Source organism: Coptis chinensis, chromosome 5 (genome assembly GCF_015680905.1).
Source record: "Coptis chinensis isolate HL-2020 chromosome 5, ASM1568090v1, whole genome shotgun sequence".
Taxonomy (NCBI): Eukaryota; Viridiplantae; Streptophyta; class Magnoliopsida; order Ranunculales; family Ranunculaceae; genus Coptis; species Coptis chinensis.
Genome location: NC_141460.1, coordinates 92,742,760 through 92,872,324, shown reverse-complemented (window position 1 = coordinate 92,872,324; position 129,565 = coordinate 92,742,760). Strand labels below are relative to the sequence as shown.

The 129,565-nt window shown below is 36.7% G+C and overlaps 7 protein-coding genes, 1 long non-coding RNA gene, 1 other non-coding gene and 3 pseudogenes across 26 annotated transcripts; 3 read left to right on the top strand and 9 right to left on the bottom strand.

The window, feature by feature from the left end:
* Nucleotides 1–18,548: 18,548 nt before the first annotated feature.
* LOC147500159 (PR5-like receptor kinase) lies at nt 18,549–20,614 on the bottom strand. The gene is made up of 4 exons (XM_086561860.1): nt 20,217–20,614; nt 20,030–20,117; nt 19,877–19,956; nt 18,549–19,738 (listed from the first exon to the last, which is right to left on the bottom strand). Exons 1-4 carry the CDS (start codon nt 20,391–20,393, stop codon nt 18,689–18,691), a joined length of 1,395 nt encoding a protein of 464 aa, XP_086417986.1. The 5' UTR covers nt 20,394–20,614; the 3' UTR covers nt 18,549–18,688.
* A 12,497-nt stretch (nt 20,615–33,111) lies between these two features.
* Nucleotides 33,112–50,423, bottom strand: LOC147500158 (protein MITOFERRINLIKE 1, chloroplastic-like; annotated as a pseudogene).
* Nucleotides 50,424–66,574: 16,151 nt separating this feature from the next.
* Nucleotides 66,575–68,551, bottom strand: LOC147500157 (uncharacterized). Its single transcript, XR_015196230.1, has 2 exons — nt 67,466–68,551; nt 66,575–67,359 (listed from the first exon to the last, which is right to left on the bottom strand). It is a non-coding gene; the product is annotated as an uncharacterized LOC147500157 (long non-coding RNA).
* Nucleotides 68,552–69,377: 826 nt separating this feature from the next.
* Nucleotides 69,378–78,836, bottom strand: LOC147500156 (putative 12-oxophytodienoate reductase 11). Of its 17 annotated transcripts, none has more exons than XR_015196219.1 (5): nt 78,622–78,836; nt 78,376–78,531; nt 75,897–77,142; nt 75,645–75,748; nt 69,384–69,506 (listed from the first exon to the last, which is right to left on the bottom strand). XR_015196219.1 is itself a non-coding variant. In XM_086561859.1 (4 exons), exons 1-4 carry the CDS (start codon nt 78,645–78,647, stop codon nt 76,150–76,152), a joined length of 294 nt encoding a protein of 97 aa, XP_086417985.1. In that variant the 5' UTR covers nt 78,648–78,836; the 3' UTR covers nt 75,547–76,149. The 17 variants fall into 17 exon arrangements, 2 of the variants coding, with proteins under 2 accessions (XP_086417985.1, XP_086417984.1); XR_015196224.1 differs by lacking the exon at nt 69,384–69,506 and adding an exon at nt 77,257–77,620 and having other exon boundaries at nt 75,547–76,161; nt 77,043–77,142; XR_015196226.1 differs by lacking the exon at nt 69,384–69,506 and adding exons at nt 77,257–77,433; nt 77,516–77,620 and having other exon boundaries at nt 75,547–77,142.
* A 4,516-nt stretch (nt 78,837–83,352) lies between these two features.
* Nucleotides 83,353–85,549, bottom strand: LOC147500155 (uncharacterized). The gene is made up of 5 exons (XM_086561857.1): nt 85,338–85,549; nt 84,301–84,415; nt 84,098–84,187; nt 83,873–83,971; nt 83,353–83,742 (listed from the first exon to the last, which is right to left on the bottom strand). Exons 1-5 carry the CDS (start codon nt 85,403–85,405, stop codon nt 83,641–83,643), a joined length of 474 nt encoding a protein of 157 aa, XP_086417983.1. The 5' UTR covers nt 85,406–85,549; the 3' UTR covers nt 83,353–83,640.
* A 923-nt stretch (nt 85,550–86,472) lies between these two features.
* Nucleotides 86,473–89,641, top strand: LOC147500154 (uncharacterized). The gene is made up of 5 exons (XM_086561855.1): nt 86,473–86,697; nt 88,703–88,820; nt 88,918–89,007; nt 89,107–89,205; nt 89,304–89,641. The coding sequence occupies exons 1-5, from the start codon at nt 86,630–86,632 to the stop codon at nt 89,403–89,405; spliced, it is 477 nt and encodes a 158-aa protein (XP_086417981.1). The 5' UTR covers nt 86,473–86,629; the 3' UTR covers nt 89,406–89,641.
* Nucleotides 89,642–91,194: 1,553 nt separating this feature from the next.
* LOC147500153 (actin-related protein 9-like) lies at nt 91,195–100,856 on the top strand. Its single transcript, XM_086561856.1, is given in 21 exon segments — nt 91,195–91,378; nt 91,463–91,535; nt 91,610–91,722; nt 91,827–91,886; nt 91,963–92,028; nt 92,417–92,519; nt 93,005–93,210; nt 94,396–94,516; nt 94,642–94,706; nt 95,089–95,178; nt 95,360–95,410; nt 96,201–96,371; nt 96,604–96,693; nt 97,523–97,593; nt 97,699–97,844; nt 97,847–97,897; nt 97,978–98,021; nt 98,107–98,156; nt 98,992–99,037; nt 99,653–99,703; nt 100,383–100,856. Coding segments are annotated over 21 exon segments (1,815 nt in total). The 5' UTR covers nt 91,195–91,375; the 3' UTR covers nt 100,527–100,856.
* A 2,374-nt stretch (nt 100,857–103,230) lies between these two features.
* Nucleotides 103,231–109,718, bottom strand: LOC147500152 (DNA repair protein RAD5B-like; annotated as a pseudogene). Its single transcript, XR_015197058.1, has 18 exons — nt 108,170–109,718; nt 107,977–108,139; nt 107,715–107,848; nt 107,471–107,606; nt 107,311–107,363; nt 106,722–107,146; nt 106,519–106,602; nt 106,170–106,395; nt 105,879–106,023; nt 105,602–105,755; nt 105,396–105,463; nt 105,159–105,281; nt 104,958–105,057; nt 104,729–104,841; nt 104,065–104,633; nt 103,906–103,977; nt 103,665–103,776; nt 103,231–103,468 (listed from the first exon to the last, which is right to left on the bottom strand). The product of XR_015197058.1 is annotated as a DNA repair protein RAD5B-like (transcript).
* On the bottom strand, nt 109,705–111,662 carry LOC147500151 (pentatricopeptide repeat-containing protein At1g06143-like). Its single transcript, XM_086561854.1, is given in 2 exon segments — nt 109,705–109,891; nt 109,894–111,662. Coding segments are annotated over 2 exon segments (1,659 nt in total). The 5' UTR covers nt 111,518–111,662; the 3' UTR covers nt 109,705–109,856.
* LOC147500150 (U11 spliceosomal RNA) lies at nt 111,565–111,691 on the bottom strand. Its single transcript, XR_015197267.1, has one exon. It is a non-coding gene; the product is annotated as a U11 spliceosomal RNA (small nuclear RNA).
* A 506-nt stretch (nt 111,692–112,197) lies between these two features.
* On the top strand, nt 112,198–114,165 carry LOC147500149 (cytochrome P450 86B1 pseudogene; annotated as a pseudogene).
* A 571-nt stretch (nt 114,166–114,736) lies between these two features.
* LOC147500148 (alpha/beta-Hydrolases superfamily protein) lies at nt 114,737–117,706 on the bottom strand. Its single transcript, XM_086561853.1, is given in 10 exon segments — nt 114,737–115,244; nt 115,393–115,456; nt 115,458–115,533; nt 115,997–116,067; nt 116,186–116,386; nt 116,470–116,789; nt 116,792–116,819; nt 116,909–117,108; nt 117,196–117,432; nt 117,516–117,706. Coding segments are annotated over 10 exon segments (1,584 nt in total). The 5' UTR covers nt 117,556–117,706; the 3' UTR covers nt 114,737–114,897.
* Nucleotides 117,707–129,565: the final 11,859 nt, after the last annotated feature.

Sequence of the window (129,565 nt, the reverse complement as noted above, 5' to 3'; positions counted from 1 at the left end):
TTGTGCTACGTTTTATGTGTATATTATATGGACACATATAGTAATAAAATGCTGTGGAAGCTTGTATAATTTGGTGGTCATTATCTAAGAAAGATTTGACCTTGATGTTGTGTATTTTTGACACGTGACGATATTGAGATATTTCTATATATTGTGGCTTAGTGCAATAAGGCAATTGACCTGCACGTGATATAGTGGATTTATTATGAGTCATTAATGTATGACACCTGAATAAATTACGTAACGAAAATCCTAGAACCTGACTACCACAACTCATGTGATCTGCCCTGTGTGGGCGTATTTGATATATAAGATGTTGTTTTATTTTTACATATATAAGATGTTGATATATATGAGATGTTGATTGACCCATGTGTTGGGCAATCGTAGCCGAATAGTGGCTTGAGATATAAGATGTTGATATATAAGATGTTGATATATTCCGCAAGAAAAAATAAGCGAGATCTTGCGATATTTTATGCCGAATAGTGACATTACTTACATAATTGCTTCCGTGTGAGGATTTACGGTGTCGGCATCCATTTCGGGGTGGTTACGCACCTGAGGTAATACGCTATATAAGGGGAGGCATGTGGATGTACATGTTCGGTTGGGTTTGCGATTGTGGTAGCCGGGGAAACTAGGTAAGACATAGACACGACGCGTGAATGAATTTTTAAAGAAAGCCCGAAATAATCTAATTATGGTAATATGTTTGGTTGGTTATGTGTTTAGTTAGAACCTAAAAAGCCTCGATGGAGGAACTACATGCCTTATTTATGATGCGATAGTTTGTTGTGTGGTTAGTGGGAAGGAAGTTAGCGCTCGCTGGAGAGGAACTACGCCTTAATTATTGTACATAAGGATGTTATATTAGTCGTTGAAAGTTAAAGGCGCCTCGGTGGAGGAACTAGCTGCATTATGGGTTGTGTATATATATGTATAATTATATGTTGTATTTTAGGGCTACTCACACCAAAGATTTTATAATGCTGACCCGATTTGCATGTTTGCTTATCGGGGGTGTCCATCCAATGAACATAGTTGATAAGTTTTAACAGTTTTAGTGTTAAAGAAGAGTGGCTGCTGCTTGTGGTTTGCATTAGCGTTACATCTCCGGATCGTTTTGTTTTCCTCGAGGTGATATAGCTTTTCGATCCTAGACAATGTTTTTGTATTCTCATTTGTATATTTTAATTAAAGAGTTATTGAAAAGAGATTTGTAACCTAATCTTAATTGGGAATTTTTGTAATGAAGAAGACTTTTGTATAATTGAAATTTTTATTGGTTTTTAATTATCCGCATATTTTAAACTGTTTATGGGTTTTTGGAAGTGGAGAGTGCGTCACACCTCGGAGATCGAAAAGTCGGGGACAAATAATGTTTTTCCGAATTCTGTCGAAATTCGGGGTGTGACAGGTTGGTTGCTAAGAAGTTATATGTTTAAAGGCTAAGATTCAAGGAGAAAAAGCCTTTTTAAAGCTCGGTCAAAGCTGAAAAGTCAAAGTCAACACGGGCAGAAATAGAGTAGAAAAGTCAATTGAACTTCCGCAGGCCATATCGTTGGACTCACACCTTGAAATTGAGCCTATTATATGTCAAAACAACCGACTCGGAAAGTGCTTTCTAATAGTCTAGGCCTTGACCTAATAAGTGGAGCAAAAGTGGACAAAAAGGTTGTTGCAGTAATTTCCAACAGAGAAACCCATTTTTGACATATATAATTAGGTTTTGGGCTTGATTTAAGGGCCCAAAACATGGCTCCAAAGCCCATGCACGAAATTGTAAACCTAGCCCTCTCTTATATAAAGAGGACTAAGGCATAACTCTCCATATACTTAGAGTTAAATCAATATACCTAGATAGCTAGATAGTTAGACATAGACTTAGTTATTAATTAGTTTAGACCTAAGTTTTAATTCATTAGCTCTTTCATTAGTGTTAAGTTAATTATTTGTTCTTCATTATTCAATAAGATCAATAAAATCCAAGTTTGTTCTTCATTATGTCTTCTTCTTATCTCTTTATTAATGATAGTCTAATGACTTCTAGCTAAACCTCTATTAATTAGAGGGGTTGGATGAAGCTTGATGAAGACTTGATATGTTAGTTAGGATTATTGCCTCTTAAGAATTTCACTCTAGTAGGTTAGTTGATTCGCCATGAGAATGGGTTGAACTTCCTTACATGCTAATTATTAGTTGGCAGAGATTGCCATGAATAATTAGGGATCAAACACTAAATCTTATTTGATTAGGATTGCAATAATCTATACTAACATATTAGGAATACATCAAGTGGAATCAAATTCCCCTAATCCCTTATCCATATTCACATTTTAGTATTCAATCACCATATTAGTATAAGTACACTTCATTACTCTCATTAGTTTTGTTAGTATCGATTAAACTAGCAGAAACTTACATTTAAACAACTAGGAGTGGAATGAATTCTCTACTCCACATATTCCCCGATAACCGAGAGTAGATAACTTTGATAATATAGCAGTAAATTAGCTTTAGTTTTACTTATTCGTAGCATAAATAGTTAAGTCTAGGTAAAACTATTGTTTTACGTTTATCAGCAACCCTGTTTTAAATGAGATCAATAACTCTTTGATGCTGGCGAGGTTCGATCCCCAAACCTCTAGTATCATCACCCAAAGGTTTTACCAACTTTGCTAGTTGGCACCTGCTTTAAAAATGTGTGGGCAAGCCTGTTTTTAAAGAGATCAGTAACTCAATTGTGTGTAGCGGGGTTAATTCGAATCCCAAACCTCTGGTATCATCACCCAAAGGTTTTACCAACTAAGTTGCCAGTTACTCCATTGTGAGGTTTAAACACCATTGCTCAGAGCTTCAGACAATCTCAAATAACTCTGAAATAATGTAACTCATTTGGATAAAACTATTTACTTCTTTTATTAACTCTTGAACTGGCCAACCGGACATCAAAAAATAACACTCTCTGAAATAACTTTTTTCAACTCATACAAGACAGCTGTTAGAATTTGGGGAAGAAAACCTGCGCTGATGCCTAAGAAATTTAAATCACCGTGGAAGAGCACTCCACTTGATCCAAAAAGAAAATGGGAAATTAACAGGTAAAGCTATTTTTTTTTATCTACAATGAAGTGCTTGTTGGATGCTCGAGTTGGTTAATGTTGTAATTCTATTAGTAATATATTACTTGTGTATTTCAAAATACATGACAGTTTAGTCCCATACTCCCATACTGGAAAGTGAAACCTTCGAAATCGTGTTAGTCCTCGGCTAAGTAAAGCTGATAGGGAATAAAGGCGCACGCACTTGGTTTGGCCTATCAGAGGGGGCACACGCCTTTGGACTATTTTTAGTCAGGTATTTTATTTTCGAAGGGTTTTAATCGGTGGATTTTAAGGGTCTTTCAGTCATTGTTTGTTTAAGTGTTTCGACTCCTATTTAAGGCTATGTTAGGGTTTGTAAAAGACACTTCTTGTTTATATTCAATTTATTTGATCGACTCTTGGTTAAAGATCGACTTTTATCGATTCTCGATTAGAAATCGATTATTTTAGATTGCTTCATAGCTAACGCTACTTTACTCCTACATCAGTTGGTATCAGATTCAGCTACGAATTGGATATGTATGATCGTGTGCAAATGACCAAACTTTCTAGGCAGGTAGCATCGCTAACCCGCCTGGTCGCCGCCTTTACTCGGCAGTTTAACCAATTTTATGAGCGTCAAACACCAGTAGTGGAAGATGCATTGAAGGTAAAAAGTTCTAAAACTTCGAACTTTGTTGATGTGGTTGAAAAAAATTCAATTTTTATTTTTGAAGTTGAGAAAAAATTAATTAAGTTTTGTTGATTTGGATTTAATCCCTGTGTTTGATGAGGAGTTTGTTGACGAGGGGATGTATTATCCAGTTGGTGATCAAAAGGAGTTTATCGATTGGGATTTACCACCATGTTTTGTGGATCCGAGTTTGTCTAACTTGGAGGAAAGATCTGGTTGTGTTGGTTTGGTGTGTTTGTTTGAAAGTTTTGTAGATCCGTTCCTTAACGTCTTTGCAGATTTATTAATGGCGAAGAATATATGCTTTCTTTTTAGAAGATATTTGTCTGTGCACGTTATGACAATGAGTTCTTTTCATAAAGCTATGCAAGTTAGTCAATATCGTGGCAAAGTTCAAGGATGACTTCAGTCTGTTTTGTTGTTCATATTTTGTCTTTGCGCCTGTAACATTCGAGGACGAATTGAAAGTCTTCCAAGACGGGGAGAATGATAGGGAATAAAGGGGTGCACTCCCTTGGTTTGGCCTATCGAAAAGGGCACACGCCTTTGGACTATTTTTAGTCAGGACTTTTATTTTCGAAGGGTTTTAATTGGTGGACTTTAAGGGTCTTTCAGTCATTGTTTATTTGTTTAAGTGTTTGGACGCCTATTTAAGGCTATGTTAGGGTTTGTAAAAGACATTTCTTGTTTATATTCAATTTATTTGATCGACTCTTAGTGAAAGATCGACTTTTATCGATTCTCGGTTAGAGATCGATTATTTTAGATTGTTTGAGAGCTAGCGCTGCATTACTCCTACATTAAAAGCCTTTTTAGATTGTTTGAGAGCTAACACAGCCATTAATCCTACATCAAAAACCTTGGTGACTGGTTACGAGTCTATATAAAGGGATCGGATAGTAAGCCAATATTTCGTGTTCTTCTGCCAGAGAGTCATTATTAAGTTGATCCAGTGAATCAAGCATCCACGTCAGCTCAACGGACTCAACAAAATCAGTTGTCAGCTCAACAGAAGGCATCCACGTCAGCTCAACAGACTTAATAGAATCAGTTGTCATAACAGAATTAGGGTGTGTTTGTTATGATGGAAACACTATGGAAAAGAAAGGAAAATAAGAGTGGTCCACCTTTTCCATAGTTTTTAAGGCGTTTGTTTACCTATGGAAAGGAAATGGGCTTTTCCATATGGAAACAAAATCATGGAAATGGAAAAGGTTTTGTGTCCTTAGCTAACCCCTGAAATTTTTGTGGAAAGGAAAGGAAAGGAAATAGATAGCTAGGGACTTAGTACTAATATACCAATGACCCAACAATACAATTATTCCTTTCCATAGCTTTTGCAAACAAACATGATTATTCATTTCCCCAGTTTTTACTTTCCTTTCCCCAGTTTACCAAACACATACCATTTAAAATTATTTCCTTTCCATTCCATTCCATAGTGGACCACCCATTTTATTTCCTTTCCTTTCCACGAGTTAAAATTTAACAAACACACCCTTAGTTATGCAATTGTAGTAGAGTAGGAATTGTAAGAATACTATAAATACATGTAATGAGTAGAGAATCATAAGAAAATAAATCATTTTCATTTTAAAGTTTATCATGGTATCAGAGCCATCAGCTAAAAAGCTAAAAAGGCGATTCTGAGACTCCATTAAAATGTTACTAAAGCTTCAACAAGCTAAGTTTTCCTTCTTCATCACTCTCATTATTCAAGTTGTTCACTCTATTCTCTATTCTCTATTCGTTTATCTCATTTCTCTTTTCAATTCTAATCTGAATTGATCAAATTAATCATTATTCATCTTTCAATCTTCAACCAAAATAATGAATTCAACAACACCTTCAATGACTTCTATTAACATAAATCATTTCATTTCAATTAAACTTACAGAAGACAATTTTCTACTTTGGAAATCTCTCTTCATGCCAGTGTTGAAAAGCAATAATCTTCTTCATTTTGTTGATGGATCAAGATCAATTCCAAATCAATTTCTTACTGACACAACTACTATCAATCCTGAGTATCTTCAATGGCAAAAATTGGATCAAACCTTATTAATCTGGTTAAACGCAACTACTTCTGAAGGAATCTTGCAGTATGTCATTGGTTGTTCAACTGCAAGAAAACTGTGGATTCTGTTAGAGAAAAGATTTACTGTGACAACGCGTTCTCATATTCATCAGCTCAAAAGTCAACTTCAAGTGACCAAAAAGGGTAATTCAACCATGTCTGAGTTTCTACAAAGAATTAAGCAACTCTCCGATGCTTTAATGGCTGCTGGAAATTCACAAACTGATGGTGATCTGGTTACGCATGTTCTAAATGGTCTTACACCTGAATATGATGCATTTGGTACTTCAATACGGTTGAGAACTAAAGAAGTGACTTTTGATGAGTTATATGGTTTACTTATCAGTGAAGAAATCACTATTCTATCACGACATCAAGCTTTGGTTGATTCTGCTCCTCAAGCATTCTACTCCAATTACAATCAAATGAATCGAGGAAGAGGTTATCATAGAAGCAGAGGTCGTGGAAATAACCATTCTTATGGTGGAAGGAATAACAATTTTGGATGAGGTTCTAATGGTTTCAATCCAATGAGAGGTTCAAGCTTGAATTCTGGTTCTAGTGAGCAAGTTAAAGAAAGCAGCTCTCTTGGTTCTACCTTAAAGCAAAGTTGTCAGAGTTGTGGAAAAACTAATCACACTGTTGTAGATTGTTACAACCTCATGAATTATGCCTATCAAGGTCGAATTCTACCAGTGAAACTTCAAGCAATGGTTGCTAGGAGAATGGCATACAACAACTATTCAGATGTTGATTTCTCTTCTCAGAATGCTCAGAGTAACTACTATGACCAGGGTAACGTCTCTACTCCTAATGCTTCTAGTTACTCAAACTTGTATGGGCATGACTCTAGCTGGCTTGCTGATACTGGTGCCAACAATCATCTTACTCCTGATTTGCAAAATCTGATGATCTCACATGATTATGATGGCCATGACAAAGTGATTGTTGGTGATGGACAAGGTCTGTCTATATCTCATGTACGAAACTCTTTATTGCACACACCACATTCCACTGTTTCTTTTAAAAATATACTTCATGTGTTGTCCATTTCACAAAATTTACTCTCTATTTATAACTTCGCCAATGACAATGACTATTCAATCACATTTACTCCTTTTGCTTTTTATGTAAAGGCCAACAAAACAGGAAAGATTCTTTTCCAAGGGAGACATAGGAATGGTCTCTATCCTATGCAGTTCAAGCATACTTCACAAGCATCTCTTCCTTTAGCTTTTTTAGTCATCATCTACTGCTTTTCATACTACCTTCTCTGGTGAAAAGGCATCTTCAACTTTATGACATCATAGAACTGGACATCCATCCTTGTTCATTTTAAAGAAAATCGTCACTGACTATCATCTTTTACCATCATGTACTAGTGTTGATTTTTGTAATTCTTGTAAAGTTGGAAAGAGTGCAAGACTTCCCTTTTAAATGTCTTTGAATAAAGTTACTAACCCTTTAGAGTTGGTACATACTAATCTATGGGTCCTTCTTCCATACCATCTACTTTTGGGCATGTGTATTATGTTTCTTTTATAGATGATTTCTCTAAATTCACTTGGATCTTTCCTTTGTTTAAAAAGTTTGATCTTCTTACTGTGTTTCAATTATTTAAAACCAATGTTGAGAATCTAACTGATTATAATATCAAAACTCTTCGATCTGATGGAGGGGGTGGGTACATTAGTAAAGTATTCAAGACTTTTCTTCAACATCATGGTATCTCCACTCAATATTCATGCCCTCATACACCACAACAAAATGGCTTAGCAGAGAGAAAACATCGTCATATCACTGAAATGGCAAGAACTCTCATTGCTTAAAGCAACATTCCACCAAAATTTTGGGTTCATGTCTTTCAAACTTGTGTTTACCTTATTAACAGGACTCTTACACCTTCCTTATCATATCTCTCTCCACTTTAAAAACTTTCCAAAAAGACTCCTAATTACTCTTTCTTCAAAGTTTATGGGTGCTCATGCTTTCCATGGCTAAGGCCTTATACAACAAACAAGCTTCAAGCTAGAAGCAAAGAGCGTGTTTTTATTGGTTATAGCCCTCATCATAAAGGCTACCAATGTCTTGATCCCCCTACTGGAAGAATATATATTAGTAGACATGTCATTTTTAATGAAAATTCATTTCCTTTTCGAAATTGAGTTAATGACTATTTAGTACCACGAACTTTCAATTTTTTTTCTAAATGGTACCCGAACTTTGTTTCTCGCCTATTCGTACCACGAAGTTTCAATTTGTTTCAATTTAGTACCTCGGTTAATAGTGAAAACATTGTTCATGTGAATAGTGCTAACGCCGTTAGTGAAATTAGAGGGAATTGGATGGAAAATTAACTGATATACTAAATTGAAACAAATTGAAACTTCGTGGTACGAATAGGCGAGAAACAAAGTTCGGGTACCATTTAGGAAAAAAAACGAAAGTTCGGGATACTAAATAGTCATAAACTCTTTCGAAATTCAATGCCAACATCAATTCCTTCTATTCCATCTGCTACTAAAATTCTTGTTCCTTCTTTCATACACTCTGACATGTCTTCATCATATCCTTTGCTGATGTCACCACTGCACATGTAACACCTTCTGACACATCACTTTCTCAACCACCAATTCTGCCAACTCCTCTCATTTCAACAGATCATACACTTTCACATACATCTCACCAAGTTCAAACTAAACCAACTCGGTCCAAACAAGCTCACCTTCCTCAGTTGCATTCTATGAATACAAGATAAAAAATGGGCATTTCCAAAAAGAAAGTTTTCACTACATCTAAACATCCTATTGGAGCTTACATATCACAGTCTAATCCTCAAGTTATAGTTCCTACATGCTATACTCAAGATGTAAAGGATATCAATTGGAGGCAAGCAATGGCAACAGAATATAATGCTTTACTCCACAACAATACATGGACACTAGTACCATTTCATTCATCTCAACATTTAGTGGATAATAAGTGGGTGTTCAGGCTGAAAGAGAAATCTGATGGTACTATAGACAAGTTTAAGGCTCGACTGGTTGCCAAGGGGTTTCATCAAATAGCAGGAGTTAATTTTTCAGAAACTTTCAATCCTGTTGCAAAGTCAACCACCATCAGATTGATTCTTACTATTGCAGTCTAGAATAATTGGGGAGTTAGGCAATTGGATGTATCCAATGCTTTTCTTCATGGTGATCTCAAAGAAACTGTGTACATGAAGCAACCACCTGGCTTTGTTAATCCAAGTAAACCTGACTATGTGTGTAAACTTCATAAGTCCCTATATGGTCTTAAACAAGCACCAAGGTCCTGGTTTGAAAATTTGATGGGTGCCTTAGTTAAGTATGGTTTTATTTCAGCCAAGGCAAATCCTTCCCTGTTTATAAGAGCGGCAACAGACTCAATCACCTATATTCTTGTCTATGTTGACAACATTCTAATTACAGGAAGCTCACCTTCATATTGCCAAGATTTCATTCTTCAGTTAAATCAACACTTTGCTATGAAAGATCTTGGTGATATTCATTTTTTCTTGGGTATTGAAGTACTTAGATCAGCTCAAAGCATGTTTCTGTCACAAAGCAAATATGCTTTAGATGTTTTGAAAAAAGCAAATATGTTGGATGCAAATCCTGTATCTACACCTTGCTCTAGTACAGTGAAATTGGATACACATTCTGGTGACATTATTTCTGATCCTACATACATTATACATGTCTCTTGTTGGTTCTTTGCAATATTTAACATGGACAAGGCCAGACTTATCTTATGCAGTGAATCAAGTGTGTCAACATATGTAAACACCAAGAACTACTCATATGGAAGCTGTTAAAAAAAAATTACGATTCTTAAAAGGATCAATCACACATGGCATCTGGTTAACAAAAGATTATAGCATTCTCAGACTCAGACTGGGCTGGCTGTCCTGATACTAGAAGATCAACAAGTGGATTTTCTATCTTTTATGGCTCTAGTCCTATTAGTTGGTGTTCTAAAAAGCAACCAACCATTTCCAAGTCATCTACAGAATCAGAATGTCGTTCATTAGCCTACACAACAGCTGAGTTATACTGGCTTTGCATCCTTCTGAAAGATTTTCACTTATTCTTGTCAAAACCACCTCTCTTACTCTGTGATAATGTCAGTGCTATTTCATTATCTTTTAATCCTATTTTTCACAGTAGAACGAAGCATATTGAGGTCGATTTTCATTATATCAGAGAGCTCGTAACAGCAAATTGCATCAAGCTTCAATATATATGCACACAAGACCAAACATCTAACATTTTTACAAATGGTCTCTCCTTTGCCAGATTTTCTATTCTTCAACGCAAGTTGTGTGTTTTACCAAACACAAACTTGAGGGGGTGTAATCCAGTGAATCAAGCATCCACGTCATCTCAACAGAATCAGTTGTCAGCTCAACAGACTCAACAGAATCAGCTGTCATAACAGAATTAGTTATACAGTTGTAATAGAGTAGGACACTTGTCATTATCTTAGCAATTGTAAGAATACTAGAAATACATGTAATGAGTAGAGAATCATAAGAAAATAAATAATTTTCATTCTAAAGTTTATCAGTTCCAGAGGGTAGAAATACCTTGAGTGCCCTTTTGCACCGTGGCCTGGACTTAATCTTTCAACAAGTTTTCGACCATGTTGTTTTTATTTATTCTTTGTTCATACTTCGTACCAATGTCTATGGTGTATTCTAACTCCAATTAAACACACAACACAGGCCGATAGGCACAACATATTTTTCTAAAATTTGAGATCTTTTTAGAATTATTTGAATAAAACACATAACTGAAGATTGCAATTGTGAATTTATCTATGTTTTCAGCTATCCTTTAGGACCACCTCTTTTGCCCACTCGAGTTGATATAAAAGGAAGTGGCAACAGTAGTGATTCATGTATGAACACTGAAGAGCTGAAAGAACATTTTATGAAGGTTTCCGTTTCTAAAAACAACTCTCCAGTTGATATGAAAGGAAGTAGCAACAATAATGTTTCGTGTATGAGCACTGAAGCGTTGAAAGAACAGATAATGAAGGTTCCCGATTCTACAAACTCTCCAGTTGATATGAAAGGAGGTAACAACAATAGTAATTCGGGTATGAGCACTGAAGAGCTTTGTTGAATTCTGTGTTAGTGGTGATGCTAGAAGAGTTGTGACATTGATATATTAGAGACACCAAGAAGAAGACTAAAGATTGATTAGGGTTTAAAGAGTTCTTAGGTTGAGAGAGTGAGCTCTACCCAGAGTTACATACTTATATTAAAACTAAAACATGATAATAGAAACTACTAGATATGGATGTTCACACTTATAAAAATATGGGACTATCCATATTGGACATATTCTAATACTGACTTATTCTAATATTGATATATTCTAACACTCCTCCTCAAGCTGTAATTATGCAAACTATGCAAATTACAGATTGAATTACAAAAAAACAAATGATAAGAATACTGCTCCCCCTTTCGCATAGAACTATCTTTAGTTGAAGAACTCGAACAGCTGTTGAGACATTCTGGAGGTGAAACTGTTGGTGTAGGCAATGGCCTAACCTGGATATTGAAGGTGTACCACAGTCACAAACTGAAACCATAACACTGGTTTGATGGCGCGCTACTTGGCTGCTACTCACTTCATTCGTTGTTATGGCTTTCATAATCTAAATTGCAAACAATAACACTGATTTGATGTGCGCTTCTTGGCTGCTACTATCAATATCACTAAATATTGAAGACTGCAGTTTAGGCTTGACTGCTATCTGAAACATACGTTCAGTTGAGGCTTGACTGCTACCTGAAACATACGTGCAGTTTTGGCGTGACTGCAACATAAAACATACGTGCAGTTTTGGCGTGACTGCTACCTGAAACATACTTGCAGTTTAGGCTTGATCGCTAACACGAATATTGAAGATCGCAGTGGGGATGTCATACTGAAGACTGAATAGTGGATTGCCTTGTCATGAAGAGTTCGTCAAGGCATTCTGGAATATGGAGACATGAGTACTCTTTCTCATACATCTCTATATTCTCCTTCCCTCATATACTACTAAATGTCTTCATATCTCCTTATTCCCCCTCTCAAGGTGGAATATACAAGACTTGTCTATTCCAACTTGAATTTGAAACAGAGAAAACCAAATACCAACTTATACAACCAACTAATGCCCACTTCAAAAAACAATACTTCATACTCCAATACAAAAAAATTCTAATAGAACATGCATCAAATAATACTCATGATAGAGGGTAGAGGGTGGGTCCCGCGCCTTTTTATGACGGCGAACTTCTGGAACAGTGGAAAATGGAAAGAATAATTCTTCGTGAGATAGAGGTCATGTGCCCCTATAATACTTCAAACAAACAACTTGATCATGTTCTAGAAACTGAGACAGGAGACGACATCAATACCAACTGCACGGAAGCTAGAAACCCAAACATCCATAATGGAATACAAACAATACTACCCCTCCAATCCTGGATGAGAGTGCAAACTACCTTCCAAAGGCTTGATATTACAAAAATCTCGAAAACTGATGAGTGGAAGCTAGAGCGCGGGCGCACCTTCATCAAGGCATATTGGAGCGCGCCCCGCACCCAACTGCCTAGAAGTCGAGTCAAGCAAGAGCGCACCCCGTGCCCATCTCAGGCAATTCTAGAGCCTTCTCTGAATACAAAATGAACAATACTGAAAACAACTTTTGGCGTGCGGACTGAACGCGTGCGCACCTCGTCCAATACTCACTTCAAAGACTCCGGGATACAGAGAGGTTGTGCCCCTCTTATCAATACTAAGACAGAGAGATTGCAGAAGACGTAGATTGCGGAAGCGCAACAATACTAAGAAACCAATACTGGGAAACTTCAGATCTCTCTCCTAGCATTCTTCAAACAAACTTTAAACACTAGCGGAATCTTGAAAACTTACTTCAACATGACGATGAACAGTACCCGTGAACAATGCCGGTGAAGAGTACCCATGAATAGTACCGGTGAACAGTACTCGTGAACAGTGTCGATGAACAGTAAACCCGTCAAAGAAATAAATTGAAACTCGAATTGAGATATAAGAACTTCTTCTTGTGAGAAATCCTTCTTCTTCTTGAGGCTTGACTTGAATACTATACTAAAAAATTTAAATAAACTTGATTTTGTTTCTTGGTGAGGGATTTCTCTCCTGGCATACCACTGAACCTCGCTCTGATACCATGTTGAATTCTGTATTAATGGTGATGCTAGGAGAGTTGTGACATTGATTTATTAGAGACACCAAGAAGAAGACCAAAGAAGACTAGAGATTGATTAGGGTTTAAAGAGTTATTAGGTTGAGAGACTGAGCTCTACCCAAAGTTACATACTTATACTAAAACTAAAACATGATAATAAAACTACTAGATATAGATGTTCACACTTATAGAAACATGGGACTATCCATATTGGACATATTCTAATACTGACTTATTCTAATATTGATATATTCTAACAAGCTTAAAGAACATTTAATGAAGGTTTCCGTTTCTACAAACTCTCTAGTTGATTAGAGAGGAAGTAGCAACCACAGTGATTTGCTTATAAATACAAACAATGATGAATTCAGGTGTGAGCAAAGGAAGAGAGCTGAAAAGAACATCTTAGGAAGGTTTCTTTTTCTACAAACGCCAGCCGTAGTCAAGAAATTCCATCACTTGAAAAAGAGTTGAAAGAGAAGTCCAAGACAGATACCTATCTGAGCAGAAGGAGAGAAACCGAATCTTTGCTAACATTTCAAAAGTTGTGTCCTCCTGGAGGTGAAAATTTGTTATTATTTACACAACTTCACTAGGGGGGTATAAGGAAAACCATTGAAGCATGGAAGGAAGTCCGTTTAATATTACAATTTTATCAAATTGAGATGTATGAGAGACACCTTTGGATGTACCCAGGATATAAAGAGGAATTGAGAGAGGTGTTAGGGAGAATAGAGGTACCTGTGGTGTTTGTAAAAGGAAGATTCATAGGTGGAGTTAATAAGGTCAAGGAGATGAATGAAGAAGTCGAACTAAGTATTTTACTTGATGGGATTCCTAACGCAACTACTCAAGTATGAACAAGAAAACCTGTAATGAGAATGGATTAATCAAGTAGCCTTTTCTCGGGATCAAGAGTTGCAAGTCGTAAGCTTGAAGACTCGAGTGTCTTCATACTTTCCCTCCTTTTGTAATTAACAAGTGTACAAATTGTGTTATGCATCGGTTTGTTTAAGTATTGAAACCCATCCCTCGAGATCGATAGTTAGCATAGTTTCTTTGGATTCTAATTGTAAATGGTAATTGTTGCAATTATATAGGAGAGACTCATCTATTTATTTTTTAAAAATAAAATGGGAGATAATTATGTTATTTAAGTGATATTAGGGAGGTTCTTTTAAATTATCAATAATAAAATAGGGTTTGTTTTAATTTCAATGTGGGAAATGGGGGTAATTATTTAATTTAAGTGACATTAGAGGGGTGTTTCTAAATTATTAATAAAAAAAGGACCTTGTTAATAAAAATGGGGCTTATTCTAAATTTAGTGAGGGAGGTGTTTATAAATTAAATAAATAAGGAGATCTTAAATTGTTATAGCTTTACCAATCAATTACTTGATTGATATGGTTGCTATTTGTAAATCGTGTGGTTGTAATTATATGTCTTATGTGTTAGTCTGTTACCTTTTTTTTTAATCACTTAACAAACTTTTCATTTTGAATTGTAGCATATATAAACTAATGTCAAGCAAGAGCAAGTTTGAGTTTATGCAATGAGGGTTCAAGTGCAAACTTTTTTGTACTAAAATAAGTACCCTTCTCTTTCGAACAATTACTTTGATTTTGTATTTCCATTTCTCATTTTTTGTTGGACTCACTTTTACTGTTTTATATTCAATGTATGTTTCCTTCATATAATTCCACAAATTCCATAAGTATATGTCTATGATGTACGACTCATCCTTAGTTTTTGCAAGAGAAAGAAGTTGCGGCACAGTTTATTGCATACTTGTCCTAATTATTTGTAGAACTCGTAATCAATAAAATTTCCACTTGATATATATACTGGATGCTTTACATATATATATATATATATGATGGCTACATCGACATACAAAAATGACATACGCAATACTACCTACCTACATAATGAACTAAAAGCTGATTTTATGGAGATGTGATCTCCACAACATGGAGATCATCTCTACAAAAAATCAGCTCCTTTGAACATGTCTAACCCTACCAAAAGTTGAGTTCAAATTAGAAATTTATCTTACTGTCCAGAATTTTAACACTCTTTTGACAAGACTAGACATATCCGATTGAGCTGATTTTTTGTGAAGATACTATCCATGATATGGAGATCATATCTACCAAAAATCAGCCTTTAGAGCAATATATATATCGGGCTGGCATCGTCGACATACAGAAATGACATACACAATCCAAAAGCAGACTTACACATTGCTCTAAGGGACCATGCAGCACATTGCAGACATTTTTCATGTTTCAAATACCTACATGATCATGTCCCAGACATTTTATGTTATGAATTTTGGAGGGTTGGGGTACAAGTGAAGAAGGAGGCTCCCATCAATTTTCTCATTGATCCAAATAGGGGTAGATTGACATTTTGGCCTACGGATGTCTTTAACTACAGTTGGTCTGAGGAGAAACATGCATGTGTTGATGTAACTGAAGTCCCTTTGTTTTTTTTTTTTTTTGCTAAAAGGTAATTGATTAACTTGAAAGAATAAAGGTTACAAGAAGAAAAAAATAAAAGCATTATGAAATGACTAGACTAAGAAGGGTAAATCATTTGTGTACCCTTCTCAATACAATAGTTCTTAATGAGTAAATCTAAAGTACGTAGTGTTGTGGTTCTCAAGATGTCTCATGAATGGAGGTCGAGTCTGCCACCATACACTTTGTCATTTAGTTAATCTTGCTCCATGTCTGGCACAACTATCTGCTCTCGAATTAGTTTCCCTCCAGATTGAGGTGATATTAATCCATGTTGCTTGCAATTTTAGTATCTTCCATTGTGCCCTTACTGTCCAGTGCATGTTACCTTTTTGAAAAGTTTGGACTACTGTAGAAGAGTCAAATTCCACCCATATATGTCTCCATCCCATTTCCAAAACTTTTGTGACTCCTTCCACAATCGCATAGGTTTCAGCCATGTAGTTGGTTGTGGTTCCCAAACCACTAGCTGCTGCCCCAAGGAAAGCCCCATTATGATCTCTATAAACAACACCCCACCCTAAGTTACCTGGGTTACCCCTGGAGCTTCCATCAGCATTCATCTTTAGAATTCCAGGCGGGAGAAGATTCCAATAACATTCGAAGATTTTTGGAGATTTTCAAAGTTTGTTATGAAGTTGGAAGGCTTGGAGTATCTTCAGATCTCTCATTGAATTTTCCATGTGTCCCGAGGACTTGTGATAAACCCTTATTGTTGCCCTTCGAATCAAGAAACAAATTTCTTTGAAGTTGGAAACCTTGTTGTCATACAGTACCTTGTTCCGATTCTTCCATAGACTCACTAGACTTGTTAGGGAACATGCCTTTCACATATCTAGAATTAGCGAGCTATAGTGCTTACCCTGTTGTTGGATGTCGTTTAGTGATTTTATGCTCTGATTGAGATCAAAGCAATGAGCTGCATACTGCCAAACCCTCCTTGTCAGCTCGCATTGGAATAGAAGATGATCCAATGTTTCTTCCTGTTTCCTACAGATGCAACATCTCGAGGCCAGCTGGATTTTTTTTTTTTTTTTTTTTTTCAGTTGCTCATCTATTCTAGTGGCACCATGGGCCAGCTTCCAAGCTATTCCTTTCGTTCTTGGTAGGACATGTGCACCCCATATGAATTTGCACCATACGGGCTTGTGGGCCTTGGTTCTTATATCTTCATGTGCTGCTGAGACAGTGAATTGTCCATTTTTCGTTGATAGCCATATTCTTTCATCCTCTCTGGAGCTGTGTAGTTGCTGAATTTCTGCAGTTTCTGCGGTTTCATCCTCTGTTGATAGGGCTTGAGAATGAGGACTTTGAGATAGGAGAAACAGCTAATAGAGCAGCGGTAGGAAGATTGAGAAACATGAGGAAGTTTGTAGGGCAAATCATTATTGTTTTATTCCGTTCAGTTTCATAGCACAGTCGGTTGAGCTCTTTAAGAGATTGCAGAAAGTTATGAACAGTAATGTAATGATAACTAGTTACGAGTTTGTATTTAGGATGATATGATTTGTCATTCAGAAAAGACTTGCGACGGCAACTTGTTACACGTTTGTCTTAATTATTTATAAAACTAGTTATCGTTATCAATAAAATTTCCACTTATTTTTTTTTTTTTTTAAATGAACTATAAAATTTATCAAAATTTGGAAGAACCCCAACACAAAAACAAATAAGTCTCATAATAATTTACCAATCAAAGTAATAATATTTTCTCTTGAAATTAAAGTAAAACTTTTAATAAAATTATCCAAGCGTGCATTTAAGATTCCCATTCGTTTAATTTTATAAATGATAATTAAAATCACAATTATGAATATTGTCAACATTTGAAAAGGCACACTAATTCAAGTGAACATAAGATAAAATCAATCTAATCAAACCTAAACAATTAAAAAAAAAATCGTAAGTGTGCTTATTCACTTTTCAAGTGGTGCCCATTTGGTTTTGTTTTGGGTGTGGGTAGGTATTTGTAAAATAAGTGGTGTCTTTATGACAATCCAAAAAGAGAAATGAGAGTGTTTGCTTTGCACATAAGAGAGATGGAAGGACTCTTTTCGTTTAACACATGTTAGAGCATTTTTAGGTGAGACACTATCCTAGCATCAAATACCAAATTTTCAATAATTTAGTGTTTTTTCATCTTCAGGAGAGACACATATTGATGAAAACACCAAAAAAAATCAAAGCAAACACCAAATAGGCCAAATTTTGGTGTTTGTTTTGGTGCTGTATCAAATCTCTCTCGCGGTTTTGGAAAAACCGCGCAGTTTTTTGAACACCGCATGGACTTGGGCTAGAGTGTGGGCTTCAATCACGCGGTTTTGTGAAAACCGCGCGAGAGATTTGAAAAGAGAAGAAAGAAGAAAGTTGATGTGCGACACATTCGCGGTTTCTGGAAAACTGTGTGGGATTGGGCTTCTGTGGTGCGGTTTTGCAAAAGCTACGTGGGCTATGCGGCGCGGTTTATCCAAAATTGGTTAGTGTTTTTTAGGTTTGGTATTTTGTTTGGTTCAAATATTTTGTGTTTTCTTGGTTTCTCTCCTAAAGATACTCTTGGGTATTAAGGTTTTCCCCTTTGCCGTGTCCCGGAGACCGGACCCTTTACACGTTAGACAATTTACACAATTTTAGTACTTTACCAAAGAAGCTTTTCGTTGGGTAATCAGAATTTCCACATAAAATATAAAAAAACAAAGGGACTTCGGGCTTCGGTTCTTGCTTGACCACTTCCTTGTTTTGTGGAATTCAATACCCGTTTTGTTCTACTGGTTTTCCCCTCAAGAACTCGTCAAAAACAGGCCGATAACAGAAGAGCTCCTGCACAGATAAAATATGCAGATAGTTTTACTGAGATGTACGGATTCTTGCAAATATTTTACTTCAACACTAATTTCTGAAAGCCTGAGAGCAATAGGAATAAAGTTTTATTGTCTGTGATGTGCTCAACGCAAACTAAAATACAGTACAGAGTCCATAGACAAACAGCCTACTTGAGGATCCAACACTACTCTTCACTATAAAAAATGTCATATAGCTAGGGCTTGTATATTTAAATCGACCTAATTTCTGTGGAACCACCTCCCAAGCTCCTTGTGCCTGAAGATACAGTATATGGATACAACGGATCAGGAGGTGACTTAAGTTGTATGTTCCCCTTTAGTACTTGCACCACAACGCCCATCGTCGGCCTCTCATAGGGCCTGTACTGAGTACACCACAAAGCAGTCGTAGATAATATTTTTGCTTTTACTTTATTTTTCTCCTCGATGCCACAATACTCTATAATATCATCAAGTTGTCCATTCTTGAACTTTTCCCAAACATGTCCAGGAAACCATTCTTGGCCATCAAGGTTACTCCCTCTCCGCAGAATTTCAAACAACATCATTCCAAAACTGTATACATCACTTTTAGGAGTTACTGGCATTTGCATCCACATTTCTGGGGCAGCAAATCTACGGGTCCCCCTAAACTCGATCATGGATATATGACTCGAATCCATTTGAGAAATCTTAGACAATCCAAAATCTGCAACCTTAGGAGAAAGTTTTGAGTCAAGGAGCACATTTCCAGGCTTTACGTCATAGTGAACTATTTCATCATCGCAACTCTCATGCAAATAAGAAAGGCCCTTTGCTGTCCCTATGGCAATTTCATACAAATTCTCCCACTGTAAATTAAGGTGATTATCATATAAAACCTTATCCAAAGATCCATTCTCCAAGTACTCGTAGACAAGTGCTTTCATATTGTCCTCAAAGCAGTACCCATAGAGCCTAACTAAGTTGCGATGCAAAGTACTACTCATTGTTCTCATTTCAGCCATGAATGTGGATTCCATGACATTCACCGCAGTGTTTTTTAGTTTCTTCACGGCTACTTGCAGACCATTCGGCAATGTACCTTTAAAAACATCACCATATGCACCAGAACCTATTTCATTAGTGAAATTTTCTGTAATGCTTGTAAGCTCCCCAGATGAATATCGCTTCATTTTCTTTCTTTCCAGTTCACCCAAGGACATTTCAACTGAACTTGAGCTGCCATTGGTTTTTTTCTCTGAAGATTTCTCCTTGGCCTCATCAGAACCTCTTGAAGCCTGCAAGAAATACGCAACATTGTATAAGTAGAACATTTCATTGCTATCTTTAAATGACATCACCAAACACTGGAATGAAAAAATAAAAGAAAATGAAGGAAAAAAATATCAAACAGTCCATAGGTGCTAAGCACTTACTGCAGTATCATCAGAACTATTCACATTTACCCAAGCATCCCAGCGTAGAGAAGTAGGTGCTGTTGTTATAGCACTTGACCCTACACGAGGACAAGTTAGTAAATTCATCTCATTATTGACTTGAGAGTAAAAAAATAGTAAACATAATCCTACCTGAGCTGCGTGTTCGTGTTGGTCCAGTTGCAGATGAAGACGATTGAGAACCAGTTGAAGACATTGGGTCAACCACAAGACCAGGATCCTGCTCAGAAAGACTACATAAAATGACAAGAGAAAACTATCTACCCAATAACACATGGCAAGACGGAAAATTAAAGAAAACAGAGAATTTTGGACTCACGATGTAACGATGGTAGAATTTGTGTTTGAAGTGATGAATCACATCTGAACGAGAAGAAAGATGAGGTGGAATGAGAATATTGGACCAGTAAACTGCCCATCTTGGATCGTTGTCGTAATCGTAAGATGTTGCTGCTATTTTTTTCAATCTCTGTTCTTCTTGATTATCTTCACCCATTTTTGCTAATTAATGAACCAAATTTTAGTTTCTTCTTGTGGTCTTTTACTCCTTTTGCAAGTCCTCTTTTGATTTTGGGGACGACTATCACACATGGAACTGGACGGCCAAAAACAACGAAGTCAGTTTTCATTGGTTGATTGGCCAAAAACAATACTTCTCTGTGTTCTCTCTCCAATTCTCTCTCCTCTTTCAATTGTATTTACTCCTGTTTTTAACCGGCTACATGTGTTTTTCATGAGTCCTGTTACTGCCAGACCCCATATTGTGTTGGGCCGGGATCTGCCCACCAAAATATCCATAAATCATGTAACCGGCAAATACCGTTCCATAAAAAACCAGCTTCGTCTCCATAAAAAACAGCCCATCGTGTCCATCAATATCGCTCGATCGATTTGTGCTCTAGATCAAATTTGTAAGTTTTCATTCTATTGTTCTTGATCTTTAATGTTGTTTACATTTGTTAAAGGTTTGTTTTTCTTTAGTTTACGTCGACTGTGTTTTAATATTTACATTGCCCCTGTTTTTATTAAAAGGTATATTAGATCATGGGGCACCATTGTACTCGCTCCCACTAACCTCTGTATAGCTCTTTGTTTAGTAGTAATATGAAGTTAGGTTGGGATTGTATTTAATAATGTGATGTGTTCATCTTGCAGTTAAACTGCAAAGTGTCACTAATTCGCAAATGATACTTGATTAAAATTCAATTTTTATTCAAAGTTTGTGTTATTAATTATGTTTGGTGTAGGGATTTTTTTCCTCGTACTAACATTCTGATTGAACTTCATGTTATATTAAGGAGAATTACATTTAGATTTTGCCCAAATGAAAGTTTTGGAACTACCCATTTTCAATTTGTATTTTTGTTTCACCAAAAAGCATCTCCGCAAAGACATTCTTTTTTTTTATGGATAAGGACATTCAGTTTTCATGATATGCTTACATATATCAATGGAATTTCTTCTTGATGGTGACAAACGTCTGCATGCACTAGGCAAGATGACCACCACTGTCCACTGAAGAGGTTGTTGTTCCTAGAAGCATTACAGAATTTTATAGATGTAAATTGATCAGCAGAATATATTATAGATGCAAATTGAACAACATAACTTTTAGATTTTTGCTTTAGGGATCGAATTCCCTGAGTTTTAGGGAAATCAAGAAAGTTTACATTTGAATTTTTAGTCTATCAATTGGATTGTTCCGAGTGTTAATATGTTTATACCTAGTTAACATTTTTGCTGGTGAAGTGCTAATAAAATTGGATCTGACCTTCTGTTAAATTCTCCAGTCTTTGATATCTATTCATTTGTGTACGGAAAAGAATCACCCTCTTTTGAGACAATATGCACCAAAAACTGATGATCCACATCAAGCAAAACCAAGGCTCTACTTGTTTTACCCGAGATAAAATAAAATTTTGCAGTTTTACATACAATTGATACATTATTCTAGAGCTCTAGGCATTTTGGTGGATTCAATATGTTTGTGATGATAAACAATAGCGTTTGGTTTGTTTATTGTGGCATAAATACTCCTAGTTACTTTTATAAGGAGACATAACTGTGTTGTCATTAAAATTTTCTTAATTGTGGTTTCAGTTCTCTATGTTTTTAGCATCTAGATATTGAACTGTATAATTAAAAGTTTAACATGACCTTTGATATTGATTTCTAATAATAACTTGTCCAAGACGTATTTTACTTGCTTCTTTGGATCAGTTTTGGTAGAGTAGAGCAATATTAGGATTAAGTTTAGAAATTTGATTTGTTCCACTGACTTAGGGATACCCATTTTATTGAATTTTTATTTATACTCATAATCATTAGCTGAATTTGGTTACTTAGTTACTTGGTTGATACCCAGAGTCTGTTTCTTTTTGAGTTTGTTTACATTTAGTTTCGTCCATATTGTTCATTTCTATGCTTGTACTTATGCATTAGTTGTGGATTCACCCCTTTGTGTTTCTCGGCAAACTTATTCTTCTGTGTTTGTGCTAGTTATATTTTGTAGCAATGCCTCGAACAAAAAATGTGAAGAATGTAGCAAAAAATGTTTTCACAGGTGCTAAGAAGTTGTTAGGTGGGGGGAGTAGTAGTTCAGGTCGCGGTGACCCGCCTAAGAAAAAGAGAGGAAAGGGAACAACCACCTCGGCATCAGTTCTTAGAGGGGATCGGAAAGCGGATGATCCCAGTAATGTAGTTGTAAGTGGTGTAGAGTTAGAAAATCAAAAGAGAAGAAAGGAGACAGTTCCGAGTGATGTAGATGTAGATGTAGATAAATGTAGATATAGATTTAGATTTAGATGTAGATGTAGATGACAATGACGTAAATATGGATCGTGGGAAGAGTGTAGTTGTAAGTCATGCTGATAGTGAAAAAGATGACGAAGAGGGTGTTGATGATGCAGAAGAGGAGAATGACGAGGAGGAGGACGCGGAGGATGAGGAGGAGGAGGAGGATGACGAGGAAGTCCCTGAAGTCCCTGTACCTGTACCTCCAGTGAATATTGTGAGAAAGTCTAACAATGACTTGGAGTTCCAGAAAGGTGTTTATGGAGGTGGCCCTCGTGTGCCACATCTGTTATATGACTATGCGGTGCACGTGGCTTGCGATGTTTGGGAGAAGCAAGTAATATTATCATATAGTGTCTATTAGTATTTAAATTTTGTATTACGAAATCTTGTGCATACATTAATACTGAGTTTTTGTTGTTTTAGGCAGAGCGAGGGGTGTTGAAGTGCCATGGGCACCTAAACAAGTTAGTATAATGGGATATCGTCGGAGAGTGTTCAGACTGTTCTAATTTTCACGTGGAGCTTCAAAGGACCGACTTATGTGCTCTAGTCTTAGGTGTATACAGGCATCAGGATCCTGTGTTGGTCTCTGCGTTTGTGGAGAGGTGGCATCCATAGACCAACACGTTTCATATGTCGTGGGGCGAGATGACAATCACGTTAGACGATGTTTCCTAACTCTTAGGAGTTCCGATCAGAGGCAAACCAATGACTGGGGACACTGATTTGACCCTGGAACAGACAAAAAGACTCCTCCACAAAGGTCTTGGCATACCCATGGACAAGATAGATGCGGAGATGAAATCCAATAAGTTCACTTCCAAAGTTATGATGGATTTCTTGATGAAGCAGTTTGCTAGGAAGGTAACGGATGAAGATTTACGTGATAAAAATGGGGTTGTTGTGAAGAAGGCGTCAACCCAAAAAGAGTTGCAGTTTGTTGTGAGAGCTTATCTATTTTTTTTTTTGGATGTACCGCCTTCACCGACACGTCTGGAACTGCAGTTCTCGTTTGTTATCTGAGACTGCTTTTGAAATTTACCGAGATCGGAGATCTGGCGTGGGGTGGGGTGCCTTTACCGGCTTACTTGTATAGGGGTCTTGGGACTGCCACAAGTGCCAAGGTGAAGGGTGTTTCAGGCTATTTCACTCTCCTACATGTATTAGTTTTTTTGTTTTTCTTTTCAATGTCAATTTTATCTATTTATTACAATGTTAACTGAGTGTCTATATTAATCTAGGCATGGATTTATGAGTACTTCTCGGTGTTCAGGCCATTCCCAAACTTGGACTATCAGTTGAGCATATCGCGTGCTCATAGGTACTCAATTACTCATTCTTTTTATGCTAGCACAACAGTTGCATTGAAGCATACCTGAGCGCTGATTGATAATATGACTTGTACCGATGTAAGCATTTTTGTTTGTAAATAGTTTTATTTATTAATTGATATTATTAGTATGTGGTTAATGATTAATTTCCTCGATCATATGCTATTTGACAGGTTGAATGGTATCCCTATGCTGAAGTCCGAGCTACAATCCCGATGGATGAAATAGCATTTTTCGAGGGATTTATATGCTTTCTTGATGATGTCGAGCAATACAATGTTTCGAGGGTTGTGCGTCAGTTGGGTCATATGCAGTTTGTACCCTCAGATCCCCCAAGACCAAAAACCTCGACGCAAACTACTTCCGGACGCGGGTACGATGTGAAATTTAATATTGCGTCTTCCTACTGGAGTCAATGGCAGAATCACTTGATACAACTTGAACATCGAGGACCCATTCCATCTTATCCATTGGAGTGTGTTAGTATATACATGAGTTGGTACGAAAACAATAGTCATATTCGAATGATAAACCGTGATCATCCTAATCACTACTCCCTACAGAGTCTTCCATATCATAATCTGGTGAGTTAATACCTTACAACGTTAGTTTTTTTTTTTTTTGGTATTTTATAAATGTATATACTAATGTAGTTTTTCGTTTTAATTTTGACAGCACCCCATCGTCGATGAAATTTCTCGCTTGCTCGATCAAGGCCTGCAATTGGGTGGGACTGCGATTCCAGATGATGCACGGAACGAGTTCATAGAGGCATACAATTTGACCTGGTGCAAGTTCATTAGTGGACGATATCGTGAAGGAGCATAGGTGAAGAAGCAGCCTATTCTTGAGCATTGATCCCAACTCTTGGAGTTTTAGTAGTATAGGGCTGTTGTAACGCCCGTATTTAAAATACGTATTTATTTATTAATTTATTTATTTATTTAAAATTGGTTGGATTGAATTTGGAATAGGTGGGCCTGGTTTCTGGGCCCGAGTCTATGTTGGGCTTGGGTTTCAAACCCGAGTATATATACGTATTGTTCTAGAGAATAGGGTTCTTAGATAATAAAAAAAATAATAATAAAAATGGAGGCAGAGATAGAAGCTGGATTGTTAGAGCGTGGGAGCGCGACGGTTCGGACGATGAAGGATTCGTCGGGTTATAATACAGGTGAGTAGAGCTTATCTCTCACCACTACTAAAAATATAATTTTTGTCTGTTTAGCATTTACGAATTTACTGTCCAAACTATATAAGTTTGCTCGTTCTTCCAGTTCGTTCTATTCGATGTCGATATATTCTGTCGGTTGTCCATATATATAAACTGTTATTGTGAGTAGTTAGTTTGCATTTTTTTTCTCATATATACACAAAGGTGGTTTTACTGTAGAAACAGGTTTCATTCATTTTCCATGCCAGCTCATTTCTGTTTAACAATGGTTTTCTCTGTATGCGTTACTGTGATACTGTGGGGGCGTTATGATTTTATTTTGAACTGTTAGTTGGTGTTGTATTTGTTGATTGATGTCGGGGGTGTAGTATTTGAAGTTGGTTGTTGAAATTGGATGGGGCTGTCGAAGCTTTGTATCCGGCAGTAATGGCGTCGCCTGTCCTGATGCAGTTTGAAATTATGTTGTTTTGATTCTAAATTCGTCGGCTTGGAAGGGATTCTTGGTGATGGGGTAATGTAGTGGGTTAGTTGGGGATTGAATGCCGAATTTGGGTACTGTTGGAAGCTTGAAGCTTCGACAGGCGTTAATGGCGTCACCCATCCTCCGGTTCGTTGGTTTGAACTTTTTGTGGTGAGGTTAGATTTGTTTGGTTATTGTTGATTAAATGGGTGCTGGAAAGGGGCGGATTGAAGCTTGAAGAAGCTGTTAATGGCGTTGGAAAATTTTAGATCTAGTTTGAAGAAAAATATAGATTGAATGATTTGAGGATTTTGTGTTTATGAAAGTTGGTTGGTTTTTTATTTTGGTCAAAACCGATATGATGAAGAGGAGAGATGGTGGAGATTGTGGTGGCCAAAATTTGGGCTAGTGGTGGAGGCTGCTGGAGGAAGGAGATGACCGGTTTGGGCATGGGGTTTGGGCTTGGGCCAAAGCCAATGGGTTTCGGTTTTTGGGCCTTAGCTTATTAGTTGTTGGGCCCGGTTTTGTTTTAAGTTGTTGGGCCCGGTTTTGTTTTAATTTGTGGACCAGTTCAGTTTAAAGTTTTTTTGCCAGTTTCTAATATTGTTTGGGGTCAGTCCATAGGACTTTATAGAGATCCAAATGGGTCTTTCAACATTTAGACTTTTTGGGTTCTAAGATTTGGGCTTGGCCAGTTGGGTCCGAACCATTACCTTGGTCATGAGCCCATGAGCCATGCACCTTGACCTTAGCCATGAACCATGGCTATTACCATGAACCTGTTGGACATGGAAATGATAGTTTGACTTTGGCCATGACGTGTTGACTTTGACCTTGACCGTTGATCGTTGACTTTGACCATGACGTGTTGACTTTGACTTTGACCGTTGACTGTGGAATGTTGACTTTTTCTAGTTTTTCACATATTTGATTTCATGGACTTTGATTGTGGACTGTTGACTGTTTAATTGTGTTACGTTTTTATATATTAAATTGTATGGACAAATCAAATGCTAAAATGCTGTGGAAGCTTGTATAAATTTGGTTGTTAGTATCTAGGAAAGATTTGATGTGGATATTGTGTATATTTTGACACGTGACGAGATAGAAACTTTATGAGATATAATATTCCTAAAACGCTATAAAAATGTATGCGTTACGTTTGAAGCAATTGTGAGATTATATAATATGTTGGGATATATATATTAAATGCAATAGTTTTGGAGACATAAATGTATAAACGCTCCATTATTTTATATGTGAGATGCTACTATGAGGTAATATAGTATGTGTGGATATTTTCCACGGGATTATGGCTTAGTGCAATAAGGTATTTGACCTGCACGTGATATAGTGGAATCATTTCTGAGATATTAATGTATGACACTTGAATAAATTACGTAACGAAAATCCTAAAACCTAGCTACCACAACTCATGTGATTTGCCCTGTGTGGGCGTGTGCAATTTGATTGGCCCTTCTGGCGTTTCAATGAATCTGAATGGCCTTCGGGCGTAAGTAATGTGATTGGCCCTTCTGGCGTTTCAGTAAAGCTGAATGGCCCTTATGGCGTAGCCGAATAGTGGCTTGATTATTCTGTTCGCAAAATTAGAACGAGATGCACGATATTTTATGCCGAATAGTAGCAGTACTTACATAATGGCTTTTGTGTGAGGGTTACCTGGTGTGCGGCATCCCGCTCAGGGTAGTTACGCACAGAGTGGTTCATTATGTAAGGGGAGGCATGTTGATGTACATGTTTGGCGTTGGGAAGCGATTGTGGTAACCAGGGAAACTAGGTAAGACATAGATACGACGTGATTTTAGGGACACGCAAAGAAGGCCTTAAATAATATAATTATGGTAATATGTGGGTTATTGATGTATCTTTAGATAGAAGATGGTATATGGTTTTGCAGAAGTGTGGGTCAAACTAATTACTTGTGCAGAGACGACTCACTCTGTAATTGAGCATGAAATGCGGTAAGTATAGAATATGCTTGGCTGGTTGTTAGTTTAGTTAGAACTTAAAGCGCCTTGTGGAGGAACTAAATACCTTTATATTATTGTCGGAAAGTTAAGGCGCCTCAGTGGAGGAACTACCTGCCTTGATTATTGTACTTAAGGATGTTGTATTAGTCGTTGAAAGTTAAGGCGCCTTGGGGAAGGAACTAACTGCCTTATGGATTGTGTATGTATATATATAAGTATATGTTTTATTTTAGAGCTACTCACACCAGCATTTTTATAATGCTGACCCGATTTGCATGCTTGCTTATCGGGTGTGTTCATGAAATTAACATAGTTGATAAGTCTTGACAGGTTTCATGTTGAAGAATGTTGGTTGCTGCTTGTGGTTTGCGTTAGCGTCGCATTTCAAGATAGGCTTTGTTTTCCTTTGAGGTGATATAGATTTTTAGTTGAGATAAGGTTATTTGCATTTTCATTTGTAAATTTTTGTAATGAAGAGGACTTTTGTTTAAGTTAAAATTTTTATTGGTTTTTAATTATCCGCACATTTAAACTGTTTATGGGTTTTTGGAAGTGGAGAGTGCGTCACACCTCGGAGATCGAAGAGTCGGGAACAAATAATGTTTTTCCGAATTCTATCGAAATTCGGGGTGTGACAGCTGTTTAGTTTGCTTTTGTTGTAAAGAGTGACGTTGTGATATCTGTACCCAACTTTATGAATACTTGATTTTGTCGTATGTTATTTCAAAATATTATTTGATGTTATGTGATTCTCCATTTTATGTGTTTGGTTTTGAATTTGGAAGTGTTAGAATTGTTGGAATATGGAAGTGTTAGAATTGTTGGAAGAGTCCTTGTTGGAATATGGAAGTTAAGAAAAAAAGAAATCGAGGTTCGCCAAATTTCAGTCCCAAATGACTTGGCATGGCCACACCGTTGGGACTTAGTCCAAACGGTGTGGCCACACTGGTCAAGAGGCCAAAAAACAGAACTTCCTATTTTTCAAAGTTCAAATCCCAAACGACATAGCCACACCGTTTGGGACTTAGTCTTATTCCTAGTCAACATCTATTATTGGTATTTCGGACCCATCATTAGTGTGCTCGTCTTCCAATACTAAATTGGGAATGTTCAATGTCGTAAATTGCACTTGTCTTGCTTGTAATGCAGTATCCCAACTATCTGCAATTAAGTGTCGAGCTCTACGCCATCTTCGCATCAGTTTTAGAACCGGACAATCATCAACAAGTTTAACATGGACAAAATGACATCCATGTACATAAGCGGTACCCAACACTTTCTTTACTCTCTCAGGATTTGCTTGGGTTCTCAGTGGCAAGATAAAATGGCAGTATGTACTTCCTAAATGTACGAGGACGACATTAAATCTCGAAGCAAATAGATATCCAACAAAGGGCATGGTCATCCACTTATTATAGGGTGCCCAACCACATGCATGAGAAATTGTATGTTTCACAAAACTAACCTCAATGTGAGTGTACAATGTACAGTATAGGGGGAGGTTGTCATTAAGTTCTTGTAACAACTCATTTCTCATCCACGACCACTCTTCCTGACTTCTTCCCAGTGCAATGCACATTGCTCTATACCCGCAATTGCCATCACCCATAGGGTCATCCACTTTAACAATATATTTGTGCAGTTCTTCTGAAATATCCAAACCGTAATGTTTCGGCCCCCTTAGGATGCCAATGTCTAACTTTTGAGGTGATTTTTTAGAAGAGTTATTCCGTAGTGTGGTTGTTTTAGGTGGTAAAGGTGATTTTTTAGAAGAGTTATTTTGTGGTGTGGTTGTTTTAGGTGGTAAAGGTGATTTTTTAGAAGAGTTCTTCCGTGGTGTGGTTTTTTATTGTGGCAAAGGTGGTTTCGAAGAAAACTTCTCTGCAGGTGGGTTTGGAGTAGCGTATTTCGATGGTGTGGGTGTTTTATGAGAAGGCTTAGAATTTGGTGTACATTCCGATTGTTGCGACGAGACCCACTCTTCATGCTCACGTTGGGAATGTTCAAAACTAGATGAATCTCGCTTTGAAGAGTTCTCATCCTCAGTTGGAATCTTGCAGCTACCCTTAGGTCGACCTTTGGTTTTCACCTCCTCATGAGGTGGTTCTAGCCATGTACTTTCTGGCACAACAATCTCCATAAGTTTCCTAACCATAACCCTAAACTCTTCTTCAGAAGCCATTTCATACCTTTTTCATAAACATATCCATCGAAGGTCTACAATCGGGACCAACACCCACCGACATACTTGGAAAAGCAGACAGAGTTTTCCAAAAGGGATCGATAGCACTCAAAGATATGGAATGTTCTTGCTTTTGAAGTTCAATGATTTTGTGAGCACATGGCAATCCATGACTGGTGCGCAAATAACACCCACAAATGAACTCAGAGTCCTTAGCAGCACGGCTTACACGGGTATCTAGTTCTTCATAAAGCAAGTCCAAACATTTTCTTGAGACCAGGTTTCTGAGTTCACGAAATAAAGGAATCCGATGGTGGTGCTGGGTTACAATCAGACTCTTCTCAAACGTACCTCTAATCTCAGACATCTGGATCTCTAAAATCGGGTGGATCAAGTAAAACATACTTAGAAAATCATGTCTGTTTGTGTTTCCTAGAACACGTTTCACCTGAGCATGAGACCCTTCGACTCTATTGGTCGTTGTACTCCCAAAGTGAATGTGTTGATTTGTCCAACAACATACGAATCGATCCTTGTAAGGCAACCAAGTCTCTCGCAGATAACTAACAAAATTGGAGTACTCAACCTTATAGTGTTTTTCCAAAGCAGCAATTCTATGGTTGAAGATATCCTCAGTCCTCAATTTCACTACAGTGTTCCACGAGAACTGGCCTTTATCTACAAGTACTGTGGTGGGAAAAAAATCATTGCATTTTTGAAGGACGCACATAGAGATATGCCATCTACAGAGATGCTTGTGCGCGTCAGAAAACACAATATCAGCGGCACTCATAAAGGCCAAGTCCCTGTCAGACACGATCACAGATGGCCTTTCTTCACCCAGCAAGTCGTTAAACTGACGCAAAGCCCACTCATAGTCTATATTTGTTTTGGTTGAAGCAACACTTGACAGACCGTGAAAGACTTCCAGGTTGAAGTCACCCCCACAAACTATACAAAAGGCCACCGATACTTATTGGTTTTGTAGGTGGCGTTTATGATGAAAACTTTTGGAAAAGTCCGAACCATTTTAACACCGTTTGGATGGGCCCATAACAATCCCGTTATCTCATCCGTATTCGTATCCTCTCTCACCTCCTCGAAATAATGGTTTTCTGCTAACAACTCACACAATCTCTGCATTTGCGAGCGATTGTTCATATCCAATGTCCTCACCTTGTGCCTGGCATTGTAGACTTGACATATGCTAGATAGGTTATCAGGAAACCTATGTCTGATGGACTTCAAAACTTCTTTATGCTTAACTCCATTTTGAGTCATCTCTGACAAGAACTCAAATTGTGGAACGGTCAGTCGAGTAGCAAATGCATGTCCTTCAAGGGTCTTCGCCAATGGATGGTTGTGAAGACCATTAAGAACGACAATTTTCCAACTATTGACAATGTCGCGTTGGAAAATACATCTTAACTTAAATGGACATCCACGTTTCTTGGTTCCCGTATTTCTCTTATTAGCCTTCTCTACCTTTTTGTGTGAACAATACACGCCCGAACTCTCGCAAGCTAAATTCAGCCTTAAGCGTAATAATAACTGGGGGGGTAATGACATCCCCTGCTCCACTAATTCTTCTTCCACAGTTAAGCCTGCCAGTATGTTTGAGGTTAAATCTGATCCTGAGCTTAAAACTTTGATCAAATCTCTCACTAAAAAAGTAGAAGCTATTTATGTCCAACAAAAGCCTACTCCTGTCATGAATGTCAACTTTGTTCCTTGTAATTTCTATTTGAGTTCTAAGCATCCCGACTCCTATTGTCCTCTAGTCTATGAACAATCATCCGCTCAATCAGACAATGTTTGTTCCATTAATAGCGAACCTATCGCACCTTGGAGACAACATCCCAACTTCATCAGTTAGCAAAATAATCACTAAGTTACACCTCCAGGGTTTACTAATCAACCCGTTAGGCCAGCAAACACTTACAACCAAGCTCCACCGAGATAAGGACAAGGTAATTATAATAATTATAATAATAATAATAATAATAATAATAATAATGCTAATAGAGGCATCATTCCGGTTACTAATAACTAACGCAACCCACCCGTTAATAATCAACATGAGATAGTTTCAGTCACACCACCTATGACCACTACACCTTCACAACCGGATCGTTTCGAAGCCTACATGCATGCTAACCAATAGATTTTACAATCCATAAATCATTCTAACCAACAGTTTTTACAATCAATTAATCATTCCATCCAGCAGTTAGCACTACTACAGAAAAGCTCATATACCATTGTTATTTACAGTGGTAAAAAGCCTTTAGCCACTGTTTTCATACCGTGGTAACAACCTCCGTGACAAATACTTCTAGCAAAACCGTGGGAAATAGTACCTCTTATATACCACGGTTTTGACTAAACCCGTGGTATTAGTATTTCCAAACCGTGGTTAATAGTCTAAACAATATGCTCTATTTGATTTGAACCGTGGGGAATAGTGATGCTAAATACAACGGTTGGATAAACACCGTGGGGTATATAAACTACTTATACCTCGGTTCTTACCAAACCGTGGTTTATAGTCATTTAAAAAAAATTAAAATCCCCTAATTATTTAATTCTAATCATATTCATTCAACCTGTAACCTGCCCTTCTCACCATATATATCCACACTAGATTTAAAAACACATTGCTCAAATAAACAATTCATAGTGCAACACGAACAAAAGAAATAAATTTAAACATCCAACACGAAGACATTGAATTGCTGAAAGAGTTTTGAACTTTTTCGAGTCATAAATAATGAAATAAACATCCAAATTTAGTTGTTCTATCAAAATAATAATGACCTAACTTGTTCCATCAATCAAAAGAGCAATCTATTTGTTCCATCTAAAATATCAAAAAAATGGTGAGACCAAACACCAAACCTTAACTGGAATGGGTCAAAACCTAGCAAAGACACAACGCTTGGCTCGAGCGGCTCCATTATCTTTGGATGAATCTAAGAATTTCAAGTCAAATAACATCAAGTTCCTCTTGTGTGTATGTATCTTTGAGGGATAGATTTGTTATCAGCACGATCAAAGATCATAGAGTAATATAATAACTAAATAATGAAGATTACCACAAAATAGAGAATGCTAGTGTATGACGACTTATACCTTATTTTCAAAAGAATTATCTGAACAAGCTTCCATTATTTCTCTCATAAACTTCATTACGTATTTCTTTACTATTGGCATGTGATTGCTTGGGGGTTTGGTGCCTGATAGTGTATCTTTAGGAACCTACCATACCATTTTCGGTTTACTATAAACAGAAGTTTAACTTATCATGAAAAAGGTACCTCAGAAGTAAATCTGTAAGCACCATGCCTGGAGATGTTGTATGTACTCCTACCTTCGACCACTTGCAGTCTGTCAAAAGTGATGCCTGAAGTTGCCTTATACCGCACTTGGTCGAACCATATCTACAAGTCAAAGTAGTCACAACTGAGTGAAAAGCATTAACAAATAATAAACAATCTTAGATCTATGTTGTCAAGCACGAGGCAAGGCGCTAGGTTCCCAAGTAGCGTCTGGGATCTGAGCCGCCTCGGCTACGCCTTCAACTACAACTTGAAACTTGCCGCCATACTCTTAGATGCTAAGCACAAACACTGCTGTTTACTTTAAAATGAATAAAATTAGATTAAGAATGAACAAGAATAGAGCTTACACAGCTATCAAAGGGGTACTAGAACCTCCAGATCCTGCACCATCCATGTTAAATATGTGACCTCCTTTTTCATGGGATCTCATCACCCGCATGGCTTCTCGTGTGCAAAGCAAAGACCCAACCAAATTTGTTGAGACAATCTATTCATACAATCATGATGTATAAAACTATGTCAGTTAAGCACCACCGGCCCCTTTGGGAAGAATAAGTACACTTAGTAACTAAAGTAGACCATCCGTCTCAGTTGAGAAAAAAGCCAAAATCCTTCATATCATGGAAAGCAATGGTTACTGTTTAGATTTATGTCACCAATTTTCTTAGCTCATTAAACATATGGTCACTAATTGATTAATGGCATTGGACCTTTACTATTACCACCCCATTTGCGGAAGGTGATAGAAAACAACATTTCGGAACAAAAGCGATTACTTTCGGATGAATGAATTAAGAGAAAAAGAAACACCTGCTCAATATCTTCATCTACGAACTGCAGTAAGGGTCTAAAACCTTTATTGGTGCCAGCATTATTTAGCTGTTGAAAATTAGCAAAACTGATTAATTAGAAGAAATATAGGAAGAGATGATAAATACATTGCAATAGATAGACAGATTGAAACTACCATAGATAGACAGATAGACAAAAAGAAAAAGATGGATAAGCGAAAACAAAAGTTTTCAAAACAATCTTTGAGCTATAATATTCGAATGTAATTGCATAACCAAAGGAATCATTCACAAGGATATAATTATAAAAACGCAGTTTGAAATCGGGTATAGCATCAAATCAAACATAATTAGTATTCAAGTCACAAAACAATGAAAAACAGTTGCATAACCAAAGGAATCATTCACAAGGATATAATTATCAAGAACTTGGCACCGATCTCCAATAAGCAAGTACTTTTATGTTTTAAATTGAATATGGTTGACAAACTGAAAAAGACCATGACAATTATCTTCAAGCATAATACTAGACAATCACGACTTCATTTGTTTAACAAATTACCAAGAACATACTCCTTATTTCCTTCTTTTGGTTTATATTAAACATAAAAACAGATTGAGAAAGGGAACAACAAAAACAAGAAGAAGAAGAATAATCGCGATAAAATGAACATATCGTTAAATTGAAAGTAATTAAAATTTCAAACTAATCTAAGAAATCTTACCTTCCAAGAATGACAATATTTCTTGGACCCGGCCTTTATAATGTTCTTCCAAAACCATATTGGAACCAATCATCGTCCGATTATAATTCCCCCCAAGCCAACTATACCATATCAAAGTATCCAATTGATTGTTCCCACCTTCAAACAAAATTCACACAAAACTTTCTCAATCCAAAAATTCCAAATTATTGTAAAATGTCCCACCAAATTATGAAAAATTCAAACCCGACAATTGAAATCCGGTTGCAAGTATGACTCCAAAGATTCATCATAGTCACAAGATATCTTCCAACTTGAGTAGCACACTACAATTCAAACTTAACCAACAACAAGTTTATAAGCAAAATAACATAACAAGCATATTATCCACAAATCTTACCGAGAAGAAAAGCCATTGCTATAAGCCCTGCTAGCGCCCCAACACACACTCTCTCAAATGGTTCCAAATGACCTTTCTTAGTTTTAGCCAACACTGCGGCTTTCAAATACTCAAACGATTTAATAACTCAACACCCCAAAGCAGGTAAATTCCTAAGCAAAGTCGCGATTATAACCAAAGATATAAACCCAATATCCCGTCTTTTCGTAATATACTCAACAAAACTTGCCAAGACCTACCCACCACACCGGCTTGCATCCTTTGAGTAATAAGCTCTTTCGGCACCATTACAATTTGAAGACACAATATTCCCCATTGCACCGGCAGGTTGGTAGAATTAAAACAGATGGGTATTTACTAAATTTCGATAAAAACAACTTTCCAAACTCACAAGTACCAAAATAAATTGCAGAAGAAACAGTTGAACCAACAATTACAGCAGGAATGCCGCTATAGAAACCCAATATCCCCTTTGCTTGGAAAGTTTTCACAATGACATCTACACTTCCTTTGTAAATTTGAGTTGCCCCTTTGGTTTGTAACTTGGTTTTAATAGTGTCTAAAGGTAAAAGACAGACATAAGTAAAAGCACCAGCCATACCTCCAGTTGATGAACCAATGAGTGCTTTCTCAAAAGTTGTCAAGTTTTTCATCAAAGTTTGAATCTTTAACTGCTACCTTCTCTTACGTCGAAGGTATTGGCGTTCATTCCCTACCTCTCGAGATATAAGGTTCATGTAAAAGGTATGAGGACTAATTAAGAAATAACGTCGATCATGACGAAGAAGGGGTAAGTGGGACCGAGATTGAGCTCTTCCTCTACGTTTGACTACATCCACAGGAGGAATCAAACTGTAGTTGAAAAGCTGGGAGAACAGAACCACAGGAAGGGAGAGGTCGGTAATCAATCTATGTCTTGGACTCCCTTTAGCAGTGGGGTTAATTCAATTTTTTTATTTGGGGGTAGAAATTTTTTGTTCCATTGAAATGGAAATTGAAGAGAATGTGATATTGTTGTTTGGAGGAGATAAGAGAGTGTCGTTGAAATGAGTGAAAAGGTTGTCAAAATTAGTGAAACTTTAAAGGTAGGCGCGCAGTCGAGTTTGGAGGTGGAAGACCAAGTGATGCAGAGTGCTTGTTCTTCATTTTTGAAGGTAGGGTGCGGGGTTTTGGTAGGCTGCCTTTGTCCACGGTATCCAGGCTATTTTGCAAAACATTAGCCACCTTTTTTCGTTGAAACTGTGGGATATATGAATACCAAAGCACAAATTAGCTGATTTTGAGTCGTTCCGTGGTATATGGCACTTTATATGCCACTGCTTTATGAGACTAGTGGTATTTGCTTGTGCCGAAATTAGAAAAGTTGTTCTTACCGTGACAAATGCCTATTAGCCACTGTTATTAGTGAAACCGTGGGATATACTCTTTAACCTACCGTGGGGAATGAGCCTTTATATAGTAGTGTAGCCCAAGAGAAAGCCCAACCAAAAGGTGTGTTTCCAGGTCAAGCCGTACCTAATCCTAAAATGCCAAACATAGCTTTTGAAGTAACCGGTACTACTAGTAATGAACATATAAACGTAGGTGAGTTAAATGCCATCACCACTCTCCATTCTGGCAAGGTGGTGGATAACACCATAACTATGCCTATTGTTACCCCACCTATGGTTATTGCACCTGATAATTTACTAGATACCAATGTAGTAACTGACGATCCTACTCCTGTAGAGGTACCAGTTAAACCTCAACCCAAGGTTAAAACTCCTATTGATCCATATGCTAAATATAGAGAGAACCCACCGTTTCCCCAAAGACTAGCCATGTTACACAATGATACTAACTTTGATGAGATTAGGGAAGTTTTTAAAAATCTAATGATAAACCTACCTTTTCTTGACGCTATTAAAAAGTTACCACAACATGCTAAGTTTCTAAAAAAGTTATTCACTACTAGATGGAAGACCAATATACCAAAAGACACATTTTTAACTGAACAGTTCCCAACTATATCTGAACATAATGGAATCGTTAAGTACAAGGACCCTGGTCGTCCTACTATACAATGCACCTTAGGGGATACCCACATGACAACTGCGTTATTAGACCTGGGGGCGAGTGTTAACTTACTCCCTTATTATTTATATAAATAAATAGGTTTAAACGAGATGCAACCAACTAAAATGACATTGCAATTAGTTGATCATTCTATTAAGTATATATCCTAAGGGTGTGGTTAAAAACGTACTGGTTAAAGTTCAAAATTTTTACTACCCAGCCGACTTCGTTATCCTCGACACAGAAGTCACTAACGACTATGTTCCTATTATTTTAGGGCGTCCCTTCTTGGCAACTATCAACGCGCTCATAAACTACCGTGATGGTTCGATGTCCATGTCTTTTGGCCATCTTTCTGTTGAGGTGAATGTTTTCAAAATGATGAAACAGTTACCGAATACGACTATCGATGGTGAGGTTAGCATGATCGAGGGCTTAGCTCAAGTTTATTTCAACAAAACGTTTCCAGAGACTCAGATGCATCAATTCCTTTCTTTCGAAAGTTCCGACTCCGACGCTTTCATCCCCACACTAGTTGATACCCCTCTTATGGACGTAGACAAAGATCACAATTTCGACTCCTTGGACGAGATTTATGACTTTCTCAAAGATGCTGAGGAATACCATAATCATGTGGATGCGACCAAGCTAGATGAGGAATTCGATGAGTTTCTTAGAGCCTATGATGATCCACCCTATCAAGAACTACCTTGCGCACCACCCACCTCGATTCCCCGCCCTCCACCTTTTCAAAGGAACCTTGAGTTTGTACTTGACCATCTTGTTTCTCCTGTGCTTCATGAGTTTCTAAACTCTCCTAGTAAGAAATTACTACCTAAAGAGCCACCTTATACTTTCATTTTCAGTTGTGTGATTATACCTACCCACTCCACCAATGAATTTTGTGATAAACCCACACTCTTATTTCTTCCATTCTGTACTTCTAAAATTCTTCCATATCTACCATATCTTCCATACTCATCCATTTTTTCACGATCATTCACTTGTCTACCCTTTCGTTGGAGAAAAAAAAAAGAAATTGCCTGCTAGGTTAGGTTCTAGATCTATCTGTATTCATTCTCATTCTGCTACACCACATCATGGGAAATCATGGTGCTTGATTTTGTTTGGGTGTGTTTTTTGTGCTCAATTTTTATGGACAGATCCCCAATTTTTTCGATTGTTGATATATGGTAAACTGCAGATTAATATCATGTTTTAAATACAGTCTCGAGTATCTTACTATAAATGACACCTTTTATTCTTTGGTGTACTACATTCAAATCTTATATTTTGGTAGTGCACCATTAAGGTAACCGAGCCCTCCCTTTGGAGTGTGTGGTTGTAAGTACCGAATCCTAAGTCCACAGTTAACGTAATTTGCGCTTTCCACTCTTGCATGTTTTCTCGGTTTTTGAGTCATGTTTTTCTATGGAGTGATTTACGTCTTTATTGCTTTATTATTTCTTTTATATAAAACTTTATTCATAAAAAATAAATAAATATTAAAACCCTATAAAATAGTAATCTAGCAAGTCTTAGAAATCTGACTTTAAAAGACCCACGTTTTTAAACAAATTTTCTAAACTATGTTTGCAAAAATTTGTTTTGGGGTGGGGTGTTGGTCTTTCCATTCTTGATCGCTCAACTTTCTATTCTTGTTGTTATGTCGTTTAGTCGTATTTTGATTCCGACTTGTTAAGTTAAGTAGTTAAATTTGAATTATGTATTTGTTTTTTTTTTAATTTAAAGTTGTTTTAATTTCTGGCATATGCTATGTTATGTATCGTGAATCCCACCCTTCCAACTTGTTTGGGGGTGGATTTATTTATTTAGCAATGCCTCTAATCATATCCACGTATTTTTGTCGAAATTTATTGCCTGTGTGATAATGATGTGTTTATGTGAGTATGCTGCTAAATTGGTGTCACTAGAATTAGCTAGTGTTGTTTGGTGCAACCTCAAGGAGTCATAATTAGATGATTACTATTTTAATTCCAGCCAAAAAAACTATTGGTTTGGTTTTGGAGTATGCCTCTTGTCTGTTTCTATTTTGGATTTAGAAATTGTCTTCTTCCATCATGTTACTTTAACTAGTTGGGCAACTTGTGGAGCTTAAAAACTAGTCCTCTGTAAATACAGGGTTCACTCTCAATTTCACATCACACCTCTCACTTTGCATCTCTCACTTTACGTTTGATTTTCACTTCATAGCACTTCACATACATTGAGCGCGCACGCCCTCTACTTTGCCTAAAGTCAGAGCGCGCCTGCCCTCAAAACACTGGACATCTCGTAAGGCAAGAGCTCGCCCGTGCCCTTCACCTCCGCAGCCATTTCCAAATCTGATTTTTTGTAGGTTCTTCCGAGGTTGTTTCCAGCAGTTCTAGAGTGTGTTTGTGTGATATGAAGTCTCCTCAGATCATACCGGAGATGTCTTTTGAAAATTTGTTCGCGAGCAACACGTATGGATCTTAGTTCCGCGACGTGATTATACAGGCAGTTTGGCAGCCTCTAATGGTAAGCTCGGATGAACTATTTTCTCCTACACTTACAACTTATTTTTATGAGCATTGTAAGTTCTTTGAAAGACCGGATGGAGAACAAGTGTTCTCTGTCACCATTGGCGATGAAACAATGGACTTCACCAAGTTCTTGTTGGCTTTTGCTCTTAGACTGTCTATGCCTGCTGAAATCCAAAACCCATGGGGCTATTTGGTTGATAATTTCTATGCCTACAACTATGATTTTTATATTTTACATAAAACCTATGGGGCCGGAATTTTCCATGTATAGGACCAAGGGCAATATAACGTAGCCCTTAGTAGATTGTCCCTTAACGTGGGCACGGTGATGTTTTTTTACCATGCTAAATATATTAGGGGAATGACGTTTTTCTTCTACGAATGATGCCACTTGTGGCATTTTCCTTACTCTAGCTGAGGGACGTATGCTCTATGACCTTCCCCAAACTTTAGTGTCTAGTTTAGCCCGAGCCCATAGTATGTGGCATAAGTATCTTCTTATGCCTGTCTTAGTTTGTCGAATCATGCTATGTTTCTTTTCGGCATTTTGTGCCCGTTTCACGGATTAGGTTGGGGTTGACATTGTGCGACCTACTAACTGCATTATACATTATTTCCGTGCAATGACTTGGTCGGGGTGGAGGCTACAACCTAATTGGGTTGCCCCTTACACCCCATCCGACCAAGTGGCGCTTAACAGGTTAGCGATAGTAGATGATACATGGCGTGAGGCCTAGCAAATAATCATGGCGTAGTAGGATTCCAAGGAACCTCAATTCTTTATTGAGGAGGAGGACAACGTTTAAATACGGGGTATGAGGTAAGTTTTAATTTTTGTTCGTGTCTGCTTATGTCCCAAGCAATTTAATTTCTATTATCCCCATAACGGGTGGAACTCCTATAGAGTTGCGTCTGTTTTATTTATCTATATTAGTATGTTCTAAATTTGTTTTGCAGGTGTTCTTCAATTTTCACACGTTTCCATGGTATTTTCTACTCTTCTTATTTTAATACTTTGATGACAAAACATGTTCTTGTTTGGGGGTGGCATAGAAACACGCATAATTTAAGGCACCTATTAGGATAATATATATATATATATAATATGCACTTGTTTTCTAGTAAAAAAAATTAAAATATATATAAATAAACAGTTTATGCTATACACTTAGGAAATAATGGTATTGTTTCTTTTTCTATGATGATAATAGTCTAGATATTTCATGTTAGCTCTTAAATTAGAATAGTTTTTAGAAATTTAGGTTAATATGTATGTAATAATCATTGCATATTTTCATAAATATATTGCATGAGCATCTATGTTTGTATTGGCAGTAAATTTCTGAAATCTAGGCTATAGTACTTATTCTACAAATTCTATGAGAATATAGCCTAAAGCCTTATATGAGTGAAATATTTGAGAAATGACACAAAGGAGAAGTAAATTCCGAATAGAGAAATCACACTTCCACTTGCTTGGTCACTATTCTGTATCCTAAACGAGAATTTAGGCCCTCTTTGGATCGATATAGCCAGAAATTCAAACCTATATGAAATTATTTTCCGCTAGTCGCTCCTCTGAGCCTTTCTTTAGCCTTTTCATAAACCGCAAATCCTTTACCCTTTTACAAAAACAAAACAAAATAAAAATCAGCCTACCCATTTTTTAATGAGTCTGAGAATAGAGATGAAATGAATAATAGAAAAGAGAAAGACCTATGAAACCAAGAATTTGTTAGTTGCTTCAAATAAGAAAAGAACAGAAAGTTTCCATCCAAAGAAAAGAAAAAATAAATAAATAAATAAAATAAAAAGTTAGAACTCAAAAAACATAATCAAAAGAGTCAAAAGCCAAAAAAAAAAGAAAAAAAATGGCTAAGGATGGAAACAAAGTGTAGAAGCAAAGTAAGAACAAGGTTTTCTCTAGTTATATAATATGAAGACTCTATTATCTCAAATTTGTCCTTTTTGAATATCCATTTCCTTCATTCTTAAACCATCACCTAATCCCCGCAACACCTAATAAAAACCTCTAGCTCAATTAGGAATAGGTTAGTGTGATAGTTAGTATAGATGTGTTTGATCGACTTGGCTTCCCTTGTGTGTCATTGAGATTGTAAGGTAAAGTGTGCTCCACCGCACACTAAAGTGAGCAAAATTTGAGTGGAAAAATCGAGTGTTTTTGTCTTGACATATATGTGAGGACCCTTCTAAGGATTATTCTAAAAGTTTAGAAACGGACTGTTATTGCATTTCATAGCATAGTTCATTTATATATATATGTTTATCCGTAGATGATTGATTATTATGCACGTATTAGCTTAGATTTCGAATTGAATATTCTGTATTCATTGCTAGTGAGATGTATAGACCTGAGAATAAAGTAGGAAACAATAATTTTATTTCGTAGTCATTGTAGTATAGATGAAGTTTATGAGTACTTTCGTTGGAAAACTCTCACGAGGCTATAACTCGTCCACTAGGGAATTCCTAGTGGTTTAAGACCTTATTACATATGGTAAATGCAATCGTCCTTCGCGGAAACGAGATTAGTTATAACTCCATTTTTTGTCACTTAGTTTAATTTCTCATATTTGCTTGAGGACAAGCAAAATGATGTTCGGAGGTGGTTTGATAAGAGCCCAAAACTATAGTTTTAACCCCTTAATAATACTACATTTAGACCAATTATGTGTATAATAAATCAGAGTTAGTACTGTTTACGTGTTTTTGTGTATTTCAGGTATTAGAGACCAATATGTGAAGAAATATGTCACTTTTGTGAGATAAAGGAGCAAAGGTTGGTTGCTAAGAAGTTCTATTATTAAAGGTCAAGATTCAAGGAGAAAAAGCCTTTTTAAAGCCCAGTCAAAGCTGAAAAGTCAAAGTCAACGTGGGCAGAAATAGAGCAGAAAAGTCAACAGAACTTTCGCAGGCTGTATCTTTGGATTCAAACCTTGGAATTGAGCCTATTATATGTCAAAACGACCGGCTCGGAAATAGCTTTCTAATAGTCGAGGCTTTGACCCAATCAGAGGAAAAGAAGTGGACGAAAAGGATGTTGCAATAATTTCCAACAGAGAAACCCTTTTTGGACTTAAATAATTAGGTTTTGGGCTTGATTTCATGACTCAAAATATGGCTCTAAATCCCATGCATGAAATTGTAAACCTAGACCTCTCTTATATAAAGAGGACTAAGGCATAACTCTCTACTCACTTAGTCATAACTTAGGGATAATTAATTAGTTACTTAGAAACTTAGACATAGACTTAGAATATACTTAATTAGATATCTAGGTTTTAATTCATATAGCTTTTCATTAGTTTTAAGTTAGCTGTTTTTTTCTTCATTATTCCATTAGATTAATAAATTCCAAGTTATTGTTCTTAATTTTGTCTTCTTCTTATTTTATATATCAATGATAGTCTAATGACTTCTAGCTAAACCTCCATTTAGAGGGGTTTGATGAAGCTTTATGAAGACTTGATGTGTTAGTTAGGATTATTGTTCTTCATAAGAGTTTCACTCTAATAGGTTAGTTGATTCCCATGAGAATGGGTTGAACTTCCTCACATGCTAATTATTAGTTGGCAGAGATTGCCATAAATAATTAGGGATCAAACACTTAATCTTAATTGGTTAGGATTGCAATAATCTACACTAGCATATTAGGAATACATCAAGTGGAATCAAATTCCCCTAATCCTTCTCCATATTCATAACTTAGTATTAAATTGTCGTTAGTATAATCTAGTTATCATAATTACAATCAACCGTATTAGTATAATTAAATCTATTACTCTCATTAGTTTTGTTAGTATCGATTGAACTAGGAAGCTTACGTTTAAACAACTAGAAGTTGAGGCAATTCTTTACTCCACATATTTTACGATAACCGAGAGTAGATAACTTTGATAATCTAGCATTATAAAAGCTTTAGTTTTATTTATTCATAGCATAAATAGTTACGAGTAGGTAAAACTATTGTTTTACAAATATCAAAGTTATTGTAATCAATAAGGCTTTTAATTGCTTAAGGCCGGTATGTATTTCTCTCTAATTTCTCTAACCTTATTGCACTTGCATTTAAAATTAATCCGTTCATTATAATAGTTTATACTTTATACTTTATATAATGTGGACTGTAAACTGGTTTCTTTTTTCCTAGTTTTGTAAATCAAATGAAATCCGGGGGTGATAATGGTAGTAGGCAGGATCGGATTGGATCTAAAAAGCAAGCAAAAGAAGCTATAAAACAGGTGCAATACTCTACTCATGTCTTGGTATAAAAGAGTGCATGTGTGTGTATGTTTAAATAAAATTTTCTAACGCATGTCATAGCTTGTACTTATGTTTTTCACCTGATAAGCATTTTATGCTCCCAACTTCTTATTGTGTGCATGTAGTGTGCACTTAACCAACGGATAAATTATTAGAAGTTGGATAGTGTACAAGGAAATATGTACTCTGATATGGTTAAAACTTCAAATTATCCGTGCTCACCTTTGCTACTCTTTTTGACGTAGTATGGTGATTATTATATCTAACCATGAATGCTTCCTCTATGGGTTTCTGTTCAAGCATCATTTTGTTAGTATTTTTTAAGTTCACTTATCAAACAAACTAAAATATTCTTCTTCACAATGTTTCTCAGGTTATAATTCAAAACATTCGATGGACATGGAAACAATTGGTATACACCAAACACTAGCTTGGTAGCTCGCTTAAGTTGATTGTTTGAGATGGATCGGTTCATCGGTTGACTAGATTTTTCTATTAAAGATAGGTTATGTAAATTAGATTATGAGATTGACTTGATTTTGTTGAATCAAGTGTTATTTGTTAATTAATTAATGTGTATTAGATCATTGAAAATCATGTAATTAAAAATATTTATGGAAAAGAGTTTCTTCTTAAGATGTTGTGGTGTGGTTTGAGTTTTAGGTAATGAGCATAAAGGTGGAATATTGTCGAGTAGTATGGGAATTGCAATTTTTTATCATTATTATTATTACTATTTTTTTGAAAAATCAAAAACATGTTATGACATTTGTAGTATAAATATCACGAAGTGTTATGATGTTTGTCATAGAAATGTCATTAGGGGAACTATACATTGACACTTTTTGTCATTAAATCGCGGATAGCTTTATTTGTGAAGTTCCGGCCATAAACATAAGATGTCCCTTTATGATATTTTTGAACTAAATTTAGACATCAAAAAGGGATTTTTCTTGACACTTCTACTGAAACCTTTATGGACTTTATGACGGTTTTGGTAGACTGTTTATGACACCCCCAGTAATGACGGCTAACTTTTTAACCAGAAAGTGTCATTATATGTATTTCTTGACAGCTTTTAGCTGTCATCAAATGTCCTTTTTTTAGTAGTGTCTCTAGGACAACATACTCTTCAATGGCTCCTGGTCTTCCTTCCCCTGTTTTGTATAGTCTTCTTGCATCACACTTTGCAATGTGTCGGCTGATGTCCACATGGTGTGACTTGTGTGATCTTTGCCATTGCAATAAGCATCTACAATACCAATTAATCCATATCTATCATATCAGTTGTAACTGCGAATCCACATCGTTTATAACAATTAATCATACTACGGACTACATGTGCTTTGTCTGGTAATAACTAATAGCACATTTTTTTGTTCAAATGGGTTGGAACTTAAAAGTGTCAAGTGATAACACCATTGTCCATACAATTATGCCTAATTGCCAACATTGAGATTTTGCAAAGTTATCATACAGGGGCTGTGAGCGTGCAAGTGCAACATAAACTCTGATCTCAATGTAGAACACATGATAAAGATGATGCTAAAAGTGCTCATAAGTCATAATGAACATCAATACTTTGATATAATTGTAATTAAAGGCTTTAAATGCACTTACCCTTTGATAGGGACTTGGAGGCTTAGCATTGATAATGTCTTAATCCAATTGCCTTGAACCTGAGACGATACCTTTGTTTGATGAAGAGAATATGGCTTGATTTTCTACCACAAGACATTGACTCTATTGGACTTCTTCAAAGTCACAATCGATTGTTAATGTAACAAAAGTCGAGGCGTGATGACTTGTATATCTTGAACAAACTGCGTGAAGTTAAAAAGAAGGCTAAATCTATGGTGCGCAGTCGTATGGTATGCTATCAAATCTGGGCCACTCATACCAAGGGGTGCGTGTGTATTGCATGGCAAAAGTACTGATCCAAAGGCCCACATTACCTGCGCACCATACATCTCGCGCACTGAATATTAGGAAAACTGGTCCAATGATGGGCCAATAGAACTATACTCACTTGAATTCCAAAAGAGGTCAGTCCACAGATCGTAGGGAAAATCAAAAGGGGATAGAAGAGCGTACCTTTGAATTTTAAACAAAAAGAACCAAAACAATTGTTCCAACCATATCAAAGGCAAGAAGACATAACTGTTGGAAAATTACAGACTTATATTACAGGATTAAAGAATATTATAAAATGAAAATGAAAGAAAGTATTACCTTTGATTCTGAAAATGAAAACAAGGTTTAAATTTATGTTTCATTGGTTGCAAAGTATTTAATTTGAACTTTCAATTTGAACTTAACGGGTTTTAATTGGGAATATCAAGAATGGAGAAGACGAACGAACGGTTTACTTTTTTTTTTAATTGGGAAACTGGGAAACGATGTCTTGTTTTCAGGAACGAAGAAGACGAATGAACGGTTACTTTTTTTTAATTGGGAAACCGCGAAACGGTGTCTTGTTTTCTGAAGACGTTAAGTTTTATAGTCCTAGGAATGTTTTAAATTACCGATTTACTCTTTCCACGAAGAACAAAAAGAAAGTGGTTGTCCAACTTTCTGGTACCCTTTGGATTTAAAACTTTGGTCTAAAACCGGGAATACGGAAACTAATTGGAAAATCCAGTATCCGCTTTATATATAAGATAATTGTGTATTTGTGTCCAATATTACATTTCATACCAAATTTCTGCAAACCCAAAATTTTCATTAAAAACACCTCATTTCAAACCAAATGGATGTCTACAGGTCACGTTTTAGTCACTCCCATAAGTAGGGATGTCAAAATGGGTACCTGACCAGGCCTGAACCCAACTTTTCAGGTTTTGAACGGGTATCGGGTTATTCGAACCCAGACCGGTTTTCAACGAGTCGGGTTTGGAGTCAGGTATTTTGTTGAGAAGTGTAACCAAACCTTACCCTAACCCTATATTTCGGGTACCCATCGGGCCCGGTTGGATTCGGGTAGGATAAAGCCCAGTATAAGCAAGAAAGAAGACAATAAGAAACTTTATTTGAAATATATATCTATATTTTATTTCTTTTTCGGCTATCCAACAATCATTCAAACAAAATAAAATTTCTAATGAACTTGGAAGTAATTATCACATATACTCGGAAATAATTATTTGATATGAATTAAAAATAAATGGACTCGGAATGAACTATAGACACATGATCACGTGCAATTACTGAAAAAATTGGAAATCCCGACATAAATTTTTTCATAATCCAATATATTAAATAACTCATCATTGTAAACATGAATGAGATTATAATCCAAATATTTATCTAACTCATTCTTTTATATGAGATTAGTAGTATGCAATTGAAACCGGATTTGGGGTTCGATTTCGGGTTTTTTAGCCCTTTTAACGGGTTTAGGGCTAAATTATCGGGTCAGGCTCAGGTCGGTCTGGGTTTAGAGAGTGTGACCAAACCCTACCCTATGTATTTCAATTTGGGTTTGGGTTTGGGTTTTGTCAGGTTCGGGCAGGGTTCGGTGTGGGTATTTTGTTCGGGTTTTGGGCGGATTTCGGGCAAGATGGACATCCCTACCCATAAGGAGCTTGGCGTTTGATTTGAAGCCTAGTACGTGGGGCCTAGTTTTAGCATGATGATAATCCAAGTGGAGGGGGGGCTACTAACATTAATTCTCACTACTATTTCTTTTTTGACTTTTTTTTTTGGGTGAACAATTACCACTGTATTTATGATTTTTGAGCAAAGTTAGGAGGGGCTATAGCCAACTCATAGATCTGCCCCTGCGTATGTGGCTGTATGGAAATTTGACAAGAAGCTCATGGTTACTGAGGCATTTAGAATTTTACTAATTTGCTAAGCTTTGATAGATATGAGAATTTGAGATAAACTAATTAAAAAAATCCAATTGGGAGTAAGTTTTGAGAAAAAATTCGCTCCGAGGTGCTTAGGAGCGAAAAGTCTCCTAAGCACCCATCGGCCCATCCACCATCTTGCTAACTATTGATTAACTATAGTTAATTAAAATCTAAGCAATTTTTGTTTTATTCTCTCTCCAAATCATTCAATTTTTCTCTCAACAAATCTTTCATTTTTTATGTGTTTCTATTAAAAAGGAAAACAAATTATTAATTTCAATTAAAATTTGCGAATTTTTCAAAGAGTTGTCTTTCATCTATTATAACAAAACAAAATAGGAAGACAAAAGGTGGTCGGGATCTTGTAGGGATCTATGTTTGATGTGCGTGGGGATTTCCATAGACCTTTTTAATGAGAGAGTTTTTTAATACATGTGTTCGTTATACATTGGATGCTTAATAATGTAATCAAAATTTCAATTAGTAAAAATTTAAATGCATACATTGCTCATACATTGGATGCCTAATGTAATTAATACTAGCGAATGCCCGTGCCGATCCATGAGATTTTTTTTAATGAGTTTTTAATCCTCAATGGCGATAGAAAAATTAAAGTTGGCAGCTGAAAATTTTGTGTCCCATGTGATGGAGTTTAAGGTCATGGGTTGATGAAAAATACACATTAGCTAGTTCTTCTTATTAATGCAGGGATGTAATTGGTTTTAAATTATTACATCAGTGGGTTAATATGGCTGGCTCATGGGTTGATGACAAATGCTTGATGACAAATGCACATTAGCACTAAGACTTTAAAGGTCCTTGAATTTTCTTTAATTGTATTGACTAATTTATATGTATAAGAAATAAGCTAGTTAATACATGCGCCACCACTTCCAATTCCATACCACATATTTAATTAGACTACGTTATTAAATACATGCACCGACACTTGTACTTGAAATATCTTTGTTTGAAAAAAGAGAGAGGAAAAAGATAGTATTAGAATGGTTTTGAAGTGTTAGATAAGTCAATCCAGCAAATTATGATATAGAGTAAGAGAAATAAGCAAGGCAATCCTTAGTTGTTTTTGCTTTACATACCCATACAGCTCTACATAGTATGTTAACTTTATGGAGAGAACCAAAAGGGTATGTTTCCCAAGTGTATTATGTAAATAAAAAAGTCAGATGAGATATTCTAAGGAATTGGGCCAAAACCTAAGGATCGCAATTACACTTCAGATTTCAATAGATCGACAAATAACCTAATATCCTTTTGTTACGTTGATGGGTAAATTATTTAATATCAAAAGGGCGTACAAAATTGTTAGGGAGGGTGGTAACAACAGTCAACTCCTCTCCTAAATTCAATCTTTATAGTGCAAGAAGTCATTTTGGAGACCTGTTGTTGCATTTGCCAATACCTTGGGTTATCTGCATATTGAAGTCACCTTAACTTTTGCATAGTTCTTGTTGCTTTAAGCCATTTGGATTCCTGCATGGTACAAGGCAGTTGTCTCTTGCACTATTTTCGTCACTGAAATTGCCCTCACACTAATCTGGCACCCCTCCATCTCTACTAATTTAAGTTGTCCTTCCTTGAAAGTCATTTACATTCTCTATCTAGAGTCAATTGCCAATGATAACAACAAAAATGTGGAAAAATCAGTTAAAAAAAACATCATAACCAACACTCCAATCAGTTCTCAATTTTGAACCCATGATTCTATTTCAAAATAACATGGAGCAGGTGCAAGAATAAACTAAGAAGTGAAATCTATAAACACTAAAAAGAGGAAGCTACAATTGCAAGGAAGAATAAGGATTGTGTGTGCAACAACTATCCTCCTGCCTAGCACTTGATTTCACAGCTTTATTCCCTCTCAAGAGACAAACGGAATTTTCTAGAATTTTATGAGATGCCTTTAAAGGTTGTCTTCCATGTCTGCTTGTTTTTCACCATTGAATAGCCATTTTAGTTTTGCCTCTAAACCTTCTTGCTTTCTTTTTAGTTCAAAGTGCATACACAGTGATAAAGTAAAATAAAATATCCTCCAATATAAGCAATACAGTAAAGAGCAAGTAAAAGTGAGGGTACCACACTATTCAATTATTAAGATCAATTATCTAATCCAGAATAGGGTGGAAATATAAACGTAAACCAATTCATAAAGTATTGCCCAATACCAATTCCTTACCCAATAAATTCATAAAACATATCCACCAAACTCAAACTTTTTTTTTTGGTAAGCTTGTTTTAAATAAGATCAGTAACTCTTTGATGCTGGCGGGATTCGAGCCCTAGACCTCTGGTATCATCACCCAAAGGTTTTACCGACTTTGTTAGTCGACACCTGCAACTCAAACTCACCTAGAGTAGACTTGTCATAACCAATTATTCCAACAATGCTTCCTCTTCTCCACTCCCACTAAACATACTTGTTCTACAAAATCTACAAATATATAAGTTCAATTAAAAGGATCAATTCAATGAAGGCCGCCTGCAAACACCAATAGGAGTTACCAATGGATACTGAAGTAACTGAACTAGTAGGGGGTTGAGAACCAACTGACTCTACAGCAATTGAAGGTTCAACTGGAGATTCTACCTCAGAATCACAATCCAATATGTTATCCATCTAGTAAAGGAAATATAACAAGCTGAAGGAAGCAAACCTAAAGAAATAGTAATTTGTAACGCAGTCATCAACTCTGATTTTAAAACAAATGAGTATATAATAGAATATTAGTATTTATTTTGATCGATGAGAGAAGTAACTAATTAATTTGAGGACAGTATTGAAAATCATTTTACCTTGACAAAGACACTTTGACGTGATTCAAGGACTTCTTATAGCTTGGTTCTCCACCACTACCAAAACAACAACCTGGGCCATTAACAAAAAAGGATAAGGAAAAGCAAGCATATGAAGCTTAAACTTGACTTGATTGACTTGATTGGGCTGTAAAATTTCTGCCCATAACTTCAACAGTTACATAACTTCCTATAAAGATGGAATTTCATTTAGAAAGATTTAGTGAAAGATATGATGCGGAAATCTAAAGTAAAGAGATATCTATTTGCAAGTTATAAAAAGTAATTGTATTTATTGCTCCACCAAAATAAAGGAACGTGAGAGATGAAGAATCGAGTGGCCAAGAAATACAAAAAGTGGAAGATCTAACACAAAACAATAGGTGACAGAGAGACCATTGCCCTATCTCCCACTAGATATCATGGAAAACATCATGAGACGCCTATACTATGCAGATCACGTTTGTGCACTTGCAGTTTTGTAAAGGATGGTGTTCAATGTATGGCGTTCCACCATTGCAAATTAATGTTATCGATTAATTAATGAGGTTTAAAACATAAAATAATTGAAGTATAAAAAGAATGAAAACTAATCTTGAGAGATTCAACTTCGGCAACCATCTTGAGCATTTTATTTTCTATTAGTGAGGTGAAAATGAAATTTTTGGGAAAATAGGGTTTGTTGTTTAGTACCTTTTATATTAACTACAATGACAACTTTACCCAATTTCTAAAAGGGTAGATACTATAACCCTAAGGGTATTTTAAGTAAAACAAAACTTTAATATGGTAATAAGGTAATTATAGATGAGGGCTTACTGCAGGCCTGAATGAGGGCCTAATTAGGGTCGGGTTATGGGCCGGGCTTAAGGTTTGAAGTCTAGGCCCTTACCCTCCCCTCATATGTTTGAGGGTTGGGCCGGCCCTGCCCTCAAATCAATGCGGGATTTGGTTTGAGGGCTTTTCAGCCCATGGGCTGGGTCAGGCGGAGGGCTTGAGGGATGTTTTGACAACACTACTCAGAACAGCTCATCCTCAAGTCTGCTCATCCTCAGATCAGCTCATCCTCAGCTCAGGTCGTCCTCAGATCAAGTCATCATCAAGTCAGGTCAGAGCTGGTCTACAACCTGGAAGAAGGAACCAATATTCCAACTATCAGTTCAACTCGAACACAATCACTGTTAGTTCAGCTTGTACACAGGTTGTCATCAGTTCACTAGAGCTTGAACGAACATCAATATTCCAGGTCGTCCCAGGTTGACCACACCGCAAAGCTCGCGTCGATGATGTCAATCAATATCAAAAAGCTCACTCGCCATGGAGTTATACCACACACAAAAAGTTGCCATCATATCCATCATCAATTGAAATAACAAATCAAGGGGAAGCAATACTTTGTCGAATCAAGGAATCAACAATTCCAAACCGAGAAGCATCCAAGTGTTCCTGAATCAGATATAACAATTCAAAGCACACAGTTCCCTCCTCGACAGTTCACATATACTACAAACCTGTGAGTCGGTCAAATTGCAAAATGGAAGCTCACTCCCTTGCAGTTTATTGCAAGCTAATCAAGTTGGGGGCTAGCCATAGCCATCTCCGAACTGGGACAAGTTATGTCACTGGGGCTAAACAACATTAACACCCACAAAGGGCTGCTTCTACTACGAACTGGAGGCTAGTGATAAGCACGCCAGCTAAAGGCTAACGATCAATCATAGTAATGCCCCCAAAAGGCTTACTATCAGCCAACCAAATTGGCATTTACGATCATAGTAACGCCCCCAAAAGGCTTACTATCAGCCAACCCAAATGGCATCTACGACAACAATAGCGCCCCCAAAAGGCTAGTTATCAACCAATCAACTTGACGCCCTATTAAGGATCAAGTTCGAACCACGCACTACCATGTCAGATCACAGTTAAGGACACTCAATGGGAAACAACCATAGTGACGCCCCCAAAAGGCTAGCTATCAGCCATAGTGATGCTCCCAAAAGGCTAGCTATCAACCATAGTGAGGCCCCCAAAAGGCGTACAATCAACTTAACACCAACGCTAGGGTTAAGGTTGATTCAACTGTAATTACCACTCAAAGGCTAATTAACGGTCAAATCCAATCCACGGTACCCTAAAAGGACCACAAATCAACTTAAGGCCTCTCGATAGGGTTGTTTTGATTCATTTGTAATTACCACTCAAAGGCTAATTATCAGTTAAATCCAATCTATGCACTACGAGCTATGACATATGATTTACGATCTACGCATTATAAGCTACGCATTACAAGCTACGATCTACGCACTACGACGTAGGACCTACCACATCAACTCCTAACAAAGCTCTAAGCAACAAACAACATCCAGCCTACAAACACAGAAAATTCAATTCACAACAATCTCCATTTTCAACCAAGTAAGACACGCGGTCTCCTTTATTATCTTTCTTTACACCACTATTCTACATACAGTGATATAAAGAAAGGGGGCTATGTCAAGATTCTCCACTCCCTCAACCACTCATGGCGCATTCACGTGTCCGGACTACAAGCGGTCGTCGCATATGACCTAAGGTCGTCGTCTAAACGACCTAGGAAATATAAACCACCGCAAGCCGGTCAACAAAGATCATTAATGACGGATCATTACTTTGTAATGTAAGGAGTAAAAGCAATCATCAAGACAAATAGCAAAAGGGGATCTACGCCTATAAAAGGAGGCGTCTTCTCCATTCTCGGGGTGACATTCTCTCCATCTCCAACTCAATCACTCAACATAAACTACATCTGACTTGATTCCAGTTCATCAGAGAACTGGGTACGTAGGCAGCTCAGAATACCGACCTGAGTTCAGTCAAACATCTTATACAAACCCTATTCTCCGAGATTGTAAGGTCATGACTAAAATGTACCTCCACAACTTCTCAACTACTCTTTGATTAATGTGTATCTTTTTCGCAATTGAGTTTCAGAAGATTGTTACTAATTTGGGAGAAGTGTATATTTCTCAAAGTCCTATTACGGATCACGTTAAACTTTTGTAAATAGTTAGTAGAGCTAATTACAGCATTGAGGTAATTTAATTAGGGCTTAGAACAAATTAGTTTGTGATATTGGGATTGTAAAAGATTGAATAGGTTGTTGCAAGGCAGAAAATAACATCAGCTTACAACACACGATAGTTTACTTAAACGATGTTTTTACAGATACATTTGTTAGAATATGGGTTTTAGAAATTAAATGTAGTCAAGTTTTTCAGTAGATATAGTTCTTTTATAATTGCGGACTTTCAAACTTTGATATGTGAGGGCTTCAGCTTTTTAGTTTTTCACAGTAAGATCACCCGGCAGTATCAAATCAAAGGCTCAAGCATTACCTATGGGAACCTATGAAAGATTAGATGACCTTTGGTGTTTTATACATGTCAGTATGTGACACAAAGGGGGAGTTGCATTTTTAGACGTGGCCTTCCTTGGCAACCTTTAAGCTTAAGGGAAACACTTGCAGAATTTTCATTGTAGGCAATCAAATCATTTGGATGACTTATTATTATTATTATTATTATTATTATTATTATTATTATTTTATTTTATTATATCTTCATATTTACAACTTTCAAATGTGAATTGTAATACCTTTTGTGTGTTAACTAATTCCATCTTAAGCAGTTTGTATTGCAAATTTTTAGATCTAAATTGTCAGTTTGGGTATTGTTATAGTGGGTTGCTCCTACCCACTGGAGCAGGTTAGCTAGAGCTATGCGAACCCAAAAAACAAGATTATTGCTGGCCCAGCAAAGGACAAAGAGAACTGGTATGCAACATTTTGGGTCACAAGATCATTTATTGATCAAATATTTGTTGGTTTCTCTTGAAAAGATTATGTAAGCTACAAACTAGTGTAGATTAGTTTTGTAGCTTCAAATTTTATGCACGATATACTTCTATCCATGATATCTAGCTAGCTGTTTTAGCTATATTGAAGTATAAGTTTTATTGAATCTTTCCTAATTAGTACTTTGTAATATTAATCAGTATTATTATTTATCCGTAGGCATATATTATTAATTGTCGGTAGGCATATATATACCCAGTACCCTGTGTTTGTGTTTGTTTATTCAAACATTATTAATGAGATAGGTAGCTGATCAAATATAATAGTGTTATGAATTGTGGCAATTTATTGTTGTTTAAAGAAAGACCAATTATGATGGTAAGTCAGCCAACCCTATCAAATCCAAGTACAGTATATATATGTTTTCTTCCTGGGAACTATGCAATGTGTGTTGGGAACTTGGGATAGTTCATAGTTGAAAGGCGCTAGGACTTTCTATGTCTTGGTTACGACATTCCTGGAAGCTTTGTTACATCATTAGGAGTGATCTTAAGGGACATTGTTATCATAGAGTCAATGGTTCTTGCTTTCTTTTGTTGCAAGTTTTTTTAAGATAGTAACAATATGTGTTTTATTGGTTCTTATCCTTTGTACTTTTCAATTATTTCAATTTTGTTTTGTGCAGCACCACATTGCTAGGCAAATGATCGAATATCAGCTAATTGCACCTATTTGAGGCAAAAATAACCTATCTACATTTGGGTATATTCCTTTTAAATTACTATATATTAGTAAATATTCTTATCTTTTCATTTATTTACCTTTTCATGGAATTGAAAAATGGAATTGAAAATGGGGAAAGACCCACAACATGTGTAACTTCCAAGACTTACACAAAACTACTTTCTATTTCCACTCTCTGTTTTCCAGATTTTGTTTTGCTTGGTGAAAATGACATTTATATCTTGGATTAAACTATCTTACTTTGCTTATGTATGTGTTGTCTCTTCCCATTGCAATACGCTTTGTTCAATTGTCGTTTGGACATATATAAAGTTCCCCTATATCAGAATTCAAATACAAGTTTAAGTTAGTTAGACATTTTGTCAAATTGTTACTCAATTTTTTATTAAGCCATGACATATGTTTTTTTTTTCCGGTTGTGTTGTTTAGTTCAGATTGAGATTATTTGTCTGTCTTTTTTTATGCCACAAACCCTAAAGATTCTTTGCTAGCATGAAAGAATGTAACTTACATTGCCATGATTGATGCTCTTTTCATTAGACTATCTGAATGCAAAGTTAGACGAATGTGTGGAAATGCACATATTATACCCTCCATTAATCTCATTGAAAAGGTGAGTGAATTTGGATACTCGATTCATTGTAGTACGTGGAAGAAATGTATTTGCATTGATGCACTTAATAAAAGTCGGTTCTTAACTAATAGGAAGACTCATGATGTTGTCACTGACATAGTTTACATGGTGTTTGAGATACACATGAAATGGTTGTACGAATCTAGCTATGGATTTGTGATGTTTGAGATACACATGAAATGGTTGTATAGAAAGAAAGCGTAATATTGGAATGTTAGGTTGAAACATTTTGGGACTGTTTTTGTTTCTCTCAACGGTTATTACAAGGTAATGGTTGAATTCCAAGGTTTGGTTAAGTAAGTTCTTGGAGATTGCATTGTAGATTTGAAATTGGTGAGATTCCTGTTATAGCTATTTTGTTTTTTACTTCTACCTAACAGGCTTCAGTGGAAACAAGTTTTTGTGGCTGTAAAATTTATGTAGAGACAAGTCCCTACTATGAATGTGATATGGAGAATATATTTTAATTTTGTTCTTATATTTATTTATTTTTCCATGAAATGTATTATGATATCATATGAGACTATGTATGATAACATTTGCATGCATTAAGCTATTTTTAGTGTACGTGTTCTTCTTTAACAGGTATGATCAATTGGTTGCATTACAGGAAACAATAATTGTACAATATGGAGGTCAGATTTCTTAACTCCTACTATGTGCCAAAGACAGATTGTTTTTTTGGTAGTTCTTCGTGAAACGCGCGTAGTTAGATTGCATTGGCACATTATCTGCACCAAGGACGTTTATACTGGATGAAGCAGTTGCAAACATGGTCTTATTGCTACGTTTGGAGGATGCTTAGTGATAGTTGAGGTCTATCGATAAGTTTGGAGGACGCTAAATAAGAGTTGAGGTCTATGTCGTTGTTTATTATTCTCTTTCACATAATGAATACTTCGGGCTTATTGTCCATTCTCTCGAGCATTGCTTATTTGAGTAGTTCTCATTATTGAAATTGTGACGGTGTTTTTCTCCCTATACTGGGGAAGGTGTTATGGCCGCTATCTAGATTGAGACTTTCAATTGCTCTTGCCTTGAGTATCTACCCGCATACACATTTTATTTTAATTATCTACTTTGTGATATATACACTTTTGAATGAGTGTGAGAAAATGATATTAATAATTTTGCAAACCACGACTTCTCATGGGGAATGCATTCTTTGTCATCCCATACCCCAAGTATATATGTTATTATTGATTTTCATTCTTTGTTTGTGTTATTCTTTTTTCATTACTCTTTGGTCAGATCTTGATTCTAAATTAGGTAATGGACATCTATACAATAAGTAATTTCAGTTTGGGAAATACATTAGTGCATTGTTAATAAAATTCTTTATCAATCCAAAAATATAGGAGATAGTACGTGCAGCTCCAATTTAAAATAAAATACCTACAAATTCCCACATGAAAATATTAGGGTCCACCACGATTAATACCTACAAATTCCCAAATAAATAAACACCTCCTAACCAAAGGTGGCTACGAATAATACCTAGTAATAATTACAGCCTTAATTTTTCTATTGGCTATTATCATTAGTATTTTTGGTTGTAATGAAGTTGCAATTTGTAATTGCATTTACGTTTTTTTAGAGTTATGATAAAATTGAAGAGTTTTTTCATAAAGTTTTAGTGTGGTTTTCATTTTATATATATAAGGTTATTTTCTACACACAAATCTTTTTTTTTTTTGTGTTTCCATAAAAAAAAAATGAAATAAATTATTAATTTCAATTAAAAATCAAAAATTGCATAATTTTGTGTTGCTTTTTTTTTATAATATAATTTTGTGTTGCAACTTTTTAATTTTTAATTGAAATTAATATTTTCTTTTCCTTTTATAGAAACATAAAAAAAAAATATAAAAGATTTGTGAAGAAAGAATGGAGAGATTTGTAGAGAGAACTAAATAAAAATTTGGTTAGATTTTAATTAACTAAAGTTAACCTATCCATAAAAAGATAGTGAATGTGTAGCGGACACGGATGGGTGTTCAGAAGACTTTTCACTCCTGAGCTCGTAATTTTTAGTGTGAAATTTCAATGTCCCCAGAAAAATCTTCCTTCAATTTTTAAATGTCTCAACACTATGAACCGGCTGTAGCTACTCCAAAGCCAATCGCTGCTTTACCTGCCAATAACTGCCCAAAATCCCGAACTGTCAAGGAGATCAAAGCTAATTACTAGTTCTTGACATCCAGCCCAATTATATATTAGTTCTTAAAAATATGAAATTGAGTAGATTCTGTGAGCATTTCCCATTTCAACCATATTCCTTGAGTTATCGAATAGCACAAAACAAAGTAAGTAAACCAAGATAACAGCAGAAAAGAGAATTGGAACCACAAAAATAAACTAGCAGCAATCTAATATATTGAAACATAATAGTCCAAACCAAATATAAAAGAATCAATACATTATACATACATACAATCATCCCAACAGAACCAAATGATTACAAAATAATCACCATTCCAAAAGAATCAAGTAAATAAATCTCCTATTTCAAGTTCCATATCACTCCTCTAGTGTTTCAAGAAAGCCAGAAGTGACACAATAAGAGACGAGCACAAAACTGCTCCAGATACTGAAACAGAGAATGCTGCTCCAGTGATGTATGCTGGTGCTGGAGCTGGTGCATCTTGTGCTGAAACAGCTATAATAGAAAATACAGCAACAATTGTGAAGATCAAAGCAGCCTTGGAAATGCTAAGATTGCTAACTTGGGCCATTGCTGAAAATTACACAAAGATTGAACTGAACTAAATTTGAAAGAATTGAAGAAGGGAAGATATTATTGTTTGATGTTGTTAAATTGAGAATTAAGAGGGGTTGTATATCAGTATATAAAGAGGGTTTTGGTACAGCGTGTAGGACCAAATGTAACGTGAACAGCTAAGAAAAGCAGACAATGCAATCATACATACATATACAGCAGTAGTCCTTTTTTTTTATCATTTATTCATTTATAGCATTAGCCATTAGTCCTTGAAGGATAGCCAGTAATGATTTTTCTAGCGTAATAATTGGGACACGTTAACAGAACACGAAGTACGATGGTTGTTGGCCCAACGTTTCTATTGACCGTTTCTTTGACGGGATGGCTCAACTTTTACAGATACAACCGTTGCTTAAAGATTAAAGAGACCATGTCTTTTCGGCGAAATAAAGGTCCGACAAGCTTTGGGCTGTGGCCCAAAGTATTCCCATAGATTCGAATATATCGAAAATAGTCAAAGAAATTCTTCAAGGTTACCGATATATATACACTATAGATAAATCATGATTTGATTTGATACATCAATATACGATATTTGGACTCTGTTCCACAAGCAAGGGGCTTCAAGAGAGGAACATGGTAAGTCTGATTATGTTTCGCCACCTCAATTGAGGTTACTGCACTTAGATTTAAACTTGCATTTGAGTTAACGGGTAATAACAAGTAACAACTACATTCGAGCAATTTCAGCAATTTAAGTAAGACCGTTATGGGCTCGAAAAATTATCGAATTGCATTTTATTATGTACCGTACCACCAAAGAGCTAGCATTTTCAACCTTTAGATTGAACAAAAATTATGCATCCCTGTACAAGATTATCAGATACACTATCACCATTCTTTGCATAAACCCTCTTGCCACTAGGTCCAGTTAGAACTTGTCCTATAGGCTAGTTTTTGTTGAGATGGATGATCCATATATTGAGGTGATCGAAAATAAAAGAACAAATGTTCTAATGTCATATTTATCAAGCCGGCCTGTTATTGATTGTGATTGAGCTAATTTACGAGCCAAATTGTCCACGGCAAGATCGGTTTCACTTGTAAAGTGGACGAACTATCATGATTGGTAATGAAACATTTTCTATCCTGTAAATTTCAATTCTCAAACTGAAGAGCAAGAAGAACAACGTCCATAAAGAAGTGAAAAACGATCTTTTATTGTATACTCAATAGCAACTTAGTTTGTAATGATAATGCAATAAAAACCAATACATATAGTACCCTCAATCGAACAAAACCAGTGTTCAGTACTCCTGTAGTAGCCTAAACAACTAACATATAATCTTTAAACCTATAAACCTCTTTAAATATCATAAACAAGGAAACAACTGTATTCGATCTTCACATTTTAATGCTTCAAAAGAGCCAGAAGAGAGAGGGCAATAGATGAACAAAGAACTGCCCCACACATAGGCAATGAGAAAGCTGCTCCAGTTTCCATTGTTGTTGGTGCTGGTGCAGGCGCCGTGAATTCCTCCTGCGGCGAAACTGCTACAGCAGAGAAAATAGCTACGAGAAAGAAGATCGTAGTAGAAATGCTAACTTGTGCCATTAGTGATGGATTGAGAAGTTGTACTTCGCTAGTGAAACTACAAGAATAATGAGATGTTATGAGCTTATGAGTTATGAGATTGGTGACTTAGAGAAGGCTGGTTATTTATAGATGAGTTATGGACCTCATTAAGAAAACTTTCATTCCTTGACTCACTCCGTAGAAGCGACTCCCGCGGTTTATGGCGCAATCAATTTTACCATGTTCACACTTCTAATTTCTAACGAGCAATGACCATTGACCCTTTTTTCTGTTGTGCTTATTTGATTTTGGCCCCATTTTTTATAGGATATTTAGCGTTTGCCTCCTCTAAATTGTTTAATTTGTTTTTGTCTCAATTTTGACAGTTGAGTGGGTAAATTTTAACTGCACCATATGTTTTTCTCTTTATAATTTTAAAATGGTATAAATACCCCTCACACTTGCCACACATACTTTTTTTCTTGAAACAAAATAAAATGGCACGTGTAGAAATCTTACGGTTGGCATCCAAGGGTTATTAGCTACTAGCTGTTGGAGTTTTGAATGTTACTCCCATATAGTCCATTAATGGAAGAGGGGTAAAAACTTAAAAGTTTTTTTTGAAAGAGGAACCAAAAATAATAATATATTTAAATAAAATAAATTTTTAAAAATATATTTAAATCCCACAATCCAATAGACTTCATAGTGTTCACTTTGCAAAACCTAACTTAATTGGATAAAACTCATAATTTGTTACGTGTAATTAGGGTCAATTTATGTTCAATTAACTTTAATTTGACGAAAGCTCCTATTTGTTACATGTAATTATGGCCAATTTATGTACAATATACACGGTAGAAGCCTAATTATTTGACAAAACCCCCCAATTTATATAGTATAATTTGGGATAATTTATATTCAATTTTACAAATAAAATAAAACCCCAAATTTTGTAATTTGCCCCCCTAATTGTTAGAGCATTACCAATAGGTTGTGTAAATTTACACAACAACATAGGCTCCATAGAAACCATATGTGTTTTTAAAAGAGATTTACACAATAAATTTAATGGGTAAAAAAACACATCTGATAGTGAACCAATGAATTTTTTTTTTTGCAAAATGTGTAAAAATAATTGGTGTTGGCCGGGATTCCCATTGGTTTAGAGTAAAGAGAATTCACAACCGTTGATTATTTAATTTAGATGGTCATTTAAATTGAAATCAACGAAATGAAATTATACTGGAATTCAATATCAAAATAAATCGAAATTGATATATACAAGTTTCATGTGCAAGTCACGTGAAGTGTAAAAATGTCATTTTGAAAATATGATACGGTCTAGTTAAAATTGACCCAGTCAACTAACATAACTGAGGTCAAAAATGAATTAAACAACTTACAAGAGTCAAACGCTAAATACCCTATTAAAAATGGGCCAAAATTGAATAAATCTCTCTCTTTTTTTCGCTCCATTGACTTTTGTTGGGCCCCTTTTATTTTTTGGGTAAAATCAAGATGCACACAGTAAAAAAATGAGCTAAATTATTGTTTTTCAATATTCCATATTTATTTTATTTGCTAGTAATGTATACAAGAAGGAAGAAAATATATATATTTTTTTCGATAATAAAGGAAGAAAATATTGGGATGTTTAGAAGTTGGAATAATTCACAGTTCATACTTCATACCAAGCTTGAAAAAACAAAAATAAATACCGATATCCAATTGTTTATTCTTCTTCTTTTCCCTTTTTTAATAGCAATTTCAATTAAATTTACTTCATTCCTTAGTGAGGTCCATGCGCTCATTTGTAACACTGCACCAGGAACACCGATATATTTGGCCAAACTTTGGTAAACCACAAGTACCAAAATACCAAATAGCAATATATTTACAAGAGACATTTTCATAAATTTAAGATTCATCACGTACGTACCATTGATTTTTTCCATCCTTTAGGTATTTGCCAATTAGTTTTGATGTTTTATGTTTTTTTAAGCACAAGGCTAGACTGGCCATAAAAGAACAAGTAATCTGAAATCACATACATGCAAAATATCGTCTAATTTTCACGATCCGCCAGCCAGAGAGGTCAGCGGGACAAGAACCAACCATGTGGTCACCGTCATGTTACAGATTCACATAGTGTCAACCATGTGCTAAGTTAAAAGAAAAGTTGATTTTCCATAAAATTAGTTTGGCCTAATGCCAAAGATAGCTGCATATGAACCAAAACGCTTCAGCTAATTTGAGTAACTCCAAATCGTCATTGCCAATATGACAATCTTTTCGGCTTGAGGGCCCTTCAATTTTGCGACAATAATTATACACCAAAACTCGCTACTAAATTTAAGTATGTTATTCTTAAGTATGTTATTCTTCGCATAGTGCACATGTGGGGGTGATTTCGGATTGGATTGATTTCGTTTGGAAATTTTTCTAAATATTTACGGAATCTAATATGCGAGTCAAATCCGATCTAATTATTTTTCAGAATTAAAATATTTATTCAAATTCAGAAATTTTGAAATTTTTGGTAAACTTTATAGATCTCTTTATTTTCTACTATCTTTAGGGAAGAAAATTTAACTAAACCAATTTAGAACTTCAAAAAACCAAAATTTTATATGTCAGAAACTGAAAAAAAACCAAAACTTTATATATCAGAAACTAAAAAAAATATATTATAGAAAATATTCTTATAAAAAAACTAATTTAAAAAATCAAAAAATCGGTTATGGGACAGTGAAAAATAAACTCAAAACCAGACCAATTCGGCAAAAAAGAGACACCCCATGTGCGCCGCAAGCCGAGACTTCTCTAACTTTTATTTTTTTGGTAACCGACACTTCTCTAACCAACTCGGATCCCACACGATTATACTGTTGGAAAATATGTGGGTGTGCCGTGTGCGTACTTGTGCATTACTGTGGTTTGTGTAACAAGCTAACTAACAATGCTGCAATTAATGCCCTTTCGAGACAGAATCTGATTTGTTGAAAATTTTCATACCAGCGTCTCACGAGATTTTGTGAAAGTCTCAGAGATTGTCATACGTTTTTTTTTTGGTAAAGTGATTGTCATACGCTAAATTGCCGGTAGGTGGGTGTCCATGACTCCATGGATCAATAGACCTTCACACTCAATGACTCAATAGTTTACAATCATACGGCATGACGGCTCAACGACTTCACTAACGTGTAAGATATGCTCTAATACTGAATTTTCTTGAAAGCTTGAGAAAATGGGAAATAATATTGAAGAAGCACAAATCTATAATGAGTTAGAGTAAAACTAGGGGTTGCCCCTATGGCCGGGGACGAACAATCCATCCCATGAGGCCCATACTTTTTAAGTTTTTTTCTCATAGACCCAGACCTATATGGTTGGGTTTTTTTAATATCCATTTTTAAACGGTTCTTAAAATAGAAACCAAAATTATGATTTTTTTTACGGTTCCGGTTAAACAGTATCCATCAACACCCTTATGAACAAAGATTATTCATACTATAATAGGTATTTTATTACTGATCATATATTATGTTAATGTACGGACAATGATATTCATAGTTCATATTGAGGCATAAACAGTAACTGTTCATATTGTAATAAGTGTTCTCACTAATCATACATTATGTTGAGATATGAACAAAGATTGTTCAAAACTCATGTCATAGGTAGAATTGTTTTGGTTAGATTGGGCCGTTTTTTTTTATTATTTTATTTCATATCAGAGATAAACTTAATTTTTTACTACCCGGTTCTTGTGAAGGTGTGAATGATTATATAAAAACTAGCCATTTGGCCCGGCCTATGGCCGGACTTGCTACATAAATAGCTAATGACTCAAAAGTCTAAAGTCCACTTGAATAAATAATATATGTATATTGATAGCTAATGATTCATTGCATATTTTGTTTGAAGAGTTTATGTTTTTCTATTTTTTTTTTAAGAGATTGCAAGCTCTCAAATTTTGATCTAGTACGTGTAATGCGTACATTTTTTTTTGGCCGATGCATCAACAGTAGCGAAAGACAAATCGATGTCAATTTCAAATCTAGATGAATATCATGATATAGGTGACAATGAATGTTTGTTTGTACACCATTTGCACTATTGAAGTATTGAGACAAATAATAGTTATCACAACAAAAATGTAATTTCTTTAGATTCCCAAGTCAATTTGATCATTCAGGTTATCTGCTTTGGAGATTGACATTTGCTCCATCAATTCTTTGTACTTAGGACTACTTCAGGAAATTGTTATACATGACAGCTGAATTTTATAGTCTTTCGAAGTAGATGCAAGTTATTTAATCTGATATTGCTTACAATAATAAGAGGCGGCACATCGGATATGTTAATGACTTCAATAGTGGTGATCCATGAAATACTGTATGAAGGAGAAAAAAACATAAAAATATTGGCATGATCCATGTAATAGTTTTACTTTTAACACTCAATCACAAAATATCTATAAAGGAAAAATTGCAACAACTGAGGTTTGCCTGTTTGTTTCTCAAACATTGGCACACCAACAAATATTACTGTGTAAGGCCTTTTTTTCTTTTGTTTTTGGAACAATAGTATAGTAACCTATTTCAAAGAAGAAAAAGGTGCCTCGTAAGGTATACAGAATGTGGGCCTTCTACTTCCTAAATCAAAAGTGTATAACTTTTTATTCAGACCAACAGTAGCAATAATCTCCAATATGGCCACTGCCTCACCCAACTAATGCTCTAGTGTGATTCAACTACAAATCACGTCGAACATAATCAATTTGATATTGGATAAATGAAAGGATTTGCTTGAAGAAGATGACTTAGCCATTGTTCTTGACTCAAAGGATCATCCACGCTGCATCATAGAATTTATTTCACAGAGCCTTCAAATGCTACCTTTGGAGGATTCAAAGCGAGACCTCTTGGTATATCCATCTTGGCCTAGCAAAACACTTCATTATAGTCATACGATTTGATTATGCTTTGGCTTATGGTAGGCTCAATGCACTGTAGGAATCCAAATTTACTTGTTTTCATGAAGGAATTGCTATTTGTGAACAACTCATTGGTATCCCAATTCCTCTCACCTCAAGGTTTTTAGTGCTTTGGCATCTCACCCTTCCGGTCATACTGCAGGTGGATCGTTGTCCCTGGTACTTTTATCAGCGCGGCCTCCTTGTTTTGCATTGAGGAAGTATGTTTCTCTTTAACAATTTTGCATTACGTTTTACTTAATTACGTTCAGAGTGCATCCTGTGCTTTCTTATGCTATTTATTCATTTCTGACCTGTGAATCCTGTGAGGCATTCTTTATCTCCTTTTCACTACATTTTGTTTGCAGGTTATATTGATTCATGTATACATGCATCACAGTATCCATATGCATTTATCTATACAGATGATTCCTATAAAAAAAATCTATACATACGTACAGATAACTGTATATATTTGTTAAGTTTATTTACTTCTTGCTTGGTAACTCCTTTGAGTAAACCTAGGTCAGCAATCTACATGACTGCCTGGGTAACGTGTTTGGGTTTGGTTATATATGAACCAAAACTTTGGAGGGCACAATTTATGCTGGGGAATTATTTTGAGGGCTTTGTCCACTTTCTTATTGCCGAATGAAATACGTAACTATGATGCAAAACTTAAATAGAACTTTGTTGTTGCTGCTAACAAAGCTACAAAGGTTTGATGAAGTTCTGCTCACCGGTGGTCATGGCTTTGAAGTGAGACTATATACCAAGACTCTATATGCATTCATTTAATGTCGCTGGCTAGACTCTGGGGATGTGCCTAGGCGCCTCTAGTCTTGAGGCACAATAGTTAAACCTTGAGAATAGGCAATGGGCCTAGGGGCAGGCGTATCTAGAGCACTGATGTTGTTATCTAAAGTGCTGGTGTTACGCCTATCATACAAAAAAGAAAGTGTTACTGATTGCACACGGACACAAACTTAAGTATGGTAATTACAGAAACAATGACCTATCATCAACTACAAACGCCATTTAGTGGTAAACTGGATCAATTCAAAAGGTGTTTAGCTGGTGGCAGTAGAGCAACTGCGCCCCGAAGAGGATGTGTCCACACTAAGGGTATAGATACAACTACAATGAATGTCACCAACACATTCAATAAAGCACTTAATTGATGTTTAACTGACATAAATGTAACTGGCTTGAGGAAATTATACTTATCCCATTCAAGTTTGATAAATATAAAACAAATCATCATAAAAGTTCTCTTCCTAATTAAATTTTTAGAATTGTGACAGTTGCATGTCATAACAAATTTTGCACCATGAGTTCACTTCATAAATGAGAAGCTGACAAACTGGTCCATGACCTTTGCTTATGGAAAGGGTCCATGGCATCTAGCTTTTGATACCTTTAGTTCAGTTCATAAGTTAGAAGCTTAAGAACTGGTTCTTGAGCTGGATATCTAAAAGGCTACATATATCTTAATGGGGCCCCTATCTTAATTGTAGTTTTTTCTATATACATGTTCCTACAAACTCAACAAAGCATTTTACATTTGCCCATTTTACAGAGAGTGAACAATGAACAAACTACCAACATTTTTTTTTTCATAGATAAAACCCCGCTGAACAACCTTACATCAAGCTACCATTGAATGAGAAAGAACTACATATTCAATTTTCAGCAACAATTATGAACAAATATATTGTACCTTGATGTCACTTCCACGGAAGAGTATGTACTCATACACCTTGTCACTTGAAGGAACCTGTTGGCCATCCTTCTTTCATCCTTTCGGTTCAAAGTGATTTTTCAAAAAAGAAAAAGAATCTTCCCTGTTGAGATAAAAGAAAATTAAACCAACACGACTACATGTCAAAGCTTATAATAGCAAATTTGAGAGAGAGTAATAATTTAAATCAAGACTTGTAGTCATGTTGGTTTTAACCATTGGAAAGCAAAAATAATATGAGAAAGAAAGGGTTTGTGCCTGAGCAGAAAAATCATATAAGAGTTGGCGCTTACATTAAGAATTAGCACACCGAAAAACCTATGGTCCCCAGACCTGGTGATGAATTGTGAACAAAGAAACCATTAACAACACCTTCAACGACAAAACCTAGCTCGTCTTCCAATAAAAAATGGAGTTGATCCTGTAGACTCAGCTCCATTTCTAGGTGGTGTAACTACAGTGAGCAAGAACTTGTCAGTGTGGCATGCAAACCATGAACAGTCAAAATTCTTCGTCAGTTTCTCCCTCCCCTGCAATATTACCAATCATAAGTTCAAATTTTGTTCCAGAAAAAACACAGAGTTTTAAATCTAGCTGATGATTAATTAAGAAAAACTAAATGAAAAAGAAATTCACCTGAATCCTAGCATGTGTTATATTACAGACTTTACCAGATGTAGTATTATCCCACTTGAACTTATGGTTGAAAACCTATATCAATCAATTAAGGTAAAAGAATGAACATATTTCTTTAAACAAATGAGAGGATTCCAATACACTACAAAACATTCTTCATACAAAAATATAAATAAATATAACGTTAAATTTGTACTACCACAAAAGCGAATGGATTTCTTCGACGTATTAACATAATATAAAGTACTCTAAGGTAATGCATGTCGGATCAGGTTGTCTTTAATTGAGTGCTTCAAACAATAAACAAACAACTGACCAATGGGATGCACCGACAAAAGAAACTTCGAGACAGTGAACTGGGTGCATGAAAAGCGGCGAGCGACCACTGGTGCGCCCAAGGTACCATCTTATGAGTATTACAAAAAAAAATACTCCCTTTCAATAATTCTATTGCTCCAACTCATGCTTTGTGACTGAGCTGTTGTTCTGCTCCTATTGTTCCTGTGGCTGAGGTGACATTTGTTGTTGATGCAACTTCAATTGAAACATGTTAAGCTTGTTAGTCTATTGATACTGTTGCTGGAACATCTGGGGGTTCATGGATAATTGCTGAGCAAAGCTGGAATTGTGTACTTCTCCACTCAATTTGTAGCCCTTCGGCCATTTGGACTTCCTTGATCAATGCCTCATTTAGAGCTGCCATATTTGACACACGTCAAACACCTATTTTACTGAAAATTTAGATTACCTATTAGTTTATTCATAGGTGAAAAGGTCAATTAAATGTGTCACTAAACTGTTCGATTTGGTTCCATTGTCACAGACACTTAGACCCCAAATCAATTCAACACAAACAATGATAGTTAGCATTTCATAATAAGTTTTTTTTTTTTTTTTTTCAATTTCGAAGTCATAAAATCAGATAAATGATAAAATGAATAAATCATCAAAAAATAAGAATGGGGTATAAAAAGAAGTTTAATAGGTCTTTCTTTCTTCTTTAGTTTCTGAACACACGACACTTAAAACATGGTCATTGAAATCCAATACACAGTATGCAAAGTGAAATCAACATGCCCTATTAAAAGTTATTTAGCAACAATTTGGGGCTGTGTTCTACCAAATCACATCATGTTACCCCATTCCCACTACTTGAACAACATGCACAAAAAGTACCACAAATCGAAAATGCATTACTACTAATACTTTTTGGAAGAACGTAGAATATTAAAAAATCCTTCTAGGCTATGAATTCAAGAACTTGAGATAAAATCCTTATAAGCTAAGATTAAGAGTGCACCAAACCATGGGACTCCTTCATAAAACTTAAAGATATGAGAAGCGCATAAGAATTATAAGTGAATATATTCTCCGCTTAAAATCACGTGCCACATCATTCCACTTGAATAAACTTTCGGACATTTAAATGAGGCTTTGTACTGCCGATACTTGTTAGAATGCGGAAAGGTTATAACACTCACGTGGAGTTGATGGTGGAATATGGGGCTCGGAAGGATCTCGGTTGTGGCATTATTCCACCAAGAAGCCCGGAAGAACTTTTCTTTGGAGTGCTTCCCTTGACTTGGTTGTCATGTGTATATAGTACATATACACAATGTCAAACTGTCATCGAGTGTAGTTGGCTACTTTATAGAAGTATTCTGCATATTCCTTGGAAGTGATCGCCACCGATATTGGACTTGTCGTAACATGCAGTGTGCTTTGTGAGATTCTGTTTGTAGCCATTATTAAAGCCTTGAGAAAATGAAAGCGAGTTCTAAAAAAAATCAGAATATGAACAAAGGTCAATATTACCATTACGCAAGATGAGACTTGCTCGGTGTGCTCGATTACCCTACCAAGTCGGATATTCTTGAAGTAGAAAATAATGGGTCCAAATCCTCTTGGTTATCCGCCAAAAGCCATTTCCATTTGATTCTTGAGCTGAAATCCATCAAGAACGGAATTGTCTAGTTACAACTCGACTGCACCAACACCACTTGTGAAGTTGACAAATGCATACCCAAGGTTATACCCGGACCTGAAAATGCAACATGAATTGCAAAAACCATTCTGGATGAACAATTCCAAAGTTTTAATTTACTGACGAAAAAAAGATATTGGGTTATAAAGTGAATAAGAGTGTATGCGCTTGATATATATTGTAGGAGGAGAAGAGAGATTTATGGAGATTTGTTTCTATTATTGAGTTGCCTAATATAGATTTCTTAAGTATCAAGTAAAAGATACTTCCCATTGTAACTATATAAGTGCTGGTGTGTTTTCCCTTAAACTACCAATGAATAAAATCAACTCCTCTCTTCTCCTGTGGATGTAGGCTGCTGCCGAACCACGTTAAATTATTGTGTTCTTTGTTTATCGTTTCTAATTTGCGACATGGTATCAGAGCGGTGATTGTAATCCAATCCGCGCTATTAGAAAACAAGAAGAGAATTTTTTTGTCTTCCAAGTTCGTAATTTTTCTCTGCGCAGTCTTCATTCAAACGGTTGTAACTTTTCAACCACAGATCAGAATCACACAAGGTCAGAGGCGTTAGATTCATAGCATCAGTATTTGTCCACTGTATTTTTTGGGATCTTTTTTTGAATTCGTTGATAGGCTAAAACCTGATTCAAAGTCAGACAAGAAAACAGCATGGCAGACTCTGATTCAAATCCAGGTTGGAAACTTTCATCAGTCCCTTTAAATGGTGTGAACTATGTGCTATGGTCTAGAGCTGTAACTTTGGCTCTCGGTGGGAAGAAGAAATTGGGATTTCTCAATGGGTGTAAAAATTGCCCATCCGAGACCGATTCAGGGTATGAAGATTGGGTTGCTAATGATCAACTTATTAGGTCATGGCTTCTCAATTCTATGGAACCCCATATTGCTGGAATATTTACCTTTTCTGATTCAGCTAAGGAGTTATGGGAGTCAGTGGCTGAACTGTATGGTAATCAAAACAATTCAGCTCGAATATTTGAACTCCAACTTGAGATTGGAGGGGCAGAACAAGGTGAGAAAACTTTTACTGAGCATCTTGGCTACCTCAAAAAATTATGGGATGAGTACAATATGTATCGTCCCACACTCTTGATGCACAAATCTTGTTGAAGCGTCTTTGAAGGCGACAAGATTTTTCTCTCCTTCAGTAGCTTGAAGCCGAGGAATATGACCACGTCAAGAGTAATGTTCTCATGGGTGGTTCCTTACCATCGTTCTCGCTTTGTTTGTGCCACTATTGAGGAGGGAGGAAACTAGAAAGAAAACAATGATCATTGAATCTAAATCTTTTAATGAAAAGATCGAGTCTAATGTTCTCTTGGCGAACGGAAAAGTCGGTTATGACGGATGGAAGAACAATGCACGCCACAAAGGAAAGAAGGAGCTTTATCATTGTGATCATTGTGGCAAAGCTGGACATACCAAGGAACGTTGTTGGGAGTTACTGAAATGCGAACATTGTAATAAAAATGGGCATTCCATGGATCGTTGTTGGGAACTACATCCTCATCTCAAAACTAGAAAAGAATATGTCTTTGTCATTTGAAACCTCAATGTCAATGAATCAATTGGGTCATCTTATTCAACAACTCAGTAAGTCTATCTCTTCAAATAAGGATCAGTCTTCTTCGACTCACGTGTCAGGTAACATTCATGCGTATCTTGCTTCCCATTCTAAAGCTAACTCTTGGATTATTGATTAAGACTCTTGATCATATGGCCAATAATCCTTCTTCGTTCTTAATTTTGTTCCAACCCCGATACGCGATGATATTTGCATTTGCCAATGGGTCTAAAGTTCTGCTCGAGGTATTGGGAGAGTTAATTTTTTCCCCAAGAGTCCAACAACTGATGCTCTTGTTGTTCCTTCATTTCCCGTTCAACTTCTTTCTGTTGGTAAAATTACAAATTCTTTAAATTGTGATGTCATTTTTTCACCTACTTCTGTCATCTTTCAGGATCGAGAGTCGAAGAAGACGATTGGTGAGGGCACATATTCGCATGGACTATATTTTTTAAATTCTTCAGATAAGGCATGTCATGTTAGTGGTTTAGTTGAGAGTTGCACTCTACACAAACGTCTTGGACATCCATCTGACCGTGTTTTATTGAATCTTTTTCCTTCTTCTATTTTTAATAAATCCAATGTTTGTGATGTTTGTCAATTCTCAAAACAAACTCGATTTCCTTTCGTTAATTCATTGTCTAAAACTGATGAATTGTTTGAATTAATTCATTCTGATTTGTGGGGACCTGCACCTATTGATTCATATGATGGGTATAAGTATTTCGTTTTATTTATCGATGATCGGTCGCGAGCTACTTGGTTGTATTTGTTAAAAGCGAAAAATGAGGTATGCACTGTTTTTAAAGACTTTCATAACATGGTAATGACACAGTATGGTGCTAAAATCAAATTTTTGCGTTCTGATAATGGCACTGAATATGTTAAAGGACCTTTACCTGATTATCTTCGTAGCCAGGGCATTCTTCATCAAACCAGTTGTGTTGGTACTCCACAGCAGAATGGGGTTGCCGAAAGAAAAAATCGCCACATTTTGGAAACTACTCGAGCCCTTATGTTTCAGATGAACGTTCCCAAGCGATATTGGTCGCATGGAGTCTTGACAGCTGCTTACTTGATTAATCGCCCGAAAGTAGAGTCCTTGACTTTAAGTCACCATTGGAAGTCTTTGAAAAATCGAAAGCCTGACATATCACATTTACGGGTATGTGGTTGTATTTGTTTTGTGCATAAACAAGCTCCTCATCGAGATAAGTTCGATGCTCGGTCTACTCGATGTGTATTCTTTGGATATTGTTCTACCAAGAAAGGGTATGTTTGTTATGATCTCGTTTCTCAGAAAATCTGTATCTCTCGTGATGTGAAGTTTGTGGAGACTGAATCCTATTTTGAGTTTGGGACTCGATCCCAGGGGGAGTACTTGTCTGGCTTGGTACCACTTCCTTCAATCTCTAATGTGCCACCTCCTCCTACAGAAGTCAATGCAATGACAGTGTCCCCCCTAGCGATACAGAACTTGTCCTGCGCAGAATGAAACTCATGTTCTGCCAGAACCTCCTATGGTTCCTCTTATTCCTCAACCTGCACCGGCTCCCTCTGTCCCACAGATGACTCGACAGTCAGATAGAGCGACTCGTCCATCAGTGAAATTGAAAGATTATGTTACTAATTATCATGCAGTTTCTTATCCATTACAAGAATACTTCACATATGATAATATCAGTCAGTCTCACACTGCTTTTCTAAGTGCAGTTTCAGATATTCAGGAACCAAAGACTTTTCGAGAGGCTAACTCCAATCCGGTATGGAGAAAGGCTATGCAGGAAGAATTGCAGGCTCTGGATGCAAATCAGACATGGGAGATCATTCCATTACCTCGAGGAAAGAAAACAGTTCCGTGTCGTTGGGTCTTTAAACTCAAATTTAAAAGTGATGGTTCCATTGATCGGGCTAAAGCAAGACTTGTTGCTAAGGGATTTACTCAGACTTATGGAGAAGATTATAAAGAGACTTTTGCGCCTGTTGCAAAAATGAGCACCTTTCGAGTGCTTTTATCTCTGGCTGTCAATCAAGATTGGAAATTATTCCAAATGGACGTTAAAAATGCTTTTTTGCACGGTGATCTCAAAGAAGAGGTTTACATGAGTGTTCCCCCTGGACATCCACTAGAAACTAAACACGGTCTTGTATGCAAAATTTGAAGAAGGCCATATATGGGCTTAAGCAATCTCCACGAGCTTGGTATGCCAAGCTCAGTTTCGTGCTCCTAACGCATGGACTCAAAAGAAGTGGTGCTGATCCATCTCTCTTTGTTAAGAAAACCATGTACGGTATTGTCATTGTTTTGGTTTACGTTGATGATATTGTCATTACAGTGATGATCAAGGTGAAATATCAAAACTTAAAGGCGTTGCATGATCGCTTTGCTATCAAAGATTTGGGTGTGTTGAAGTATTTTTGGGATTAGAAGTTGCTTACTCAAAGCGTGGCATCTTCTTAAATCCCCGTCAGTATGTCTTAGAGTTGCTCAAAGAGATCGGAAAGCTAGCGAGTGAAACCGTCGGATACTCCGATTGATAGTAAAGCAAAGCTTGATAATGATGGAGAATTAGTCTCGGATGTTAGTCGGTTTTGAGAGGTTAGTTGGTAGACTAATCTATTTGACTATTACCGCCGGACATCTCTTATGCGCGATAAGTTTGGTAAGCCGTTTTATGCATGCTCCAAAGACTCACCACATGAATGCAATTCATAGAATATTCTGATATTTAAAGGGTTCTCCAGGGGAGAGGTATTTGGATGAGCAAGAATGGTCATACTTCTATTGTTGCATCTGATGATGCTATTGGGTTTGGTTGCCCGATTGATCGACGATCTACAAAGGCTATTGTACTTTTGTTGGAGGTAATGTGGTAACATGGAAGAGTAAAAGCAAAATGTTGTTGCTCGATCGAGTGCTGAAGCAGAATACCGAGCTATGGCATCTACCACTAGCGAGATTATTTGGCTTCGTGCCCTGTTGCGAGATTTAAGTTTTGATGCTCCTCAGCCAACAAAACTGTTTTGTGATAATCAAGCTGCTGTCCACATTGCAGCGAATCCAGTGTTTCACGAACGGACCAAGCACATTGAAGTAGATTGTCACTTCGTGCGTGAAAATGTGGAAGCCAATCTCATTTGCAGTCCCTTTGTTCGTAGTGGTCAACAGTTAGCAGATATTTTCACAAAAGGATTACCCGCTGCCAAGTTTCAAGAGATACTATCCAAGTTGGGCTCCATCGATATTTTCGCACCAACTTGAGGGGGAGTGTAGGAGGAGAAGAGAGATTTATGGAGATTTGTTTCTATTATTGAGTTGCCTAATATAGATTTCTTAAGTATCAAGTAAAAGATACTTCCCATTGTAACTATATAAGTGCTGGTGTGTTTTCCCTTAAACTACCAATGAATAAAATCAACTCCTCTCTTCTCCTGTGGATGTAGGCTGCTGCCGAACCACGTTAAATTATTGTGTTCTTTGTTTATCGTTTCTAATTTGCGACATATATGACTCTAGTTGAGGTTCTCTAGAAGAGGTGCTGCTGATTGAAGCTCTCGGAGTTTCAGAGTATGAAAACTGTTATGCAATATCAGGATACTGATCTCTCCATGAGGTTATTAGTCTGGATCAAACATAATTGGTTTTGGGTAGTGCATTTGCAGAGAGAAGCTGGCGGGTAATGGGGCATCTCATGTTTCCCCTTTGCAGCCATTCTTGAATTGCTTTCCTTTCATATGTTTGACCAGTTTCGAGAGTGACTGGATCACTCAAAAGCTGGCTTGTTATGGGGGCTTGTTATGGGACAAATATAATCCTTTGGTGGTCGATTGATTAAAGATCCAAATTTTTCAAAGGGCCCTTTTTCCAAGGAGGTATGCAAAAGGGTATTGGTGTGTGTTGCTGAGAAAGATATTTTGATACACAGGGGAAGGTCTTATTATCAGGAGTTAAGAAAGAGTGGGTATGATGGAGTAGTGGAGTTTATGGAACATGTGTTCCATCTCGATACACCTGAGCTTGAAAATGCTGATGATTTTATGAACCGTGTGGTTGCTTTCTTAAGTGCATGAAATTGAGTATCCGATCTCTTCGAGTATAAACTATCACTTTAGTTTGAATAAATCTTGTGCCTTCCTAGTATAGTAGTCATTCGGAGTCTGTTTGCTAATAAGTCAGCAAGTCTCCATGTACTGGAGTTATGTCTCCGTGGGATCAGTTGCTGAGTTGATTGTTTCTCTTGTACTTTGTATTTTCTATTTATAAGTGTCACCATGTGTCCATGCATCCATACAGTGACTAAGGAGAACACTTTGTATGTTCTATTTAGTTGCTTTTGAATAAATAAATTATTCTGTTACAGGCACTTGTTTTTCTACTGTTGTGGTATGTGAATGTCAATATACTCATGTTTATATAGTAATATACTCATGTTTATATAGTAAGTACAGATTATATATATTGGTTTTATTTCATTATGATAACTGAAGAATCGAAAGAACATGCATTGCTGATGAGGAATCACTAATACGTCAAATTTGATAAAAGTACAGAGAAGTATTACTTAACATGTAAATATGCAACTTTGAAACTTGTGTGATCAAACTCTAACCTATTCTCTAGTATCTGTGGTTATTTCCAAAACTTGAAGTCCTTCCAAAACTGGAATTCTTTCTGCAACTTTTCTTCCGTTCATGGAGATGTGAAAGATTAAAGCTAAAGAAGACAAATAAAAAAAAGAAGCACAAATTGAAGATCTCATGACTATGTTGGTGGCCCGTGGACACATTAGTGCTCAAACTAACTACACCATAGATAAGTCCTCAAATTAAGATAGCTAAATATGAATGTGGGTGGGACTCACTGTCGTTTCGCCGTCAGAATCTGCTGGACTGATGCTTGAATCATTTAGCAACTGAGGCGTTACAGGCAACAAAGCAGACACGGTAGTAGTTATACGTTCAGATAAAAGGCGCAAGAGGGGTTCAGAATCCCTTCTACATTGCAGAGATGGGCTTGGAGTTGAAGCTTTTGGTGTTTTAGGGGATACTATAGGAGGAGAGAAAACTCTGACTGCACCAACACCACTTGTGAAGTTGACAAATGCATACCCAAGGTTATACCCAGACCTGAAAATGCAACATGAATTGCAAAAAACCATTACAGATGAACAATTCCAAAGTTTTAATTTACCGACGAAAAAAAGATATTGGGTTATAAAGTGAATAAGAGTGTATACATACTAGAAATCCATAGGTAAATACAGAAAATCATATTCTGAGAAACAGTTTGATGAGTGCTCATTCTCTTGCTTCTTAATATTTTCATTCTCTTGAAAACAGTGTTTATCAAGAATTTCTAGCACAATTTCTTAGTTTAATTTTGGAAGAAGAGAAGAATAAGAGAGAAGGTTTGAAGAGACGAATTTTTTTTTGCAGAGTTGGGAGTGTTTTGTAGAATTGAAAAAATAGTATGGAAGAGGTTTTATCTATTTTGGGTTACGAACAATTGAAATTGGCAAAAAGGGCGTAGAATTCCTTTTTTTATGAAAAATCTGATGTGTCAGTCTCAGAGAAAAAAGAGGCTGACGTGGGTCACTGGGAGCATTTTCCACTACTCAGTATTAATGGTCTTTGATATATAAAGAAGTCAAAATTTGTTGTAACCATGCCAATCACAGATTTTGAATTAAAAGACAATAAAATAATTGGTTTCCTTAGCAAAAACAAAAGTATTGGTAATTATGCATATCTAAAGGCAAGAATAGATTTTGAATGGTATCTTGTCTTTTTTATAGGTAAAATATATATAATAATTAGGAATCAATTACATATAGCTATAACTATGCTAATATATTTATTTTAAATAGTTACTTTGCCTTGAAGATAATTACTTCACATGTGGGTTAACTCAAACCTATAAATAAATCAGCATCTACAGAGTACATAAAAATTCAAGTATCAGGCACAGAATCAATTGGCATCAAGAAAGGCTTGTCAAGCTGACGTACAGGATCAGGTATGTATGAGTCAACAGCGTCCATCAATTTTGATATAGCCTGTTTACCAATTTCATCATTTTCCCTCTTCAGTGCTGACAGAGCTGAACCCCTAATAATTGGAATTTCAATAAACCATTTCACACTACCCAAAATCAAATGAGAGCAAAAAAAAAATATTACTCAATTTCCATCATACCCTTGACTTCTTTATATATATATTCACCTTGAGAAGTCCCAAACCACATATACTAAACGTTGAAATCAAAAGTTTGCTGTTGAGGATCATAACTGGAAAAGGGTGCTGAAACTGGAGTTTATTGAAGTTGAGACAGCAACTATCTAACTATTAAGTCAAATCTACACCGAGTAATTTGTTACACAAAACCACCTAGATCCGCCCCTGCAATGAAGAATATACGAAAATAGTAGTTTAATTTTGACAAATACAAATCACACCAGTATTAGAAACCCTTCCTACATGCCAAAGCTGGCAAAAGAAGGTACCACCCTTTGCATGGACAGCGTCTACAATGGGTTTCCAAGCTTCCACCTACTCCTTTGTCCAAATACCAGGTGTATCTGGATACCTAATAAATTAAATGGCAATAAGTAAACCACATAAAGGGTCATGCAATTCTGAAAAACCATCTATAAGCGAAACAAATGAATATTGCGACCTTTTCAGGATCGATCCTTAGTGCCAGTGAGCTTTCAAGACCAAACTTTGGTCTCCACGTCCATAAGCAAGGGGTACTACCTTAACATCTTCCCCCAAAATACGTTCCAAGTAGTGCTTATATACTTTTCTAAATAGTAAAGTAATAACCCTTGCTTGGTCTAAAGCAAATAGTTTCAGAACATATAAGGAATCCAAAAAATTCGGTTGTCGCAGGTTGTAATCCACAGTACAAAAGAATGGAATGACACAGCCATTTGCAACAAAATTTGCAGACATTGACTGGCTACAAAATGCCATGGAGTATTCCTATATCATTCCTGATTTCACAGTGGGAGCTTCTAGGATAAACAGCCAGATTACGTCGAATCACTTTTATAGAATCGTAGCTCTTCCACATTTTTCATCTCCAGCAATCTTTTGATTTATACCAAGTGTCCCTAGGACCAAGGTTATAATGTGGCCCATTAGTTACTTGTACCATACCTAGATACTAAAATAATGAGCATCCTACAAACATACTAATAGTTTACGGGGATTTTGAAATGATACAGAGCTGGATTCATGACCAATTAGTTACGAAACAGAGATATAAGTGAAATCTACACAGGTAAAATTGAGGTATGTAACCTTCAATAGAAAATTAATAAATGGCAACGATTTTACCCTTGAGCAGTATCAGAAACCCCGGTGGCTTCAGCTATAAGAAGTCTTCCTTTGCTAGTCCGTTGAGCGTAATACAAAATTGCATGTGGTTGAGGGACATTTGCGTAAGCTTTCTGTCCGTAAGATTTCTGCCTAGTCATTGGAGCCAAAACAACTCTACAACAAAAAAAAACAATAACAAATAACATTTCTTAGAATCTAATTTCCAGTCTATGAAAAATATGTTGTGTATAAGTACAAACATACCTGTGAGATAATTGGAACTTGCCCATCTTGTAAGGTGTAAGAAGAGGAGGGATTGTTTTTTCAGGAGTACCCAGCGAGTTGCAGCCGCTGTAGTGGTGGCAAAGTGTGGTGGTACGGTGAATAAGATTGTTTTGTTTTGTTTTTGTTTTTTTCTGTTTGGTGGAGAGTTTTGTTTTTTTATTTTTGGTTGGGTTAGGAACAATTGAAATTGAGAAAAAAAAGGCGTATATTTACTTTTTTTTTATGAAATCTAATGTTTCATGTCTCTTGTGTATTTCTAAATACTAGTGTGTGTGCAAAGTGGAGGAGATAAACAAATGGTATTCTCGCCACTTTAGTGCATAGTAGATAGTCCCACATTGGTTATCCACCACATCGGGTGGGGTTCCGGCCCCGGGCTTGGGCTTTTGTTGTGGGTAGTGGTTTGACCAATAGCCTAAACTTGTTTTGCCTTTTTCTTGAAGCAGCAAGTTTGGTCTTCTATTAGGAGTTGGTCTCTCTTTCTCCTAACCTCTATAAATAGGACTGTGAGTCCAGAGAAAATAGACTTGATCGAACTCAACTCGAGGAGAAAACGTAAAACTCAAAACCAGTCCTTTTTCTTCTTCTCTTCTTCCTATCACCGCCAGAGAGAGTTATATTCTTCATTACAGAGGGTAGTGCGTTTCTAGTGCAAAGTCGCCATCGTTAACCATTGAATCTGTGAGGAAGGCGCCATGTTGCCTTTCTCGCACCATTGGAAGGGGCGAAATCTTTCCCTTAAGACGACCTAATCCGCCTTGGTTATTCCCGATTCTTCTTTGTCCTTGTTTCTTCATTGCTATCTTGTTCATTCGTTTCTACTTTTGGCTGTGTTCATACAACTATTCTAACAATCTTAAGGAAAGAGTTTTTGTAGTAGAACAAAGGAGAGTGCTTTTAATACGGCAATCAAAAAAGATAAGTCTTTTACTTTGAATTATTTTTTGTGTTATTGTGTTATGACTTTAGAAATTTTATAATAATTTCGTTTTTGTTAGGGAAACCAATTAAAGATTCAATATTTATTGATCTTTTGTGGTTTATCAAACCCTATATGGTTGTAGACCTTTCTCCTACGTTTGTGGGAGTCAAATATGAGATTTCTATCAAGAAAAACGTCAAAGTTCGTCTTTTTGACAGCTGCGTCACTTGTTACGGAAACTGCTATAACTTTCAGCTCAGAGCTCGGTTTTGCAATCCGCTTCTTGTGTTGGATAGCTGATTCAAAGAGCTTTCCAGTGGTATAAGGCTTGATACCCAATTCGTCCTGAGCTGATTTAGAATTACAGTTCTTTTGAACTGTTTTTCTAGAAGGAGGAAAATATGGTAATCCAGTTTTTCAATCGGTTAGGTATCGTATTTTTTCACTATTTGCAATTCTTTTGGTTTAATTATATGGTGATATTCTTGCCTTGAGTTGCATGCTAGTTTTCTTAGGAGGGAAATCCCTAAGCTTAAACTTCTTTAATAACTTAGTCAACAAATTATCGTGCGGTTTATCAATCGAGGAATTAATTAGTTTGACTAGAAGTAGTTTGATATTAATTTTCTTTGTACATATGTAGATGTATGTAGATGGTCTAAGAGAGACCTTAAGATAGTTAATATCAACCACACTCAAATCTTGGATAGTAATTATAATGTATTCAATACATAATTGCTTACCTTTATTGAGTGAACGTGTTGTTAGACGATGGTTATAATTGTACTGTTGTGAAAATACATGTTAGATGAAGTAACTTGTAGCTTATATCCAATATAGCATATGTTAAAGTTGTGTAGCATGCTAGTTTTGGATATTAATCATCGTGGATGGATTTACTTTAAACTTGATAATAGTTTATTGGTAAATTTTTCTAGTTGAAGACATTAATGGGTTGAGCCATTAGATGTTGTGGTAGTACTTCGTGTCTTGTTGATAGGGTATTCTATCTTACTTGAGCTCATGTAAAAAGAGGAGGTGGAGTCCCTCGGTTGTTTTGCATATTCGGTGGCTAGATTTGCTTAAATATCATATACTTTTTGTTGTGAGGGGTACAGGTTAAAGTTTACTTTTCACGAACCTATGATATGATATTTACCATGTTTGGCATGAATGCATTATTTTTAACATTGACATGAAGTTTAACCGGTGTCATATATTATTAAGTAATGAGCATCGTTGTTCACGAGAGGAAACAATATGGAAAACAATTAATATCCTCTTAAACCTAATTTAGTTAAGGAGATGTAAGGTAATGGTTTGTCTTCTTAGACAATATCCTCCAGTGACTATTTTAAACAAAGAGATGTAACGCTTGTAGATTGTCTTATTAGGCATTATCCTCCTATGACTATGGATAAATAGCCAAGGTGATGTTTCCTTTTAGTGGGAGTTTGTATTAATTTTTTGTTTACTATTGATGATTATTTTTTGAAATAAAGTTATCTACTTATTCATTTATGGTTGCACATATAAAGTTTGATTAAGTAGAATAAAGAAATCATTATAAATCATAAGGTTGGACCAGTTGAAAATGAACATGTTCCGGGATCACATTACATGTTATTTTCATGCTACACATCCATACTTAATCTATGTCGTTGGAGATATTAGTATTGTGACCACGGATGGGTCTAGTCATGCTAAATGTGGCAAAGGTCATTTGTGATCCTATATTTTTATTTTCAATGGACCGATTGTGTGTTTTTGAGGCGTCACTCATTATTTCGACAATAAAATTTAGAGCTCTTAAGGTCAACATTGTTTAATATCGGGGTTATGACCTATGTGGTACAAAGGGAGATTGTTAGAATTTTTCTCTTTAAGGTGTACCTACATAGATCATACACATTACACAATTGTTAATTGTCGAACCACGTCGAGTGACATTGAGAAGACTCACTAAACTGTGATCTTAAAGTAACATGACTGAGTCATTTACATGTCTCAAACCACACGTGTCAAGTCATGACACGTGTACTGACGTGGGTCACTGGGAGCATTCTCAACTACTCAGTTTTTTCTGTTTGGTGGAGAGTTTTGTTTTTTTATTTTTGGTTGGGTTACGAACAATTGAAATCTGCAAAAAAAAGGCGTAGATTTACTTTTTTTAAGAAAAATCTGATGTGTCAGTCTCAGAGAAAAAAGGGGGACTGACGTGGGTCACTGGGAGCATTCTCACCTACTCAGTATTAATGGTCTTTGATAGGTGAGTTTGAGAGTGATTTTTTCTTCCTTTTTGTCTAGCTCTCAGTTTGAAAAATTCTCTTGTGAAATCAAACTACCAAAGACACCTGAAGTAATGTCGGTACAATCTTTTTTTTTTTTGTCAATAATCAAGGTCGGTACAATCAACAGGCTGTAAAGATAGGGAATAAATTGTATAAATTCTGACTAACAGCAACGTTTGCACTATTGCATCTTTAATCCTCTTAAAATTTTCAGGTAGTTCAACAAAGCTAACCTCAACTCCTCAAATGTAAGCACAAGTGGCACAACTTTAACTTTACCAACAAATGGGACATGAGATGCACCGAATGCAGCGATTAAACCTTGTTATTAGCTGGTTTTCTTCAACGTTCACATGTCGATGTTTTCCACAGCTGTTTTTACGTGTCTTATGGGGACTCACGCGTAGGTTCTCCGTTCTCCATCTATAAATACATCTCTACATCTCTTGCCCATTAAGCTAAAAGCCTACAACACATCTCACTAACACAGCTCTCATTTCTCCATATCTCTTACTATCTCAATAGTTAACACACTTGCACACTTCATCAATTTTGTATAACTCACCAATGGCAGCAACCAAGGCACTAGTTATGTTCTTCGTGATCGCCATATTGTCTATGGTTCTTGTTTCGGCGCAAGATGCACCAGCACCTTCACCATCAGTACAAACTGGATCAGCTTTCTCAATTCCAATCTCTGGAGCTGCTCTATTATCTTCGATAGCGCTTTCTTTATTCGCTCTCTTGAAGCATTAAGTTGAAGGATCTTAAAGAAAAGAGTTTATATACTAGAGATATTTATATAGTTTGAGCTTGTTGATATTCTGGACGTTATTCATGTTATTGTCCCCTGTATTTTATTGATTCTTTCACATTTGTTTGGTTATGTGATGCTGCGATAAACTCATTTTTTTTTCACATATACCATTTGTTTCGAGTAAGTACTTTTATGAACATTAGCATATGAATATTAACTCGCATCAAAACTTTGGAATGCCATATAATGTGTTGTACTTGTATCAAGTCCGACAAATCCCCAATGTACAAGCTGACGTAGGAAGGCAGTGATGGGGCACCCAAATAGATGCCTGTTACACAAAGGTTTTTAGTAAGAGTAAAAACCCACCTAGAGACTAGAGCTAGTGATGTCTGTCGCTCATAAAACCCAGCTCCGAATTCAGCACAGCTGCAAATGGTAATCCTGAAATGAATGCACTTTCTTAACATGCAAAACTAAAGTACAAGCTGAACCTGCTCTGGGTGCGACTGCTGGATTAGAAGGTATACATACAAAACCCAATATCAACTGGGACGATCGATCAAATCTTGATAAACTGTTCAACCTGTTTCCAAGTGAGCACAAGTACTCAACTCCATCTGTTATTACCTTACAAAAGTGTTCTCCAGAACACCGGTGTCACAATACCCATCCCCTCAAGTCTCAGAGCAACCATTATAAAACTCAGTGACGCACGAGTGCATATCTGATCTCAGTAATGCATATCTGAACTCTGTAACTAGAAGAACTAACATAACATACATGTCTTCGCTACACCAATGAAAGTTCCCTTTGTAAGTAACAAAACGTTAAACCTCAAGTCATTTAGGAGGTTAACAGAGAATAATTAAACAGAAGAAGATCCATAAAGAAGTCTGATACAAGAGTACAAATACATGCTTAAAGCAACACACTTTCATCGTACAATGATTGATCAAAACCATGAATGTCAGGCAATGGCCATGACTTCAAGTATGATGGCTCTTCCACTAGATGTGTCTCTTTTTCTAAACTGTTTTCGCTTTTGGAGCTTTCTTCTTGGGTTGCCTCCTTGGGATTGAGTTCTTCATCCCTAGGAAAAAGAGGAGAGCACCCAAAACTGCCAAACTCTGCAAATGAATGAAAACATTTCTTGTATAGAAATAAGATGAATTTAACAGCTACTATCTAACTCAGACATTTAGAGAAGAAAAGAAATTGCGGCTTTTCGAAAATAACTAAAAATGTTTCAAGGCCAACCTGCGAATACTTTAAAGCATGTTCCAAGAAGTCATTCTTGTCAATGCCATTGTTGTATAATTCGAACAAAATAGGGGAAGCAGCAATCTGATGCAGAAGCTGCAAGAGGAAAACACATCAGCACGAACGGAACACGAAAACAATATATAAGGAAGTATCTAATACTCTTAGAACACACAACTTTGAAGATCAGAGATGCTGAAATTAGTTAAACAGGGGACAGACCAGGAGATAAGCTCCAAGAGAGCTACCAAAAATGAACAAAATGCCTCCAATCCCCTTGAACGCTATCGCAGCAGCAACCAAATGTTTAATCTGTTGCAGGAAAAAAATCCTTCGTTAGAAATGAAAATCTGCTTAAATATTCAAAAACAGATACAGTTAATAACACCAAGAAAATATGTGAAGGAAATAGAAGGGTGTCTCACCTCGATTTCTGGCACTTCAACCCCAAACTTAGAGCTCACATGATTTGTGACCACATGGAACTTGGGTTTGAGAGCTTTTGCTGCAGGTCCGCCATCAACCCCAAATTCATTAAACCTATAAGCACATACAAATAAGAAATAACCGTAAACTTAATGTTGAAAAAGAGTAAATAGCAACTGACCATATATATCTCAAACCTGAACAGTATATATGATATTTGAATATAGTAGTTACACTTTCTTTTGAACATTCCATAAAAGATTTTACTCTTATGATACGCGCTTATACATGATAAAGATGAACCAGTGGCTGATCACAAGAAATAATGGCACAAAATGATTACGTAAAGCTATGTCACATGGACACGCCATATTTTAAAACTAATCCGTGTCGGATACAGATCCACGTGTCCATGCCGGATACAGACGAACATAATTGTATGTGATATACCTCAATTTTTTATATTTCACCGTGTCAGACACTTCATATCCGTGTTGGATATGGACACACGTATCCGTGTCAATGTAACTTAGATGTGAAGCGATGCTGTCTCTAAAAGAAATTTAAATGTTATCATCTGCGAAAACAAAAGTAACTTAAATGAAATTCCGCAATCCGCCGAAAAAACTGGGCCTTATACAACACCATAACGCCTACGTCAAAATAACCAAGAAATTCAGCGCGCAACTCGTGCATTAAATATAAACGAATTATGGCTTGCAATGTTATGTTGTTTTAGTACATTAATCTCAATTGGAATATTGCTTCCTTCCTTGTTTTACTTTAATTAAATATTTCTCTATTTTTTCTTCTTTATCTATAATTCAGTTCTTCCTATCTTCTGAAGTAACAACCAAATCCTAGTTCAGCTAAATCAAACCATAACATTCCTCCTAAATATTGACATTTTTATTCATAATTGAGTCTCCCATTAAGTAACTACATAAACAACAAGTACTCCAGATCCACTAGATCTAAACTCATATAAAAAACAAAATGAGATCTATTAAAGTAGATCGGATAAAAGGAAACTTACTGTTGCCAAGCAGAGATAATGAAGATAGAAGCAAACAGAACTCTTCCAGCAAACGATGTGAAACCCATTTTCTGCTACCTAGAAAACTGGAGAAAATAGAAAAAATGAACAAGGCGGAGAAAAAAGGGAAGGTACGAAAATGCCCCACTGGGCTCGCTTTTGTATTATGGCCTTATGGGACTAATTGATATTGGGCTGCGTCGTGGTGTCCATTCACATGGAAACAAAAATATTATGCCCAAAAGTAAGCGTGCCTCACGTGATTTTTTTACTACAGAACCGATTTTGCAATTTACAGAACCGATTTTGCAATTTTGGGTGGATTTTGGAAAATTCAAATCCGAACGGATAAGAAAATTAAGAACCCAAAATAGAACTAAACCGGTAAGATATATTACAAATTGAACCAATAAGATATATTACAAACCGAACCAATTTGAACAGAAAATTATAAAATCCAAAATTAAATCAATTAATTTCAGCCACATAATTAATAAATATATATAAAATTAATCATAAATATTACTAAAATATCATCTTATCGATTCGGTAGAGAATAAACCCAACCCTAAAATCAAACGAATATTTTATCAGTTCGGTTTGCTTTTGGAAAAACAGTTTGATTTTGATCGGTTATCGGGTTATCGAAACCATTAAGAGCCCTAGTCTCCTTGCATAAATTATAAATAAAATGAGAAATGAGGACCAGCTATGGTTCGTAATTTATACCTTGGCTCAACACGAATGAATGTGAAGAAAATTAACACCGCTATTCCAACGTTGCCAAATCGCCAATGGGAAAAATTGTCATGCAGTAGGCCAGTAGTTATCCACTTATCCATAGTAGATTACGCATTAAACTTCCAATACGAACTAGGGTGCGTATTTACTTTAGTAATTTTAAAGATAAGTATGAAACCCTCAATGTCATTCGATAATGCGTGGCAACTTTTTTTAATATGTACATCCATTGAAAAAAAAAGTAACAACTTTCAAAAATTGTATACATACATCCAACCCAAGTCACATAAATCGTGCAATCTCTCTTGCACCATGTTGCTATTTTTTGTCCAAAAAGCCCAAATAAAATGAAACCCACGGCCCATATAAAAATGGTGTCGCAGTTTCCGAGCAAGATAGCATCATTGGTTTATTGACTTTATTAAGACCAGACCAGAAAAGTGATTTCGTACGTTGGTTCGAAGTCATCAGTCGAAACAACATCACACTTGACCAAGTACAATAAAAAAAAACACACCGAGATTCGCTCCTTGTTCCAAACTAAAGCAGCAATGGGTTTCAAATCTTTCATTGGTCGAGTTCTTTTCGCTTCTGTTTTCCTTCTCTCTGCATGGCAAGAGTAAGTAATTAGATCTTTTTTTTTTTTTTTGTTTTTATTATTACACACATTTTAGATCTATCTAGTGTGTTTTTTGAAGTGTTTGTGCTATGTTTTATTACTGTTTAGATCATGTAGTCTTAACTGTTAATTACTTCAGAAGGATGAAAAAAAATTACTTTTTTGTTAATTTTTAGGGTTGTTTGTGTTGATAAGTGATAGCCCATAGTGTTGAGTGGTTAATATGTTGATTATTCATAGCAAACTTGTTTTTTTATTTGTTGTTTTACACAAATGTCTTGCCTTTTTATTTATTTATTTATTATTATTGAGTTATAACTAAACAAGCTTCTGTAGTTGTGGCTTTGGGTGAGAATCTTATTGAGAAGATTCCTAATTAAACAGGGACTGTTTGTGGGGTGAGAGTGGTGGAAGTTGGTAGAGTAGAGCACCGGTTTAAGTTTATCAATACTACCTCCTGATAAATGTGCTTGCCTTTTAAGGCAAGATATGATCTAATGAATGTACGGGGTGTGCTAATTGAGCCCTTGATTTAAGTTCTTACCTTGTGGAGACGAGTTGTAACTTGGAGAAGCTAAAAGCGTTAGTTACCCATTATGGTTTTTGGTTACAGGTCAGTTTGAGGAACTTGTGAGAAATATTTTGGGGTTTGTTTTTGGAAAAAAAAAAGGTAGGTAGTAGAATTTAGTTTCTTAGAATAAGACGTCAACAATAAATGAATTGGTGGACTTCGATTTATACATCTTAAAGATACTACGAAGGCGTTTCTTCGCTGTATGATTGCTACCAAATATGAAAGAAAGGACTCTATTCATAATTTCTACGGTGGACAGTTTGGTTCTTTGCATAGATGCAAATAAATCTATTAACTAAAATACTATATTTCAGCTTACTATGTATTTAATAAAATCTCTACAGTTTGTGAGTAGGTGGAGCCTATCTGTACCAAGTACTAACCTTATTATCTAGTTAGCATCAGTCTTTCATCCGCATTCTATATTTATTTGAGGTTCGTGATATGCCTGTTTTAGGTTAACTTGAGAAGGGTGATGTAAGTGGTAACTAGTTTTTTCTGACAGTAAAGTTAAACACATATTTAGTTTAGACCTGGCTACCACCCTTCGAAATGTTGGTAGACCAATAGTCTTAAAAAAATTCAGTTATCATAAGCAGTATTGCTTCTATTGTGCAATTATTGTTGTGTGACTAGTCGACTACCTTACAACAATAACGTTTCTCTATACGCATTTTGTGATGATGTATACTAGCTTTTGAAAATGGATTGAAAGGGAAGTGGAGACATTACCTAGCTATTGAGGCTACTTATTGAATGAGTAAATGATATAAACATTAATCAAGTAAATGCCATCGTAACTTTATTGTCGCATCTGTCAAATCCACACGGGCTGCCTTTGGGGTTTACTTGGTGATGACCATGCTCTGACCCCTCAAAGGCTCAAAGCCCATTTGTACAACTCAAAATTTCTGTGCAGTATTGGTCTTTGGTCCAAGTAGAATTGTTTTGAATTGTTATTTTCAATCTATATAGTATCATTTGTGTTAAATATGTATACAGTCACCACTTCTCATTTAATCATTACCACTTGTAGTTGTATATGGCGTAAATGCTTCATATAGAAATTACACTGATAGAGGCGAGATGGATATAATTTTTCCAACATAAATGTGAGTCAATTGGTCTTCCTATCGCTCAGTGTGTTTTGGCATTCATAGCTTGATGTTTCTGAAACTTGATGTCTCTGCTTCTAAAATTGAAATTCATAGCTTTCTTTAGATTAGAATGGCTTTTAACCAGGTTTATCGATTAGAATAGTGTTCTTTCTCATGTGCTATTTATTTGTTTTCATCTTTCTCAAACTATTCCAAAAGGACATTGTTTGCATGGAGCAATATATTTACCAAGTATTATATAACTCTGATTCCGTTTTGGTTTCATGTACTTCATATTTTTTATTTTTATGTAATGGCATGTATCATTGGTCAGGTTTAATGAGTTTGGAGTTGATGGCGGTCCTGCGGCGATGAATAATCTTAAACCCAAGTATGATATTCTCGCGAAACATGTATACTCTTATACGGGGGCATATTTGCCAGATGTTGAAGTGAGACGCCTTTCTCAAGTGTATTGGTTTGGTATTGTTTTGGTTATCTGTCCCTTATTTTTTATTGTACACCTATACAATTGCGGTTCTGTGGCAGATCAAACCTTTGGTTCTGGCTAATATTGCATTGAAGGGCATTGGAGGGTTTTTATTTATCTTCGGCAGTTCTTTTGGAGCTTTTATACTGGTGAGTTCGTTTCCTTTATTTTCCATTTTTCCTAAACTACTGTAGTCAATTTTTACCTTGTGAGTGATGTTGTGTTCTTCTTGGTCATTCATGTTACAGCTTATCCATCTGGCAATTACAACACCAATTTTGTACGACTTCTACAACTATGATCTTGAGAAGCCGCAATTTGGTCCACTGTTCATCAAGTTCACTGAGGTGTGCTTTTGCATTAATGCTTAGGAGCTTGTTCAATTCAGTATCTCTTTGCTTCTCACATGAAACTTGAAACACATTGTATTTACATTTTCTTGCAGAATGTTGCACTTTTTGGTGCACTGATATTTTTCATTGAGATGAAGAAAATGATCCGAAGAAGACATCCTAGGAAGAAGGTTTCTAAAGCCAAGACTCATTAGCTTGAAGTCAATATTCTGATCAACTTCAACACGACATTCCCAACATATTTTGTGTATTACCAGTTTTTGTTATCCTCCATTTTTCTTCTCTTACTAAAAGCTGTGAGGATAAATTATATTTTGGGAGGAACTAATAGGTGTTTGACAGTTATATTCAGTTATAAACTGCAAGTTACTACAGGCATTTGGGATAAGTTGAGTCATTTTGGCAGTTATATCGGTTATTTTTGTGTAAAGACACTCCCAAATATTACTTTGAGACAGTAAATTAGGTAATCCATATTCCCAGTATAGATTATTGAGGGATCCCAGTAGGTGGTGACGTGGTGTTAGGGAATCATGGATGTGGGCTACAAGATGTTGAACAAAAATAAAGTAAAACTCTGTAGGTTGTAATTTGACTAGCAACAGGCAAATTTCTATCCGCTGGAATCATGAACGACAGAGTACTGGAAACACGGAAAAGTAGAAGCTGGAATGAGAACATTGTGTACTGGAATTACATCACATTTAGCGTTTGGGTAGCATCCTTGGTATACAGTTGAAACAAAAAGTGGATTCACTTGCTCATAAACAATTGCTGAAAGTAAAATTCTGAAAACAAGGGGGTTTGAACGATCGCATTTATTTGCGAGTGTTGCTCAGGACTGCGAGAGATCTACAAGAAACTCATGGCAACAAATCCAATCCAATCAGGTTAGAGGACCAGTTGTTTTACTCAAATGACATAGCTACTTGCCTACTTCTCCCCTCCTTTTTGATACCACACGCAACTCTAAACTCTCAAGCGCACAACGCTGCGAGGATTAGAAAGAATGTGCCTATTTTCGAGTCCCCAATTACGACATGAAATCCGGTCCTTTTGAGTGCCTCACCAACTTCTGAATGAAGGACTAAACAGATGAAAAGTTTTCAACTTCGTATAGCCTTTAGTTCTTATCTGAAATTCTTGGAGAGTTTAAAATTGGTAACTTGTTATTGAAGCAATCAGTTAAGTCATGGTGAAACAGGAGATCTCTGGTGGGGTATTAGGATAGGAAAACAAGTGGGTTGGTATTTGTGGTTCCGACTTTAGAACGGGGTATACATAGACCCCTAATGCAATTCCAAAACCGTGTGGAGTACAAATCCAAATCTAAGTATACAGCAACAGGATATCGTGGCCTCTTCCAGTGGATTCCTATTGATCGAATGCAATAATATATCAAGCAGATGATGAGCTCTCCAAAGTCTATCATGCTTGCAATCCAATCACAAAACAATCTGTCACTCTTCCAGAACCGCCAAAGAGGACGACTGAATTGCATTGTGTTGCGTTGTGGAGGGATTCTTATGTCCAGTCGGGCAGTCGGCAGCTACCCATTCTTAGAGTGCGCGAACTACAAAGTTGTTCGATGTCTACAAGCAGAATACACCAGTTGTTTAGATGCTAAGATATTCTCGTCGCAGACTGGTTAGTGGTTTCAGTTGCGAGTCACTTGCCCGCCATTCCTTTTAGTGTGTATAGAAAGTCGGTCATTCGTGCAAGAGAAACACTTTGCTTTGGGTCCTAATCAAGTGAGGAGAGCGAACATTCTGAGCAGGAGGGTACATTGCACAAAAATGTGTTTGGATGGTTTCTGTCTGTCTGTCCTCATCTCTTCATTACTCTTCCTCTTCATCTTTCTCCTTTTCTCTCTCCACACATTTTCAATCTCCACTTCTTCTTCTTTCTCTCAGCTCACGTCCCCACTGAGCGGAATGTGGACAAAAAGTTATTTGGTTGGTTTCTGATTGTCTGTACGTACCCATTGCAAGCAGTATACTAGTTTCATTTTGGTATTAATTTTTTCGTTTCTAGTTGGTGATTAAAAAAAGAACATTTATATATTCTGTGTGGGCCACATATTAAGGTGAAATTACGAAACACAAAGCCCAACTGAAGTACATATATTAATAGTGAAGTTGAAAGCAAACAACAGCACACAGTGATGGTGAGTTCGCGGGAAAATAAGATTTCCTCTAATCTTTCCTTTGTTCTCATTTATTATTATTATATATTCTGTTTTGGGTGGCAGGAGTACTTAAAATCCGTGGTTCCTTCTCAATTGATGGCAGAACGAGGTGGCAATCTAGTTTTAATTAATCCAGGTTCAAAACCCTAACCTCACATTATGTATACTAACATTATTCACTCCGTTAATTTATTTATTTATTTATTTCAGGTTCTGCAAATATTCGAATGGGTCTTGCACCGCAACAAGCTCCTTTTACTATTCCACATTGTATAGCTCGGTTTATCAGTGTAGAAAACCAGGGACAAACTTTGCAGGATCAGGTCTTTTTTTTTATATATATTTTTATATTGCCTAATTATTGATTGTTAGCCTAATTTTTTTTTTTTTTTTTTTTTTTTTTTTGTATGTATGTATTGATATTCAGATGCTTAATTCTCAAGTTACTCCTGCTCAGAAAATAGAGCGTGACAAGGCTTACAATATTGTAAGTAATATCTCATTTTTGGGATATCTATTTGTGTAGTTTTCGTTGTAATCGCCCTTTCACGTGATTCTTTCAGATTGCTTCTTTGGTAAAGATTCCCTTTCTGAATGAAGAAGTTGCAAACAACTCTATTCCTCGTAAGGTATGTTTGTGGTTCAAAGAAATGGAATATTGGTTCTTAGTTATTTTTTCCATTTGTTTTCTTTAAATATATATTCGTGCAAACATGTATACAGACAGTGCATCAATGATATAATCATATACGCAACACAATTATACACAAACCATCGTGCATGAATACTTGTATCGTGCGTTACAAACTTACTGATACACACAATTGGAAACAATACACAGTATTTTTTCCATGGTCTTGATGATTTCATATTACAACTATGTACTGCGGATTTGTCGAAAGGATATTCAGTACTTTTAAAGTTATTTTCTTATATATGTAAGTGTGCATTTTTTGTGCACTTCAAATTGTAATTATTGGTCGAAATTGGTGTATAAAATCAAGGAATTTGATGCAGACTGTACGAGTAGATGGACTGAAACCCCAAAATAGCAGGAATGATTCAACCTTTTCTTGGACAAATGTAATGGAGAAGAACCAAAATACGTCTTTAGAAATAGGTAAGTCAATAACTTCGTATATGTTTCTCTTCCCCTGTTTGCTATATCAGCTGTTTTCCTTTTTCTCTGTCTGATATTACTGCTCGATAGACGTCCAGAGAGCATAAACCTTCTTTATGCCGATCTTTTGTGCTACATCATGTACTCCAGTGTATCCAAGTCTGTGACACATCATTTAAGTGCATTTGTAAATGGCCAAATTGCCTGGACTACCAGTGGTCCATGGTCCATATTTATAACAATATGAAAATAGTAACCAATTAGCATAGTAATTAAAGCATTTAATTGTGTGGCTTCTCCACTTACAGGATCTTAATTCTGTTCTCTTGTTGTTTTTTTTTGTGTTTGTACGGATGTGCCAGTAGAAGAATAGATGAGGAACACAAACCAGATATGACTTGCAAATGTCATTAGCTTCTTAAGATCTATTTATATGTTTGTTGAGTTTCTCATTCCTGCAAATTATGGTGTATTACTGTTTACAGAGAAATCAGAAAAGAAGGATGTCAAAGGCGAATCCGTGGACCAGCTCAAAGGTTCTGATGGAGAGCCTAATTCAGGTGCCTATAAATTTAGAGAATATATCTGTGGTGAAGAGGCAATGAGAATTCCTCCCTCTAAGCCATATTGCTTACGTCGTCCTATACGAAGAGGGCACTTAAATATCTCTCAGCATTATTCTATGCAGCAGGTACATACTCTCTTTCCACTTCCCAAGCTCAAACATATGAGTTTGCCAAATGGTGTATTCACTGTGTTGTTCTTTTTACTCCTTTTAATAATGAAATCATCTCGGCCTTATTATCTGAGAAAGGTATGCAATCAGATACGATAAATGTCCATATTCACTTTTCTTTGGTATATGAGCTTTTAAAGTGTCTTGTACCTATAGCTGTTAGAGTAATGAGAACAAGTACACAAGCTTTACCTGCTAGTAGATTGGTTATGGTGGTCATCAATGGAAAATAAACAGGAAAACTTGCCATGGTTTTTAAGTCAGCGATTCTTGATGCTGAAGTATGGAAATCATTGAACAATTTTTATTTAGATAAAACTTTTATTAATAATTGCATTTTCAATGAACCGTTTCCTTTTTTCCAATGGTACTCAAATAAGTTCATGTTAAGGCACCCCACGATAGAAATGGGTGCAATGTTATGCAAGAAGAACCCCAATAATCTGGTCCATATCACTTTGGAAAATATAGTAGTGAAAGTTAAATTGGGAATGTTCCACGTCCTGGTACACAAGGTAGTAATGGAATCTCTGTATTACGGGACTCCAAATTTTAATGGCCTGCAACTGAAGTCGATTGGACAATCCAATTGCAAAACACATTATGTGCTGGAGATCAAATTGTTCCCACATGTTGGAAACATGCTGAATTACTGATACACTGAACCAAAAATGTCTTGACGATCTGAAGCGGTATTCCTGCTCTTATTGACATATATTCTTTGTGATAAATGTGTACATATTGACGTGGATTTCTTCTTTAGTTCTTTTAGTTAGGTACTTAACTCTAAACTTCAAATTTAACCAAATGTGTTTTCATTTGTAGTGGTATGTTAGAATTAATAAACAACCTAACCTGATAGGTAAGACACCGAGCTTGTGAAGGTTAAGTTATACAAATTCCCAGTGGTCAAAATTTTCAACCAAATTTATGCATAATGGATTTTGTCTAGTAAGCCGGAAATCAGAATTGTGAACTCGCTTTTCTGATCTATTATATTTGAATGTTCATGGATAAAGGAACCCGTGCGTCAGATCTTGGTTATGAAATGCTTTATGTTGGATTGACTGAAGTTGTGTTTCTAGGTGACAATGATCTCGAGTTTTTACACCTGTATATTTAAGGGTGTCTACTTTGCAGGTGTTTGATGATCTCTATACAATTTGGGACTGGATTTTGAACGAGAAACTGCACATTCCTCAAGCTGGAAGGAATATGTATTCTGCTGTTCTGATTGTGCCAGAGACTTTTGATACTCGGGGTAATTTGGTATTGAAATATTCTGCATGTGGTTTCTATTCCATTTTCAGTTTACCTGTTATTCAAATGTATCACATTTTTTTTTAACGCGTTAGTTGATTCCTTTTGCTGTTTTTTCCTGTGCAGAAATAAAGGAATTGTTATCTTTAATATTGCGAGACTTGCGGTTTAGCTCGGCAGTAGTACACCAGGTAAATAAGTACGTAGATTAGTAATAATAGACTCTTACATCCTTATTGGTTTTTAAATAGGTCAGCACAACCTTTACTTGAGCTTGTAGGCTGATTTAGGTACGTATGAAATCCCTCTTGATGATTGAAGGGTCAGGGACATTCCTTGCATAATATAAAACCAGATGTTACCATCCAAACAAATGAGGATCAGGAAATAAAAGATTTTGTTATTACAGAGGAGCTTAGATCATTGATAAGTCTGGCTGGTGGTGCTCTTGATCTATTCTGAGGAATGTTAGGCAATCCTCTCTTGGCAATGGATCAGTAATGCTACCTACATGGTGAATCTTCTCTAAAGTCGATGTATAATAGATACTATTTCATTAATATTGTTTACCAGGAAGGTCTTGCTGCAGTTTTTGGTAATGGATTATCAACAGCGTGTGTCGTGAATATGGGTGCTCAGATGACATCAATAATCTGCGTTGAGGTAACGGAAATTTTATTTGCTGTAAAGATATTCCTTAAAATGCATATTCCAGATTTTCTGCTGAACTGGTGAGCATCTTGGCAGTCGTTATGGATGAAAAGTGAGGTCAGAAGTGTCAACGACCGACTTGGTATTATAGAAACTTCTTACTGCTAAAGTTTTTCCTTTGTTATTTTTTCAGGATGGAGTGGCTCTGCCAACTACAGGTGTGAATTTGCCTTTCGGTGGAGAAGTATGTCATGAATTTTGACAGTACAGTTTTTATTTTTATTTTTTGACACCATTCATTCTCTCTGCATATTGTGTGAATGCTCAGATATTCCCTGTTGCTGTAGACCATTTTGTATTCTTTAGTATTTACTGTTAGTCCTGCTGGTCTTCACTTGGAAATGGGGGATTTCGGGGTTGAAATTGCTACAAGTTGTAACTATCAATAAAATAGATTAAAATAACACAACACAACAATGATAATATTAACAATGGCAATAATAAAATAATAACCATGATAATTAACATCAGACCTAGCTTCATGTGTTGCTAAAGAAACTTTTGCACTTGGGTGGGATGCATTATTACTGAGTGCCCCTTTTTAGGCTTGTGTAGATTACTTTTACACAAGAAAACTTCTGGTCAACCTCCACTGTTAGTTCTTGTTGTGTACAAATATTTAAGTACAATGTTATATAATTACTAGTTCATGTCTGCTCTTACTGCTCTGGGATGATCCTCAATTAAGGAAATAGGTTTTAGAGGTACTAGTAGTCTACTACATAGTTTGCCAATCCTGGGTTTTTTGTTTCTCCTACTCTTGCAGCTTTTAACAGCTGATTCTTATTAAAAACGAACTCTTTTATTGAGTTATTTTCAGAAAACTATGTGCAATTTCGGCCTCTGCGTTCTGAAAATTATTTAATATACTTTCTTGCATACCGCTTATTACATTTTTCATTCATTGTTGTCTGTTCACCGTGTTGGCTATCATCTCTTCATGGGTATTAGCATATGTCGTGAATGCCAATAAGTCAATAACTTAATTTGTGTCTCTTTCAGGATATTTGAGATGCCTTCTATGGAGTCAAAGACATCATCAGACTTGGCCACCAATTTATACTGATCCTTTGTTGAAGCCCATTGACTTGTTGATGCTCAACAAATTGAAAGAGTCCTATTGTCAGATAAAGAGTGAGTTCATAGTATAGATAAAATGTTTATACAAGATAAAAACTTTGCATCTGAACGTTTATTTATATGTTTCTATTTTGTTTCCATCCCAACCCCCACTACCCAATTGAGGGAAACAAAATGAAAAGAATAAGGTTTCGCTAGTTTTTTATGCACCAGAAAACATGCATATAGGAGTACGGAGTATTTTGGTTTTCATTTGAAGCATGTTTGCTGGACTAGCACTCACTTTCCGTTGTACAGGAGGGGGAGGTTGATGCTGTTGCGCTAGTTCATTCCTATGAGGACAACATGCCAGCTGGAGTACATAAAACAAGGCTAACTGCTCTTAATGTATGCTTCTCAAAAACATCTTGCGTTTTTGTTCCATTGATAAATAGGCACCATCAAGACGGTTTTGAATGGAACAAGGCAATGGCTGTCATCTAGATAGCCAAGCTGTAGAAGTAATAAAGATTTGCTTCGCAATTGATACTTACTTGGCGGGGTACTGGTTTTGGTTGTTAGAACAACAGGAGAACTGATAGACGGGCCTTGTAATGGTGTAAATAGATATAAATATGTGGGGAGCACAATTCTGTAGCCTCCACACTCTTCTGTCTAAGGGTGGAATTTGAGCCGAGCGGCTCAGGCGCAGCTCGTTTAAGCTCGACTCAAGCTTGGTCATTTAGTTAAATGAACCAAGCTTAAGCCTATATTATAGCTCATGTAACAAACAAGCTTTATGAAGATTGGCTCGATAAGCTCAAATAGCATCTTTGTAGTGTAAAATAACCGAGCTATTTGGGCTCATTTCGAGGGCTCGTTCATATAGTATATGAGCCAAGCTTGAGCTTATTTCAAAGCTTCGCTAAATAAATGAGCCGAGCTTGAGCATAGTAAAGCTCAGCTTGATTAGCTCGAATTCCACCCTTACTTCTGTCCTTGCATGAGTGTTGACTTCACCTCTGTTGGGCAGAGAAGAAATTGTAGTAGTTGCCTTCCCTAGTAGATATCTTATTTTTGGAAAATGAGTGATGGTTATGAAAATCATATCAGAATGGTGCATGCACACGCTCACACTCCATTATATCATATTCTGGACCCTTGGTCTCTGAAAACAAATTGAATTGAGATATGATGCTTTAGAATTCTGTTCAGGACTGATTGTTTCTATAAACAGGTTCCTCCTATGGGTGTGTTCTATCCTCGCCTTTTAGTTCCAGATGAACACCCACCTCCAGCCCGTTTCTGGTAAGATGTGCTTTCATACTATTGATGTTTTGTATTGTTAAACTAGATAAACAGTGTCTTTGGGTTTCTTTACTCTTTTGGCCCCTTTTCATGATTTGTTAACAGGTTCCGGGATTATGAGGATATGCTTGAGGACACTTGGCATATGGAATTTCCCAGAAGACCCGACATGCCAGATGGTTTATTTCTGAATGCCAATGGTGGTTTGTCTATGTGGGATAACTACCCAGTTTTACCCACTAGACTTAAAAGGGCGATAACCTGGGCCTTGCAGAGGCAATTACAAGCAGCATTCTCTCCACAGGTAAACTGCTAGTAAGCATTGTAGCGGTAATTGTTCTTTGTTGGTGTACTAATGGATCTGTTTCTTAATTAAATGGGCAGGCATTATAGATCTTCAGAGAAAATTGTTTTGTAGCATACACCTGGTTAGTGATTAGCTTTGGAGGATAAACTACAATAGGTATTGCTACTGAGTGCATCTTTTGGTTGGATTAATTTAGCTATATGCAGATTGGTGGAGTGGCTTTGACAGGTGGCCTGGTTGCAGCTGTGGAGGACAGGTCTGTTTCAATGTTTAGAGTTAGTTTGTTCTCGTGTATAGTTCTTATTATCACAGCATGATGCCTTTCAAAAGGATAAAATAAAGTTGAGTTGCCTAAGAAATAGAGAATTATATTAGTGTTTTAAGAACCACTTTTGCCTTGAGTAAAATTACATTTACACTATTGAATATGAGAAAGGGAAAAAGAGAAAAAAAGACCATACAACCTTAGTTGTTTTCGGTCTTCTCTCACACATTCTTTTATATAGCAATTTTTGGGTGTACATCATAGAAACACAAAACAGTTCAGGTTATGGGGACCCAGGGAAATGTCCCTTAGAACTCTAACACCTTACTCGTGAGCTTGACAGGATTGACTCTATATACCACAGACGTCCTCCATCAACATTTCCTTGGAAAATTCACTTATCAATCCTTGAAATTTTCCTATTGTTATTATATATACCATGATCCAATTACACCGTTGTTGACAACGGCCTAATGCTTCAAGAACCTGAGCGAGACAGTCTGTCAAGTGTCATAAGAATGTGTGTTTCTATCACTCACCAATTTAGAAACCAGCATAAGGTCAAACATTACTGCTCTTTCTATGGTACCATTTACTTATGGCTGAAGCTGATGAAGTTCATCTTCCCCCGGAAAGTATATCTAGTTACTTGTTTCCAAAATACTCGAATTATTTCGTCTTATATGCATAAATCCATTGAATAGATCTATGTAATATGCAGTTTGCAGACTTCGAGTTATATTTTAGATTCATGGTTAACTGACTTGTTCTGCAATTGTGTAATGATATTACGTCAACTCGACTAATCTAAACATGTTCTGTACAGGGTTTTGCATGCCATTCCTTCAAATGAAGCCGTTGATACAGTTGAGGTTTGTTTAATCTATTTTTTTGTTTTTCTTCTTGTCGACACATTGTTTATTCAACATATCTTATTGTTTCTCTTATCTGGTTGTATCCTGTCACATATTATACTCACCTAATAAACAAATATGAGTACATATACAGTTTTGTTTCCGTCCATAATCAACTCGGCAAGTGGTAGTTAAAAGTCTGCCCAACATACAATGATTCAATGAGCTTATATGATTGTTAAGCCTCTGCTATTTAGAGACGACTGTCGTCTGAGCAAGATTTCCAGATTCGTTACACTTTATTGTGATAAAAATGACATCAGCGTATTTCTTCCTTAAACGAACCACTGGGTAAGCAGTAATCACAACCATCGCTTTATCATTCTAAAGGACAGCACTTTGACAAAACTAATTCCGTTTCGATTGCATATATTGTAAAATTGAGCTATAGACGCAGTTCTCCGGTTGTAAAAACACTACTACACAATCTCGCTGAGTGTTGCAAATATTTCCCTCAGAATCTTTGTGTGCCTTTTAGAAAGTGTTGGATGCTTCAGGTTTTCCATAAAATCATTGTTTGTTGAACTTTTGGTCCATTCATGCCAACAAATAGAGCTATCTTATTTTGAACAGGTGTTACCATCAAGAACAGATCCAACCTTTGTTTCATGGAGAGGTGGCTCAGTAAGTCCTCAGCTTGAACATCTATTGCCTGTTAATTTTATTGCATACTAGTTATGTATCTCTGAGCCTGTTACTCATTATATGGTTTATGGAAGCATGCAGCTAGAATGAATTACCACATTGTGCAACCGCTTTGCTTATACATATTTTCAGTCCATTTTTTGGTATTATACTGGAACGAGAGATAGTACATAGAAATTACTGATTCAATTAAACTGGCAACTGCTGTCTATAGTCTGTGCCCATCTAGAGCTGGCATCTTTACTGGTGAATTAAAAACTTTCTCTCCTTGCGCATGCAAATCCTCAATAACTATCTTGAGCACTACTGGATTCAAGTTAACTTTCAGAATTGCAGAAATTTTAGAAACATGTGATGCATCTTCCATAAGCCTCACAATGTCATATCCGAATGTCACAATAAACAGGACATGAGCCAAACATCTGCATCTAGAACCGATTCTTATCATAAACCCAAAATGCATGCTTTCCCATCTCCTGTAAGAAATTGAGAGGACATGAGCCAAACATCTGCATCTAGAACCAAATCTTATCATAAACCCAAAATGCATGTTTTCCCATCTCCTGTAAGAAATTGAGAGGCTTCCAAACATGGCACACTTACATGAGAAACCCTTGCAATGTTTGACTAGTATTAAGTTGTGATCTCTGCATGACAGATTCTCGCTATTCTCGACATCGGCCGAGAAGCTTGGATCCATCGTGAGGATTGGATTCGCAATGGGATTCACGTAGCAAGTGGTAGAAAATACAAAGACTCATTTTTCCTCCAGGCACAAGCAATGTGTTATATGAATTCTTAAAAATGGAACCTGAGACACAGACACGAATGTTAACTTCCCCAAGATCAAAACGCTTCTTTGTGAAAGAGTGTATCACATCCTGTTCACCAGCTTTTATATGGAAGTTCGTTGGCAGGAGGGCTGAGACTGTAATTCGGCTTGTGGTTAGACATTTGTACAGTAGGATACCTTCAATTATTCAAGTCAGATTCTTGTTTTTGGTGTACGTTGAATGTTATTTGGTTGATTCAAAAGATTATCTCTTTGACCTCCTGAGAAGAATTTATATTAAGTGACAGCAGTTCTTTGACGCAGTAATCATGACTGGTCATGGACAAAGTCATAGTTTTCGGATGATATTAGCAGTAATCATATTCTTAGAAGGAAAAACAAATAACATGTTGGGGCATTTAGATACTCAAGATGGTTACTCTTACCAGTCGCTCTTGCACCTTCAGGTGTGTGTTTTAACTATGAAGGACTTGTGTGAATGTGTGATGCGTATGAATGACTTCGGTCACCTTGAGATACTAATATACTATCCAACTTTGAACCCTGGATGGTGGAACCGACCCGAGGCCAGGTATAGTGTAACCATGGACAGACCTCATGGAGATGAAGGGATTTATAGAAAGATAAGCAAGAAGGCTGAGATGAAAAAAATAAGCTCTCATTCACAAATGTCAAACGCTTGACGTGAGTTTGGTATTCAGCCTTCAAAGGCCAAAAAAGTATAGCCCTTAAAAATAAGTTTATGCAAACGTAAAAGTATATCTTTGTAGAATTAAGATTGAGTATTCTCATTCTGCATTACTAAATCTCAATGAAAAATTCATATTGCTAATACATACTAGAAATCTTCATCACAAGTATATGAGAAGATATTCAAACTTTGGTGTCCAAAAAGTGTACAACGTAACCCTTAAAAGGTTTGATTATCACTTGCTTGCAGCAAAAAAAAAAATATACACACTCCTGCTTGATCATAATTGGAGGGTGCAAAACAATAAAATGTACACACCTCTACCTACCACACCTACACACAAAAAAAAAAAAAAAAAATACATCGACTTCACTATCTACATTGATGTACAAAGGGGTGACCAAAGTCGCTGAATCATAACAAAAGGTGGATGTTGCCACATCCTAAAAACTGATTTCTTCTTTTCAATCTGACTGTCCACCTTCAACTCTTCGTTAAACGAAGTCTTGGCCTCAACTTCCACCTTTAAATCGTCTACAGGTGATATATACAAAAAAGGTGACAAAAGAGGTATAACATCATTCCAACTTTCTGTCCAGGATGAAATAGGTGTACTCACTTGTATAGCTGATGGTGCTCGTTTCTGAAGTCTGCTTCGTTTCGGGTTTGGGTTTGTTTGGTTTTGTTGTTCATTAGCCATTGTTAACTATGGAGAAATGAGGAAAGGAGTGGAGAGGTTTATATATAGCTTAAATGTACGTGGAGTGTGTGTGTGTGTGGTATTCAGGTGTACACGGTCCAGAAATAGTCAATATAGAAGAATAAATACTTGGTCACTTTCATATTTATTTTTTCGGTCCTGTTTCACTCTTTCGGCCAATAGTTTCTGAAGCAGCCGCATGTTGTGGAATTTCTTTTCATTTACTCGTTTTCTTCTTTGAATTTTTGACTTAGTAGTTAGTAGTTTAGTACTGCCCCCTGTCTGGAAGGTCTATTAATTCTAATTTAATCAACAAACTAACTTTCTATTCCTATCTAAACGAAAAACAGCTAGTTACCAAAACAAAAACATAAAACAGCTGACAAAGACTAATTGGTTAGAATTTTTTAGATTGGTCTTCCACTTCTAACGGATGTATTATAGACTGAAAACAATAAGAATGACAAAACATCTACATTTTACATTATTAAGTTGGATATACAATAGTCATATACATACAGTTAAAGCCGCCCACAATAGTCAATACCACTCATAATAATGTTGCGGGCTGAGCCAACAATGAGCTGGTATAGCTGTGAACTGTGCCCAGTTTCATTCCTGGTTTATGTTACGCCTTTTGCCCTGTCCTGCTACAGTGTCCACTTGCGAGTGTAAACTAGGCCTAGAGGCTAGAACGAACACTGCTAGTAATCGAACGCACTTAATCATCAGGAACTGTAGATAGACACTCTGCTCCTTAGCCGCTTGCTTGGTTACCTACAAGGCTACGAATACCCGTTCATTCCTTGCTGTTTTCTTGCATGGGTCTGTGAATTGATACCCAAGAGTCATTTAGGATAGGATATGTGGATAGTGATATGAGTTTTGTTACCTTCAATCTAACTTATTGACACTATCAAAAAAAAAATCTAACTTATTGCTTTTGTGAACATGGCCGCACTCTTTTACAGGCTGTGATCAAATGTTTACTGTCAAAGTCCGGAAATTATTGCTATGTAATAGAATCCAACTGATGCGTTCAGGGAATCAGGTGACTTCCAAGCGCTTCAGGCTGGATGATACCATGTCAGTTATCTCAGGATCATTTTGGCTTAAAGGCGCCTTTGTACAGCGGGACTGCAGGAGTAACTCTACCAACGATGTTCTAGTCTAAGCAAATTGAGCCATGTTTAAGAGTAATATATAGAAGACAATACTGAACTAGTAATTATCCAAAAAAGAAGATTATCGAGCACACTAAAAACACTAAAAACGAGGCCAACACTCAAAAAACACTAAAAATGAGAATTAGCATTAGAGAACACAAAATTTACAAAATGATTGTCCTCTACTCCACTCCAAGGACCATATATACTTAAGAAACTATTTCTTGTTGTAGCTGTTTCATTTCTAATTCTCTCAAAAAGCCAAAAAGCTATAATTATTGAACAATCACCTAAAGAGCATTTTTAGCTCTTCAATCCTAACTGATCGAACTTCTCCATCAGTTAGAGCTCCTGCTATCATTCTCTCTTTCCTTGCCTGAACTTCTTGCATGCTCTTCCGTGTCCTGCATCCCATGAGTCCTGCATCCCATGAGTTTGCCTGAAAAGAAAACAGAACTTTTGCCTCAAAAAAAAAAGAAAAAAAAAACAGAACTTTGGGGTGGGGGGAACATGACTAGTATTCCGTATGTAATTGGTGATAGTTTACTTGCATGACTAACACAGATGTAGAAATGTAAGATATTGAGAACCAGAAATGTTACCTTGACAATGAATCTTCTGACACTAACAACTCGCTTCTGTCCAATACGATGGATTCAAGATAATGGCTTGTTCCTCTACAGCAGGATTCCACCATGGATCCTATTTCAGGAAAAGGATATAGAAACCCAGATAAACATGGGGAATTAAAAAAAAAAAAGGCAAAAATTCCAAGGACAATTATAGATGCAAAATAAAATGGGAAGACTGAATGCATATTTTACAATTTACCATTAGAAAGACATTAGAGGCTGCAGTCAAATTCAAGCCAACACCACCCGCCTTTAGTGACATCAATAAGACCTGAAACAAGAAATTTTAAATAAAATATTAAATATCCATCAAAAAATTCTTTGAGAAAAAAAAAATGCCAAAACAGAGATAGGTTACCATCTTCTCTTTGCTATCACTGAACTCCTTCAAAACATACTCCCTATTCTTCTGGGATAATTTTCCGTCAAACCTCAAGAACCCAATTCCTTTTTTCTTCAAAGCGATCTCAAGGAGATCAAAAAATGAAGTCCACTGGCTAAAAATAATGCTCTTCTCACCAGAACCTGAGAGGCGTAGCTGCTCCAAGCAAGTCAGGAGCTTCGAAACCTTAGATGATTCCTGCCAGTTGTTTTCAATATCAACCCGAAATTGATTCTCCGACGGGCAAGTAATCAGTTCATTTTATACATATGTTGCCTACATATCGGGCAGACCCCATTTGATGGGCTCCTCCAGCTGGAAAAATACATTCCCTGCACATTCTATGTGCACATGGTGTGAACACAGGATCATCAGCAGATTCTAGACAGATTGGGCACTCTGTATTTTGTCCCTTCCTGATACCTTCTACAACCTCTTCAACATACTCTCGACTGGGAACAGATTGGCCACTGGTGTTTGAGCTGGTTTCAAGAAACTGTCTTGTAAGTTTGTCCAGGTCAGTGTACTTTTGGGTATCAGCCCGGCTGCAGATTTCGCACAAAACGTGATAACGAAATGTGAAAATCATGTATCAATGGATGTGTATAATAGTTACCCAAAACTGCGACTATTCAGTTACCTCATGACAAGAAAAGGATGGTTGCAGCACTGCCTTAACCGAAGTAGCAGCTCAAGAATATGTGCATAGTTGTGGAGGACTTTTCCTTGTGCCACAAACTGATCAAATTGAACCTGTTCCGTGTCAAATGGTTAGTAAGCTTAAATTTAACAAGCTGGACACATCTGCCTGGCTGCAAACAGCAAAGAAATCTAAAACTGGAATTAAACAATGTAAATTGGGCACTCACCTTGGATCTCTTGAAGAGGGCCTCATAGAAATCCCGCTCAGCTTCAGATTGCTTACACTCAATGACTTGAATGTCGGTTGGAGGCAGAACAAGTATGGGCCTGTGGTTCATACAAATTGAAACATAAAAGGCTGAAATCATGAGAATCTGATAAATTACTGTAAACAAAGACATTAAAAGGGAAAAATAACAGAAGCCCACCTTCCTTCTTTATCTTTTGTATCCTTAGTTCTTCTCAGCATCAAAGGCCTAAGAATAGATTTAATCAATCTCATTCCCCTTTCATCACCATTGTCGTAAGGCTTTTGAATCAACTTCTGCCACCTGAACAGTTTGGGGGTATCAGAAACTATATAAATTATAAAACCTACTTTGAAGTATCCCAGTACCATAGCTTTTCGCATATATACCATCTGGTTTAAACATGTATGGACATACCAGGCCCAGTTGCACCATGGCTCAACATGTAAAAAGCATAGAAGGCTGTAGAGGTCTTCCAAGTTATTCTGCAAGCAGCCAACAAGTTATCTTATATGTTAGGTATGATATATATAATAAACCCTCTGGAAAACAATAGGTTGGGGGATTACTAAACACAATTAAGATACATGGATGGAAGATACACAGATGGAATCTATACATACCTGAAGAGGGGTACCAGTAAGACACCAACGGCAATGCGAGGACAGAGAAAAGGCGCCTGAGTTTAATTTGGGTCTTTGAGGATTTGATAGTATGAGCTTCATCTAATACCACACGGAACCACTCTACTCTGTGGAAAATACTGTGGTCCGAGTCCTGTTCAACAATACAGCACATTAAATACCAAACTACATATGTGTCTGTGAGAACTGTCTCACAACGACAGGGCTATTACCAATTTAAAATAGAAAGATTAAAACCATATTATTCTGTTCTTACAGATTTATATGCTGCCTGTAAGACCCCATATGTTGTCAAGACCACGTCATTCTCGAAAAAGAGATGCAGGGTCAACAGATCTGTCCACACCATATTGCATAAATACTTGAAGACTTCCTGGCCTTGAATGAGTATCAAGTTCATCCTGTGTATTTGAAATTTAGATAAGCCCATTTAAAGTTGAAAAAAATGGTATTAATTAATTTCACCGGATCAATCTTATAGATCATGGCTTCTATTACATTCATTTAATTTCCCCAGTTTCCTTCATACAAATGAAAGGGCATTTACCTTCCACTGTCCTAACAAAGCCATTGGACAGACAATGAGTGTGCCACCTTTAGCAGTTGGTGTGGACTTCGTTTGCACTTGTGTTTTGTTTTGTTTCCTTTCTTCAACATCCTCATTTTTGCACTCTCTTTTTACTTCCTCATCAGGAACCCCTTTTCCTGATCTTGCAAGTATCAGAGCTATTGTCATTACAGTTTTTCCAAGGCCCATTGCATCTGCTAAAATCTGAGCAATAAAATACACATTAGCGGAAATCTTGTCTTGATAGACACAAAATAATTTCAAATACAGCTGATTATGAGCATTTGATTTTCTGGAAAAGAATATGAGTGCCAAATTAGAAACTCACCCTCCTCGCGCCATCTTTGTTGCACTAGGAAAGCGGGTAGTAGCTTCCCCAGAGAAGATGTTAACATACACTGCCGAAGCTCTCCTGCTCAAGCAAGAAGCTCCATCAATCAAATGTTTTGAGAAACTCAATCAAATCATCAATTCACACAAATTTGCTCTAGTATGTTAAAAAACCGGACAGGTTCTTGTTTTTATACATACTTATCAGTTATACGGTATGCGGCCCAACATGGATGAAGCATTTTTGCCGCCTCCTCAACATCAATCCCTTTCTCTGATTCAGACATCCAGTACAGAGCTTGCTTCTGATATGGATGCAGAACACACATAAGTGTGCTAGGGGGATCCATCTCCTGCAAAACATTGGACATCAAAAGCTCATAAATAAATCTACAATAAAATTGGAAAAGTAGGACCCTCGAACTTTTATCTTCTGGACTAATTATCTGAAATGAATATGTTTTGGCAGGTCTACCTCCAAATTTGTACACATCTGCAGTACCAACAAGCTTATTCAAAGTTGACACTGGAATAACTTGCTCGTCGTTCTTTGGCTGAGGATATGTACTATTCAACTTTCCTTTTTTCAGGGAACAAAGAATATGTCCCTCTCCTCTTGAACTTGCCTGATCATAATAATAAAACAGGTGTCATTAGGACTTCACAAATACTCCACTCTTCGACAAAAGTAGAGTTGTACAAAATACATTTGCTTGAAAGCCAAAATGCATTGATAGATAAATAGAGAAAATAGAAAGGCAACAAGAACACATAATGCTAACACACTTACTTGTAAACCGAGAGAGCGTTGAAAGTATCAAGCTCCTCTGGGGTGAATGCAGCCTGTACAAAGCAAAGCACATAACATGAGTGTATTAGCAGGAAGACTGATTATGCTTGAATTTTTCATAGGATACACATTATTAAAGGGGGAGGGGCGATGAAAGGACCTTCTGAGACGGAACAATTTTTAGCAATTTGAACAGAGTTGGAAGAGGGTGGACAGTTGTATCCAAGTTTGAGGGAGTGGTCAAACTCCATGACGACTTCTCTCCATCAGTGAAAATTGAATGATGAATGTAGAAGCTACAAAACAGAAGAATATAACACTCATCTTCAATAAAGACTGCAGCTCTCGCGTGATAAAAACACAGAAATTGGAGACCACCAACCAACAATTGAGAGCTATTTTACCTTACATACAAATGGATCTCTTGCATTAGAAATAGACTTGACGGTGCAGCCACACATCGAGCACGAAGTTTCACCCTTTTAGAATTTACAAGAGGGATGAGGCAATTTGTCCACTCTATTGGCAACCTTCCAATCTGAATTAATTTCTATAGTGAGTATAACACTCAAGTAAAATAATATCTAAAACAAAACAATCACTGGTACAGTTAAAACTATGTATAAGCAGAACATAAGCCAAAAGAAGAAAAGTCCAAAAGCATACCTCTCCAGAACGCTTAGTTGAAAAGCGAACTATCTTAGTCATCTTTGTCGATGCGGTAGAAGGAAAAGCAAAATAAACAATCTCATTGAATTTAATTTCTTCCCTCGACAAGTCGATAGCCCTGCAACAGTACTCCTTCCAACTAATAACCAATCAGGCTCATCCGAAACTCTCCATCATCAAGATTATTCACAACTGGTGTCTTTTTCTTCCTTCACAGAAGCAGGACTAGTATTCTGACTAAGACGATAAGATGAAAAGTAGTTAGTCTTCAAACCTGTTACATCGTCAGGCTCATTCTTGGGTCTTTTAGGCTGGTATTGATCTACATCAAAAGGCTCTTCCTTAACCAAACCCTTCTTTTCAATATTCTCCGGTTTCACCTTTGAACCATCACATGAGTCAGGCTCCTTTTTTGGTTCACATTGATCGGATTCCTTAACCAAACCCTTCTTTTCAGTACCCATACAAGTTTCCACCTTTATTCCATCACTTACGTCTGACTCCATTTTATCTTCCTTCTTACCAAGATCCAAATCGGGTTTCACCTCCAAACCATCAAATGATTCAGACACCATCAGCTTGCTTTCATCCACATTCACAAACACCTTTTCAAGACCCAACTCCACCGGTTCCGCCTTCACCACAACCTTCGCCACTTCAGACACCTCTTCCTTTACCAGAGTAGAAACCCTGGCTCCTGTGCTCGTTCGCTTAACAGTTACAGACGGACTGAAGAACTCAGGTGTATCAAGAATGAGTCTAATGGCAGCGTTTGCATCGTTTTTGGAGATTGAAAGTGCTTTGAGAATATCGGAATCTGGTATATCTAGACCCAAAGAAGATCGAATCTTTTTGATTTTTTCAACTTCTTCTATCATATTTGAGGACATTGCTAGAAATGGAGAAGAAGAACCCAAGTCTAGAATATGGAAAGGGTTGACAGAGATTTGAAGATGAGAATGTTTTTGATGAAGAAAGAAAGAGAGAGAGGGAGAGATGAGAATGTGAAGAGGTTTGGCGGGTTTTTTTGTTATATAGAAGTTAAGAGTTTCGGCGGTAAAAATAAAAAGCGGGAAAGCTTTCCCATTTTTTTTTTTTTTGTTCATTGAAGTAAGCAAAGAAAAGCTGTTTGGCGGTAAACTTTCAATGTTTTTAACTGTTTTGGTGGGGTAATTAGTTTTGGCGGTAAAATTTCCTTTTAATCAATCTTAATTTCCTTTTTTTTTTATTCCAACAATCCCAACAAAATTTGGAAGAAAATACGCAAGACAACTAAAGTGGTACTACATACTTTACATAGTACATATGCTTAACAGATTTTGGGATCATGCTAAAGTGCTAAACAAATACAATATATCCTTACCAAATTTTGGTGAGGCACTGACAGTGGGACTGGATACTTGGAGTCTTGGATATATTCAACCTTATACTGCCATGTAGTCTCTTTTGTTACTCGAGAAATATTTACTCACTAGTAACCCAAAAAAAAATGACCTAATCTTTTGCATTCTTTTAAGATCTTCTTTTAACTGCCTTCAACAGTTTTAGTGACCTCTCCAGTATAGACTTTTAATTTAGGAGTAGCTCCACTAGAAACGCAGCTGACCTCAATACTCCATTTCATTTCCACGATGATTCACTCATGCACCTCAATCTGCATTCCCAGTTTATGTACCTTTAGAGGTAGCCCAGTACACAAGGCTTTTGCCACTGCAGGATTTGGGATGGTCAAATACTCCGATGTAGGCAATCTTTTGGCACAATCCAACAAACTTACGGTTCTGCCAATAGTCCAATACCTGGCCTCAATCAACTTTCCATCCTACAGTACAGAATATAAGTTGTTCTACTTGTGTAATCTACCTACAACAAATGTTTTAAGAAACAAGACTGAAGTCTGGTACATAATTTGAAGTTTTACTTGTCCATCCAATTCATCCAACAACATGCAAATCTCCTCACACATGCTATGAGATTTATCAGAAGCTACAAACTCTTCAACATTACCTTCCAATTCAATCCAACTTGATCCGGGACATTTCTTCTCCACTCCTCTTTCTTTCATCGTCGCTCTAACCTTAGCAATCTCATTCCATTTGTTAGCTTCCGCATACAGATTAATTAATAGTAGATAATATCCACTGTTATCTGGTTCCAAAATCATAAGTTTCTCAACTGCGACTTCAGCAATCTCCAAATTTTTATGAACTTTGCACCCACCCAAGATCGCTCCCCATACAATAGAATTTGGTTCCACGGTCATGGTTCTCGTTAACTCCAATGCATCCTCAAGCAAGCCAGCTCTGCTTAGTAGATCAACCACGCATCCATAGTGTTCAATACCTGGATTTATAGCGTAGTCATGGATCATACTTGAAAACCTTTTACGTGCTTCTTCGACCAAACCAGCATGAGTACAAGCGCTAAGGACACTAATGAAGGTAACCCCATTTGGCTTGATACCTTCTCTTTCCATTCTCTTGAACATTGCCAAAGCTTCTAGTCCATGCCCATGAACTGCAAGTCCTTCAATAATAGAATTCCAACAAAATAGATTCTTCTCTCGCAACTTGAAAAACACTGTTAATGATCTCTCTAAACTCCCACATTTTGCATACATATCAATCAAAGCTGACCCTATATAAACATCAAGATCGAATCCATTACACAACACATAGTAATGTACTTCTCTTCCTAATTCAAGAGCTCCCAAATGAGCACAAGCTGAAATAACCGTCGACATGGTTACTTCATCAGGACTTACTCCTATAGCTTTCATCTCCTCAAACACTCCTATAGCTTCTCTAAACAGTTTATTCTGAGCATAACAATTAATCATTGTCGTCCATGTAATCAAATCCTTTACATGCATTTCACTAAACAACGCTGTAGCAGCATCCACATTCCCCAACTTGGCATAACCAGCAATCATTGTATTCCACGTCGCCACATTCCTATCCGGCATCTCTTCAAACAACCTCTGCGCTGAGCCCATATCCCCAGCGCGTACATAACTCGATAACATAGTAGTCCACGCAAACACATCTCTATCAGGCATTTCTTCAAACACCTTCACACATTCAACAATCTTATTCAAATTTGAATAAAAATCAATCAATCCAGTCTGTACAAATACATGTGATCCAAATCCATTCTTCCAAATGTGACATTGAACCGATTCACCAAAACCCAACGACGACACTAAAGTACAAGCTTTAATCAAAGACGAGAAAGTAAAACTACTTGGACACAACCTATCATTCAACATTAGTACATAAAACTCCATAGCTCTAATGGGTAAACAACACTGAACAAATCCTCTAATCATTGCATTGTATACAAACACATTAGGGAACTCAATCTGTCCAAATGCTAACGTTGCTAAATCCATTTGACGAAATGCCGCAGAGAAACTAATAAATTGGTTTATCAAGTAACAATCTTGGTTAGCACTGGTTTTTATCATTACTGTGTAAACAGATTCTAAGCCTTTTACATTCAAGCATTTCTGCAGCATGGGTATAAATTTATTGAACATTTTTTCTAAGTTTGAGTGTAGTAAGTGTATTACAGTTTGATGAATGTTTGAGGGTCGACCAAGCGAGCCAACCCTATGAATTTCCACAAATTATGTCGGCCATATGTCTTGATAGCCATACGGCACTCACCAATCGAGGGCGAACGTGGCATATTTAGCCAACCGACCCTTTTAATCTTAAAATGTTGCACCAGGTCTCTATTTATATGAAGCTCTCACTATGTTTGCTTCTAGTCTCAGTAGGTGTGGGATTATTTGTTCACGAATAAAAAGTTATTTTACTACAGTGGGCACATAGAGATTCCCAGGTTCCCTATTTCAATTGTAAAACAAAGATTCCCATATTAAGTAGGTTTCCTTTAAAGAAATTGGCAATTATTTAGGTAGATTAAAGAAATTTTGAGTATCGTACGTCCTTTTCAATCATGCATAATAGAGTGTATGGATTCCTATAGTACTTCATCTATAGCTCTATCTTTTATATGATTTTTGGCAATGCCGTGATGGAGGTCGAATACTTACTGAAAATGACAACTTCTATTAATCAACTACAGCCCCCTTTCATCTACCTTTAACATTGCTGTTGAGTTCCTTTCATGGAAATGAGTTTGTCCGTAGCAGCAGTATATAACTTGAGATCATTAGATGGTTTGTTGTACTTTTAACAAGTCATCACAACAATGAGCCCAGTAAATCAATCGGCCTTATGCTCTGGCCTTGTCTGTCAACTATACTTATTCTTGTCTGAGATTGGGATACCAGAACTCATTTTATCTCTAATTTTCTTCGTAACTATACACTCTCTTAGGCAAAGAAAACACTATGGTTTAGCAGTTTGGCCATTCTTCGGAATGTTACCTTCGTTCTTGTTCCATGGCCTACGAACCAATATTCACGAGTGTAACTCTAATCTGCTCAACCAACATAATGGGACCTACAGATTTCTAGGTCCTTGGTTCAGTAATCTTGACACAGTTGTGACCTCGGACCCTAGTAACGTCGAGTACATCCTCAAGTCCAACTTCTCAAATTTTCCCAAGGGTGAGTTCACTCACTCCAACATGTATGACCTTCTAGGCGATGGAATCTTTAACTCCGATGGTGAGACATGGCGCTACCAAAGGAAAATATCAAGTATAAACTTCCACTCAGCTAAGTTTCTTAAGTTGATGGTCGAGTCATTAGTTGATCTTGTACACTCCCATTTGTTACCAATCTTGGAAAATTTCCATAGATATCATGTTCCCTTCGACTTGCAAGATGTGTTCTTGAGGCTGACATTTGATAATGTGTGTATTATAGCCTTGGTGGTCGACCCTGGTAGCCTTAGGCTTGGTTTGCCAGAAATTCCATTTGCTGAGGCTTTCTAGGATGCAACAGAGGCAACTGCATTTCGCTTCATGACACCAATGTACGTTTGGAAGGCTATGCGTTGTCTTAACTTGGGGTGGGAGAGGAAACTTAGAAAAGCTGTAAGGCAAGTTGATGAGTTTGCTGAGGATGTTATTCGAAAAAGAAAAAAAGAACTTCCGCTGAAGTTTAGTGATGACAGGGAATTAAGTTCAGATCTCCTAACGGTTTTGATGGAATCAAAAGACGACAACAAAAATCCGTTTTCAAATAAGTTCTTGAAAGATATTTGTGTAAATATCATTCTTGCAGGGAGAGACACCTCTGCAGTTGCACTAACTTGGTTCTTCTGGCTTTTATATTTAAATTCAACAGTTGAGGAGCGAATCTATGAAGAAATATGCCATATAATTGGCGAAAGGGACAATCTAAAAATGAGGGAAGCTACGAGTGGTATTGTGTTTCAGCCAGAGGATATTAAAAGGATGGATTATTTGCACGCAGCTTTGTCAGAGGCTTTAAGGTTGTATCCTTCCCTGCCTGGAGATTATAAGGAGGTAAGAATCACTGACACTATGTTCAGATATACTTCCCCTATCTGTGTTTTGCCAGCATCCGGTTGAATAAAACATTCAACAATTCAGAATGCAACCAACTGTTATAACATTAATATTGTCTTCCTCTTGGAACTTAAAACTACGATTTTTAGAAAAGCATATCATACAACTGCAAAAGTTAATATGGTTCAGTAAATTACCAAAAAGTTAATATGGTTCAGTTTACCTGATGGTACTAAAATGAATAAAGGAACGCGAGTTCTTTACTCTATATATGGAATGGGTAGAACAGAAAGCATCTGGGGAAAGGATTGTACAGAGTTTAAGCCAGAGAGATGGTTTCGAGATGGAAAGCTCATAAGCGAGTCTCCATACAAATTCGCAGCCTTTAATGGCGGGCCAAGACTTTGCTTGGGGAAAGATTTTGCGTATTATCAGATGAAATTCACGGCAGCTTCAATCATCCATCGTTATCAAGTGAAGGTTGTAAAGGATCATCCTGTAGCACCCAAGTTATCATTGATCTTGTACATGAAATTTGGACTGAAGGTAACCCTTCGCAGGAGAGGTGTTCCTAGTATTGGTCAGGGTGTTACAGGGTGAAGTCTTCAGCCTAATGGACATGCAAATGTATCTTACTTGTGTGTGCTGTTCTTGGTTTCAAATCTGTTACCAGAGAAATAAAAACAGGCATGTGTCAGTGTGTCACTAGTTCACTAATAGTGTATAAAATCAAGTGGCTGCAGAGAGAAATCCCTGTTTCTGTGTATTATGATTGTTGGCTTTGGGAAAGATAATCCCGCTACCCTACAGGTATGCACTTATGCAGTATTTACTTGGATGTCACTAAAATGGTTTAATATCTCATCAAAATACATATCCTCTCTGTGCGCGCACACACACCAAAATCAGCTAACAATAATGCCTAGTGATTTGAACGTCTAATCTTTTAGGTTAATGCAATACATAGAAGCTCTTAGTTTAACAAACACAGTATCATCAACACTACAATGTCAGCTTTCTATAACGATTCCATATTTCACGATCATTAATTGATCAATTTTATTGGTCACAATGAACACATTCAGGTGGACCAGCTATCTACCGATTCCGTCTATTTGTATTATTAATATAGTTCATTTTCTTTTTTAAAAAAAACTTCCTTATACATCCTAGAAACTGTGAAAACCCCGTCTTTCTCTAACAAGTACTACTTCTGTGAATCAGTGATGAAGGCGTTACAATATCAGACAGTCTAAATCGTCAAATCAGACAATATGCTAACCAGAATAGTAAATGAGGAGTCAGCAAGTAAGACCTTACAAGAAGAAATGTACCATAATTATCCTCTAGTTTTTTTCACAAATTTTAGTACAAAGAATAATTCAATGTGGGACTACACCTTAGCCTACATGCAGTTGAAGGAAAATATTTGGTGAGGGAATAGGAGATAAACGAAGCAGGAAATGTATTCTATCTAAATATTCCTTTATTCTCAGAACCTGGCAAACTCTTGAGCACATCTCTGAGAGCATAGTAATGGTTATCGCACTTGTGATCTGAAATCAAATTGCTTGAAAGAACAATCCGTTCAAAATGTTCACCATGGTCTCTCTCCCAGAGAGAGTAAGATTCCCTAACTTTACTACTGATCGTGCTTCTCTTGCTACTGCTGTCCACATCCCTCTTTAGAAAGTAGAGAGTCCCAGGTACAAACAGCTCCTCAGACATCCTAACTCCATCCTGTTTGCCGGCAGAAGCAGTATCTGTTGGTGTAGAAGCCTGGGAAAAAAGTGACGATTCTTTCTTGCAGGAAACATCTGTTTAACCAAAGCGAGTTTTAGGAGAGTACTCATTGACCTTTTGGTCGTTAATCAATACAAACGCTGATTGAAAGCTTTCGTCCTCAATTACATAAAAATGTGATTAAAAGACACAAAGTGGCAATGATAACGTAGATGATTTTACCAGATATATTTTTGCTACTTCTAAAGTTTGCATAATCAGCAATTTTCCGAGCTGCATCTTGTACCCGAAGAGACAACCTGCTGTGCATTAGTTACAACATCTCTGACGCTTTTCCAGTCTTCCTTTTCCAAAATAGTTTTCCTTAAAATTGAAGGGCAATCACATAAAAATAAGTCTAATGTCAGCAGAACAAGATTTAAATAACCAAAATCAATGATGTAACAAGCATGTCATGGCAAGTAGAGAAGCATTTTCAAAAAGAGAATATAATAAAATCAAATGGGAGAATGAAACAGAAGAAAAAAAAATCCAATGACTCATAAGAAGGCGACAATAAGAAGGAATGCTTCATTGCAAGTTCAAAGAGACAAATGGAAGCCTTTGCACATATAATATTGAAGCTCATCTCAAGATGAGACCTTCAGAAGATGCCTTAAAGTTCAAAAAGACAAGATCTATGGTTTTAAAATTATGAAAGTTCGCAATCAAGAAAAAAAAGGTTATATAGTTCATGTTGGCTGCAGTACAGAAACACATCGACTTAAACTTCTGAAACATACTAGGTAACCATTTCCGAAAGTAGACAGGCTAATCTCAAACTTACCAATCACTTTCAAGAATTTCATTCCTCAACCTTCTTAGGGAAGCAACACTTAATCTGGGAATTATATCATCCTGCAAGAGAAGAAAAGCATGGAATGAACTAGAGTTGAACTACAAATCTCAGTATATTCTGGAAGGAAAGGTCTAATGACTCCTCAAGTAACTAGAGCGGCCAAAAAGACCAACTCACCTGCAATACTAATGTGGACACATAACTGGAGCAGCCTTCGGCAAGTTCTTTAGAGACACAAGGTGGAGTTCCAATGCCCACAGCTGAAACAATATCCGGACTAAATCCCAATTCCTCCTGTGACCGTTTCCGAAGCATTATAGCAAGTAATGAAGCTGCAGCACCTCCAAGAGAATGCCCAACTAGTCTCAACCTATATCCCTGTAAATCAATTAGGTTTACCACGGCACAATGAAGATGTTCAAGCATTCAAATCTTGACAAAGGAAATAATGTCTCACCAACCTCATGTTTCTCCAAGCATTTCCTTATGGTTCCAATTTCATGATTGAGAAACCACCGAGCAGCTTCAGCTGTACCAAAATGAGTTGAATAGCCTTCAAATGTGACTTCACGGTCACTTGAAGAAACAATGTCAGTAATAAGATCATACACAGTGTGGGTTCCACGGATTCCAAGAATGACGAGTTTGTTACGGGTATCAATGCCTATATAATATCCAGGTCTCATTACACTAGACTCTTTTATGAATTTCAAAACATTCTGTTCTCGAAGCATGCTCCTTCTAGCCAGACCAGTTGCATTTTCTCTGTAAGCCCCTTTATGAGCTCAGTATGATAGATGAGGTCTTCCACCTATTTTAGTAAAACATCAGGTCATAGGAGACATGAGAATTAATAACTACTATCTTGATTAGTATAGACTATAGAGTTTATGCAATTACTATAGAATCAGACGAGATCTTGACGCCCTTAACATCCTCTACTTTATCACCAGATGCTCGTCTAAGAAAAACGAGATACAAACCAACAGTAATATCACTTAAGCTCCAATCTTGTATCCCAACTTTACTCCGTTGAATGCTTGCAATAATCTCGGAAACAGATCGAGTACTTGTTGGTATTTTGCTTCCATCGCCATTCCCTTGGAAATGTACATAAAGTCAGTCTTTAATCTTTATGCCGCTGTGCAACAATCTGTACAAACTATTTAAAATAGTGATTAACTAACCTGCTGGTAAAGCCCATTTATACAACTGCAAAGCCGGTTCAAGGGCTTTAGTGAGCCAAGCAAGTTCTAAATTCCATTTGTTATCGCTCAAATCGTCTTCTTTACTCATACCTTCATCATTATTTTTATCTTTAAAACCATCGGATGCTTCTATTTTATCTGCTTTCGACCAATAATGGGATTCATAACGAGTAATAACATACACCTCTTGTCTTTTTAACAAGCATATACTATAATCTGCACATAAAAAATGTAGCAGGTGTAAAAAAAATGACTAGAAAAGAAAATATATAATGTAAAATGAATACCGATTGTTTTACCTATGTGGTGAAATAAGCGTTTCATTGATCGATGAGACATTTTGTAGGGTGGTTACTTGTTTGTTGTTGTTGTTGGGCACATGGTACAAGTTTAGTGTTAGCTCTGATGATTGTTACTAATGTGAGTTACCGGGTGGTAATGATGTAGTGATGTTGTAGACGAGTTGGGAGAAGGGGGAGTGAATGAAACTTTTTAGGGATGGATTTACTGGCCACGTGCTTGTTAGAAATGTGGAGCATGGTTCGAAATGTCACGATACCTCACAAATATCTCTGACCAAATGTAAGGAATCGCCTCGATATTTCTGCAGACTCGGTAAGTGTTCTGCCGATGGTTTTGGGCTTTAGAGTTGAGACTTCTAGAGCCAACGATTTCGTTGGACTCGCGCATTGCAACAGCCGACAAAGTAACTGAATAACAAGAAAATAGTCTATAGGATCTATTTTATGGCTAAAGCCTAAAACAACTCTAGAGGGCACCCTTTTTTTTTTTTTTTTTTGTAACTCACAAAGATAAATTTTAACATTAATTAATCCACAAACCACAATTTCAATTTTAGTAACTCTCAAGGACAAAATAAGTTGGCCCAACATTTTTACTTTTTTAAAAATACTAGATTTATCCCTCCGTGTTATTATAGAAATAAAACTTATCAATTTTTATCTTTTTTTTTTTAAATACTAACAAACTTTTTTATACCACTTATTGAATTACAATTAGAATCCAAATAAGTCATGCTACCTATCAATTTCGAGGGACGGGTTTAAAGACTTAACAAAAACTGATATGTATCACGGTTTGCATACTAATTGGTAGGTTATGGATAGGTGGGGGTCAATGTCAAGTGCAATTGTATTTGAAACCGTTATTATTGTTGTTATTGCTTCCAAATATTTTCAAGTTAGGCAATAATGTATATAGGCAATATTGGCAATTATTGCATAAACCTAACACATATATAATGGGTTGTACAGACAAATCGTATCACCTAGCTTTCAATACTCCTACTTTCACTTTGTAATTAGGGTTTGTAGTCACTATCATTCCATCATTAATAAAATTTATACTTTTCTTCATCTTTTAGCGTTATGTTTCATTTATATTATTGCTCTGGTGATAATCCGATGATCATAAATACGAAGTGATGATATTTACCTTTATATATAACACCGTTTCAAAAGTGATATAAAATGTTACGACATCACTTTCATACATCAATTAAAAAGTGATGTTAAAAACACTAACTTTTAACGTCACCACTATTAACATCACTTTCGAAAGTAGTGTGATATAGTTTTAACATCACTTTTTCAATGATGTAATTAATAGTTTAATACAACTTTTATGTTGTAGTGAGGCTAAATCCCATTGGGGAGAGTAAAAATGTAGCCTTAGTAAGGACTTCATTGCTTAGGGCTTCAAGTTTGATTATTTCACTACTCTAGAGATAGAGAGTGTTAGAATTAGACTAGAGATCTAATTGTGAGTTCACTAAATACTAAAGAGTTTATAACTATTTAGTACCACAAACTTTATTTATTTTTTCCCTAAATGGTACCCCAAACTTTTTTTTCTCGCCTATTAGTACCACATACTCTCAATTTGCTTCAATTTAGTACCGTAGTTCACGTGCGGTCTCAATTTGTTTGATTTCCATAACGGTGAGTTCACGTGTTTCTTCATGAGCTCGGCTGCTCTAATTTCTTCATGTCTCAATTTAGCATTTGAGTTTTGCTCTAATTTATAATGAAAAAACAAATGGATTTCTTCGTGTAAACATAAACATGATAAATTGAGAGGCCTTAAAAATATTGAAAGTGTAACATTGAGTATCTAGAACACAATTTGGATATCAATCAGTTAGAGATTTAATTGATTACTCAGTATCGAGCTCAACCGATTTTCAAACTAAAAAATTTAAACAACAACAAACTTTTTGTTCTTGGCCTCTTTTAATTTTTTTTTTATAGTAGGAATAACAGGGAAAATGAAGAGTACACTACAAAGTTCAAAATTATGTCACTCAATCTATTATTCCAAAAGTTTTCAATGAATTATGAGTTTATTTTTGTTTTTTATTTTTGTAATGGAGAACAGCTATTTTAAAATTAATTTGAGAAAAATTAGGTGATGTTAGGAAAAATATTGGAGAAAAATTAGCTATGTTAGGAAAAAAAAAAAAAAAAAAAAATTTACATTGGTCCATAATTTAGAATGCTTTCTGGACCTATATTAGGCCGGACACACCCTTGGGGGATAAGGCTTGAAAGCCAACATACAATTTTGCAACCCGACCAGCTTCAAAAGTATTTCACTCTGTCATCCAGGCATCCATCACAATTATGTGCAATAATAAAATAACACGTAGTGATAAAGTATACCATCAAGTCAGTAACCATCACTACCGAATCAAAGCACCAGTTGGAGAGAGAAAGATAGATAAGTTTGCTTCATCAAACCTATTTATATTCCCCAATTCAAAAAACCTCACTGATCTGAATGTACCATATCAAGGCATGGAAGAATACGAAATTCTTCTAATGTAGAATTTTGTTAATCCTGTGTTGACAAACTGCCTGGCTATTACTTAAGTTTAAAGTAGATTTTTCATGTTTCAGTTTATGAGGAATTAAGGGAAGAGGAGGGAGGGGGAGGAAATGCTCGGATAGAGCAGCCGGTGAAGGTAATTATATGTTGGCTTGTTATAGTGTTTCCTATACTCCCCTACATAATTAACAAAAAGCATATCATCATACCATGCATAGCATCATATCCATCCCCACTCCCCCTCTATATAATTTTCTTTTTCTTTTGATACCATGTTCTGGACACTCTTCTAATGTAGCAATTAAAGGTATGACAATATCTCCAAATAAGGAATACTCCATTTTAAATTAGGAAAGTTCCATTCACCTAACCCTGGCCCTGGCAGATCTTGAATAATAAAGGACCAAACAGATTAAGTTCATATATGTTCAAAATTTTGTCTCCTTCTAAAGACTTAGGGTAGTAATCTCATTGAAAGAAGATATCTAATATCAGTCCAATTTAATGTCATTAGCTACGATGTTCCTGACAGTGTGCACTTTTTTTTTTTGAGGACTTTTTCCGCGTTGAATTTCTGCCAAAAGAAAAAATGAGAAGAACATCCTCCACATTTCCTTCCAAGCTAAATATATTCCCAAAGCAAGATGGATCGGCATATTCCCTATCGGTTTCCCCTCAAGAGGTCTACAAATCCTTCCATTCTTGTAATTGATAAATGACACATTGGCATATGGTAGAGATCATTGGCAAATTTTAAGAGTGATACCGGAAAATATAAAATATAAAATAAATGTAATTGTTCATTCTAGACCATGTCAATAGAGTTTGAGATGTGTTAAACTTATCAACAGTTAAAATTCTTATAGAATTTGATCATTTTTTTTTATCTGTGGTTAAATAGAGTTTGTCAAAGCAATTTATATGTGATTGCTAAACATGATGAATATTTTGGATATCCATTCAAGCAAACGACACGAAGCATTTCCTTTTATTTTATTCATTTATTTTTTTTATTTTAATTATTGAATGCAGTATGACATATTTATTAAAACAAATAAAAATGTGAATAGAATAATAAATTTCTACATTTAGATAGTTTTTGTACATCACATCTATCGAATAATTGACAAAAGCTTCTTGTATGTGAGAAAGAACTGTGGCATATTGTGATCCTACTCCATCATGTGTTTTACTCAATTTTGCCTCTTTTCAAAATTACAACATAGGCAATTTCTTTAATCTTTGAGTAATTAGCCCTTGCCTCACTATTCTCAGTTTACCTGTTGATAAGCACTTAAAAGTGTAGTTTAAATCCCTTAATAATATTCTTATAATGACCCAGAATTTTACCTAAGAACAATCCAGTCATTTCACATGCATGTTAGTTCAGTGCTACTCTAGGTAATTCACATTACTATATGACGAGGTTTAACATGGGGGTGTTCTGTTTCCACGGATGGCTTCTAGAAAAAGTGGAGGATAAGGGGAAAAAAAAAGAAAGAGAAAAAAGATCACACTCTTCTCTCTTTGGGGGTTTCGAAGTAATATCTTTCGGGTTTGAATCCCCCAAAATCCGTCTCTCTCTTGCTCTCGGAAATAGGGAATCTTTTTACGTCATTAATTTGTTTTTCTTAGAACTTTCGTCTCTGCGGTTTTTCATTTCTTTTTCCGACAATTTTCCCCATCAAACTCTTTTTTTGATATCTTGATATTTGATTCTTGAATTTTGTTCACCTTGTTATTGTTATTGGATTTTATATTGAAGAAGAATTGGAACTCCTGAATTCCCCGATCTTGGGAAACATTGTAGCGTTGATATTGCAAACAGATTGATTCTTGCCTTTCACTTGCGATCGTTGCTACCAGTGATTAAGGACAAAGGAGGGAGGACCACTTCACTACATCCGAAAAATTGGTCCAAAGCTCGACGTTAGGTATCATTTGACTTCCCTTCTATCTATTTGGTTATATTTTCATATGTAAATCATGACATCATATCTTTTTCTTGTTGGTCATTTTGTTTCCTAGTAGAATTCATGATGTAGTTGTTGATCTTTGAATCACACTAAATGCCTCGTAAACATTTATCTTTTTTGTGTGTTAAATATGTTGGGGATTACACCAATATCAATCGGTTCCCCCACTACACAGATAACTTGTATGAACACACTTCAACTCGGACAAAATCTAAATATCAACTACAACCTATACTAACATGCCCAACTCACTAAACAACTATCAACAACATATAATAATGTAAAAGCGGTTAAACAACAAACCACAACACAAAGATTTACCGTGGTTCGGCCAATGATGCCTACTTCCACAAGAGCCAGTTCTTAATAAAATGGGAAGGAAGATTACAATCTCTCCTTTCAGTCTCTCACCTTACTAGATCACTCTTATCTCTTTACAGGGTTGTATCTCTGTAAAGGTTCTCTCTTTGTTTTAGTCTGGATTCCAATCCTTCTGACTTGTTTGGTTCTGTTAGGTTAGGTTTTCCAAAACCTTGATTTTTGGTTTTTATCTCCAAAAACCAAATTCGCATGAATCTTGTAGCAAGGGCCCATTTAAAAATAGAACTGGGCGCTGGCCTTCACTCTGGCCTTGAAGTCGGCGAAGACCTGACACTTGGCGCTGGCACTTTGAGCTGCGAATTATGTTACCTTTATGTTCTTGGAGCTCGGCGCTTGGCTTCTTCGATCGCCTCGATGTCGATGTCGAAGTTTGCGTTTACGTCGGCTCGGTTTCTCTCCTCATGTGAGGGATAACTCCAACAATCTCCCCTCGAGCGATTGGGGGGCTACCTCCATGCAATTTCCAAATCAGCGGGGAGGAGTGTCGCCATTCGGCAATAGCCACAACAAACATCAAACTTACCTTCGGTAAGACTTTGGTCATCATATCCGACCCGTTCTTGTCGGTATGGATCTTCTCGATACACAAATGCTTGTCTTCGAAAGTACTTCTCTAATCCAATGATAACGCATTATGTATGTGCTTGGATCTAGAATGAAAACTTCGGATTCTTGCTCAAGTGGATGGCGCTCGACCGCATCACATAGAACTACAACCGCTGTTTTACCTTTAGCCCTAGTGGTTCGTCGAAGAACCTCTTCATCCATAGCAACTCTTTGCAACACTTTCGATTGGCTGCAATATACTCAAACTTCGTAGTGGAGAGGGCAACACACTTTTTGCAACTTTGATTGCCAGAAACTGCTCCCCAGAAAAGTAACCGGATAACCGGAGGTGGACTTCATCAGTCAACATCACCGCCATGTCCGCATCGGTGTAGCCTTCAAGTAAGGGCTTACTTCCACCAAAGCACAAACATGATTTGGAAGTGCCTTTGAGATATCTCAATATCCACTTAACACCTTCCCAATGCTCTTTACCCGGTTTTGAAATCGCTTACCACCCCAACGGCGAAAAGCAATGTCCCGGTCTAGTACACACCATGGCATACATCAAAGCGCCAGCTGCGGATGCATAAAGGAATCTTTTCCATCGACTCTGCTCATGCTCACCCTTAGGACACATCTCTTTGGTCATGCGGAACTGGCCACCAAGCGGACAACCGACCGGGCCGGATGATCCATGTTGAATCTCTTCAACACCTACCAATGTAGCTTTCTTGAGAAAGCCACAACTTTCCACTCTTTTCGTCACGAGTGATCCGGTGATCCCAGTATCTGCTTTGCTTGACCCAAATCCTTCATCTCAAAGGACTTACTCAAGTCTTTCTTCAGCTTGGATATCTTGTTGATGTTTGGGCCAACTATCAACATATCATCCACATACAAAGAATAAGCACAATGAAATCTCCATCCGGAAATCTCTCGAACAAGCGACAATGATCGGAGCGGACTTCTTGTATCCTTGCTTCACCATAAAGGAGTCAAACTTTATGTACCCATCGTCTCGGTGCTTGCTTCAACCCATACAAGCTCTTTATCGGCTTGCATACTAGGTGCTCCTTGCCTTTGACCTCAAACCCCTGCGGGTGGTCCATGTAGACATCTTCTTCAAGGTCTCCATGAAGAAAAGCTGCCTTAACATCTAGTTGCTCAACCTCTAGGTTCATACTTGCTGGCCATACCCAATACCACCCGGATAGAAGTCATCTTCACTACAGAGAGAAAATCTCATCAAAGTCAATTCCTTTCCTTTGGACCGAATCCCTTCACAACAAGGCGAAGCTTTGTGCCTTGGGTGAGGATTGTTCTCCTCATGCTTGACTTTGTATATCCACTTATTCTTGAGAACTTTTCTCCCCGTGGGTTTCTCAACTAACTTCATAAGTGTGATTCTTATGCAAAGAATCCATCTCGTCATGCATGGCCTTCAACCACTTTTCTTTGTCGTACCTTCAAGTGCCTCTTGATAGTACATAGGTTCTCCACCATCCGATAGTAGTATGCGCATTATGTGGTGGATACTGGTTGAAGCTATTCTCCCTCTGTCGGACCTCCTTGCCCCATCTGGCGGTGCCTCGGGGAGGATACACTTCTGCTTGCTCTCGGTGGTGGTTCATGCATCCCATCGCATCTTCTATACCAATAGGTTCTATCCCATCATGAGCAATAAGATTCTCATCATGAGCTTCAAACTCATGGTTCTCTGCATTCTCAATGCCTACGCGACGTTCCACGGTAGGAACCCTGGTTCGAATCAACAAGATCATTGGTGAAAGCCAGCTTCTTCTCCCTCCTCAAAGTCTGCTATGGTTTGGTCTTCTAAGAACACAACATCTCGACTTCGGATTACCTTCTTGTTAATCGGATCATAGAGTTTGTAACCAAACTTTTCATCTCCATAACCGAGAAAAATGCACCGCTTGGCTTTGTCATCAAGCTTGGATCTCATCATCCCGGAATATGCACAAATGCCCGCACCCAAATACCCTCAAGTATCCATAATCAACATCTCTCGCCGACCATACTCTCTCGGATAATCACTATTCGGAGGCTTTCTTTGGTGACGAGGTTGATCACATGCACTACCAGATGCGCATTGCTTCTACCCGGTAGCTTCTAGGTAGCTTAGAGTGAGATAGCATGCATCTTATCCTCTCTACAATGGTACGGTTCATTCTCTCGCTATTCCATTCATTTGCGGTGTCTGGGAAGCGGTGCGCTCATGACGAATCCCATGACTCGGCAATACTCTTCAAATGGCCCAATGTACTCACCCCATTATCGGCGAATACACTTCAACAACTTCCCAGTCTCTCTTTCCACCATGCTGTGGAATTTCTCAAACACGCCAAGTACTTCATCCTTGGTCTTCAGACTATAGACCCATATCTTTCTTGACGCATCATCAATGAATGTCAAGAAGTACGAAGCTCCCTGGTGGGACTTCACTCTCATAGGACCACATAAAGTCTGTGTGCACTAGTTCAAGGGCGATTGTCCTTTTACGTGAGGCGACGGGAATCTTTGGAAAGACACCCTGTGTTGCTTTCCTACCAAACAATGAGTACATGTACTTAAATGTGTACCTTTAATGTCTGGCATGGCCTTTTGCTTAGCAAGAACTTCCATCCCTTTTATGCCCATGTGACACAGTCTCTTGTGCCACAGTTCAGATGAAGCTTCTTCTTCGCGCGATTCTTCACGCTTTACACAAACTAGCCTGTGTTTTGTAAAGAGAGCAAGTTTTCTTTCCTCTGGCTGCTACAATGGAACCTCTGCTCAGTTTCCATACCCCGTTACCAAACGAGTTTACAAAGCCATCATCATCTAATTTCCCAGCCGAAATTAGGCTTAACCGTATGTCAGGGACATGTCTTACATCCTTGAGTGTCAAGGTGTAGCCGACATTGGTTTCTACATGAACATCTCCAATGCCTATAATCTTCGAGACGCCACTTTTACCCATCCTCACTTCACCATATTCACCACAACTGTAGGTAGTGAAGAATCCCCTGGGCGGTGTGACGTGATAGGATGCTCCTGTATCTATCACCCACTCGTATCGACACATGTATTTTCTCGACAAAGACACACCACAATCGACACAATTCCCACTAGGTCATCGACTAGTGCGGTGAGATATCTCTGCGTGTTTCCGTTCCTCACGCACCATGTCTTCATGTACACGGTTATTCTTCTCATCCCTCTTGATTGTTCTCGCGACTCATATCCGGAAGTGGCCTTTGGTGGCACAATAGTAACATTGCCTCTACGCCTTAGGAGTTCTAGCTTCACCCCTAGATTTATACGTCATCACCTCTAGAGCGAGATGGTTTTTACGCTTCGACCTCTCCCCGTTTCTCGTGAAAAGGACCTCTCGAAGTTAGAAGAGCTGCTGCTTGCACTCCTTCTAGTCTCCTCATTCAACAAAGGCGTGGTAGCCATCTCCATGGTAACAATTCCATCCTTGGCGCTCCATGTAGAAACCGCTAATGTCTCCCAACTTTCGGGTAGAGAGCCTAATAGAAACAAAGCCTCAACTTCGTCTCCCAAATTGATCTTCATCAAGTGCATCCGATTGATGATATACGTACTTCATTAAGATGTTCGGACATTGAAGAACTTCTTGGTACTTCGTTGGTTCGCAAACTTCTTAACGACTAGCACTTTGTTTCCACCCGACTTCCTCTCATAAAGGTCTTCGAAGTTTCTTCCATAGACCGAAGGGTCGTAGTCTCTTAGGCCACATGGTGAAAGACACCATCGTCTATCCATTGTCGAATGTACCCAATAGCTTTTCTCGTCAAGCTTTTTCCTTTTTCGAAATTTCATCGATCTTTTTACGGTTTTACTCCCTCATTCTCAATGGGAAGTGCCAAGTCCTTGCAGTAAAGCAAGTCTTCCATCTTGGCTTTCCAGATGGTGTAGTTCTTCCTATTCAGACTCATCATACGAGTGTTCACGGAATGGTCCATCTCTACAAGTTATTTAACCTCAAATCTTCTCTCAGGAATTTCGTCAAACACCTTCTGACAAAGATTCGGATAACACCCTAGGCTATTCGAACCAAGGCTCTGATACCACTTGTTGGGGATTACACCAATATCAATCGGTTCCCCCACTACACAGATAACTTGTATGAACACACTTCAACTCCAGACAAAATCTAAATATCAACTACAACCTATACTAACATGCCCAACTCACTAAACAACTATCAACAACATATAATAATGTAAAGCAGTTAAACAAACAAACCACAACACAAAGATTTTACCGTGGTTCGCCAATGATGCCTACTTCCACAAGAGCAGTTCTTAATAAAATGGGAAGGAAGATTACAATCTCTCCTTTCGGTCTCTCTCACCTTACTAGATCACTCTTATCTCTTTACGGGGGTTGTATCTCGTCAAAGGTTCTCTCTTTGTTTTTAGTCCGGATTCCAATCCTTCCGACTTGTTTGGTTACGTTAGGTTAGGTTTTCCAAAACCTTGATTTTTGGTTTTTTATCTCCAAAACCAAATTCGCGGGAATCTTGTAGCAAGGGCCCACGAAAATAGACTGAGCTGGCGCTAGCCTCTCGAGCCGAAGTGAAGACCAAGACTGACACTGAAGCGCTGGCTTTGCCACTTGAAGTTGGTCGCCCTATGTTCTTGGAGCTCTGGCGGTGGCGCCCTCTTCTGGCCTGGCCTCGACTTCGGATGTCGAGTTTGCCGTTTACGTCCATCTCAGTTTCTCTCCTCATGTGAGGGATAACTCCAACAAAATAGTCATTTCTATGCAGGGTTATCATATATTCACAAGCCAGGCCACGCGTAATTTATTGTTTATTTTCTCGCGTAATTATATTTTGGCTAGTTTAAATAAAAATAAGTTAATATTGAGAGATTTGTTCGTTGCTTGGGAATTCGGGGAAAAACTCGAATAAGTAGAAGTGGAGTGATATACTAGGTAGAATACCAATTCAAGGTTGAGAATCGGTTGATTAGTGGACGTTACCTAATTAGAACATTAGTGAGGAACCCATGCCGCCTTCCTAATCGGAATGGCTTAATCCATTCCCATAGAACCTTACACCCCAATAGGAGAACTACGATTGGCTTGATCCCTAAATGGATCGTGGGTGACCACCCGCTCGGCGCTTCCATAGGAAAACCCCTACCCCTTTGAGAAAGGAAATCGAATGTTTAATATTCTTTATTGTTGTTGAAGTTGGGCACGAGGAATATATAATTGTACATGTTATGCATTGATATATTGAATTATATTGAATGTTAACGTTTTCTTGAGATTATGTTAATTGATGCACTTACGAAGATTTAATAAGAAAAACGGTAAGTGGTATTAAGCGACTAAAGGTATGTGTTAACCTTGTCTTTTGTTTTCAATTTCATTTCAAGTTGATTATTATATATAGACTACATTATCTAAAGTTGAAGCGTTGAAGTATCTTCACAGGGACAAACAAGCTCACGTAAAACAGGAAAAGGGTGTATGTGTTCACTAAGAAATTTTTAACGTAAAGTGTACTCTGATCGTCCTTAAGAATGAATCCATATTAGAATGCATCCATTAGTTAGAAACTATGACATGGATTAACGTTCAATTGTGAAAGACCGATCTGGGGTATGAGATTGGTTTCGGGGTGCTGTAGCTACTTGATTTAACTGGCATTTGTCGAGATTGGTTTCGGTGCCACGAATCAATATCTTTAGTAGTTGGGTTTATGGTTGAGGTTTTTATATTATAAATGGAAGTATATTATTTGATTTTCAGGTTATGACAGGTTGTAAATTTATGGAATCTTAGAAATACAGAGGAAACTCTGTCGAAATTTTGTTAGAATGCGATGTTCATGGGGGGTTTTATATTTTAGTTTTAGTTTGGACTCGTGTGAGTTAAACCTGTTCACGTCTTGGTTTATTAGACGGTTGAATATTTTGATCGAGCTTAATTATCTGAATATTCAATTGTCTGAAAAATCAGGGCGCTATAATTCTATTTAGGCCAATTATGTTTATAATAAATAAGAGTTAGTAATGTTTATGTATTTTTGTGTATTTTGGTCTTGAATTTTGTTTATGTGCTTAAAGATGTCATTTTGCATGGAAAACGAGTCAAGATGATTGCTAAAAGAGTTCTATGTTTAAAGTCCAAGAATCAAGAAGAAAAAGCTTTTTCAAGTCCAATCAAAGCTGGGAAGTCAAAGTCAATTCGGGTAGAAAAAGAACAGAAAAGTTAACAGAACTTCAAATGGGCGTATCTTTGGACTCGGGACTCGGAATTGGGCATAGTTTATGTCAAAACGACCGGCTCAGAATAAGATTTTCAAAGGATCTAGCCTTGCCCCAATAAGAGTGGTTAAAGTGGATGAAAAGGGTACTGAAATAATTTCCAACAAAATTGGCCCTTTTAGACTTGACCTAATGGACTTTGGGCTCACATTAGAGGCCTAAAGTCTAGCCTCCAGGCCCATCCACGAAAATGTAACCCTAACCCTCTCCTATATAAAGAGGGTTAAGGCTAAACAAAACTTGGTTACTCCTCTCTTTAGTTTAGTTTAGGTTTAGGTTAATTAGTTT

Excerpts from the sequence above, each read along its gene's own strand:
- LOC147500159 (XM_086561860.1), bottom strand. The coding sequence starts at position 20,393 with ATGGGTGAAGATAATCAAGAAGAACAGAGATTGAAAAAAATAGCAGCA. Across the intron at positions 20,118-20,216 it reads AATTCTACCATCGTTACATC|GATCCTGGTCTTGTGGTTGA; the intron begins GTGAGTCCAAAA and ends CTTTCTGAGCAG. Across the intron at positions 19,957-20,029 it reads AACACGAACACGCAGCTCAG|GGTCAAGTGCTATAACAACA; the intron begins GTAGGATTATGT and ends GTCCTCGTGTAG.
- LOC147500154 (XM_086561855.1), top strand. The coding sequence starts at position 86,630 with ATGGGTTTCAAATCTTTCATTGGTCGAGTTCTTTTCGCTTCTGTTTTC. Across the intron at positions 86,698-88,702 it reads CTTCTCTCTGCATGGCAAGA|GTTTAATGAGTTTGGAGTTG; the intron begins GTAAGTAATTAG and ends ATCATTGGTCAG. Across the intron at positions 88,821-88,917 it reads CATATTTGCCAGATGTTGAA|ATCAAACCTTTGGTTCTGGC; the intron begins GTGAGACGCCTT and ends GTTCTGTGGCAG.
- LOC147500155 (XM_086561857.1), bottom strand. The coding sequence starts at position 85,405 with ATGGGTTTCACATCGTTTGCTGGAAGAGTTCTGTTTGCTTCTATCTTC. Across the intron at positions 84,416-85,337 it reads ATTATCTCTGCTTGGCAACA|GTTTAATGAATTTGGGGTTG; the intron begins GTAAGTTTCCTT and ends ATGTGCTTATAG. Across the intron at positions 84,188-84,300 it reads TTGAAGTGCCAGAAATCGAG|ATTAAACATTTGGTTGCTGC; the intron begins GTGAGACACCCT and ends TTCCTGCAACAG.
- LOC147500156 (XM_086561858.1), bottom strand. The coding sequence starts at position 78,647 with ATGGGCAAGTTCCAATTATCTCACAG. Across the intron at positions 78,532-78,621 it reads AAGTTCCAATTATCTCACAG|AGTTGTTTTGGCTCCAATGA; the intron begins GTATGTTTGTAC and ends TTTTTGTTGTAG. Across the intron at positions 77,143-78,375 it reads GTTTCTGATACTGCTCAAGG|GGGTTCAGCTCTGTCAGCAC; the intron begins GTAAAATCGTTG and ends TCCAATTATTAG.